At 52.1% G+C, this 136,593-nt stretch overlaps 12 protein-coding genes and 1 pseudogene across 18 annotated transcripts in view; 8 read left to right on the forward strand and 5 right to left on the reverse strand.

The window, feature by feature from the left end:
• LOC128949566 (chymotrypsin-C-like) overlaps positions 1-4,004 on the forward strand; it is a 7,730-nt pseudogene extending 3,726 nt beyond the window's left edge.
• Positions 4,005-16,276: 12,272 nt separating this feature from the next.
• On the forward strand, positions 16,277-17,866 carry LOC128949617 (chymotrypsin-C-like). The gene is made up of 8 exons (XM_054294509.1): positions 16,277-16,316; positions 16,435-16,526; positions 16,627-16,724; positions 16,814-16,939; positions 17,057-17,193; positions 17,277-17,422; positions 17,582-17,734; positions 17,829-17,866. The coding sequence occupies exons 1-8, from the start codon at positions 16,277-16,279 to the stop codon at positions 17,844-17,846; spliced, it is 810 nt and encodes a 269-aa protein (XP_054150484.1). The 3' UTR covers positions 17,847-17,866.
• A 12,279-nt stretch (positions 17,867-30,145) lies between these two features.
• Positions 30,146-31,694, forward strand: LOC128949618 (chymotrypsin-C-like). The gene is made up of 8 exons (XM_054294510.1): positions 30,146-30,185; positions 30,304-30,395; positions 30,484-30,581; positions 30,656-30,781; positions 30,899-31,035; positions 31,119-31,264; positions 31,432-31,584; positions 31,677-31,694. Exons 1-8 carry the CDS (start codon positions 30,146-30,148, stop codon positions 31,692-31,694), a joined length of 810 nt encoding a protein of 269 aa, XP_054150485.1.
• CASP9 (caspase 9) lies at positions 31,471-71,123 on the reverse strand. 4 transcript variants are annotated; one of them, XR_008484223.1, is made up of 12 exons: positions 68,289-68,512; positions 67,171-67,390; positions 66,714-66,794; positions 66,522-66,553; positions 65,793-65,969; positions 65,030-65,119; positions 64,215-64,362; positions 63,689-63,868; positions 63,401-63,510; positions 62,605-62,777; positions 62,027-62,203; positions 31,471-31,512 (listed from the first exon to the last, which is right to left on the reverse strand). XR_008484223.1 is itself a non-coding variant. In XM_054294504.1 (10 exons), the coding sequence occupies exons 2-10, from the start codon at positions 67,265-67,267 to the stop codon at positions 62,685-62,687; spliced, it is 1,008 nt and encodes a 335-aa protein (XP_054150479.1). In that variant the 5' UTR covers positions 67,268-67,390; positions 71,116-71,123; the 3' UTR covers positions 62,210-62,684. The 4 variants fall into 4 exon arrangements, 2 of the variants coding, with proteins under 2 accessions (XP_054150479.1, XP_054150477.1); XR_008484222.1 differs by lacking the exon at positions 31,471-31,512 and adding an exon at positions 60,455-60,624; XM_054294504.1 differs by lacking the exons at positions 31,471-31,512; positions 62,027-62,203; positions 68,289-68,512 and adding an exon at positions 71,116-71,123 and having other exon boundaries at positions 62,210-62,777.
• On the forward strand, positions 58,841-61,126 carry LOC128949613 (chymotrypsin-C-like). The gene is made up of 7 exons (XM_054294505.1): positions 58,841-58,880; positions 58,997-59,088; positions 59,165-59,262; positions 59,349-59,474; positions 59,556-59,692; positions 59,774-59,919; positions 60,544-61,126. Exons 1-7 carry the CDS (start codon positions 58,841-58,843, stop codon positions 60,766-60,768), a joined length of 864 nt encoding a protein of 287 aa, XP_054150480.1. The 3' UTR covers positions 60,769-61,126.
• An 85-nt stretch (positions 71,124-71,208) lies between the features above and the next one.
• Positions 71,209-80,047, forward strand: DNAJC16 (DnaJ heat shock protein family (Hsp40) member C16). Of its 3 annotated transcripts, none has more exons than XM_054294453.1 (14): positions 71,209-71,415; positions 72,599-72,665; positions 73,528-73,858; positions 74,104-74,288; positions 75,194-75,298; positions 75,858-76,016; positions 76,367-76,497; positions 76,653-76,836; positions 77,006-77,188; positions 77,405-77,481; positions 77,735-77,815; positions 77,903-78,001; positions 78,436-78,606; positions 79,016-80,047. In XM_054294453.1, the coding sequence occupies exons 1-14, from the start codon at positions 71,255-71,257 to the stop codon at positions 79,410-79,412; spliced, it is 2,331 nt and encodes a 776-aa protein (XP_054150428.1). In that variant the 5' UTR covers positions 71,209-71,254; the 3' UTR covers positions 79,413-80,047. The 3 variants fall into 3 exon arrangements, with proteins under 3 accessions (XP_054150428.1, XP_054150430.1, XP_054150429.1); XM_054294455.1 differs by having other exon boundaries at positions 79,019-80,047; XM_054294454.1 differs by having other exon boundaries at positions 78,439-78,606.
• A 2,806-nt stretch (positions 80,048-82,853) lies between these two features.
• Positions 82,854-87,036, reverse strand: AGMAT (agmatinase). The gene is made up of 7 exons (XM_054294459.1): positions 85,415-87,036; positions 85,094-85,296; positions 84,304-84,352; positions 83,973-84,168; positions 83,482-83,661; positions 83,139-83,223; positions 82,854-83,032 (listed from the first exon to the last, which is right to left on the reverse strand). The coding sequence occupies exons 1-7, from the start codon at positions 86,143-86,145 to the stop codon at positions 82,959-82,961; spliced, it is 1,518 nt and encodes a 505-aa protein (XP_054150434.1). The 5' UTR covers positions 86,146-87,036; the 3' UTR covers positions 82,854-82,958.
• An 83-nt stretch (positions 87,037-87,119) lies between these two features.
• PINK1 (PTEN induced kinase 1) lies at positions 87,120-96,623 on the reverse strand. The gene is made up of 8 exons (XM_054294458.1): positions 96,303-96,623; positions 94,152-94,451; positions 93,107-93,210; positions 91,310-91,492; positions 90,776-90,939; positions 89,687-89,814; positions 88,702-88,938; positions 87,120-88,305 (listed from the first exon to the last, which is right to left on the reverse strand). Exons 1-8 carry the CDS (start codon positions 96,621-96,623, stop codon positions 88,045-88,047), a joined length of 1,698 nt encoding a protein of 565 aa, XP_054150433.1. The 3' UTR covers positions 87,120-88,044.
• A 2,282-nt stretch (positions 96,624-98,905) lies between these two features.
• CDA (cytidine deaminase) lies at positions 98,906-101,308 on the reverse strand. 2 transcript variants are annotated; one of them, XR_008484218.1, is made up of 5 exons: positions 101,021-101,308; positions 100,633-100,744; positions 100,331-100,388; positions 99,521-99,704; positions 98,906-99,422 (listed from the first exon to the last, which is right to left on the reverse strand). XR_008484218.1 is itself a non-coding variant. In XM_054294457.1 (4 exons), exons 1-4 carry the CDS (start codon positions 101,193-101,195, stop codon positions 99,591-99,593), a joined length of 459 nt encoding a protein of 152 aa, XP_054150432.1. In that variant the 5' UTR covers positions 101,196-101,308; the 3' UTR covers positions 98,906-99,590. The 2 variants fall into 2 exon arrangements, 1 of the variants encoding a protein (XP_054150432.1); XM_054294457.1 differs by having other exon boundaries at positions 98,906-99,704.
• Positions 101,309-104,285: 2,977 nt separating this feature from the next.
• Positions 104,286-105,619, forward strand: FAM43B (family with sequence similarity 43 member B). Its single transcript, XM_054294450.1, has one exon. The coding sequence runs from the start codon at positions 104,517-104,519 to the stop codon at positions 105,405-105,407; it is 891 nt and encodes a 296-aa protein (XP_054150425.1). The 5' UTR covers positions 104,286-104,516; the 3' UTR covers positions 105,408-105,619.
• A 1,156-nt stretch (positions 105,620-106,775) lies between these two features.
• On the forward strand, positions 106,776-110,440 carry MUL1 (mitochondrial E3 ubiquitin protein ligase 1). Its single transcript, XM_054294451.1, has 4 exons — positions 106,776-106,906; positions 107,005-107,092; positions 108,012-108,132; positions 109,107-110,440. Exons 1-4 carry the CDS (start codon positions 106,787-106,789, stop codon positions 109,825-109,827), a joined length of 1,050 nt encoding a protein of 349 aa, XP_054150426.1. The 5' UTR covers positions 106,776-106,786; the 3' UTR covers positions 109,828-110,440.
• Positions 110,441-112,916: 2,476 nt separating this feature from the next.
• CAMK2N1 (calcium/calmodulin dependent protein kinase II inhibitor 1) lies at positions 112,917-115,253 on the forward strand. Its single transcript, XM_054294444.1, has 2 exons — positions 112,917-113,092; positions 113,895-115,253. Exons 1-2 carry the CDS (start codon positions 112,933-112,935, stop codon positions 113,963-113,965), a joined length of 231 nt encoding a protein of 76 aa, XP_054150419.1. The 5' UTR covers positions 112,917-112,932; the 3' UTR covers positions 113,966-115,253.
• An 11,470-nt stretch (positions 115,254-126,723) lies between these two features.
• Positions 126,724-136,593, reverse strand: part of VWA5B1 (von Willebrand factor A domain containing 5B1) — a 22,502-nt gene continuing 12,632 nt past the window's right edge. Inside the window, exons 11-20 of the mRNA XM_054294443.1 lie at positions 136,550-136,593; positions 135,436-135,623; positions 132,728-132,908; positions 132,223-132,540; positions 131,097-131,234; positions 130,407-130,535; positions 129,354-129,428; positions 128,929-128,998; positions 128,587-128,710; positions 126,724-128,380 (exon numbers count right to left, since the gene is read on the reverse strand). The exon at positions 136,550-136,593 is cut by the window's right edge and continues 152 nt beyond it. Of these exons, the coding sequence (XP_054150418.1) occupies positions 127,640-128,380; positions 128,587-128,710; positions 128,929-128,998; positions 129,354-129,428; positions 130,407-130,535; positions 131,097-131,234; positions 132,223-132,540; positions 132,728-132,908; positions 135,436-135,623; positions 136,550-136,593 (2,008 nt within the window). The 3' untranslated portion in view covers positions 126,724-127,639. The remainder of the gene's footprint in view (positions 128,381-128,586; positions 128,711-128,928; positions 128,999-129,353; positions 129,429-130,406; positions 130,536-131,096; positions 131,235-132,222; positions 132,541-132,727; positions 132,909-135,435; positions 135,624-136,549) is intronic.

Genomic DNA, 136,593 nt, shown 5'->3' on the forward strand with positions numbered 1-136,593 from the left:
TAGAGCTGTTGGGCGCCTCCCCTGCACCATACTACATACACTTCTTCTTCATCCCACATTCCAACACCAAACCTTTTAACAACATTAAACAGTATTGAGAGGAATTGACTGCCAAAAGGTGGTGTAAGGTTTTAAGCCATGTTGTAGCAGACAATCCATATCATTCACATCCCAAAAGCCTCCCAAAAGGCTTGTTTTTAATTTGTGGGGACCGGGCATGGGCAGGAATCCCTTCTTGGCTTTTAGGAGGGCCATGTACCTTTGGGCGGTTGTCCCTGTTGGCACCCAACCAAACCATGATTGGCGAATGGACTCAAAAGAACAATTTGGTCAGCAAAATTCATAAAAGAAGCGTAGACAATTTGGACCCAAATTGTGATGCAGAAATCTTCCATTGGGCCAAGTCAAAAAGAATTGCTGTATCCCTGTTCCTTCCATGGGTTGCAGCAGCCAAAGCTCCAGGTGAATTGGGCCACCTGGAGTGCTGAGTAGTCAAATAGGCAAACTTGACATCCATGGCAACCAGCTCCCTCCTAGAGGACGAGGAGATAACCAGGCAGGCCACACTCCAAAATTGTGCAACCATAGATTTCCTCCTGCTACTGCATAGACATGAGTGCCAGGAATTTGAGGGGCTGTGCTGCATGAACCTAACATCAAAAGCACCCAACGTCCATGCAGCTCTCCGAGAAGTGAAAAGTCAAGCAGGAATCCGAGGACTGGTTCAGCGGACTGTTCAAGGACTGGGGACTCTCGGGGTGGTGGACCTCTATTATTAGGACAATTTTGCTGGTTTTTGTTGTTCTTTTCCTAGTCATGTTAGCATTTGTGATTCTACGCCGCATACTTTTAAAGGCTATCAACGGTTTGGTCTCCAGTACCACTGAAGTCAACTGCTCAGAGTTTGTGGAACTAAAGCAAATGGGCAGGCCTGCAAACCATGAGTGGTGGACAAATTCATAATCAGCAGCAGAAATAGTCCAGCACATTTCCTTCTAATTTCAGTTAACAGAAAAGGTGGAGGTATGGTAGGTATTAAATAGCTTACGTAGTTGGTGTTTTTACCCTGGTTTATGCCCACTTCCCCATCACATGGTTTGTCCCCATACTCGCCTTTTTTCCTTGGTGGTCTGTCCCATGGATGGCCCCTCCCTTCGCCCCTCCCCAATGGCATCCCATTGGCCATGATCCTCCTTACCCGCCCCCTCTCCCTGGGGTATAAAAGCCCCAGCAGGTAACAGCCATGCCCTCTTTGCCTCCTGGATGGTCTCGGCCACAGAAGTGTCCTGGAATAAACTGGATACTCGTGTCCACATGGCATAGAGCGCTTCTCGGTCCTTTATCCTCTGTCTATGCAATTCCGTGTGGCCTTGAATCCTGAGCAAGCCGGATTGAACTAATATAAAGCCCAGAGACCCACGGATTCTGACCCCAGGTGCTCTGTGCAGAAGTAGTCAACACAGAACAGGGCAACCCAGATTCTCACACCGCAGGGCCATGGGGAAGGGGACACATGTGCCACTGAGCTCTTGGAAAACTTTGGGCACAGGCAAGGCCATTCCAGCCACATTCGGACGCCTGCTGGACCCGCTTGGGGTGCTTGGCTGGCTCTGGCTCCCTCTGGCAGAAGTAGCCACACGTGTCCAGGTGCTCTTCTCAAGCCACATGTGGGCATTAGTCTCCACCACTGTCCTGGGGCACCCACAACCAGCCAAAGATACAAATATACAAAAGGAACACCCAAAAATAAACAGTTATCTTCAAACCATAATCACAACAGTCTAAAAAGACACATAAACCAAAGCAAAAAGCCACCCAAATCGTCACGCACTTGGCAGTCATACATGGCACAGCCACTCACCCCCAGGCTTTCCTGAGCACAGAATGTACCACCAGCACCCCTGATGATGCCACGTGAGCAGGGGCAGCAGCCAGGAACAAGCACCCAGACATTACAAGGATGGGTACACAAGGTGAACAAACACTGATAGGGACTCAGAGATACCAAATGATAAGCACTTCAGGAAAGGGAGAACCTTATCCCTGGGAGACTGAGGGACTGTGGGCAGAGAGTGTCCTGGGGAAGTCACTGCTCAGGGCTGGGGGGCAACAGGGCTTCCCAGCACCTCACTGACAGCATCATGGGTGGGGGGCTGCCCCAGGAGGGAGTGACCCTGAGCCCCAGCAGGGACCCTGCCCCTTCCCAGAGCAGAGCCAGGTGTCCCCACCATGTCCCAGCATGGTGCCAGCACCATGAGGGGCAGATGTGGCCATTCCCAGGCAGGACCATGAGTGTGATAAGAACAGGCAATGGGGCTGAGGAGCCCCTGTGCCCACAGTGTGGGACAGTCCACACATGTCAGCAGCAGGCAGGGACACTCCAAGGTCCCCAGCAGTCCAGACACTATAAGAGGGCTGAGCAGCCCCACCACTTCTTTCCTCTGCACAACCATGCTGGGAGCCGTCTGTCTCGTCGTGCTGCTGGGCTACGGTAGGTGCAGGGCATGGGGAAGGGTCAGGGCAGGGGGGGAACAGGACCGTGGCGCCTGCCCTGGCCCTGGGCACGGGCACAGGCAGCCTCTGATGTCCCTTTGCCGGGTGTCACACAGCCTACGGATGCGGTCAGCCGGCCGTGCCACCACAGCTGAGCTCCCGCGTGGTGGGCGGTGAAGATGCTGTAGCCCACAGCTGGCCATGGCAGGTGAGGGGGCACAGGGACAGGGATGGGGACAGGGATGGGGACAGGGATGGGGACTTTCCTGCTCTGACCCTGTGCCTCTGCCCTCACAGATCTCACTGCAGTACAGCCGCTCTGGATCCTGGAACCACTATTGCGGTGGGACCCTCATTGCCCCCCAGTGGGTGCTGACAGCTGCCCACTGCATCAGGTGGGTATTGGGGTGCGGGGGGTCATCTGTGCCATGCAGGTAAGATATCTGTGGGGACTGACACTCCATCTCTCCCTGGCAGCTCTTCCCTGACCTACCGGGTGGCGCTGGGCAGGCAGGACGTGTCAGAGGCTGACGAACCTGGTTCTGTGGCCGTGGCTGTGGAGAAGATCATCGTCCATGAGGATTGGGATGACTACTACATCGTGTAGGGGTTGGGGTGCACCAGGGCTGGGTCGTGGGTGGTGTGGCCATGGTGCCTTGTTCTCCTGCCCAGAGACACTGTTCCCATGGCCAGGGACCATGATTTGTGTCTCCTTGCAGCAACGACATTGCCCTGATCAAGCTGGCAGAGGAGGTGCAGGAGACTGACACCATCCGTGCCGCCTGCCTGCCGGTTGCTGGCAAGATCCTGCCCAACGACTACCCCTGCTATGTCACTGGCTGGGGAAGCATGAGGAGTAAGTGGAGTGTCCCCGAGAGGGTCATGAGAAAGGGGATGCAGGCAGAGGGTGTGAGGTACAAGCTTTGTCTCTCATTGCAGCCAACGGGCCCCTGGCCACCATCCTGCAGCAGGCTCTGCTGCCCGTGGTGGACTATGAGACCTGCTCCCAGTGGGACTGGTGGGGCAGCAATGTGGAGAAGACCATGGTGTGCGCTGGGGGTGACGGCGTCACCTCTGGATGCAACGTGAGTGTGGGCACTGCATGTGATGGGTGCCCCAATGGTGTGGTACCGTGGGCACTGGGAGGAGAGGGGATGGAGCCATGGTGACAGATGGCCAGGAGGGTTGAGGGGAGTGTTGGCAGGTGCCCAGGACTGATGGCCCTCACTGTCTCTCCGCACAGGGCGATTCTGGGGGCCCCCTGAACTGCCAGCGCGACGATGGGATCTGGGAGGTCGAGGGCATCGTCAGCTTTGGCTCTGCCCGGGGCTGCAACACGAAAAGGAAGCCGACAGTCTTCACCCGGGTATCTGCCTACATCGACTGGATCAACGAGGTGGGTGCCTCTTCCTCTGCCACCCCCACTCAGGGGCTGTTCTTGCCCCACTGAGGGTCTTACCGTGCCCCCCCTGTGTCTTTTTGGCAGAAAATGAGCACAAACTGAGGACGCAGCATTGTGAAGATACCACCTTTGAACAAGATAAAAGCAAAAAAATGTTGAGTTGGTCTTGCTGGTTTTTTCAGGGAAGAGATGTAGTGGAGCTGGGGACACACATGCAGGGCTGGGTCTGCGGATGCCAAGGCCCTTCTTGTGTGCTGGGGAAAGTGCCCCTGTTGCGTAGTGGGGCTGGGCAGGACTCTGCACAGGCTGTTGGGCACATCCTGCAAGATGCTTCCAGTCCTCAAGCTGTGGCTGAGGCAAGGGCCTTGAGGGTTGGCAATTACTTAGATGGGAGAGGGGCTGGGCTTTGTCCAGGTTATTCAGGAGAACTCCTGGGAACCCAGCTGGCCCTTGGGGATGATCTGGAACACTTGGTAGCTCCCAGGGTGTTTTAGGGGACCTCACTGTCACTGCCTAGATGAGGGCTGACTTTCAAATGGGGCTCTTGAGGGAACTGGGTTGGCCTTGGGGAGCTTGAGAGAGTCTGACTGGTTTGACAGAGGTCAGGGGTGTCTCCAGGAACTCTCTTGGAGACGGAGCCCTTGGTAGCTCCATGGCACTGCCGGCTCCAACAACAGGACCTGTGACATGGTCCAGGAGCAGAGCATCTTACCATGGATCTCCATCTGTGGAGGCTGGAAGAACAAGGTGGGTGATAGGCAGCACGCAGACACCCTAGATGTGGGGTTCTCAGGATGAGCCCGGGCTGCCCTGGAGGAGACAGGGATGTTTTCCAGGAAGAGGGCAGCGTGTTGGTGGGAGCAGGTGTGAAGGAGCTGTCCAGGAAGTGGAGGTGGGTGCCACACCATCAGCCCCCGAGCAGAGCCATCCATCACACCATCATCCCATCACGGCTGCTGGAGCCCAAACAGGATCCTCACGGGGTGAGGAGGAGGAGCAGAGCGAGCAGGGATGGACGGCAGCAGCTCAGGCTGGGTGGGGGACGTGGTGGACGGTGCCGGGTTTAGGAGCCATGGTGCCACTGGACCATAGAGCGGCACCGTCACCAGCCCACAGAACAGCACTGGCACCTCCACCGAGACCCGAGAGCACTCACACGAGCCCTGGCACCGTGGGATCCACCTGGGGACTCTCCAGAGATTCCTGGCACTTGTCAGCCTGACCAAAGCTTTAGCAGGTGAAGAGGGATGCAGGGTGGGAAATGGTTTGGATGGACAAGAAATATGCTGTGACAAAGGAATGGTAGGGATCACCCCAAAGGCAATTAAAGACCTGCCAGTCAGATGATGTGTGGAGGTGGCTACTCTGCACAGCAGGATGGGGCCAGGTGCTTGGGACACTGGCGTGGCATTGGCAGCATGATCTGCTGGCATGCATGGAGAGCTCTAGGCTGTCCATAGGAAGCTGGGCAATATGGGGTCACCCTGTCCCCTCTGTGTGTACCCACATGTGCCATGGGGACAGTTGTTTGGGCTGGGAGTGCAGGACCCTGGTGTCACAGCCTGTTGTTCATGTCCTTGTGCATTGTGTCACATCCCCAGAGGGGCTTTGGTGGATGGAGGAGCCTTGCACAAGGCCCCAGACTGCCACAAGGCTCTCTGCTGGGGTGTCAGCTCTGTCCCTCCCAGCCAGGCATGGCCACCCACCCACAGTGCGTGTCACCTCAATAACCAGTGTCGCCCTGCCCAGGAGGTGGTGAAGAGTTGTGATCCCTCTCAGTGAAGAACCTTTTTCTAACATCCAGTCTGTCCTTGGCCACAGCTCCAGCCGTCCCTCGGGTCCTGTCCCTGGTCACAGAGAGCAGAGATCAGAGCTGCCCCTTGGGAGGAGCTGCGGCCTCCAGCGAGGTCTGACCTCAGTCTCCTCCAGCTGGACAAACCGACTGACTTCCACCTCAACTACTTTTAATCTCTATGGCTGCATAGAGTTTCACGAATATTTGTTACACTTCCATGTTAATTGTCAATTATTGTTATATTCTGCTCATACAATTTATAACTGACACAGTAAATCTACAGGTTAACCTAAAGAAGTGTAAGCTTTATTTTTATTAAATGGCTAACATCTTATGTGCACCCTATTGGATGTGTCCATTATTAAGTATTTAACAATATGAGAGAATAAGGTGAAGTTTAAAAGAATACAACAAAACTTTGTGAAGTTCCTTACTTTTACTTCACTGTGGAAATATAAGTACTCATACAATCCCTTACATAAAAATTTCATGTTATTAGTGATCTTTACACACTCCTGGGGATGAGAGCTCGAGACACCCAGGGACACATGAACAAACTCCACTGACACTGAGCAGCATCCCAATGCTGATGGCCCAGAGCATAGGGAAGCACTGGCCTGACACATGGTGCCAGTCCACATCCTGGGCTCCCCTCAGGGCATCGTCTTAGGTTGGAAATGGGTGGGTGTATTATATTCCTATCTGTGGAGCAGTTCTGTTAAATGGGCAGTTTTCTTTATCTCTTCCACAACCAAACCTCCCTCTGGAGAGATAGCTTCTGTTAATGGGCCAATGAGTCTCAGCACATGTCTGGTAAAATTCCATCATCCCACTGTGAGATGCTCTGCCCAAAGGGAGAACCAAGTATTCCTACCTGGATATCATCAGAGATCTGGAACACCAGGGCAGCCTTTTCCCACTGCACTCCCGGAGGAGTGGCTGTCTTCTCCACAGGATTTCCAGTGCCAAACCAGCCATTCTAAACCATCACTGGACCTGCATCCTTCTCTAGGATCTCTGCTCCAACAGACCCACAGATGGCACTGCAGGAGGGCTGCAGCCACCATGGAATGGCACTGCTGCCACCACCCTGACACACACCATGTCGGGCTGTGTTCTGACTCTGTCTGTAGTTTATTTCTTTGTACTATTACATTTGTGGGTTTTTTTAGTTCTCCTACTAAAAAACTGTTATTCCTATTCCCATATCTTTGCCTGAGAGCCTTTTAATTTCAAAATTATAACAATTATAACTATTCAGCAGGAGGAGGTTTTATATTTCCATTTCAGGCGAGGCTCCATCCTTTCTTAAACAGATACCTGTCTTTTCAAGCTATGACAGACATTTGGCGCCCAACGTGGGGCTTGACAGCATAGAGAGAAAAAGAGTGAAAATAGGGAATAACAGTTCTTGAGTAATTTAATTTTTATGTGCTAATATAGAAACTCTCTTTAGTACCACCACGTGGTCCAGCTTACCCTAGTTTGGGTGACACGTGATCGTTGCTGTATTTCTCTCATTCAGGCCATTCAGGCCCTTATCTAAACATGGGTCCTATAGTTATGGCTACTGTGGCTGTTTTCCAGCTTGTTTTATGGGTTAATAAGGTGAGGAATTCATGGATCTTTAAGTTCCTCTGGATGGCAAGCACATGAATTCAGAGCTATCACACACTGACTGTATGTTTTTGGGGTTACTTTAATAATGGTAATTACTGCGAGGAAATGACACCAGGGGAAATTTTCTCCTAACCCTTCAACCAACTCTTTGGGTCTACTCTACCAGCTTTCAAAGGGTTCAGGTGCACTCTAAATGCTAATGATATCATACAATGGTTGGTGTTACTGATATGCCTGTTCTATATAGCATTTAGAGATAAGGGAAGATTAATCTGGATTACCACCCTGACACCTACCTCAAATACTGTAGATGTTGCTACTCTAGAGCCTGACCCTGCCTCTCAGCCCACCTCAGAAATGAACCACCCAGACTGGGTGGGGGCTCTGGTGAAGGAGATACACGAGATGAGCCAGATGTAAAGGAGTACATTTCCCCAGCTGCTAAGAAGACCTCACCCATCATCAAAGAGGGAGAATCTGATGGTGCAGCAGTGGAACCCACAGATATTACAAGCACTCAAGTTCCAGCTGAACCACAAAGGCAGTCACAGCCAATAGCAGTTGCCCCAGTAGAAACAAGGAGATCTAAGATGAAATCAGAGCACCCAGACAAGGAGAAGAATGGAGGGCCTTAAAAATCCACAGGGGAGCCAAAGGTTGCGATCATCACCAAGTCCCTGATGTACAAAAGTCTCCATAATCTGCACAAAGACATTGTATGACGGGGACGTGAGACTTATACAAAATGGCTACTTCAGGTCTGGGACCTTATGGGTACAGACGTGCAACTGGATGGTGGTGAGGCAAGGAATTTGGGACCCTTGACCCAGGACTCAGGTATGAATCAGATTTTTTAAGGGAGTCTGACACTGTTGAGTCAGGGACGGTAAGAAAGTCTCCAGTCTTCAGGTCAGAAGGCTCAAGAATAATTTCTTTATTAGCAAGAAGTTGCGAGCTTTATAGTCTCACTCGCTAAGATGAGATCTGATTGGTCTCAAAGTAGAAACATCTCACATTATTGGCGACTATGAATAGCACCCTGTGGAGAGCCATAACTATAAACCATGGTTCCAGAAAGAGAGGTAATAATTGTTTACATTTTTTTGTCTAAGATTCCCAGGCTCAGTCTGGGAGAAATTGTTTCTGTTCTCTCTTCAACTGAACGGAGAATATGCACAGGAGTCAGAGTCCCTTTCCCTCTGGGAGCAGCTTTTAATGAGTGTCAGAGAGAGGTTTATCCATAGGGAGAGAATGCAGGACCACCACCGCAGAATGTGCTGGAAGGCCCTTGAGGAAGGGATACAGCAGTTGGCAGCATTGGAGGTACTCTTTGGGAGGGATGGACAGCATGATAATGACCCTGACAAGGTCGAGTGCACGGGGCAAATGTTGTCTGGCAAATCTGGGGCCATCTCAATACACCACCTTCATTGCAATGAATGATGCCAATACTAACTGAGAGACAGTGGGCTCTGTCGCCAACAAGCTTAGAAATTATGAGAATATGATCAATGGCCTGATGCAGGCTCATGTCTCTGCTGCGATTAAGGAGTTCAAAAAGGACATGAGGGAGATGAGGGAGGAGGTGAGGAAGATCAATGCAGCACCCGTGGTAGTCACAGGCCCCAAAGTCAGAGCCCAACATCCCCCAACTAGAGAGAGAGGCTACACGCCACGGCCTGGCCTGTGGTTCTTTCTGCGTGGCCATGGGGCAGACATGGGAAGGTGGGATGGGAAACCCACTTCTGTCCTGGCAGCACGGGTGCATCAAATCAAGGAGAGAAACACTAACCAAGGGAATTCCACTAAAGTGAAAGTAGTCTCAACCATGACTGAGCTGCTGAGTATGATCTGTCAGATCCCCTTGAAGGTACATCTACCATGTATGCCCAGGAAAGAAATAATAATCAGGGTTAGAGGGGCCGTGCCTCTAGCCATGGAGTGGCGCAGGGAAACCGGATCTTCTGGACGGTGTGAATCCGATGGTCTAGGACATCAGAGACACAAAAATACAATGCCTTAGTTGATACTGGTGTGCAGTGTACCCTAATGCTATCGGGACATGTGGAGGCAGAACCTGTTTCCATTGCTGGGGTGACAGGGAGATCACAGCAATTGACCCTGTTGGACGCCAGGGTGAGCCTGACTGGCAAGGAGTGACGGAAACATCCCATTGTGACTGGCCCAGAGGCCCCGTGGATTCTGGGCATAGATTTCCTCCAGAATGGCTATTACAAAGACCCAAAGGGACTCAGATGGGCTTTTGGCATAGCTGCTGTAGAGGCAGAGAACATTCAGCAGTTGAACACCTTGCCTGGACTATCAGAAAACCCATCTGCAGTAGGACTCCTGAGGGTGTAAGAGCAAAAAGTGCCAATTGCCACCTCAACAGTGCCCCGTCAGCAGTATTGAATGAATTGAGATGCTGTGATCCCCATCCACAGAATGGTCCTTGAACTGGAGAGCCATGGGGAGCTCAGCAAAACCCACTCACCCTTCAACAGTCCCATCTGGCCTGTGCCCAAGTCTGACAGAGAATGGAGATTGACTGTGGACTATTGTGCCTTGAATGAAGTGACTCCACTGCTGAGCACTGCTATGCCGGACATGCTGGAATTCCAGTACGAGCTGGAGTCCAAGGCAGCAAAGTGATATGCCACTGCTGACATTGGTAACGCGTTTTTCTCCATTTCTCTGGCAGCAGAATGCAGGCCTCAGTTTGCTTTTCCCTGGAGGGGCGTGCAGTACACTGGAACCGACTGCCCCAGGGGTGGAAGCACATCCCCACCATCTGCCATGTGAAGAGAGTATGGAGACTTGTAGTGCAGAAAGCATACAGGCTTGGCTGATAGACAAAGAGCACGGTTATCTGCAAGGAGTGCATAACCAGGCCTGAAGCAAGCAGACAGTCCTTGAAATGCCCTTGGCCAGGCAATAAAGAGAAGTTGGTCAATTACACAATGCCTCCAGGCCCGCTAGCAGACTATCATAAACCGCAAGGCAGAACTATTGCAGAAGTAAGCAGAAGCATGAACAGCTGGCTTGCACCAATCATAGCATTAGTAAAGCCGCATGAGCAGATATTCGTAACCAATAAAATGTAAGCTAAAGCTGCATGGACAAAAATAAAAGAACATATCAAGCAGTAATAAATTGAACAAGATATATACCTCATATTGAGTTGCTTCTTAATTCCAGACCCCTTCTAGACCCCTTATGTCCACAGCCATGGACTGATCAAGGCTGCTCTGGAAAAGGGTGAAGCTCCAGAACACCTGCAGTACCTCAATGACATCATTGTGTGGGGGAACACAGCAATGGAAGTATTTGAGGAAGAAAAGACAAACATCCAGATTCTCCTAGAAGTTGACTTCACCATCAAGAAGAGTAAAATCAACAGATCTGCCCTAGAGAGCCACTGCCTGGAAGCAAAGAGGCAAGATAGACGGCATCAGATTCCCACTGAGGTCATCAACAAAATTACTGCAATGTGTCCACCAACCAGCAAGAAGGAAACACAAGCTTTCCTAGGTGCCTCAGGTTTTTGGAGAATGCACATCCTCGAGTACAGCCAGATTGTGAGCTCTCTCTAGCCAGTCACCCACAAGAAGAACAATTTCAACTGGGGCCCTGAAGAGCAACAAGCCTTTGCCCAGATCAAGCAGAAGATCGCTCATTTGGTAGCCTTTGGCCCAGTCACAATGGAACTAGAGATGAAGAATGTGCTCTACTCTGCGGCTGGGAACAATGGCTTGTCCTGGAGCCTTTGGCAGAAGGTGCCTGGGGAGACTCAAGGCCAACCACTGGGGTTCTGGAGCTGAAGTTACAGAGGATCCGAAGCCAACTACACCCCAACAGAGAAGGAAATCTTGGCTGCCTATGAAGGAGTTCAAGGGGCCTCAGAGGTGATTGGCATGAAAGCACAACTCCTCCTGGCACCCTGACTACCAGTGCTGGGGTGGATGTTTAAAGGAAAGGTTCCCACTACCCACCACGCCACTGACACCACATGGAGCAAATGGGTTGCCCTCATCACACCCATGTTGGAAACCTGAATTGCCCTGGGATTTTAGAGTTTACAAACTGTCCAGAAGGTGAAAACTTTGGTCTCACTGAGGAAGAGGAACAAGACCAAGTGGCACATGCTGAAGAAACTCCACCATACAACCAGCTGAGTAAACACACTACACTCTTTTCACTGATGATTCCTGTCGCATCATAGGGATGAACCAGAAGTGGAAAGCAGCTGTATGGAGCCCCACAGGACAGGTTGCACAAGCTACCACAGGAGAAGGTGGATCAAGACAACCTGCTGAACTCAAGTCCGTTTAACTGGCCCTGGACATTGCTGAAAGGGAGAAGTGACCAAAGCTCAACCTTTACACTGATTTGTGGATGGTAGCCAATGCTCTGTAGGGCTGGCTGGAAAGGTGAAAAAAGGCCAACTGGCAGCCTAGAGGAAAACCAATCTGGACTGCTGATGTGTGAAAAGACATCGTCACTCAGGTAGAGTAGCTACCTGTGAAAGTCCACCACATAGATGCCCATGTCCCCAAGAGTTGGGCTAATGAGGAACACTGGAACAACAAGCAGGTAGATCAGGCTGCAAAGACAGAGGTGTCGAAGATAGATTTAGACAGATTCTTATCTATGACATTGGCTGAGTATGATCATAAGGGCGAGTTCCTAGCTCGATGGGTCCATGATGCTGCGGGTCATCAGGGCAGAGATGCCACCTACAAGTGGGCATGGGACCGAGGGGTGGATCTAACCATGGACACTGTTTCTCAGGTACTCCATGACTGTGAGACATGTGCTGCCATCAAGCAGGCCAAGCGAGTGAAGCCCCTATGGTAGGGTGGGCGGTGGTCCAAGTACAAGTATGGGGAGGCCTGGCAGATTGACTACATCCCACTGCCCCAGACACGCCAAGGCAAGCACTATGTGCTGACCATGGTGGAAGCCACTGGATGGTTGGAAACCACCCTGTGCCTCACACCACTGCCAGGAACACCATCCTGGGCCTTGAAAAGCAAGTCCTGTGGAGACATGGCATCCCTGAGAGAATTGAGTCGGGCAACAGAACCCATTTCATGAATGGCCTTATAAACACCTGGGCCAGAGAATGTGGTATTGAATGGATATGTCCCTTATCATGCACCAGCTGCCAGGAAAGCTGAACAGAACAATGGACTGCTTAAGACTACCCTGAGGGCACTTGGCTATAAGGGCTAGGGGTTTTTGGTGTCTGTCTGACCCCAGCAGTCGTTGGTGTCCTGGATAGAGGAGTACCGCTGAGTACATCCTGTCCAGGTGCCTCAGTCAGGCTCCCAGCCACAGGCAATCTTAGCAAGCAGCTCAGCTCTTTGAGTGAGATCAGCTCTTTGATGAATTCAGCCCTTTAATAATTTCAGCTCTTTGCTTGCTAAGTGCCTCAGCAGATGAAGGGATGAGAGAAGAGAAGAGTTGTATGAAGTTCCACAGATTTTTATAATAAGCTTTATTGGCAGCTTCTACTAAGGGTGACAGGGACAGCTCTTCTGCCAAACTGGGCAGAAGTAGGGGTTATACGGGGTATGTGGGTTTTGAGAAACAGTCCAACAGAAAGGGTCAAGGTGAATATGACCTATGGTCTTACAGAGAGATAACAAGGGTCCAAAGGTGGAATAGGGTCCACTTGGTCCACTCATCATGACTAGGCATTTCTTATTTTAGGAAACTGACCACCAGGGAGGCCTTGCAAGCCTGTAACTGCTACACTTGGGGGAAAAACCTTTAGAAATTGGGGAAAGGACTTAGCAAAAGTGACCTGGATGGTCAATACCCAAGGGTCCATCAATCGAGCTGGTCCTGTCCAGTCTGAACCCTTGCATACAGTGGATGGAGAAAATGTCCCTGTGGTACATATGAAAGGTATTTTAGGAAAGACTGTTTGGATTAATCCCACCTCAGGCAAAGACAAACACATCCATAGGATTTTTTTGATCAAGGACCTGGTTACACTTGGTGGGTACTGCAGAAAAATGGAGAAACCCATTGTGTACCCCAGGAAAACCTAGTTTTAAGTGAGAACTGTGTGTAAGATTTCATTGAGCAGTGCTTATTTATTTGGGTATGATGCAGATAGTAATAGAATAAGGAGTGAGTAATGCCTTAGGCTGGAAATGGGTGGGTTTATTCTATTCCTATCTGTGGAACAGTTCTCTTCCGTTAAATGTGCAGCTTTATTTATCTCTTCCACAACCAATCCTCCTTCTGGGGCGATATCTTCTAGTGGGCCAGTGAGTCTCACCACATGATTGATCAAATGCCATCATCCCATTGTGAGACGCTCTGCCCAGAGGGAGGAGCCAAGCATTCCTACATGGATAGAATCTGACATTTGGAACACCAGGGCAGCCTTTGCCCACTGCATTCCCAGAGGAGTGGCTCTCTTTCCCCTGGATTTCCAGTGCAAGGCCAGGCCCATCTCCAGCAGCCCTGGACCTTCAGAGGAAAACTCCACCCTTGTGCAGGATCCCTGCTCCAGCAGAACCACCCCTGGCACTGTTGGAGGGCTGAGCCACCATGGAATGGGACTGCTGCCAACAGCCTAACCCACATGGTGTCAGGGCCTGTTCTGACTCTGTCCATAGTTTATTTGTTTGCACTATTACATTTGTATTTTCTTCGTTTTCCTAGTAAAGAACTGTTATTCCTATTCCCATATCTTTGCCTGAGAGGGTTTTAAATTCAAAATTATACCAATTCAGAGGGAGGGGGTTTACATTTTCCATTCCAGGGGAGGCTCCTGCCTTCCTTAGCAGACACCTGTCTTTTCAGTCCAAGACAGGCATCCAGCACTGAAAAACAAGGAGGAGGAAGAAGAGCAGTGGGGCCCATGGAGTAAGCCCAAAAGCGCATTTCCCCATCTCTCCCTCAGCCCCGACTCTCCTCCAGCTCCACCACACACCTCGACACTACAGCTGAGCCACTGCAATGCTCCTGCTCTGCTCTCACCTCCGCCAAGGATGTCCCAGGAAGGGACAAGACACGGCAGTCCACATCATGGAAGAAGGAAAAAGACAAGATGGAGCCATCTCTGCCCAAACTCAAGCACCAGCTCCCTGCAACCCCAGCCTATGTGACAGCCCAGTCCCAAGGCTCCGTTGGCAAGAGAACTGGGGAAATAAATAAAGGGGGAGAGTGCAGGGTCACCTTTCCTAAAGGAAAACAGGTCCAGGGGAGATGGGATCAGCACCAGCACCACCGGTACACAGAGGTGCTCTGTGCAGAAGTAGCAACACAGAACAAGGCAACACAGATTCTCACACCACCGGGCTGTGGGGAAGGAAACACATGTGCCACTGAGTTCTTGGAAAACCTTGGGCAGAGGCAAGGCCATTCCAGCCACATCCCGGCTCCTAATGGACCCCCCTGGGGCTCTTGGCTGGCCCTGGCTCCCTCTGGCAGACGTAGCCACACATGTCCATGTGCTCTTCTCCAGCCACATGTGGGCATTGGCCTCTACTACTGCCCTGGGGCACCCACCACCAATCAAAGATACAGAAATACAAAAAGACCCCCCACAAATAAACTTCTACCGCTATCTTCAAACCATAAACACAACAATCTAAAGTGATTACATAAAGGAAAGCAAAAGCCACTCAAATTCCCGCGCATGCAATTGGCAGTCACACATGGCACAGCCACTCACCCCCAGGCGTTCCTGAGCACAGAATGTTCCACCAGCACCCACGATGATGCCACAGCCAAGGCAGCAGCCAGGAACAAGCACCCAGACATGCCAAGGATGGGTACACAAGGTCAACAAGCACTGACAGGGACTCAGAAATCCCCAGTGATGAGCATTTCAGGAAAGGGAGCACCTTATGTCTGGGGGACTGAGGAGCTGCGTGTTAGGAAGGATGAAAGTTTGAAAAGGAAGTCTGACAGATATGTATATGTGGCAGAAAGATTTTTGAATGTAGAATCTATAGAAGGAATACAAATGAAAGAAATTTGGATATAGAAGAATAATAGATGTGTAAATTGACAATTACTGATCCAGTTCAGCTGGACAACAAAGAAGGCAAAGGTTATGTCGAGATGGAAAGAGGTTTTGTGACTTAGACAAAAGGATAAACCCACCTCAAAAAAGAAGATGAATTTACCAAGCTGAAACATAGCACATGCAAACAAATCTGCCAGTCTTGCCAGTAGAAAAAAGGTCTCAGAATTTTCCACTGGAAGAAAACTGAAAAACAAATTCTAGGTTAAACTGTAACATACCAACTTTTAATGATTAGAGAATAGTAACAAAAATCTCGTAATTAGAGCAGTTATGATAGGCTACGGGTAAAAGAAAAGGTATAGATTGGTTCTACTGCACTAAGACACACAGCAAAGAAAAGCATATAATTAATTGTAACTAAAACCGAATGGCCTCCAGGCCAGCCTGCAGCTGGAGCTGACAGCTGTTAGCACAGCTCTGTCACCCACGACCCTGGACTGCTGTAACCTCTTGGATGTAATAAACTGCAATTTGGAGAGCCACCTGGAGTCACACATCCCTCATTTCAGCTCTTACAGCTGGGGGCAGAGAGTGTCCTGGGGAAGACACTGCTCAGGGCTGGGAGGCAACAGGGCTGCCCAGCCCCTCACTGACAGCATCATGGGTGGGAGGATGGCCCAGGAGGGAGTCACCCTGTGCCCCAGCAGGGACTCTGCCCGTTCCCAGAGCAGAGCCAGGTGTCCCCACCATGTCCCAGCATGGTGCCAGCACCATGAGGGGCAGATGTGGCCATTCCCAGGCAGGACCGTGAGTGTGATAGGAACAGGCAATGGGACTGAGGAGCCCCTGTGCCCAGAGCATGGGACAGTCCCCATATGTCAGCAGCAGGCAGGGACACTCCAAGGTCCCCAGCAGTGCAGACACTATAAGAGGGGTGAGTGGCCCCACCACAGCACCTTTTCTCCACACAACCATGCTGGGAGCCGTCTGTCTCGTCGTGCTGCTGGGCTACGGTAGGTGCAGGGCATGGGGAAGGGTCAGGGCAGGGGGGGAACAGGACCGTGGCGCCTGCCCTGGCCCTGGGCACGGGCACAGGCAGCCTCTGATGTCCCTTTGCCGGGTGTCACACAGCCTACGGATGCGGTCAGCCGGCCGTGCCACCACAGCTGAGCTCCCGCGTGGTGGGCGGTGAAGATGCTGTAGCCCACAGCTGGCCATGGCAGGTGAGGGGCAAAGGGACAGGGATGGAGACAGGGATGGGGACAGGGATGGGGACAGGGATGGGGACGTTCCTGCTCTGACCCTGTGCCTCTGCCCTCACAGATCTCACTGCAGTACAGGAGCGCTGGATCCTGGTACCACACTTGTGGCGGGACCCTCATTGCCCCCCAGTGGGTGCTGACAGCTGCCCACTGCATCAGGTAGGTGGGTGTTGGTTGCTGGGGGCGATCTGTACAAGCAGGATGAGATATTTGTAGGGATTGACACTCTCTCTCTCTCTCCCTGGTAGCTCTTACAAGACCTATCGTGTAGTGCTGGGAATGCAGGACCTGTCAGAGGATGACGAGACTGGTTCTGTGGCTGTTGGTGTGGAGAAGACCATCGTCCATGAGGATTGGGACTCCTACCTCATCATGTAAGGGATGGGATGCATTAGGGCGGGATCGTGGGTGGTGTGGCCACAAAGCCTTTTTCCCCTGGCCATGGAGCCTTGTTCCCATGGCCAAGGACCATGGTTGATGTCCCCCTGTAGCAACGACATTGCCCTGATCAAGCTGGCAGAGGAGGTGCAGGAGACTGACACCGTCCGTGCCGCCTGCCTGCCAGCTGCTGGCAAGATCCTGCCCAACAACTTCCCCTGCTATGTCACCGGCTGGGGACGCATCAGGAGTAAGTGGGGTGTACCTGGGAGAGTCTCCAGAAAGGGGATGCCGGCAGAGGGTGTGAGATACAAGCTTTGTCTCTCGTTGCAGCCAACGGGCCCCTGGCTGATGCCCTGCAGCAGGCTCTGCTGCCCGTGGTGGATTATGAGACCTGCTCCAAGTGGGACTGGTGGGGCAGCTATGTGGATGAAAACATGGTGTGCGCCGGCGGCGATGGCATCGTCTCTTCATGCAACGTGAGTGTGGGCACTGCATGCGGTGGGAGCCCCAATGATGTGGTACCATGGGCACTGGGAGGAGAGGGGATGCAGCCATGGTGGTGGATGGCCAGGACGGATGAGGGGAGTTTTGGCAGGGTGCCCAGGACTGATGGCCCTCACTGTCTCTCCGCACAGGGCGATTCTGGGGGCCCCCTGAACTGCCAGCGCAACGATGGGATCTGGGAGGTCGAGGGCATCGTCAGCTTTGGCTCCACCCTGGGCTGCAACACGAAAAAGAAGCCGTCAGTCTTCACCCGGGTGTCCGCCTACATCGACTGGATCAACGAGGTGGGTGCCTCTTCCTCTGCTCCCCACCCCCACACAGGGGCTGTTCTTGCCCCACTGAGGGTCTTACCATGCCCCCCCTGTGTCTTTTTGGCAGAAAATGAGCACAAACTGAGGACGCAGCATTGTGGAGATACCACCTTTGACCAAGATAAAAACAAAAAAATGTTGAGCTGGTCTTGCTGGTTTTTTCGGGGAAGAGATGTAGTGGAGCTGGGGACACACATCGATGGCTGGGCCTGCTGATGCCAAGGCCCTGCTTGTGTGCTGGGGAAAGTGCCCCTGTTGCGTAGTGGGGCTGGCCAGGACTCTGCACAGGCTGTTGGGCACATCCAGCAAGATGCTTCCAGTCCTCAAGCTGTGGCTGAGGCATGGCCCTTGAGGGTTGGCAGTTACTTAGATGGGACAGGGGCTGGGCTTTGTCCAGGTTATTCAGGAGAACTCCAGGGAACCCAGCGTGCCCTTGGGGACGATCTGGAACACTTGGTAGCTCCCAGATCGCTTTTGGGGACCTCACTGTCACTGCCTAGATGAGGGCTGACTTTCAAATGGGGCTCTTGAGGGAACTGGGTTGGCCTTGGGGAGCTTGAGAGAGTCTGACTGGTTTGAGAGAGGTCAGGGGTGCCTGCAGGGGCTCTCTTGGAGACGGAGCCCTTGGTAGCTCCATGGCACTGCTGGCTCCAACAACAGGACCTGTGACATGGTCCAGGAGCAGAACATCTTACCTTGGATCTCCTTCTGTGGTGGCTGGAGGAACAAGGTGGGTGATGGGCAGCACACTGAAACCCCAGCTGTGGCATTCCCAGGAGGAGCCCGGGCTGCCCTGGAGGAGACTGGGATGTTTTCCAGGAAGAGGGCAGCGTGTTGGTGGGAGCAGGTGTGAAGGAGCTGTCCAGGAAGTGGAGGTGGATGCCACACCATCAACCCCCGAGCAGAGCCATCCATCACACCATCATCCCATCACGGCTGCTGGAGCCCAACCAGGATCCTCACGGGGTGAGGAGGAGGAGGAGAGCGAGCAGGGATGGACGGCAGCAGCTCAGGCTGGGTGGGGGACGTGGTGGACAGTGCCAGGTTTAGGAGCAGTGGTGCCACTGGACCATAGAGCGGCACCATCACCAGCCCACAGAACAGCACTGGCACCTGCACCGAGACCCAAGAGCACTGACACGAGCACTGGCACCGTGGGAGCCACCTGGGGACTCTCCAGAGATCCCTGGCACTTGTCAGCCTGACCATAGCTTTAGCAGGTGAAGAGGGATGCCGGGTGGGAAATGGTTTGGATAGACAGGAAATGTACTATGACTAAGGAACTGTACCAATCATCCCAAAGGCAATTAAAGACCTGCCAGTCAGATGATGTGTGGAGGTGGATACTCTGCACGGCAGGATGGGGCCAGGTGCTTAGGACAATGGTAAGGCATTGGCAGCATGATCTACTGGCTCGGCTGGAGAGCTCCAGGCTGTCTGTGGGAAGCTGCGCAATGTGGGGCCCCCTGTCCCCTCTGTGTGTACCCACATGTACCATGGGGACAGTTGTTTGGGCTGTGAGTACTGGACCCTGGTGTCACAGCCTGTTGTTCATGTCCTTGTGCTTTGTGTCACATCCTCAGAGGGGCTTTGGTGGATGGAGGAGCCCTGGACAAAGGCCCCAGAGTGCCACAAGGCTCTCTGCTGGGGCATCAGCCCTGCCCCAACCAGCCAGGCATGAGCATCCCCCCATAGTGCGTGTCACCTCAATAACCGGTGTCCCGTGTCACCTCAATAACCGATGTCCCCCTGTCCAGGAGGTGGTGAAGAGTTGTGGTCCCTCTGGGTGAAGAACCTTTTTCTAACATCCAGTCTGTCCTTGGCCACAGCTCCAGCCGTTCTTTCGGGTCCTGTCCCTGGTCAGAGACAGAGAGCAGAGATCAGAGCTGCCCCTCGGGAGGAGCTGCAGCCTCCAGAGAGGTCTGACCTCAGTCGCCTCCAGCTGGACAAACCGACTGACTTCCACCTCAACTACTTTTAATCTCTATGGCTGCATAGAGTTTCATGAATATTTGCTACACTTCCATGTTAATTGTCAATTATTGTTATATTCTGCTCATACAATTTATAACTGACACAGTAAATCTACAGGTTAACCTAAAGAAGTGTAAGCTTTATTTTTATTAAATGGCTAACATCTTATGTGCACCCTATTGGATGTGTCCATTATTAAGTATTTAACAATATGAGAGAATAAGGTGAAGTTTAAAAGAATACAACAAAACTTTGTGAAGTTCCTTACTTTTACTTCACTGTGGAAATATAAGTACTCATACAATCCCTTACATAAAAATTTCATGTTATTAGTGATCTTTACACACTCCTGGGGATGAGAGCTCGAGACACCCAGGGACACATGAACAAACTCCACTGACACTGAGCAGCATCCCAATGCTGATGGCCCAGAGCATAGGGAAGCACTGGCCTGACACATGGTGCCAGTCCACATCCTGGGCTCCCCTCAGGGCATCGTCTTAGGTTGGAAATGGGTGGGTGTATTATATTCCTATCTGTGGAGCAGTTCTGTTAAATGGGCAGTTTTCTTTATCTCTTCCACAACCAATCCTCCCTCTGGAGAGATAGCTTCTGTTAATGGGCCAATGAGTCTCAGCACATGTCTGGTAAAATTCCATCATCCCACTGTGAGATGCTCTGCCCAAAGGGAGAACCAAGTATTCCTACCTGGATATCATCAGAGATCTGGAACACCAGGGCAGCCTTTTCCCACTGCACTCCCGGAGGAGTGGCTGTCTTCTCCACAGGATTTCCAGTGCCAAACCAGCCATTCTAAACCATCACTGGACCTGCATCCTTCTCTAGGATCTCTGCTCCAACAGACCCACAGATGGCACTGCAGGAGGGCTGCAGCCACCATGGAATGGCACTGCTGCCACCACCCTGACACACACCATGTCGGGCTGTGTTCTGACTCTGTCTGTAGTTTATTTCTTTGTACTATTACATTTGTGGGGTTTTTTAGTTCTCCTACTAAAAAACTGTTATTCCTATTCCCATATCTTTGCCTGAGAGCCTTTTAATTTCAAAATTATAACAATTATAACTATTCAGCAGGAGGAGGTTTTATATTTCCATTTCAGGCGAGGCTCCATCCTTTCTTAAACAGATACCTGTCTTTTCAAGCTATGACAGACATTTGGCGCCCAACGTGGGGCTTGACAGCATAGAGAGAAAAAGAGTGAAAATAGGGAATAACAGTTCTTGAGTAATTTAATTTTTATGTGCTAATATAGAAACTCTCTTTAGTACCACCACGTGGTCCAGCTTACCCTAGTTTGGGTGACACGTGATCGTTGCTGTATTTCTCTCATTCAGGCCATTCAGGCCCTTATCTAAACATGGGTCCTATAGTTATGGCTACTGTGGCTGTTTTCCAGCTTGTTTTATGGGTTAATAAGGTGAGGAATTCATGGATCTTTAAGTTCCTCTGGATGGCAAGCACATGAATTCAGAGCTATCACACACTGACTGTATGTTTTTGGGGTTACTTTAATAATGGTAATTACTGCGAGGAAATGACACCAGGGGAAATTTTCTCCTAACCCTTCAACCAACTCTTTGGGTCTACTCTACCAGCTTTCAAAGGGTTCAGGTGCACTCTAAATGCTAATGATATCATACAATGGTTGGTGTTACTGATATGCCTGTTCTATATAGCATTTAGAGATAAGGGAAGATTAATCTGGATTACCACCCTGACACCTACCTCAAATACTATAGATGTTGCTACTCTAGAGCCTGACCCTGCCTCTCAGCCCACCTCAGAAATGAACCACCCAGACTGGGTGGGGGCTCTGGTGAAGGAGATACACGAGATGAGCCAGATGTAAAGGAGTACATTTCCCCAGCGGCTGAGAAGACCTCACCCATCATCAAAGAGGGAGAATCTGATGGTGCAGCAGTGGAACCCACAGATATTACAAGCACCCAAGTTCCAGCTGAACCACAAAGGCGGTCACAGCCAGCAGCAGTTGCCCCAGTAGAAACAAGGAGATCTAAGATGAAATCAGAGCACCCAGACAAGGAGAAGAATGGAGGGCCTTAAAAATCCACAGGGGAGCCAAAGGTTGCGATCATCACCAAGTCCCTGATGTAAAAAAGTCTCCATAATCTGCACAAAGACATTGTACGACGGGGACGTGAGACTTATACAAAATGGCTACTTCAGGTCTGGGACCTTATGGGTACAGACGTGCAACTGGATGGTGGTGAGGCAAGGAATTTGGGACCCTTGACCCAGGACTCAGGTATGAATCAGATTTTTTAAGGGAGTCTGACACTGTTGAGTCAGGGACGGTAAGAAAGTCTCCAGTCTTCAGGTCAGAAGGCTCAAGAATAATTTCTTTATTAGCAAGAAGTTGCGAGCTTTATAGTCTCACTCGCTAAGATGAGATCTGATTGGTCTCAAAGTAGAAACATCTCACATTACTGGTGACTATGAATAGCACCCTGTGGAGAGCCATAACTATAAACCATGGTTCCAGAAAGAGAGGTAATAATTGTTTACATTTTTTTGTCTAAGATTCCCAGGCTCAGTCTGGGAGAAATTGTTTCTGTTCTCTCTTCAACTGAACGGAGAATATGCACAGGAGTCAGAGTCCCTTTCCCTCTGGGAGCAGCTTTTAATGAGTGTCAGAGAGAGGTTTATCCATAGGGAGAGAATGCAGGACCACCACCGCAGAATGTGCTGGAAGGCCCTTGAGGAAGGGATACAGCAGTTGGCAGCATTGGAGGTACTCTTTGGGAGGGATGGACAGCATGATAATGACCCTGACAAGGTCGAGTGCACGGGGCAAATGTTGTCTGGCAAATCTGGGGCCATCTCAATACATCACCTTCATTGCAATGAATGATGCCAATACTAACTGAGAGACAGTGGGCTCTGTCGCCAACAAGCTTAGAAATTATGAGAATATGATCAATGGCCTGATGCAGGCTCATGTCTCTGCTGCGATTAAGGAGTTCAAAAAGGACATGAGGGAGATGAGGGAGGAGGTGAGGAAGATCAATGCAGCACCCGTGGTAGTCACAGGCCCCAAAGTCAGAGCCCAACATCCCCCAACTAGAGAGAGAGGCTACACGCCACGGCCTGGCCTGTGGTTCTTTCTGCGTGGCCATGGGGCAGACATGGGAAGGTGGGATGGGAAACCCACTTCTGTCCTGGCAGCACGGGTGCGTCAAATCAAGGAGAGAAACACTAACCAAGGGAATTCCACTAAAGTGAAAGTAGTCTCAACCATGACTGAGCTGCTGAGTATGATCTGTCAGATCCCCTTGAAGGTACATCTACCATGTATACCCAGGAAAGAAATAATAATCAGGGTTAGAGGGGCCATGCCTCTAGCCATGGAGAGGCGCAGGGAAACCGGATCTTCTGGACGGTGTGAATCCGATGGTCTAGGACATCAGAGACACAAAAATACAATGCCTTAGTTGATACTGGTGTGCAGTGTACCCTAATGCTATCGGGACATGTGGAGGCAGAACCTGTTTCCATTGCTGGGGTGACAGGGAGATCACAGCAATTGACCCTGTTGGACGCCAGGGTGAGCCTGACTGGCAAGGAGTGACGGAAACATCCCATTGTGACTGGCCCAGAGGCCCCGTGGATTCTGGGCATAGATTTCTTCCAGAATGGCTATTGCAAAGACCCAAAGGGACTCAGATGGGCTTTTGGCATAGCTGCTGTAGAGGCAGAGAACATTCAGCAGTTGAACACCTTGCCTGGACTATCAGAAAACCCATCTGCAGTAGGACTCCTGAGGGTGTAAGAGCAAAAAGTGCCAATTGCCACCTCAACAGTGCCCCGTCAGCAGTATTGAATGAATTGAGATGCTGTGATCGCCATCCACAGACTGGTCCTTGAACTGGAGAGCCAAGGGGAGCTCAGCAAAACCCACTCACCCTTCAACAGTCCCATCTGGCCTGTGCCCAAGTCTGACAGAGAATGGAGATTGACTGTGGACTATTGTGCCTTGAATGAAGTGACTCCACTGCTGAGCACTGCTATGCCGGACATGCTGGAATTCCAGTACGAGCTGGAGTCCAAGGCAGCAAAGTGATATGCCACTGCTGACATTGGTAACGCGTTTTTCCCCATTTCGCTGGCAGCAGAATGCAGGCCTCAGTTTGCTTTTCCCTGGAGGGGCGTTCAGTACACTGGAACCGACTGCCCCAGGGGTGGAAGCACATCCCCACCATCTGCCATGTGAAGAGAGTATGGAGACTTGTAGTGCAGAAAGCATACAGGCTTGGCTGATAGACAAAGAGCACGGTTATCTGCAAGGAGTGCATAACCAGGCCTGAAGCAAGCAGACAGTCCTTGAAATGCCCTTGGCCAGGCAATAAAGAGAAGTTGGTCAATTACACAATGCCTCCAGGCCCGCTAGCAGACTATCATAAACCGCAAGGCAGAACTATTGCAGAAGTAAGCAGAAGCATGAACAGCTGGCTTGCACCAATCATAGCATTAGTAAAGCCGCATGAGCAGATATTCGTAACCAATAAAATGTAAGCTAAAGCTGCATGGACAAAAATAAAAGAACATATCAAGCAGTAATAAATTGAACAAGATATATACCTCATATTGAGTTGCTTCTTAATTCCAGACCCCTTCTAGACCCCTTATGTCCACAGCCATGGACTGATCAAGGCTGCTCTGGAAAAGGGTGAAGCTCCAGAACACCTGCAGTACCTCAATGACATCATTGTGTGGGGGAACACAGCAATGGAAGTATTTGAGGAAGAAAAGACAAACATCCAGATTCTCCTAGAAGTTGACTTCACCATCAAGAAGAGTAAAATCAACAGATCTGCCCTAGAGAGCCACTGCCTGGAAGCAAAGAGGCAAGATAGACGGCATCAGATTCCCACTGAGGTCATCAACAAAATTACCGCGATGTGTCCACCAACCAGCAAGAAGGAAACACAAGCTTTCCTAGGTGCCTCAGGTTTTTGGAGAATGCACATCCTCGAGTACAGCCAGATTGTGAGCTCTCTCTAGCCAGTCACCCACAAGAAGAACAATTTCAACTGGGGCCCTGAAGAGCAACAAGCCTTTGCCCAGATCAAGCAGAAGACCGCTCATTCGGTAGCCTTTGGCCCAGTCACAATGGAACTAGAGATGAAGAATGTGCTCTACTCTGCGGCTGGGAACAATGGCTTGTCCTGGAGCCTTTGGCAGAAGGTGCCTGGGGAGACTCAAGGCCAACCACAGGGGTTCTGGAGCTGAAGTTACAGAGGCTCCGAAGCCAACTACACCCCAACAGAGAAGGAAATCTTGGCTGCCTATGAAGGAGTTCAAGGGGCCTCAGAGGTGATTGGCATGATAGCACAACACCTCCTGGCACCCTGACTACCAGTGCTGGGGTGGATGTTTAAAGGAAAGGTTCCCACTACCCACCATGCCACTGACGCCACATGGATTGCCCTCATCACACCCATGTTGGAAACCTGAATCGCCCTGGGATTTTAGAGATAATTACAAACTGTCCGGAAGGTGAAAACTTTGGTCTCACTGAGGAAGAGGAACAAGACCAAGTGGCACATGCTGAAGAAACTCCACCATACAACCAACCACCAGCTGAGTAAACACACTACACTCTTTTCACTGATGATTCCTGTCGCATCATAGGGATGAACCAGAAGTGGAAAGCAGCTGTATGGAGCCCCACAGGACAGGTTGCACAAGCTACCACAGGAGAAGGTGGATCAAGACTACTTGCTGAACTCAAGTCCGTTTAACTGGCCGTGGACATTGCTGAAAGGGAGAAGTGACCAAAGCTCAACCTTTACACTGATTTGTGGATGGTAGCCAATGCTCTGTGGGGCTGGCTGGAAAGGTGAAAAAAAGGCACACTGGCAGCCTAGAGGAAACCAATCTGGACTGCTGATGAGTGAAAAGACATCGTCACTCAGGTAGAGTAGCTACCTGTGAAAGTCCACCACATAGATGCCCATGTCCCCAAGAGTTGGGCTAATGAGGAACACTGGAACAACAAGAAGGTAGACCAGACTGCAAAGATAGAGGTGTCGAAGACAGATTTAGACAGATTCTTATCTATGACATTGGCTGAGTATGATCATAAGGGCGAATTCCTAGCTCGATGGGTCCATGATGCTGCGGGTCATCAGGGCAGAGATGCCACCTACAAGTGGGCATGGGACCGAGGGGTGGATCTAACCATGGACACTGTTTCTCAGGTACTCCATGACTGTGAGACATGTGCTGCCATCAAGCAGGCCAAGCGAGTGAAGCCCCTATGGTAGGGTGGGCGGTGGTCCAAGTACAAGTATGGGGAGGCCTGGCAGATTGACTACATCCCACTGCCCCAGACACACCAAGGCAAGCACTATGTGCTGACCATGGTGGAAGCCACCACTGGATGGTTGGAAACCACCCTGTGCCTCACACCACTGCCAGGAACACCATCCTGGGCCTTGAAAAGCAAGTCCTGTGGAGACATGGCATCCCTGAGAGAATTGAGTCTGGCAATAGAACCCATTTCATGAATGGCCTTATAAACACCTGGGCCAGAGAATGTGGTATTGAATGGATATGTCCCTTATCATGCACCAGCTGCCAGGAAAGCTGAACAGAACAATGGACTGCTTAAGACTACCCTGAGGGCACTTGGCTATAAGGGCTAGGGGTTTTTGGTGTCTGTCTGACCCCAGCAGTCGTTGGTGTCCTGGATAGAGGAGTACCGCTGAGTACATCCTGTCCAGGTGCCTCAGGCAGGCTCCCAGCCACAGGCAATCTCAGCAAGCAGCTCAGCTCTTTGAGTGAGATCAGCTCTTTGATGAATTCAGCCCTTTAATAATTTCAGCTCTTTGCTTGCTAAGTGCCTCAGCAGATGCAGGGATGAGAGAAAAGTTGTATGAAGTTCCACAGATTTTTATAATAAGCTTTATTGGCAGCTTCTACTAAGGGTGACAGGGACAGCTCTTCTGCCAAACTGGGCAGAAGTAGGGGTTATACGGGGTATGCGGGTTTTGAGAAACAGTCCAACAGAAAGGGTCCCTATGGTCTTACAGAGAGATAACAAGGGTCCGAAGATGGAATAGGGGTTTCTTGGTCCACTCATCATGACTAGGCATTTCTTATTTTAGGCAACTGACCACCAGGGAGGCCTTGCAAGCCTGTAACTGCTACACTTGGGGGAAAAACCTTTAGAAATTGGGGAAAGGACTTAGCAAAAGTGACCTGGATTGTCAATACCCAAGGGTCCATCAATCGAGCTGGTCCTGTCCAGTCTGAACCCTTGCATACAGTGGATGGAGAAAATGTCCCTGTGGTACATATGAAAGGTATTTTAGGAAAGACTGTTTGGATTAATCCCACCTCAGGCAAAGACAAACACATCCATAGGATTTTTTTGATCAAGGACCGGGTTACATTTGGTGGGTACTGCAGAAAAATGGAGAAACCCATTGTGTACCACAGGGAAACCTAGTTTTAAGTGAGAACTGTGTGTAAGATTTCATTGAGCAGTGCTTATTTATTTGGGTATGATGCAGATAGTAATAGAATAAGGAGTGAGTAATGCCTTAGGCTGGAAATGGGTGGGTGTATTCTATTCCTATCTGTGGAACAGTTCACTTCTGTTAAATGGGAAGTTTTATTTATCTCTTCTACACCACAACCAATCCTCCCTCTGGAGAGATAGCTTCTGTTAGTGGGCCATTGAGTCTCACCACATGACTGATAAAATTCCATCATCCCATTGTGAGACGCTCTGCCCAGAGGGAGGAGCCAAGCATTCCTACATGGATAGAATTGGACATTTGGAACACCAGGGTAGCTTTTTCCCACTGCATTCCCAGAGGAGCAGCTGTCTGTCCAATGCATTCCCTGAGGGAGCCCAGGCCCATCTCCAGCAGCCCTGGACCTTCAGAGGAAAACTCCACCCTTCTACAGGATCCCTGCTCCAGCAGAACCACCCCTGGCACTGTAGGAGGGCTGAGCCACCATGGAATGGGACTGCTGCCAACAGTCTGACCCACAGCGTTTCAGGGCCTGTTCTGACTCTGTCCATAATTTATTTGTTTGTGCTATTACATTTGCATTTTCTTAGTTTTCCTAGTAAAGAACTGTTATTCCTATTCCCATATCTTCGTCTAAGAGCCTTTTAAATATCAGAATTAACACCTCAGAGGGAGGGGGTTTACATTTTCCATTCCAGGGGAGGCTCCTGCCTTCCTTAGCAGACACCTGTCTTTTCAGTCCAAGACAGGTATCCAGCACTGAAAAACAAGGAGGAGGAAGAGGAGCAGTGGGGCCCATGGAGTAAGCCCAAAAGAGCATTTCCCCATCTCTCCCTCAGCCCCGACTCTCCTCCAGCTCCACCACACACCTCGACACTACAGCTGAGCCACTGCAATGCTCCTGCTCTGCTCTCACCTCCACCAAGGATGTCCCAGGAAGGGACAAGCCACGGCAGTCCACATCATGGAAGAAGGAAAAAGACAAGATGGAGCCACCTCTGCCCAAACTCAAGCACCAGCTCCCTGCAACCCCAGTCTATGTGACAGCCCAGTCCCAAGGCTCCGTTGGCAAGAGAACTGGGGAAATAAATAAAGGGGGAGAGTGCAGGGTCACCTTTCCTAAAGGAAAACAGGTCCAGGGGAGATGGGATCAGCACCAGCACCACCGGTACACAGAGGTGCTCTGTGCAGAAGTAGCAACACAGAACAAGGCAACCCAGATTCTCACACCACCGGGCTGTGGGGAAGGAGACACATGTGCCACTGAGTTCTTGGAAAACCTTGGGCAGAGGCAAGGCCATTCCAGCCACATTCTGCCTCCTTCTGGACCCCCTTGGGGCTCTTGGCTGGCCCTGGCTCCTCTGGCAGAAGTAGCCACACCTGTCCAGGTGCTCTTCTCCAGCCACATGTGGGCATTGGCCTCTACTACTGCCCTGGGGCACCCACCACCAATCAAAGATACAGAAATACAAAAAGACCCCCCACAAATAAACTTCTACAGTTATCTTCAGACCATAATCACAACAATCTAAAATGGCAACATAAAGAAAAGCAAAAGCCACCCAAATCCCCATGCATGCAATTGGCAGTCATACATGGCACAGCCACTCACCCCCAGGCTTTCCTGAGCACAGAATGTTCCACCAGCACCCACGATGATGCCACAGCCAAGGCAGCAGCCAGGAACAAGCACCCAGACATGCCAAGGATGGGTACACAAGGTCAACAAGCACTGACAGGGACTCAGAAATCCCCAGTGATGAGCATTTCAGGAAAGGGAGCACCTTATGTCTGGGGGACTGAGGAGCTGCGTGTTAGGAAGGATGAAAGTTTGAAAAGGAAGTCTGACAGATATGTATGTGTGGCAGAAAGATTTTTGAATGTAGAATCTATAGAAGGAATACAAATGAAAGAAATTTGGATATAGAAGAATAATAGATGTGTAAATTGACAATTACTGATCCAGTTCAGCTGGACAACAAAGAAGGCAAAAGTTATGTCGAGATGGAAAGAGGTTTTGTGACTTAGACAATGGATAAACCCACCTCAAAAAAGAAGATGAATTTACCAAGCTGAAACATAGCACATGCAAACAAATCTGCCAGTCTTGCCAGTAGAAAAAAGGTCTCAGAATTTTCCACTGGAAGAAAACTGAAAACAAATTCTAGCTTAAACTGTAACGTACTAGCTTTTAATGATTGGAGAATAGTAACATGAATCTGGTAATAACAGCAGTTATGATAGGCTACAGGTAAAAGAAAAGGTATAGATTGGTTCTACTGCACTAAGACACACAGCAAAGAAAAGTATATAATTGATTGTAACTAGAACCAAAGGGTCACCATGCCTGCATGCAGCTGGAGCTGACAGCTGTAAGCACAGCTCTGTCACCCACGACCCTGGACTGCTGTAACTTCTTGGATGTAATAAACTGCAATTTGGAGAGCCACCTGGAGTCACACATCCCTCATTTCAGCTCTTACAGCTGGGGGCAGAGACTGTCCTGGGGAAGTCACTGCTCAGGGCTGGGAGGCAACAGGGCTGCCCAGCACCTCACTGACAGCATCATGGGTGGGAGGATGGCCCAGGAGGGAGTGACCCTGTGCCACAGCAGGGACTCTGCCCGTTCCCAGAGCAGAGCCAGGTGTCCCCACCATGTCCCAGCATGGTGCCAGCACCATGAGGGGCAGATGTGGCCATTCCCAGGCAGGACCATGAGTGTGATAAGAACAGGCAATGCGGCTGAGGAGCCCCTGTGCCTAGAGCGTGGGACAGTCCCCATATGTCAGCAGCAGGCAGGGACACTCCAAGGTCCCCAGCAGTGCAGACACTATAAGAGGGGTGAGTGGCCCCACCACAGCACCTTTTCTCCACACAACCATGCTGGGAGCCGTCTGTCTCGTCGTGCTGCTGGGCTACGGTAGGTGCAGGGCATGGGGAAGGGTCAGGGCAGGGGGGGAACAGGACCGTGGCGCCTGCCCTGGCCCTGGGCACGGGCACAGGCAGCCTCTGATGTCCCTTTGCCGGGTGTCACACAGCCTACGGATGTGGTCAGCCGGCCGTGCCACCACAGCTGAGCTCCCGCGTGGTGGGCGGTGAAGACGCTGTAGCCCACAGCTGGCCATGGCAGGTGAGGGGCACAGGGACAGGGATGGGGACAGGGATGGGGACAGGGATGGGGACGTTCCTGCTCTGACCCTGTGCCTCTGCCCTCGCAGATCTCACTGCAGTACAGGAGCGCTGGATCATGGAGCCACACTTGTGGCGGGACCCTCATTGCCCCCCAGTGGGTGCTGACAGCTGCCCACTGCATCAGGTGGGTGTTGGGGGCCATCTGTACAAGCAGGATGAGATATTTGTAGGGATTGACACTCTCTCTCTCCCTGGCAGCTCTTACATGACCTATCGTGTAGTGCTGGGCAAGCAGGACCTGTCAGAGGATGACGAGCCTGGTTCTGTGGCTGTTGGTGTGGAGAAGACAATTGTCCATGAGGATTGGGATTCCTACCTCATCATGTAAGGGATGGGATGCATCAGGGCTGGGTCTTGGGTGGTGTGGCCATGGTGCCTTTTTCCCCTGGCCATGGAGCCTTGTTCCCATGGACAGGGACCATGGCTGATGTCCCCCTGTAGCAACGACATTGCCCTGATCAAGCTGGCAGAGGAGGTGCAGGAGACTGACACCGTCCGTGCCGCCTGCTTGCCGGCTGCTGGCAAGATCCTGCCCAACAACTTCCCCTGCTATGTCACCGGCTGGGGACGCATCAGGAGTAAGTGGGATGTACCTGGGAGAGTCTCCAGAAAGGGGATGCAGGCAGAGGGTGTGAGGTACAAGCTTTGTCTCTCATTGCAGCCAATGGGCCCCTGGCTGATGCCCTGCAGCAGGCTCTGCTGCCCGTGGTGGACTATGAGACCTGCTCCAAGTGGGACTGGTGGGGCAGCTATGTGGATGAAAACATGGTATGTGCCGGCGGCGATGGCATCGTCTCTGGATGCAACGTGAGTGTGGGCACTGCATGCGGTGGGAGCCCCAATGATGTGGTACCATGGGCACTGGGAGGAGAGGGGATGCAGCCATGCTGGTGGATGGCTGGCAGGGATGAGGGGAGTGTTGGCAGGGTGTCCAGGAGCAATGGCACGGAGTGTCTCCCTGTCTCTCGGCACAGGGTGATTCTGGGGGCCCCCTGAACTGCCAGCGCGACGATGGGATCTGGGAGGTCGAGGGCATCGTCAGCTTCGGCTCCGGCCTGGGCTGCAACACGAAAAAGAAGCCGACAGTCTTCACCCGGGTGTCCGCCTACATCGACTGGATCAGCGAGGTGGGTGCCTCTTCCTCTGCCTCTCCCACACACAGGGGCTGTTCTTGCCCCACTGAGGGTCTTACCATGCCCCCCCTGTGTCTTTTTGGCAGAAAATGAGCACAAACTGAGGACACGGCATTGTGGAGATACCACTGTTGACCAAGATAAAAGCAAAAAATGCTGAGCTGGTCTCGCTGGTTTTTTCGGGGAAGAGATGTAGTGGAGCTGGGGACACACAACCAGGGCTGTGTCTGCTGATGCCAAGGCCCTTGCTTGTGTGCTGGGGAAGGTGTCCTTGTTGTGCATTGGGGCTGGGCAGGACTCTGCACAGGCTTTCGGGCACATCCTGCAGGATGCTTCCAGTCCTCAAGCTGTGGCTGAGGCATGGCCCTTGAGTGTTGGCAGTTACTTAGATGGGAGAGGGGCTGGGCTTTGTCCAGGTTATTCAGGAGAACTCCTGGGAACCCAGCTGGCCCTTGGGGACAATGTGGGACACTTGGTAGCTCCCAGGGTGCTTTATGGGACCTCACTGGCACTGCCTAGATGAGGGCTGACTTTCAAATGGGGCTCTTGAGGGAACTGGGTTGGCCTTGGGGAGCTTGAGAGAGTCTGACTAGTTTGGGAGGGGCCCGGGGTGTCTCCAGGAGCTCTCTTGGAGACGGAGCCCTCGGCAGCTGCATGGCACTGCCGGCTCCAACAACAGGACCTGTGACATGGTCCAGGAGCAGAGCATCTTACCATGGATCTCCTGTGGTGGCTGGAGGAACAAGGTGGGTGATGGGCAGCACGCAGAAACCCCAGCTGTGGAGTTCCCAGGAGGAGCCCGGGCTGCCCTGGAGGAGACTGGGATGTTTTCCAGGAAGAGGGCAGCATGTTGGTGGGAACAGATGTGAAGGAGCTGTCCAGGAAGTGGGTGTGGGTGCCACACCATCAGCCCCCGAGCAGAGCCATCCATTACACCATCATCCCATCGCGCTGCTGGAGCCCAGTCGGGATCCTCACGGTGTGAGGAGGAGGAGCAGAGCGAGCAGGGATGGACAGCAGCAGTTCAGGCTGAGTGGGGGATGTGGTGAACGGTGCCAGGTTTAGGAGCCGTGGTGCCACTGGACCCTTTAGCAGCACCATCACCAGCCCACAGAGCAGCACTGGCACCTGCACCAGGGCCCAAGAGCACTGGCACGAGCACTGGCACCGTGGGAGCCACCTGGGGACTCTCCAGAGATCCCTGGCACTTGTCAGCCTGACCAAAGCTTTAGCAGGTGAAGAGGAATGCAGGGTGGGATATGGTTTGGATGGACAGGAAATGTACTATGACTAAGGAACTGTAGGGATCACCCCAAAGGCAATTAAAGACCTGCCAGTCAGATGATGTGTGGAGGTGGCTACTCTGCACAGCAGGATGGGGCCAGGTGCTTGGGACAATGGTGTGGCATTGGCAGCATGATCTTCTGGTGTCGGAGGAAGGAGACCCAGACACCAGTTGGTTCATCCAAGTCCGATTTATTGACCGAATATGGCGGGTTAAATATAGTTCTTAATAAGCTTCATACATATTGCAAAAGTTGAGCTCAGGATTGGTTAGTTACATATCAGCAACTACACCTACTTCTACATTCTTGTGCTTATTCTTCTGTTACATTCTGCAGATATTCAGGACTAATCTCACCTCCCTTTCCTCATGTTGCAGCAAGGCCATCCGGCATTCTCGCCTGTCAGCAGTCACTGAATCAGAGACTGCTGACCTCCCTCTTTCAGCTTAACCAGTGGCATTATGTCAGTATGGCCTTTCTCAGCTAACCAACTCTTAATAAAATCCTCCACATTCTGGCTCGGCTGGAGAGCTCCAGGCTGTCTGCGGAAAGCTGAGTAATGTGGGGTCCCCCTGTCTCCTCTGTGTGTACCCACATGTGCCATGGGGACAGTTGTTTGGGCTGGGAATACAGGACCCTGGTGTCACAGCCTGTTGTGCCTGTCCTTGTGCATTGTGTCCCATCCTCAGAGGGGCTTTGGTGGACGAAGGAGTATTGTAGATCAAAGTTAACTCCGATTGAAATAAACAGGGCCAGGAGACTTCTTCTCCTTTTTCAATGCCTTTATTAAAAGTGATCAGCTCAGGATTGGGTGACTCGACGGGTCTGCAGTCTCCGTCGTCTTCCCGGACGACTCAGAGGAGGAGGATATGCGCAGCTCTGTCCACAAGGGGCAGAGCTGGGGATCACGTCCTCGTGGGAGCCTTTAGGGCCTGCTGATCCCGTCAGATGGTACCTTTGCCGCCTCAGTCAGCCTCGTCTCACCGCCGGGGTCGTCTCTCTTGGTCAGGGCGAGAGGCTCTGAAGGTGTTTTGCATCTCTGCAGGTTCAGCATTCGGCTCTTCACGTCTAGACATCACTCCAGTCTCTCAACTCTTAGGTGGCTCGTTGTTTTGGGGTTTTCTCCGTACACCGGGGGACCCATGCTGCATTGTGGTCTTGGAGTCACTTTGCATAGCCCCCCCCACCTTCTCAGGTCTCTTCTACTGTTCGGGAAAGTTCCCACCCTTCTGGGAAAGGTACAACTTAGCCTCGGGCGAGGCTCTGCTGATACAAAAGGAGCGATTAGCCACAACGACTCGTGATTACAATAACAAAACACGAAGAACTTCAGCAGCTACCCGTGGTCTGGCTGCTTTTTGTAACTTTTTCTCACAAAAAAAATATTACCCGAATTTTGTTCATAACAGTCCCCCCTCTTTTTCTTTGATCGAGCTTAAATTCTAAGCTCGCATCAACTCACAAATTTTTTTTTTGTTTTGAATCTACTATAAATCTCTTGTGCACTTTGGTAATCCTGGTTACTTAACCTTGTTACTTTCTTTGGTTTCTTCAGGTTGGTCTGCACGGCAAGTACTATTCTACTAAGACAGATAACTAAGCATAGTAAAAAAAGCAATCTTCCAAGTACACACACAGTGAGAAAAACTACCTTTTCCCATACATCCTTTTTGAAAATCTCCAGGTTCTCCTACCCACTGGAATCAAGTGTAGGAGTTTGTTCTTCATTATTTACACATGCCAATTTTTTTATTTCGTTTGAAATGTTCCTAATAATTGAATTCTTTATTTTTAATACTGCCTGGAGCCAGATTAATTTGTTTAACATAGATATTGGGATCTCAATTTGGCTTTTACAATTTTGGATTTTCTCAATTTCTATTTCACTTTCCCGGTTCTGTTTATTTTCTCCCAAATCATTATATATAGGAACTCCCAAACTTGATCCAGTTTCTTTGGGTAATAAGAGAATTGGTTTTATCGCTCTAGCAATGCAGTTGCCAGATGAGATCAAACTTAGGGATTTTGGGCTCCCCTGAAATGTGTTCCAAAAGGGGTTGATCTCCTTTCCAGTACACTTATATAAATACTTGTAACAAACAATTTTTCTTACCATTTTCACCATTTCTTTACTTTTTACTAGATCTGCTGAGCTCGTTTCAGCAGCATCACATTCAAAGCACAACCAGGCTTCCCCTATAGTACACTCTCCTAGGAGTGGCTGCCCGAAAGTGGCAATATTGTATGCTCTCCAATACACTCTCTTATTTTTCTGATAAAGGACCAATTGGGAGGGGTTAACACGATCAGGGTCAGAACTGATGTGGACTCTCGACAAGGAGCTCACTTCCTCCGCACAGAGAAGTTGGTAGCATTCACTGCACCGCTCAGCTGGGCTTCCCAGAGCACCACCAGCAATCAGAGCCATCAGTACTACCCTTCCCAAGAGTCCGGTATGGGTCATCTTGCAGAGCTTGCCCACCCGGCCTTGCCTCTTGGGGAATTTTACTGAGGAAAAGCTTCCAAGCTCTTTAGAGTCCCTTCTACCCGCTTCTCTGGTTAAACCCCTCTTGGTCTGTTCCCTACCAATTTTGGTTTCCCCTCCCAGGGGAGTGCTCTGTAGAGGATTAACCTGGAGTCTTTAGAAATAAATTGGGGAACTCAACCAGAATTACTTATTTACAGTCTTAAACTTTTTACCCACATAGTTTACACAAAACAGTTTTGAAACATTTTAAGCAATATTAGAACTCTGATACCAATTTTTCCCACACAGTTCAGTCTTTTTGACTCTTCCTTCTGAGAGTCAACTTTAAATCCTTTGGTCCTTTTACCACAGTATACTCAGGTGATTTAACTTGTGAAGCAGATGAATCCTTATCCAGTGCCCGGGGGTGAGTGGTGTGGACTCTGGCCCAATGCCAGAGGAAAAAAAAAACCCTGATGTTGAATCCTGGTCCAATGCCAGGATGCCAGAGGGAGAAAAAACCTTATGTTGAATCCTGGTCCAATGCCAGGGGGTGAGAGTGATGTGAGTCCAACCTTTTTCCTTTTGGTCTGCACAGTCGAATTAGTAATGAAGAGTACCTGAAACGGGCTTTCAAACACAGGCATTAATGGTCTGCTATTTAATGATTTTATCAAAACTCAGTTTCTCTGTCTAATGTTATTGGTTAATTTCTTTTTCCATAGCTTGCATGTTTCTCTCATCAACTTCTGCATACTCTGTATTTTGCAAGGAGTTGTATTTCTCAGCTAACTTTACTCCCAAAGTATTTTTATTCTCTTATATCTCTGTGTATTTAATTCACTGGTTTTCTGTTCTATTTTCAAGATCTTATTTATCTCTTGCTTCTGTTTCTTACTTTCACTTAGAGCTTAAATATTTCTTTCAACCTCTTACACTTAAATTTTTGGGTTTTTTTCTTACACCATTCTTCTACACAATACACTTCCCTCTAAGGTAATGTGGTAAAACTTATAATGCACAATCTACATTACCTCTATTCTAATTTGTCTATATTCACTCTCACACATTCCTTCACACCTTCAAGACACAAACTGGATCATTATTCCTAGATAATCACGGGTCCCTGAAGCCCCCTCTCACCCTGGGGTTGGCCCACAGGTCTCAGTATCCCTGGGCCTCTTGGAAGGGCCCTGACTCTGGTTGCCTCTGGTGCACATTCACCTGTGAGGCTGTCTGTGTGTCACTCACGCTCTTACAGCTATGGCTCCCTCACACACCTGGGGAGCACTAGTCTGGTTTGCAGGTCACACACGCTCTTTGGCCACAGCCCCCACCCGCCCGGGGGACACAAGCCTGGTTTGCAGGTCACACATACACACACTTACACTGCCCCCTTCCCACCTGCCCGGGAAGTTGAGGCTGACTTCGTGACTCACTCTCACACACACAAGACAACAATAAGGTACCTTTTACTTTCACATAATTTATTACACGTTAAGTATTACTGGCCAGTTTTGGTGGTATTGGATATCCTTTCTACCTAGCTGTTTTTTTGTCTAACTTCAGATGTTTTTCACTATTCTATACTATACTTCTTAGTAGTTTGTTGAGACAGGACTTATCTGCTCCTGTATCTACTCAAAAATTCAAATTCTTCATTTAGGGATCCCACTTCAAAGTTTACCAAGGGGCTCTTCTAGATGTTGCATCGGGTCCCCTATAGTGTAAAGCCCCTGACCCTCTAATCGTCACCTCTAAGGATCTTCCCTAAATTATCTTGTTCCCTGGCTACTGCCGCATCGAGACTAAGCTTTCTACAAAACCTCCTGACGTGTCCTGGCTCTCCACAGTAATAGCAATGTCGCTCTCTCAAAGGGCCTTGAGGTGTCTCCATCCCTCTTGCACCTGACAGTACTGGCCTATCCTTGCCTCCTCCTGGTGGTGGACCCGCCCACCCTGCACTTTCTCTAGCTACAGCAACCATGATCTTAGCCTTGGCCTTTGCTCTTTCTTCCTCCCTCCTTAAATACACCTTCAATGCCTCTTTTAACAATTCATTTATGTCCTTCTCTTGCCAATCTTCCATCTTCTCCAGTTTTCTCCTTATATCAGGCCAAGATTTGGTAACAAATTGGACTTTTAGCAGCATTTGACCTTCTGGGGTGTCTGGGTCTATTCTAGAGTACAACTGGAAGTTCCGCCTTAGGCGATTAAGCCAGGCAGCAGGAGCTTCATCCTTCTCCTGTGTACCCTCAAACGCCAATTGGGTGTTAGTTCCTTTGGGAACTGACTCTTTGATCCCCCGTATCATCAAAGATCTATATTCCCTCATGGCCTTCCTCCCCTCCTCCTGGTTAGGGTTCCAGCTGGGCTCCGTTAGTGGCAATTTCTGTTCACCTGATGGCACCTGGGGTCCTGGACTGTTATCTTTCTCCCATATTCTTATGCCAGCCGCCCTTATCATCTGGACCTCTTCTGGGGAAAATAATATACTCAGGATGCAATTCATCTCCCCCCAAGTGTAGATATTTGGACCTAGAAATTGATCCACTTGGTTGGCTATGCCCACTGGGTCCTCCACTAAATGCCCCAACTCTTTCTTGAATCCTCTCACCTCAGAAGCAGTTAGGGGAGCATTCACAAAGCCAACACCTCCCGCTACTCCTCCCATAGGAACCTCTCTGAGGGGAAAGAGTCTCTCTGCCTTGGAGGTCTTGGATCTGGTGCTACAGTACGGCCCATCTTCAAATGCCAAACTACTTTGAGGAATATCTGGGTTACCGTGAACTTCCTGCCCATCAGCAGGTGTATTTGATGATAGCTGTTTATCAGGCGAGGAGGCATTTGTGTCCCAACTAGGAGGAGGTAAAGGGACAGCAATAGGAGGGGGAGAAGAGCCTGAGTGAATATTCAGCGGAGCTGGAGAAGGGGTGGAGAATGCAGCAGGTGGAGTAGGCGCTTGTGGTGATGCAGAAGGATCTGGAGGAGCTGAAGGGGGCGGTGAGGGAGTGGTTGGAGGAGATACTGGGTTTACCATAGCGGAAGCTGAAGAGGTAGAAGGAGGAATTTGAGCAGGTGGTAATGAGAGGGCAGCCAGGGGAGGAACCGGACCTGCCATTTGAGGTGCTTGTAGAAGAGGATTATAAGGTGGAGGGGCAGAAGGAGGCAAATAATCCAGGGGGTCCCATCTTTTACTAGTTCTATCATCCCCTCCTTCGTTCCCCTCTTTCTTCCTCTGTACCTTACAAATTCGCACCCCTTCATCCCCAATAGTGCTCTTTACCCAGCAAGATATATACAGTAATTGCTCAGGATCAGTATCTCCTCGAGCTGTCAGATAATTATTTAATTGTTGGCACATCCACTTATCCTTTGTCCCACACCAAGGCCATCCTCCTTGCACCTCTAATTCTGGCCACACTTCCATACAATAATGGATCATTTTCACTTTATCTAATCCCTCCGTGGCCTCTATAGAATCCCATTTTTCTAACAGTTCTCCTAAGGGACTATTGGGATGTATGTCTCTCAGTCTCTTGCCGGTCTTTTTACTACTACAACATCCCATTTTTCAGGTCTCAATAACAAAGTCTCAAAGGTGCCTCAACTGACCGGTAATTTCAAAAAAACCTTGTTTGAGGAGCTTCAGCCTCCTCCACTGAACTTCAAATTTCTGCCTGATGCTCAGGACTTTATACTGAAACAACTGCCCAATCTCTTGATTGCCCAACTTTCGTCAGGTCTTATATCTATCGGGACTTGAACACACGATGCCTTGGCCAAGAATCCGGGTCGTGCCTGACTCCCTCAGTCAGGAGAAACAACTGCCTGATTTTTAGTTTGCCTAACTCGCCAATTTTTAGGCTTCACCATATCAGGACTTAAAAGCAAACCACAGCCTCCTTTGCTGGGGTTTGTGCCTGACTCCCTTTGTCAGGACTTACTTTGCCTGCAGGGCTTGCGAAAACACCCGAATCCTTCTCGGGACTGACAAATCTTACGCGAATCCTTCTCGAGACTTACAAAAGTGCCTGACCTCCCTCTGTCAGGACTTTGGGGTGCGTGCCACTCATACACAGTAATTCACTCCGCACGCCCGGAGTGGGGGGGCCCTTTATTTCCCCTTGGGAGACGGCTTCACTCACACTGAGTCCACTCGCTTCCCCCTGTTCCTGGCCGGGTTTCTCGCGAAAAACCGAAAACGCAGTACTGAGGGGTCCCACTCGCTTCGAAGGTCCGGCTGCCGGCCCTCGTCTCACTCATACACACATGCGCACGTCTCCCACTCCCGCCACCGAGTTTCTCACCAGTCCGGTGCTCCGGTGCTCCTCTGCGTCGCTGTCCTGAGCCGATCCCTGGTCCTAGTAGCCAGCTGTCCTCTGAAGATCCAAGATGGCCAGTCCTGAGTCTTCTTGCGGCGTGGCTATCCCGGACGAGCCCCCAGCTGAAATAAACAGGGCCAGGAGACTTCTTCTCCTTTTTCAATGCCTTTATTAAAAGTGATCAGCTCAGGATTGGGTGACTCGACGGGTCTGCAGTCTCCGTCGTCTTCCCGGGCGACTCAGAGGAGGAGGATATGCGCAGCTCTGTCCACAAGGGGCAGAGCTGGGGATCACGTCCTCGTGGGAGCCTTTAGGGCCTGCTGATCCCGTCAGATGGTACCTTTGCCGCCTCAGTCAGCCTCGTCTCACCGCCGGGGTCGTCTCTCTTGGTCAGGGCGAGAGGCTCTGAAGGTGTTTTGCATCTCTGCAGGTTCAGCATTCGGCTCTTCACGTCTAGACATCACTCCAGTCTCTCAACTCTTAGGTGGCTCGTTGTTTTGGGGTTTTCTCCGTACACCGGGGGACCCATGCTGCATTGTGGTCTTGGAGTCACTTTGCATAGCCCCCCCCACCTTCTCAGGTCTCTTCTACTGTTCGGGAAAGTTCCCACCCTTCTGGGAAAGGTACAACTTAGCCTCGGGCGAGGCTCTGCTGATACAAAAGGAGCAATTAGCCACAACGACTCGTGATTACAATAACAAAACACGAAGAACTTCAGCAGCTACCCATGGTCTGGCTGCTTTTTGTAACTTTTTCTCACAAAAAAAATATTACCCGAATTTTGTTCATAACACCGATGATGGGGAGAGATTCATGAGGAGGACTCCTAGGATATCAGAAGGCTAATTAATTACTTTATTATACTATTCCATATACATTTCATCTAAACTGAATCTGCCGAGCACTCACTCTGCACACAATGCTCACACTGCCCTGAATCTCCTGACTGTCAGCCAACACTCTTTTTGTGTGTCAGGACTGTTTGTGTTGGCTGACAGTCAGGAGATTCTTTGGCAACATTCACTCACTCACTTCACACTCACTTCACACCTTCAACACAGACAGTTCCGACACACACACACACTTGGCCCTGATAGGCCAAGGAAACAAAACATCCTCACTTTGGATAAGCAATCTCCATATTGCATTCTACTTTGGCACAACACAGGCACTGCCAGTTATAAGAATTGTGTTTTCCCTTTCTCTGAGGTTCAGAGAATATGAATCTCAGAAATTCTTGGGAAGAATTGTGCCTTGCTTGTCTCTGTGAAGAGAAATGTGGCAACACCTCACCCCTCTTCTTATAATAAAAAGAAAAAGGAGCTGCGTTTGTAATTCTTCTGCTGGGCCCTTGGAGAAGAGAGAACAGTCATATCTGGAGAGGCTTATCCATGGCCAATTGAAACCTCAATCAAGTGCTGACATAGAATTATCAAGGAGATTCTTTACCTGTAGAATATTTACTTCTATTATATCACTAACACAAGGTTTACCATATCAGGAACCCAAACCACTATGCAAAGAAAGTTCATTGTTTCAAGTCCAAACAGCTCCGTTTCAGGAGATGGTCCATTCATTCACTGGAGATGTTGCTCTTTGACATTCCTGAAGGTCCTGGTTCTGAAACAGACCTGCCAAATCCTGAAATAGAGAATTGCTAAAGAAAATCAATATTAACTTTTAGAAATCCAAAAGTACTAAAAAATCTCTGGAAAACCATGGCCCCAGCCTATAATTCAACCACTTGGGCCAAGTCTGACTCATGGCTTTCCAGCACTCTGGACTGGAAATGAGAGGTCAGCCTTTTCCACCTTTCTTTTTTTTTTCTTTTTTTCTCAGAAACACCAAAAGCAGCAGAGGGGTTTTGGACCCTGCGTGGCAGAGTGGGGCTGAGCCCCTGGCCCTGGTTCAGGTGGGTGGACAAGGACCCCAGACCCAGCTCATGGGACAGCGGCCCGGGCCCGGTTAGGTGACCCAAAGCCACCAAACCCAGCAGTGGGCTGGGCAGGGGCTCCGGGCCAGGGGGATGGGCCAAACAGCCCAGACCTGGCCCGTGAGGCGGGGTCTTTGTTCTCACAGCCCCCACCATGCTGTGAGTGTCTCAGCAACAGGAGTGGCCAAATGCCTTCTCCCTCTCCCCCCAGAACCGCTGGTGCTGGCGGCTGGGAAGGAGAAGCTTTCCCGGGGATGGGGCACCCAGATCTCGGGGTCCCATCTGCCCAGAGCAAACAAGTTCCCTCCACCCCTTGCTGCGCCATTCTCCCCCACAATACAAACAAGTGTTGCCCAGCCCTCTGATCAGTGGCACCATCCCCATCCCCTGGGAGCTTGGGACCAGAAGCAGTACCTCCAGGAACCACACCCTCCACGCCGCTGGCGCACACGGGGGGAACCAGGCCCCCCAAATCCCAGTAACAATCCCCTGACCAACCCAGAGTCAGCCTGTGAAAAATACTGTAGTATATGGTACAGATAATTCATGCTATTAATGTATAAAATATTGTAAGATCCAAACTATGTCTTTTGACCACCCTGGCTGGGAGCAGTGTCTTATTCATATACATCTAGTTCCTGGACTACGTTGAGATAACATCAGGGTCTATAACGTAAGAATAGAAGCTTCCAGGGCGATAATCACCAGCTTCCCTGGGTCCCGGGACCACTCAAGAGTGATTATCGCCTCAATGATTACATCTACCACAGCGCCACCCTAATACATGTGAAGGCTGACTTCCCCGAAGTTCTCTGACAACATCCAGACACCTGGACTGGATTTTTGTCTACCTTTGCACATGTAAAGGCACAGCTATGCATGTGAAGAGACACAAAGAATGTTTGGTCATCTCTGCCTCGGGCAGAATAAGCTGTATAAGAACTCGCTGTGCGAAGCAGCATTCGTGAACAGGGGGAAACTCTGACATTCGGAGGTCAGATCCATGTGTTCTCCCAGCGCCGAACCCGGACTCGACACTGCCCCTTGGCTGTGGTGGTTTTTGACAACCGAAATTCGGTCTCACAGACAAATTAATAAGTCTTTGCTAAATTTTCTTATAAATTTGGCTCTTGATTTGATCATTTATAACAATGCCCTGTCCCAGGCAAACACTGAGTTTCAAAGTGTTCAGCCGAGAGGCGCCGGCTGTGAGCAAATGAGCCGTGCCTCCCCTGGGGGACAGGCTGGCGTCCCTTTCCTCAGTCCCAGCTCTCACCACAGGGGCAGCCTTGGGAGAGCCTGAAAAACTCGGGAGGGAAGCTGGGCAGGTTGCAGGTGCCGCAGCAGCTGCACCTGGGGGTGGCGGGGGCAGCAGGATCGGCTGCAGGAGCGGCAAAAGCGTGCAAGGAAGCCCTGCCGCAGTCTCTCTTGGTTCCAGGTGGGGCAGTTCCGGCGCGGGCTCTGCTACTGAGGGAGGGGTTGGCGGTCTGGGTGCAGGCACTGAGGCAGCCGCCACTGGAGGTGGGGCTGCAGGAGGCATGTGGGGAAGTTCTGTGGGCTGGTCACTGTCCTCAGTGTCTTCCTGAACAGGAGCCAGGCCAGTGGGAGATGGTGGGGGTTGTTGGGGATTGTCCCTAGCTTCAACATTTCCCGCCAGCATGGCAGGCAAGGGCAGGGCCACTGCGGTTGGAGCCATGATGGACCGTGCTGAAGGTGGGACGGTGGGTGGGGCCGGCAGGGGCAGCAATGCCACCACTGGAGCAGCAGGCAGCCCTCTCAGCCCTGGGAGGGGCAGAGGAGGTGGCCCCTGCACATGCTCCAGATGACAAACTCTCCACCGACACCTTGGGCAGAACCTCCTCTCCCTGCTCTGCGCGCGGGGACAAGCCAGCGGTGGCAACTGTCCTTGAAGAGTCTCTTCTCCCACCAGCCATGGTAGGGCGGGGCAGGTGGATCCCCACGCAGGGGGAGACATCCCCCCACATCCCTGCTGGAGGCCCTCACAAAGTCAGAAACGCTCTTGAAATAAAGGTGGTCCCCTCTCACAAATGCGAAAAGCAGCTCCCAGGTCGGCAGCTACCGAGTTCATTGGAAATGCCTCAGAAAATAAGCACCCAGGGCATTCCACACTGGGGGGTCCCAGGAGGAATTCATGCCCATGGGGAGCCCATGGCGTTTGGCCCAGCCAAAAAAACTCATAAAGTTCTTGCTGGGGCACAAGAACTCCATGGTCACGAAGCGTGACCTCCCAGAATTCCAAAGTGAATCTCTCTCCCCGTGAAAATTGAGTGCTCATGTCCACAGACATGTCTTCCCAAAGTCAAAGCCCACCCAATCAGGCAGTGTCTGCCAGAAGAGTTTCCCCCCACCCCTGCCTCCAAGGCTCGGGGGATAAACACGGTCGGAAAAGACCGGGTCTCTGCCAAGGGAGACTTAGGAAAGGGGTAGTACCTTTCTCTCAGGGGAAAGCAGGCGGCAGCATCCAGCATTGGGGTCCTGCAGGGTCCTAGAGGCTTTTCCCACCTGTCCCACGAAGATCTCTGGACATGCTTCCTGGGAAGAATTGGGCCTTGCTTTCCTCTGTGAAGAGAAGTGTGGCAACAAAGGAGCCCTGGAAAAGGCCCCAGAGTGCCACAAGGCTCTCTGCTGGGGTGTCAGCCCTGCCCCAACCAGCCAGGCATGGGCATCCTCCCACAGTGTGTGTTACCCCAATAACCAGTGTCGCCCTGCCCAGGAAGTGGTGAAGACTTGTGATCCCTCTGGGAGAAGAACCTTTTTCTAACATCCAGTCTGTCCTTGGCCACAGCTCCAGCCGTTCCTTTGGGCCCTGTCCCTGGTCACAGAGATCAGAGCTGCCCCTCGGGAGGAGCTGCAGCCTCCAGAGAGGTCTGACCTCAGTCTCCTCCAGCTGAACAAACCAACAGACTTCAGCCTCAATTACTTTTAGTCTCTATGGCTGCATAGAGTTTCATGAATATTTGTTATATGTTGTCAATTATTGTTATATTCTGTTCATATAATTTATAACTGACACAGTAAATCTACAGGTTAACCTAAAAAAGTGTAAGCTTTATTTTTATTAAATGGCTAACATCCTATGTAGACTCTATAGGATGTGTCCATTATTAAGTATTTAACAATATGAGAGAATAAGGGGAAGTTTAAAAGAATACAACTAAACTTTGTGAAGTTCATTACTTTTACTTCACTGTGGAAATATAAGTACTCAAACAATCCCTTACATAAAAATTTCAAGTTATTAGTGATCTTTACCCACTCCTGGGGATGAGAGCTCGGGACACCCAGGGACACCTGAACAAGCTCCCCTGACACTGAGCAGCATCCCAATGCTGATGGCACAGAGCATAGGGAAGCACTGCCCTGACACATGGTGCCAGTCCACATCCTGGGCTCCCCTCAGGGGCATCCAGCAAGGAGGAGGGAGAAAAGCAGTTGGGCCCATGTAGTAAGCCCAAAAGAGCATTTCCCCATCTCTCCCTCAGCCCCCACTCTCCTCCAGTTCCACCACACACTCCAACACCACAGCTAAGCCACTGCAGAACTCCTGCTCTTCTCTCCCCTCCACCCAGGATGTCCCAAGAAGGGACAAGCCACTGCAGTCCACATCATGGAAGAAGGAAAAGGACAAGACAGAGACATGTGGAGCCCCTGGGGGAGCATTCCCTGGTCTAGGGAGACACAAGAAACTTCCCTCAAAAAGCTGTTAGACCCCATTGGCTCTTTCCCCTGTTCCTATGTCTGTCCCTATGTCCCTGAGCCACTCCTTCCCTATTCCCTGATTGACCCTCATCTTTGTACTGCCTCGAGACCAGGGTCAGCCCCCAGGCTCCTGCAGAAAGAAAGCCGGACCCTCTATGTGCATGTGTCTGGGACCTGATCATCTCACCACACGCCTGAATAAAACACCTGTGGATATTATGCAAAGGTCCTTTTTGCTTCCTTATCCTGGAGTATGCTAGCAGCAATTCAGCCTACTACAAATGGCGCCCGAACAGGGACCTCTTCTCCTAGAAAATATCTGCACTACACCAGCCCAACAATTTTGTTGTCTTACCCCAGTGTGTTGAGTTTGAAATTTTAGTTCCTTCCTCCTTTTACTCTTGGGTGTTGGGAAGAGACTGGGTTAAGATGGAAACAACACTCACTCACCAGAACAAGAAGCTCACCTCCACCTTAAAAAGTCTTTTCTTCAAGAAGATTTTGGTTTTGCAGAGGGGGAGTTAAAGTTGTTTTGTACACTGGTTATTTAAACATTTTACTTATATTTCGTGGAACATAATCCTAACCAATGACTTTCTAGAAGTAGTTTGGGAAAAATTAAGACCTGAAGAAGTCCATAAAGAATTCTATCCTTTTTTTAATATGATGATGATATGCATTCAGAATCTTGAGGTACAGTTAAAAAATGGAGAACCCCAGCTGAAAACCCCTTCTCCAAGCTCTTCCATCTTTACTCCTGATGCCCAGGTTTGCTGTCACTGCATGGCCACAACCGCGTGGTTGCATTCACATGGTCAAGATGGCAGAGACCGCACAGCAATGGCCATGGGGTCTCCCCTTCCACCCTCTAGTCCACACATCTCCTCCAACAGCTTCCACAGTCTCAGGAGTGAGGGAGGGGAGGTCAAAGGAGTGGCGTCTGATTAGCAATGTAAAGCTGCACCAGTTTCTTACAACGAAGGGGAAAGAAACCCCACGGGCACTTGCATTTTTGGAAAGGACAGAAAACAAAGAATGGATGTGTTTAACTCAGTTGCTATAGCACCACAAGATGTGGCATGGGTGGCGAGAGCCATCCCCGCTCACACTGAACAGCTGCCTCCGCGGAAAACCTGCAGCCGAGCCCAGGTCACAGCAGCCCACAGCACTGGGGCAGAGGGTGGGTGGGTGAGACCGGCAGGCAGGCAGCCCTGCCAGGGGTAGGGCTCAGAACTGCAGACCTGGCAGCGAAACCGCCACCCCCTGCCTGCCTGCAGAGCCAGCACCACTGCTGAAGCCCTCTGCCAGCAGCGCCCGTGGCCATCAGCTGAGTGAGACCCCTGAGACAAAGCCAGGTCTCAGTGTGGCAACCAGCCCCGGGAGCATGATGAACCCCACACAGCAAAGCACCAACCTCAACATCAACAGCACATCCAGCACCAGCAACACCAACACAAACCCACTGGCAGAGGTAAAAAGTCCTTGCCATGAATGTTTTGGGGACAGTAAAATGGTTCAATGTAAAAAACACAGTTTCATCACCTGGTATGATATCAAAGAAAATGAGTTTTTTCATCAGACTGCTATAAAAAAGAACAACCACAAGAAATACCTCCAAGTCTAGGAGATAGAGAAATTGTGGAATTTCATATAATACAAGGAAGAAAAGGCCCCCAAGCAGCTGATGTGACAGGACCTGGTGGAATTCCAGTGCAAGGTAATAAACATGCACCAAACTGTAAACCTGCGAAATATTACCCACGTCATGGAAGTCCTCCACACTCCTACCAAGGAAATAAAATCCAAAACCAACAACCAAGCCCCAGCAACAGTCTAAAAGCTGAAAGAGCACAGAACACTGATGAGCCATCCTCCTTCCAAGAGTCCACCTCCACAATGAAAGAACCTTCCAGTTCAGTAAGTCCCACTTCTTCTAATACCCTTCCCCAATTACTGTGGCCTCCCTGTCCTCCTCCCACTTTCCCCTTTGCATTTCCATTGTCCTATTACCCCTTTTTTATGTTCCCACAAATTCCTATCACCTTTTCCCCCTTCCATGGTCTCCCTCCACTAAACCCTTTCCGCAGAGTTCCTTCATAATACCAGAGGGAGGGTGAGTGGGAGAGAAAGAAATGAAAGTTTCCCTAAAGTAACCATCTTTTTCTTAAAGTTAATGATTTCTATTTGGGGTTTCCAGCAGACACTCCACCACCTACACTACCTTGTACAGAGCCAATTACTGCCAACAACACTGCCCCACGTGGCAGAGAACCAGTCCCTGCTGAAGGAACCTTCTCCTGACTTGGTTTCCTGATAAACCATACTAAGAAAATCCCGCATCCCTCCTGCCAGCTCTAAGAAAATCTGCTTGGACACTGGGGACTCAGAATTGCTTGCATTTTGAAAATTGTCTTATGAGCACTTTTAATTGTTTTTGTCATTTTGTGTTGATTCAATTGATCCTTCAGAGAAGCTTTCTTAATAATATAAAAAATGGGAAATTGTGGAGACCATGGGGAGGGGGGCATTCCCTGGTCTAGGGAGACACAAGAAGCTTCCCTCAAAAAGCTGTTAGACCCCATTGGCTCTTTCCCCTGTCCCTATGTCCCTGAGCCACTCCTTCCCTATTCCCTGATTGGCCCCTATCTTAGTACTGCCCCAAGACCAGGGTCGGCCCCCAGGCTCCTGCAGAAAGAAAGCCAGACCCTCTATGTGCATGTGTCTGGGACCTGATCATCTCACCGTGCAGCTGAATAAAACACCTGTGGATATTATGCAAAGGTCCTTTTTCCTTCCTTACCCTGGATTATGCTGGCAGCAATTCAGCTTGCTACAGAGCCATTTGTGCCCAAAGTCAATCACCAGCTCCCTGTATCCCCAGCCCATGGGACACCCCAGTCTCAAGACTCCCTTGGTGAGAGAACTGGGGAAATAAAGAAGGGCAAGTGTGAGCAATGAAGAGAGATGGGGAAGACTGATTCGGTGATCAGAATCTGATTTTAATAGATACAATTAGTAGCATGTGAAAAATAGAAGGGCAATTTAAAACAATGTGTTATCAATTTCTTAAACATTGTACTATTACTTAGAGTCTGTACTATTTGGCAAGCTTTAGATTTTTAAAGTGAGAGCTTTAAAAATCATTCCCAGGTATGATTTCAAGTTCACTTGAAACAGAGATTTAGCTATTATAGGTCCAAATTCAGCAAGTCAAAATTACTTGAGTATAGTTTCGGTGTAGAAAAATTTCTCTTCCAGTTAAAATGAGGACTTGACCAAGTGTCCAGGCTTATAGGTGGAAAAATCTCTTTATTTTAGAAACGTCTTAGTAATAGTAGTTAGAAAAATAATATATGTCTTATATATAGCTATACAGAGATATATGAAGATTTGTAAAGTAGCTGGTTTTGTCATTTAGCATTAGTTAAACAGGTAAACATAGACACATAGCAAATTATTAAAGTAATGCTTGTTATAAAAGTCAATGAATTGATATCATAAGATTAACAGCATAATCAGAGTTACTAATACATCAGTAGGAACTCATATAAGAAATTCAGGTTATAATTGAAGTCTTTAAGAAATTGAGGTTATATTTTCCTAGACATATATGACATTAAGGCAAAAAGATAAAAAATAAAGCATTAAATAACCCACAACTAATAGCAATCATAATATGGCGACTCATTTTCCAGTACTACTTATAAAAAAATAAAATAGCAAAAATTATTCTAATTGCTATAGTAAAAAAGTTGTATCTTGTAATTTAAATGAGCAAATTTTGACAAAAATTCATTCAGGCATTATGTGATTCACTTCTATAGCAAATGTAATAGCAAAAGTAATTCAGACAGGTAAGCTTCAACAAAACTTAAAATCAACTTCACTAAAACTTAACCTTAATAAATATATCTAAAAGAACTTAAAGTTAGCACCACTGAGACTAAACAAAAATTAATCTTAACTAGAATTAACTTATTTAAAATCTATTATTACAAAAAGGTTACTGAAAATTTGTCAAACAGTTAAACATCGTGAAAAATGCATATTACATGATTGGCTCTTTTCAAATATTAAAATGAATACTATATGTGTGATGTTGGAAAGTTATGCTGTATTAATCTCTTTTAAGTAGTGTGGTAAATATAGTTTTTAGGCTATAGCATAATATTAGATAGAAACTCTGTGATGTAAGATACTTTTTGTAACTAGCTCAAAGAATGGAAAAGATAGAGATAGAAGCAAACAGAGAACAAGATCCTAAGAAAATAATTATTGCCTCCTTATCAGGAAGGCCCAGACTTTGAGGAACCAAAGAAGATTGATTTACAAGATGGGGGAGGGAAGCTGAAATTAAGCAGAAACACCCTAGTTTGAAAGGAATTTTGAATCATGTATGAGATATATGAATATGCAATAGGCTATTGCTTTTAAGGGGTAATCCTTTGTTAGCAAGGTGTGCCTTTTGGCAGAATGCCAGGCACCCAGACATCTGTAGTTCTTTGCTTTTTATTGTCTCTTATTGTCCTAATTTTTATTACTATTTTCATTACTATTTTATTACTATTAAACTTCTAAAATTTTAACACAAGTGAATGGCATTTTTCACAACATCAAAGTAAACAACATGCAAGTAAACAACTGTACTGAAATATTTACAATAAAATTATGTTGTTAGAGCTATGAAGTAAAAAGCAAGCACTTAATAAAGCTGACAGTGGGGTTAAGTCTCAAGTAATTACTGCAGATTTACTTCAAAGTTTGTCTTGAATGTCAGTTAAAGATTCTTGAATTTACAATTTATCTAATTACTCTCAGTGAACTATGCAGGTTTGCTATGTTACTAATACGTAAGAAGAAACCACCTCTATAAAAGCACCTTTGAGTTTTTCTAGTAACAATCCTGTGAAAAATCACAAATTATTAAAATTAGAAGATAAATCTCAACACTGGCTGGTGCCAGGAAGGGGTGGCTGCACCCCCTGCAGCAGCTCTAAATATTACTTGTAGGATAGATTTAAGTTTGGCTTATGTGAGAGTCTGTCTGAATTTTCCCTCATCTGCCTCACGATTGTCATTGGGGGACCACTGAAGAGAAGACCTCCCCACCGTCTAGAATCTCTGGCTCTGAAGGAGAAAGTCACTCGCCAAAGGCCCTGAGACCTGAAAGCAGTGTTATTTGTTTTCAGAGGTGTTGTTTGCTCTATGCTAAGAAGGGGGAGCACAGTGCCCCATTTGCAACAATAGCCTTGGAAGCTGTGCCACCTCTCGGCCTGGCTGGACTTCTCCTGAGTTCCGGGTGTGTCCCACAGAAGACCCTCACCTGTTTTACAACCACCGTGACAGACAGACTGGGATGTAAGAAGCTTCTCCATCAAGGACTGAGACATGAAACCCCCATGTGAAAAGACCCCTCTCCTCCTTCCAAGGACTGGGACTGAAACCTCCAGCCCGGGGGAGGTGTATGGGGGACCAAAGCTGACCAAAGCGAGATGTTTGCCTGCAGGCTGTGACCACTGGACCAGGAAAACCATGGCTCTCATTTACTGTTGAGAACATGGACTAGCTGTTACATCTATTCCATAGTGTATCTGTTTTCCGCCCGCCCCCCCACAATTTTCAATAGAATTATCATAATAAAAACCTCTGAGTTAGCTAGATATTTCGAGATCTCCCCAGCTCCCCAGCGTAACAGGTGGATCCTCGACTGGACTGGACCAAAGGACTTCGTCTCTGCGTTGGTAGCTATGTCCCCCTGTCTCTCTCTTCTCTCTCTTTATCTTTTGCTCTCCCTTAATCCCTCTATCACATTTTGCTGTGGTCATTCAATAAAGGTGCATTTGTTTTGATTATTACTGCAAACCCCCTTGTACCGTGTCGGTTCTTTTGCACCTTGAGATCACTCCTACAAACCACCATGTCATCTGTTCACTAGGACAGATCGTGACAGCTTAGTAAGAGTAACAGGATATAAACATTGAAGGCTAAAATAAAAAAATATTTAGTTATATAGTACTAAATGGCTGTACCGAAAAATTCACAACAAAATACATTGTTAAAAAACCACAAGCAACTGGTAATATACCAGTTTGACCAGGGCTAGGTATCCCTCGGGGCTTTAGATCTCTATGAACTGTGGCTTTTGACACCTGGGTTGCTCCTTCCTGTTGTATTCATATTGTTGTTATCCTATTTCTAGAGTCGCATACGTTCTCATACACAGCTCTTCACAGCAGTGTTGTTGTTGTTTTTCAGTCAGGGCTCCTCTCCAGCTCTCCCTGGCTGCCCCACCCCCTTTTATCCCAGCTACCTCCACAGGCTACAGCTGCCATCCAATTAAGGACATCACAGCTGCAGCCCATTTACAATAACTAGAATTGGGGCAGGGTCACTTATACAATACAGAGATCTTTTACTGCAATACATATATTTACTCAGGCCCCTATATTTCCCCCTGTTCTTTTAACAATTTTTCAATTACACAGTTACAATATACATATCTGTCCCAGCTCTCAGGCTGCCACAGCTCTCAGCTGTCTTGAATACATACATTTCCCTAGATCTTCTCAGGCTCCTTTCCTCAAAGGCCATGCTTCTCACAGCTCTCTACTGTCACAGCTCCTTGATTCAAAGCTCTTGCTTCTTTCTTCTACATATCTGTCCCTGCTCTCAGGCTGCCACAGCTCTCGGCTGTCTTCTCTGTCCCAGCCCCCAGGCTGCCACAGCTCTCAGCTGTCCTATCTTCGATCACATCTCTTCAGGCTGCGTGTCTCTATCACATCGGGGTCACCAATTGTTGTATTCATATCGTTGTTATCCTATTTCTAGAGTCGCATACCTTCTCACAGCAGCTCTTCACAGCAGTGTTATTGCTTTTCAGTCAGGGCTCCTCTCCAGCTCTCCCTGGCTGCCCCACCCCCTTTTATCCCAGCTACCTCCACAGGCTACAGCTGCTGCCCAATTAAGGGCATCGCAGCTGCAGCCCATTTACAATAACTAGAATCAGGGCAGGATCACTTATACAATACAGAGATCTTTTACTGCAATACATATATTTACTCAGGCCCCTATACCTTCCAATGCTTCAAAGTGCCTGGGGCTCTTCAGCCAGGGACCATTATGGGGTTGTGAGTGTCCCCAACGACTCCTATACAAAATCTGAATGCATGAAGATTCCCCACTGTGTTAACACATCCCTCCCCCATAAAACCAGGGGGACAGGCAGCACAAAATGTTTAACTGTGGCTGTCCACCCATCAGGCCCTGTTATTTGCACCGAGTGTTAGCTTTGCAGGCTTTCACTATTCCCACCCACACAAGAGAGTTAATGGCCACTCACTGGGCCATTGGCTTTTTGAGATAACAGTCATATTAGCTCTTGTATCAATGAATCCTGTTAGGAGTGTCTCTGCCTTTCAGAGTCACTTTGCGTTGGCATGTGGGACGCTGAGAACTGTGGAAGCAAAAAATCTGTGGGAGCCCTGTAGAACCAAAACCCCTCTCCCTCTTTTCAGTTATCAGGGATGCAGATAGCAGTGCTGTCAGGGAAAAGATGAGGTGGGCAATCATAAATATTTTTTCCCGACATCCAGGAGGAATGGTGAGGAGGACTCCATGTTGTCAGAAGGCTAATTTATTGCTTTAGTATACTATATTATATTAAAGAATACTATACTGTACTATACTATACTATACTATACTATACTATAGAATACAGAGAAGATATTTACTGAATGTTAAAAAGATATTGTGACTCTTTCTAGAGTCCCGACACAGCCTGGCCGTAATTGACCATTGAGTCAAAACAACTCACACCAGAGTCCAATCAAGAAATCACCTTGGGTAACCAATCTCCAAACACATTCCACATGAGAACAACACAGGAAAAGCAAATGAGATAAGGATTGTTTTTCTTTTCTCTGAGGCCTCTCGCTGCCTTTCATCTTCCCAGGAGAAAAACCCTGGGCGAAGGAATACTATTCAGAGAATGTGAATGCCACATTCGCCTATATTGCTCCTAGCCAGGACTACACAGGGCGGCTGGAGAGTCCATGCTAGGAGCAGAGTCAATAGCTCCAAGGAGAACAAACAAAGTGTGCATACGCTGTCCAGGTGGTCTGAAAACTCCTGTGGGAAGCAAATGAAAAGATGAATCAAGCAACATTACTGTGTCGGAGGTTGCCAGGTCCATTCTTGGACTGCCTGGGGTGGCTGATCAGTGACGGTCCAGCCAGGGCTCCTGTGGTCTGGTGAAGGCTGCCTGGGGCAGTGGCTGGGCGGAGGTGTGGTCCACTCTGAGGCATGGGCTGGGCCATCTCCCTGCTCACATGGTGCCACACTACAGCTTCGGTTTCCCGGTATTGGACACCCTTCAAAAGCATACTTAGACCGAAGTTGATTGCAGCACCAAGGGTAAATACCAGGAGTTTTGGATCTGACCTTGTGAAAAGTACATATTACATAATTGGCTCTTCGCAGACATTATAAATGATCAATCGTGAGCCAAATTATCAAAAATTTTGGAAAGATTTATTAATCTATTTGTGCGACCAAATTTCAGTTTCCAAAACCACCACAACCAAAGAGACAGCGTTGAGCCCTGGATCAGCCCCTAGAGTGTCAGAGTCTCCCCTGTTCATGAATGCCGCTTCTTGCAGCGAGGTTTTATACAGTTTATTGTGCCCGAGGCAAAGATGACCAAATTTCTTTTGTAACTCTTCACATTCATCACTGTTTATTTCAATGTGCAGAGCTGGACAAAGACTGGTTCCAGGTGTGTTGTCAGTGTTGATGGGCTCCAAGGAAGCCATGTATTCAGATGTATTAGTTTGGTGCTGCTGACTATCTTGATTGATGCAATCAGCAAGGTGATAATTGCTCTTAGGTGGTTCCCAACGACTCGAGATACCGGCGATCATCGCCCTGGAAGCTTCTATTTTTACGTTAAAGCATCGATCATTATCTTAGCTTGTGTCTGGGAATTCGTTGTAATCTGAATAGACAGCTGCTCTCGGCCGAGGTGTTCTGAGACATAGTTTTGGATTTTTACAATCTTTTATGCCATACATTAATAGCATGAATTATCCCTACCATACATTACAGCAGATATTAAAAAGGAATATTATGTGTGTTATGTTGTATTAATTAGTAGTGTAATATATGTTATAAAATAATTTGTGCTATAGGAAATTAAAAACCACAGCATTTTGTGTATTAAAGCCAGTGTCAGGCAACAAGCAGTAATAGTGTAGTAGCGTAGTGTAGCAGTTGTAGTAGTGTAGCAGTAATAGTAATAAGTGATAAGGATGGAGATTCAAACACCAGGAGGATGACTGTCTCGAGAAGTATTCACCAGTTCTGAGAAACACAGCAGCAAAAAAGAAAACACTACAAAATGGCCCTTCCAGAGCCCAAAAAACTGTATAAAACAAACCCCTTAGAAATGACATTTGGAGACACACGGGGACTTTGGTGTGATAGAGGCCAAATCCTGGCTATCCCCGACTCTGATGGCCTGGCTAAGAGTCAAAGTGCTTTTGGCTTTTTCCGAATTCATTCTTTGATTATTTAATAAATTTCCTTAATTATTAAATCGGAGTATTCATTTATAACAGTAATAGTGTATTTTTTAAAGTAGTGGGGTAAATATAGTTTTAGGCTATAATATAATGTTAAAATAGAAACTGTGCGATGTAAGATACTTTTTTAACTAGCTCAAGAAAAGGATGAGACAATCAAGAAATTCTTTGCACAGAGATAACAGCAACAAAACACCTAAATCCCCAAGAGAAGAATTACTGCCTCCTTATCAGAAAAGACCAACTTTTTTCCATCTCCTTCCTGCCTGTGAGGAGCCAAAAGGATTAAGAGGGAGAAGTTGACAATAACCACAGAAGACCCTCTGTTTGAAAAGAATTTATGCATCATGTATGAACTGTATGAATATGCAACAGGCTATTGCTTTTAAGGGTTAGTCCTTTGTTAGCAGGGGTGCTTTCGGGGCTTAATTGCCCTAGGAGAGTATCTGAACATCCATATTTCTTTGCTTTTTATAGTCTTCTATTGTCCTAACTCTGATTGTCCAAATTCTTATTGCTCTAATTTTTATTACTATTTTTATAACCATTTTATTACTATTAAACTTCTAAAATTTTAAAACAAGTGACTGGAGTTTTTCACAGGCCTCCCTCTTTTCGAAACAGTCCTTTTTGCGAATGCCTAGATTTCCTGCACACAAAGAAAGTTTGGGGGTCCAAGTCTTTTTCTTTTAGATAAATGGATGCATTTATCACAAGGGTCAGGAGGGAATGGATCTCATAATCTGAGTCTATCTGCCCTGGATCAAAGGGCTCCCCCTCCTCACTGCTAGAGCCGCAGTCAGCAATATAAACTGCTAATGACTGTGAGAAAGGATGCCTCCCCCTCCTTTGTCTGGGCAGGGTTGATGGCTGCAGCTGGTCTTCAGACCGAGAGGTGCAAGTTTCAGGTGGGCAGGGAGAGTCAGAGTGAGGAGAGACAGAGCAGGGTAGGGGGCCTGCAGCATCCGGCCGCTCTTGCTTTTTCAACATCTTAAAATGCATTCTCCAGGATGGGAGTAAAAGTGACTGAAGGTCCTGCTTTGCCATGGGGGAATCATGCCTGCCCAGAGGGGCAAGCATGGTTTCATAGATGTCTCTCTCTTTGGACATTTCCTTTCCCATTTTTAGTTCTTTTTTTTACTTCCCCTGGCTCAGTCGCAACACATAGGTGATTGTGGGCCCAGACACAGTTCTCTCACCACCACGATCTCTTGGATTTCTGTGGTTGAAATGGTTCCCAAGGTATTAGAAAGTCTCCTTTTTCCCAGCCCATGACCGAAGAAGTCGAGATTCGTCAGTTCTGCTTTTCAAGATTATTTTCTCGTATCTGTTACATTCCTCTGACCTGCTGAGATCTGTCGAGCAGATCAGTTCGTGCCACACTGACCGCCCTTGGGGTGATGTTAGCTTTTTATACTAAGAACTACATGTACTTTATTTACAATAATTTTCCAATACCTATCACCTATGTTAGACAGTCTGTCTCTGTTCTAAACAAATCAAACAGTGTCACCATCACAGCAGAAGATGGAGGACAAGAAGAAGAAGAAGAAGAAGAAGAAGGACAAGACATGCCAAGATCCCTCCATCTTGCCTCCTGAACCCCCATTCTGAATCACCAAAATTCTACTTTTTCACACTGTGACAAATTAACTATCATTCTGCTCGAACTCTTGTGGCTTGTAAATCTTCATACAAAGTTGGTAATTGTTTCCATGGGATAAAATTGAAGGCACAGGTGTTTTTGACTCCGTGCCAATATCTCTAAGCCCCCTGTCAGGGTCTCAAGCCATCCAGGGAAGCCAGAGGAACATCCTGGGTTCTGACAAAGATCAGTTCAAGGGGCTCACCGACTGCTGCCATTGAGGCCAGTTCATTTCCTCACATGGAGGCACCAATTGTCAGCGATGGAGAGAGACAGGGAGACTGACTCGGTGATCAGAATCCGATTTCATTGTGGCACACAAACACTTATATACTATTTTAGGGAGACTAATAATGTATACTACAATAATTAGGTTAAAATCACATACACTAACTTATGTGTGAAAAATGCATATTTTGTGATTGCCTTTTTGCAAATATTGAAATGAATATTATATGTGTTATGTTAGAAAGTTATGCTGTATTAATTTCTTTAAGTAGTGTGTTAAATATAGTTTTAGGTTATAACATAATGTTAAAATAGAAACTATTATATGTAAGATACTTTTTTTAAGAGAGGACTCACACCAAGATAGCAGCCACAGGACACCTAAATCTTTCAGAGAAAAATAATTCATTGCTCTCTTATCAGAAGAAACAAACTCCTTTTTGCCTCACTCAGTCCTGAAGACACCATTAGGATTAAGAGGAAGAAGTTGAAACTGACCAGACAGAATCCTTTGTTTGAATGGAATTTATGCATCATGTATGAGGTGTATGAATATGCAGTAGGTTATTTCTTTTAAGGGTTAATCCTTTGTTAACAGGTGTCCTTTTTCAGGCTTCTTTTGCCCAGAAAGAGGTACCTGGACTATCTGCAACACTTTGTTTTTATTATCTTGTATTGTCCTAATCCCAATTGTTCAAATTTTTATTACTCTAATTATATTACTATTTTTTTCACCATTTTATTACTATTAAACTTTTAAACTTCTAAAAACAAGTGATTGGTGTTTTTCACATATGAATATAACAGCATCTCTTGCTTGCAGAGTTGAATGGGATTTCCTTTTTCCAGTAAAGCCATCTGATGGAATCCTACTGCAATCTAGGTCTAATTTTCAAAGTTCCTTTTGCTTTTGCCAAGGCATCCTGTAATCAAATCTCTTATGTTAGCTAGGTCTGAAAGCCATCTTCTGTCTTGTGTCTCCTAACATCCCAATAGGGAAGAGTGCAGGGTCACCTTTCCTAAAAGAAAACAGGTCCAAGGGAGATGGGATCAGCACCACCTGTACACCCAGGAGCTCTGTGCAGAAGTAGCAACACAGAAAAGGGCCATGGGGAAGGGGACACATGTGCCACTGAGTTCTTGGAAAACCTTGGGCAGAGGCCAGGCCATTCCATCCACATCCTGGCTCCTGCTGGACCCCCTTGGGGTGCTTGGCTGGCTCTGGCTCCCTCTGGCAGAAGTAGCCACACATGTCCAGGTGCTCTTCTCCAGCCACATGTGGGCATTGGCCCCCACCACTGTCCTGGGGCACCCACCACCAACCAAAGCTACAAAAATACAAAAAGAACCCCCAAAAATAAACTTCTACAGTTATCTTCAAGCCATAATCACAACAATCTAAAGTGAAAACATAAAGGAAAGCAAAAGCCACCCAAATCGTCACAAACTTGGCAGTCATACATGGCACAGCCACTCACCCCCAGGCTTTCCTGAGCACAGAATGTTCCACCAGCACCCACAATGATGCCACAGCCAAGGCGGCAGCCAGGAACAAGCACCCAGACATTACAAGGATGGGTACACAAGGTGAACAAACAATGATGGGAACTCAGAGATTCCCAATGATAAGCACTTCAGGAAAGGGAATACCTTATCCCTGGGAGACTGAGGGGCTGGGGACAGAGACTGTCCTGGGGAAGTCACTGCTCAGGGCTGGGGGGCAACAGGGCTTCCCAGCACCTCACTGACAGCATCATGGGTGGGGGGCTGCCCCAGGAGGGAGGGACCCTGTGCCCCAGCAGGGACCCTGCCCCTTCCCAGAGCAGAGCCAGGTGTCCCCACCATGTCCCAGCATGGTGCCAGCACCATGAGGGGCAGATGTGGCCATTCCCAGGCAGGACCATGAGTGTGATAAGAGCAGGCAATGAGACTGAGAAGCCCCTGTGTCCACAGTGTGGGACAGTCCCCACGTGTCAGCAGCAGGCAGGGACACTCCAAGGTCCCCAGCAGTTCAAACACTATAAGAGGGGTGAGCAGCCCCACCACAGCACCTTTGCTCCACACAACCATGCTGGGAGCCGTCTGTCTCGTCGTGCTGCTGGGCTACGGTAGGTGCAGGGCATGGGGAAGGGTCAGGGCAGGGGGGACAGGACCGTGGCGCCTGCCCTGGCCCTGGGCACGGGCACAGGCAGCCTCTGATGTCCCTTTGCCGGGTGTCACACAGCCTACGGATGCGGTCAGCCGGCCGTGCCACCACAGCTGAGCTCCCGCGTGGTGGGCGGTGAAGACGCTGTAGCCCACAGCTGGCCATGGCAGGTGAGGGGCACAGGGACAGGGATGGGGACAGGGATGGGGATGTGCCTGCTCTGACCCTGTGCCTCTGCCCTCAAAGATCTCGCTGCAGTACAGCCGCTCTGGATCCTGGAGCCACACTTGTGGTGGGACCCTCATTGCCCCCCAGTGGGTGCTGACAGCTGCCCACTGCATCAGGTGGGTGGGTGTTGGGGTGCTGGGGGCGATCTGTGCCATGCAGGTAAGAAATCTGTGGGGACTGACACTCCCTCTCTCCCTGGCAGCTCTTCAAAGACCTATCGTGTGGTGCTGGGCAAGCAGGACCTGTCAGAGGATGACGAGCCTGGTTCTGTGGCCGTGGCTGTGGAGAAGACAATTGTCCACGAGAAATGGAACTCTATCCTTATCATGTAGGGATGGAATATATCCAGGAGTCAGTGGGGGGCAACAAAGCTGGGGACCACTGTCTCATGGTTTGTGTCCCCCTGTAGCAACGACATTGCCCTGGTCAAGCTGGCAGAGGAGGTGCAGGAGACTGACACCGTCCGTGCCGCCTGCCTGCCGGCTGCTGGCAAGATCCTGTCCAATGACTACCCCTGCTATGTCACCGGCTGGGGACGCATCAGGAGTAAGTGGGATGTCCCCGGACGGTCCCCAGGGGTCCCTGGGCAGGGGGTGTGCAGAGTGTGAAGTGTGACTGTCCTTGCAGCCAACGGGCCCCTGGCTGATGCCCTGCAGCAGGCTCTGCTGCCTGTGGTGGACTATGAGACCTGCTCCAAGTGGGACTGGTGGGGCAGCCTTGTGCGCGACACCATGGTGTGCGCCGGCGGCGACGGCATCGTCTCTGGATGCAACGTGAGTGTGGGCACTGCTGGGTGGCACCTGCCCCCAGCCCAGTGTAGGATTGAGAGTGGTGCTGGAGCTGTGCAGGGCAACAGGTTCCATGAGAAGCACAGGAGGGGCAGGGATGGAGCTGCAGTGGAGTGTTGGAATAAATCAGCCAAGACTCCATTTTCTTCATGCAGAAAGTGAATTCTTTATCCACAAAACTCATATTTATAGGAAATATCAGAAGGCACTGTGTTAAACCTAGTTGGTCAGCAATACAGTGAAATTCAGGTCACTGGTTGGCAAGCACTATTGAATAAGTCTACCAAATTTTCTCTCTCTAGATATGTTTCCATTTTCCCTTTGTGGGTTCTCATGGGACAAATCTTATTGTTTACAGAGATGCATTTGTTTTTCACTCTCAGAATAGATTGTTGTGTTAAACGAACTTCTCATTCACAAAATAGCTTAGCTGCACTCAGAAGAAATGACAGGCCAGCTTTGGCAATTTTAGCACAGCAAGGTCTGACTTCATAAGGCCTTTCTTTTATAATTCTTCTACCTGTCTATGACAGTGGTGGGTCCTGGGTGGATGTGGGCTGTGCCAACTGGGTGCCCAGGACTGATGGCCCACACTGTCTGTCTGCACAGGGTGATTCTGGGGGCCCCCTGAACTGCCAGCGTGACGATGGGATCTGGGAGGTCGAGGGCATCGTCAGCTTCGGCTCTGGCCTGAAATGCAACATGAAAAACAAGCCAACAGTCTTCACCCGGGTGTCTGCCTACATCGACTGGATCAACGAGGTGGGTGCCCCTTCCTCCTGCCCTCTGCAGGTTGGCCACACTGCCCCTGCCCTGCCAGAGGTCTCACCATGAGCCTCCTCGTGTCTTTCTTTGGCAGAAAATGAGCGCGAACTGAGAACACAGCATGGAGCACAAGTACTGACTGTGATAAAAGCAATACTGCTACGCTGGTCTTGTGTGGTTCTTTCAAGGGGATGTGATGGAGCAGAACCAGGGGGCTGCACCTTGTGGTCCTCGGCTTCTGCCTGTGTGCTGGGGAGAGCCCCCACGTTGTGCAGTGAGGCTGGGCAGGCTCCTGGGGAGCCTAAAGTGGGCAGAGATCCCCCACAAGTTACTCCCAGCCATGTAGATCCATGGCCATCACCAAGCCAGAGGGTTCAAAGCTTGACTGGTGGTTTGATGGGAGAGTGGCTGGAAGCTGGCCTGGTGGTCCTGGGGGATCTCTAGCGAACTTGGGGGGGGCTATAGGGCCCCGAGTTGGCCCAAGGTGTCTTGGCTCGTGCTGGGGTGTTTCAGTGGATCTTGCTGGTAACTGGGCTACTTGATGGCAGCAGATTTATAATGGGGGTGCTGAGGTAACTGGGCTGGTCCTGGAGGTCATTCCCCAGCCCCACCACACTGACTCCACAACCTGTGCTGCCAGAGTGCTCTACTCTGTTCTCATCTCTGCCAGGGATGCCCTGGGGAAGGAGCAGCCACTGCAGTCCATGTCATGGAAAGGAGAGGGATGAGGCTGAGCCATCTCTACCCAAAGTCACCCCCACCCCAGTCCCAATGCTTTCTTAGTGAGGGAAGCAGGGAAATAAACAAGGGAAGAGTGGAGGGTCACCTTTCCTGAAGGAGAACAGGTCCAGGGGAGATGGGATCAGCCCTGGGATCACCTGCACACCCAGATGCTCTGTACAAAACTGGATAACATGGGACAGGACAGCCCAGAGCCCCACTCCCCTGGGGGATGGAGAAGGGGAACAGAGAAGGAGACAACCATGAGTTCTCACAAACACCTGAGCACAGGCAAGGCCACCACAGCCACACCCCAGCTCTAGCTGGACCCTCCTTGGGGTGCTCAGGGCAGCCCTGGCTTCCTCCTGCAGCACCCTCAGGGCACCTGAAATGCTCCCACAGGAGTGTGGAAATACTCAGTGACTGCAAAAGCAGATTGGATATTCCCAGGTTCCAAATCCCCAAGCACCCCTCAGCACAGACCTACCCTAAGGCCTCTACACCTCCCAAGGGTGGCTCCAAGGATTCTTTTCCCCCTCAAAATCTAACACAGATGCAGGATTTCTGACCCAAGGCCATCATGGTAGCAGCTCCTTAAGAACTTTACCTCAGCACTGGTATTTCAATGAATCCTCATCAGTTTCCTGTAGTAACTCCCAACTGACTCCTCAAAAGGATCAGGATCATAGGCTGGCACAGCCACATTGGTAATGACCAGACAGAGCAGCACAGACATGAGTGAAGGTTCCTACTCTTCCCACTTCAGAGGAGCCTTCAGGAGGTGCTGAAATGGCAATGAGGAGATGGAACAGACAAGGGAATACAGCTAAAGATTTGCTCTTTAATTGCATTTATTAGAAACACTGACTGCAAAACTCATCCCATTTCACTTGAACATCAGACCCTGGTCCCCTCAATCAGTTACCTGGACAGCACAGGACACAAATACCATGATCAGCAAAGAAAAACCCTCTGAGGCCGAGTGTGGCCGTGTCAGGGTGAGCCAGAAGTGCTCTCCTCTGGCTCCGTTCTCCAGCAAAGGGACTTCCTGCTCCATCCACATTTCCCACTGGCACAGCACAATCTCCCTCTCATCTCCACTGCATGGCAAAGCCAACGCTCGTGGATCACATTTCTCCAGACAAACATCTGGACACACAGACAAAATCCACAGGGAGCACTGACACCAAGTCGTGGTGAGCACAGATTTCATTCAGCCACAGGAAGAATCTCCAGTGCTTGGCAGGGGGCTCGGAGCCCATGTGTCAGCGGCACATGAAGAAGAATTTTTTACGGAGGAAATTGAAACATCCCGGGATCTGCTTGTACCTCCCCTTGGCAGAGACAGCGTGTGCCACCTGGGAACAGAAGAGAGGCTGAGGAATGGGATGTTCTCCCCATCCCTGGGAATCAATGGCTGCCATGCCAAGGTGGCCAAAGAAGCACCGCAACAACCAGAAAACAACAACAAGGTGATTCTGTACATCCTCTCTCCCTCCACACTGGACTTTTCTCCTACCCATGGAGAACAGAAAAAGTATCTGGGGCACCTACACTTGTACACAACTTTGGCAATATTGAGTCAACAAGGCAAACAAAGAAAGATGTTTATCAGCCAGACTTATTCCATAGCCCTGTGCATTGTGCTCCTCCAACCCCAGGACAAGCTTACAGGAGCACCCAAATCCCATCAGCTTGGATAGGACAAGCCATGACATTTTTAGCAATTTCTTCAGAAGGATTAAAGCCTGTATTGCCAAGATTACTTCTCACTGGAGAAGCCTCCAATGATTTTTGGTAGATTGAGGCTAGACACTTTCCTTGTAACTAAACCTCTCTGCAGTACCTCCAATGAGCCCATCCCTAAACTCAACACTCAATATCCTCACTGCTTTTTTGAGTGTAGGCCTCCATGCCTCAACTGATCACACCCCTGACTATTTCCTTCATCAGCAAAAAGCAGAACAAAAAAGACATTTACCCTCACTAACATGCTCAGCAGGTCTTCTGAATGGGCATACTGCTCCAGCACACTGTCCAGTGTTTCCACATACCACGAGCCACTTGACTTCTCCCTCCAGGAGACAAAACCTTCAGAGAAAGAAGGAGAATGTTATGCCAAAACCCATCTGCTGGTCTCACCCCAACAAGCTCATAGTGCTCCAACAGAGCTCAATTATCCTGAACTGCCCCTATCTTTGGCCATGAAGCTCCAACTGTTTTGCGAATTCCCCCATGCTCAGAAAAGGATTTGCACAGGCTGTTTCACCTGGAAAAGTTGAGTAGGAAACCAAGATGTCACTAGGTGTGGGCAAACTGGCAATGGCATCAGGCTCATCCATGTTATCTGATGAAACCAGAAACGGGGTCGCGTCCGATTCCAAGGAACCTCCAGGAGCTTCCTCTTCAGGGGAATCACAATCCACTACAAAGCCTTGATCCCTTTGTTCTGAAAAAAGCAGCAACAAGACAGCTCCTGACGTCCATTCCACCCAAGAGATTCACAGCTGTACATTAAGAAAAGATGGGGAAAGAAAAGGAAAAAGGCCCTAGAACAAAGTAAGGCTTTTTGGCCATTCAGCAGCACTGGTTGAGTCAAAGTCATTGGTAGTTTATACGAAATTCCTCACTGTGTGTGAAGAGCTGGAGTGGCCTCTCAACAAATAAAAGAAGAGGCAGCTGGTGTGAGAAGACAGTTGGAGAGAGGGGCAATCAATGAACAGAAAGGGAGCCAAAGCCACAGCCTGACCACATCTCCGCAGCCCAACGCTACCGGAGCCAACACAAAGATTCACCTCCACCACAGGCCTGGATGAAGAACAGTTTGGGTTTTCCTCTCAAACTCAGGCAATTGGACCCATTGAAATAGTTCACAATCTTTTCTATGGGAATGGGTTTTCCATCCGTTCCATAAACGCCTCCAGGAAACTGAATATGGCTCGTCTGCAAGAGGAAAATGCAGGAGCTAGTGACAGGGAAGGCAAGGCCCGTTCCAAGGGGGCCCATTTCCCATCAGGTGCTTCATGGCATAAAGGTACCAGAACAAATCCTGGTGTTTGTGGGAATCCCTGTGGCCAAATCAGGGTGAGGGAACATACAGGGACATTTGAAATGCACTAAAACCCAGTAATCCAACTTCTGTTATCCAACTCATATCCCACATCCTCCAGCAAAGGAGTTCTTCATCCTTTGGTACAATGGGCACATACCATACACCATTTTCCCAAGAATGCTTCTCCTCATCCTTTAGGAACTGACTTGGAATAAAGAGGCTTTATTGCTAATAGCATCTCCCAGTCAGAGCTGGAGAATGGGAAGGACTGAATCACCACAACATGAGGCTGACTGGGACCTCCCTGCAGCTCCAAATTATTAGCCTCAACTTCCAAAATGGAAAACACTTGTCTACTGGCACCATTGGATCAGACCACATCAGAGAAGCTCCTGTTTTCTTTAACACAGAATAATGGTGTAACTCTTTGAAATGCACTGCAATGGCAGAACAAAGTTTTGACAGACCACTTCCCTCTCACCCTGTGTGAGACCACAGGACAGGGAATTAACCCTTTCCCACAGCAAAGGAACAAAGGGAGAGATGGGACAAACCCACCTGACAGCCATGGGAGAGGATCACCACAATGCAGCAGGCCAAAGCACTGTGGTCCTGCCGAGACAGCTTCAGCAGCTCCAACACCATTTCCTGTGTAGAAAACATCACAAAGAGAGTCCTTTGAATCATACGTCAGCCACAGGTTACTGCCAGGCCCTGTTCTAACTGCACTGCCATGGATCCTGTCAATCTCTGCCACAGGATAACAGGAGCCCAGAGTACAGCCATTGGCAGAGAGTGAGAGTTTCTGCATCTCTGCCCTTATTTAACACTGGCTGCTTTAATCACACAGATTTCTCACCTCTCTATACTCTTTACAACACAGCACCACAAACCAAAGCACATTTCCACATGATTTATCTGATGAAATCCACTGTTTCTGACCAGGAGCTGGTGGGTGAGCAAAGAACCATATTTATTTTCAGGTGATCAAGTTCCCTCCAACACTCCCAGTAACAGCCAAGGATGGCACAGACAGACATGACACAGCTGTTCAAGCTATCCCAAAAACTCAGCCTCACCAAATCCCTACAAATCCCAATGAGGATTCAACATTCATGCCGAAGGACAAAAATGTGCAAGGTCCTCTCCCCATCTGCAATTGCAGAGCAACAATAAAGTAAGAGGATGCAAGTAGTTCATTGTTTCTTTGTGGGAGGTTTTTGGTGTGCTGCCAACACAAGACACATCCCCTAAAGCATTCCTATTGCTTCCAGGGGCTGACCTCTCATCCCTCGTGTCAGCAGGACACACCCAGGCTCACCTGAGCTTTCAGATCCCGCCGGGTCAGGACAGTGAAGCGCAAGGCCCTGAAGCGCCTCTCCAGCTTCTCACAGTCAATGTCAGAGCCCTCTCGGGTGGACAGACCCGAGTCTCTGGAGAAATTGACGTTATTGAGGATCAGGCAGTGTCCACAGGGATCTGCTTTCATCTCATAATCCTGGCAGGGACGAGTTACAATTAAACTCCTTCTTATTCCAAGTGCTTGCTGGCTAATCCAGCAGGATACAATGCCTGTGAGGAATGGGAGTCCTTAAAGTGGCTCATTTCACAGCCACTACTCATCTACCCATCTCTAATCCTAGGGATGGGTAGAAGCACCCTTTCTCCACACACATCTTCTCATCAGCAGCAGGGAACAAGAAACAACCCACAAAACTGGGGAAAGCCTTTGTGGAAAACCAGCTGCTGCTTTCTCTGTAGCATGTCCAACAGCAAGTTGAAATTTCTGGGAAAATTTTCTAGGCATCATCATCAAACCTCACCAAAAGGAGCCAAGAATTTGTGTTATCACTGTGGTAATCTTAAGGAGGATCTGGCTAATGACTGATCCACTCTGAGATCATCAGCCCTGTTACTGCCTTGGAGCAATTGCTCAGGCATGACAAAGTGAGAACCAGCTCCTCCAGACATACTTTCTGGTCTGGAGTCACCCATGAGGCACAGAGCTTTTGCCTAGTAGGGAACACTTTCAGCTTTCTCAAATACTAACCTGGTCACGCCTCCTCTTGTCAACAGCAGAACCTACAACACAAAACAGGCACAGGATTCAGCCCAGCACACTCCACAAGAAGATCACACTCCTAAAGTTTGCATCTTTCCCAACACATATGAATTTCCCCTTCCCACACACTGGAAATGAGTCTTTAGCATGCTGTGGCTCTAGGAGTGGAATGTGGCTTACCCCGGGCTGGCACAGGAGGCATTCGAGGTCTTTCTCTCTCAGCTTGCACTGGGATAGACAGACATTCATGAGGGGTCACATCTGTAATGGCATGGGACAAAAATACAGATGATGAGTCCAAGCTCAAAAGGTTCCGTGGCTGAAAAGCAGGACATACAGGCTGCCCCAAGAAGCTGTGGAGGCCCCACCCTGGCAGTGTTCAAGACCAAGTTGGACAGGGCTTGGAGCAACCTGGAATAGTGGAAGATGTCCCTGCCCACGACAGGAGATGGAATGAGATGAGCTTTAGGGTACCTTCCAACCCAAACCATTCTAGGAGTCCATGATTCTTCCAACAGTCACCTCTACCAGGATAATAAAAATCATGACTTCCTAGGCTCTTGCCCACAGTGAGAGGGATCCCAGCTGCCACCCTCCATGCTGTTTGCCAAAAACACATCACACCCTCAGCACTGACTTTTACGCTGTTTTTCCTCCCGCAGCTCCAGCTCCACGGGCCGCAGGTCTGGCAGCTGCGGTGGCACCGGCCGGGATTCGCACTCCTGGATCAGCATCTCAGCGAGGTCGCCCTGCCTGGTGTCCCGCAGGATGGAGAGGAAGGCAGGGAAAGCCTGCTTCCCTCGAGTCTCCAGGTCAATGATCAGCTGCCGGGCTTGCTCCGCTCGGCTGCCAGCGCTCTGCAGAGGAGAAAAACCCAGAGCGGGGGTTTGTGCAGTGCCTGGGCAGCCCTTCCAACCACTCTGAGCAGGGAAATGTGGGATCCACACCCAGGACAGGGACACAGGGTAAACAACAGCAAAACGAGTGGAAATAGCCAGAGACCCCCACCAGACCCCCAGCCCTGACCTCCCTCCAACAACAATGGTCACTACTGGGACACCCAGCCTGATGAGGGGTCTAGAGGGAATGGGGGAGAGGGAGCACCGCAAATCTGGCCCCTGGGAATAAAAAGGCACCCTTGGGCTGTCACCAGTGTGTAAGATGGGGTAAAAACACTCCCAGACCTGCCACCTGTAACCACGGGGGGAAACAAGAACACCTTAAGGGTGTCATCAGACTGGGAAGGGGACACAAAGAGAAACCCCTACACGTGGCACTGGCCAGAGCTGGGGACAAGAAGGGACAAGTGGGGGGGGGGTGATTCTCAAACATCTGCATAAGGACCAACGCCAGGCCTTGTCATCAGAGTGAGGGGACACAGGGCCATCCCTTTGGGCCTGTCACCAGGACTAAAGGGACATGGAGCTCCCCTATGAGCTTGTCACCAGAGTGAGGGGACCTGGACAGGACAGTCCCTCCCACGTCTTTCACTAGAGTGAGGGGACTTGGGGGCCATCCCCCTGACCTGTCACGGGGCTCCGGGGACATGGGTTCCTCCTTTGGGCCCAAGAGGACACAGAGCCACCCCTCTCAGGCCTGTCACCAGGGTTAGGCGACATGGGGGCCACCCTTCAGTCTTGTCACCAGGGCTCAGGGGATGCAGAAGCTACCCCGCCGTGCCCGTCCCCGGCTCTCAGGAAACACGGACCCTCCCCGGGCCAGCCCCGGTGCTCAGTGTCCCGCCCCCCGGCCCACCTGCAGCTCCTCCAGCATTGGCCGGGTGAAGAGCCCGCGCTGCTCCAGCGGGTCCCAGAGCGGCTCCACCCGCAGCGCCGCCACCAGCCGGGCCCGCCCGCGCCGCAGCGCCCGCCGCTGCTGCTCCTCCATGGCCCCGGAGCCTGGGCTGCCGCAGCCGTGCTCTGCCCGGGACCGCCGCTCAATGCCCGGACACACCGCCGCGCAATGCCCGGACACACCGCCGCGCAATGCCCGGGACAGCTGCTCAATGCCCGGGGCCGCCGCTCAATGCCCGGGACAGCTGCTCAATGCCCGGGACCGCCGCTCAATGCCCGGGACCGCCGCTCAATGCCCGGACACACCGCCGCTCAATGCCCGGACACACCGCCGCGCAATGCCCGGGACAGCTGCTCAATGCCCGGGACCGCCGCTCAATGCCCGGACACACCGCCGCTCAATGCCCGGGACAGCTGCTCAATGCCCGGGACCGCCGCTCAATGCCCGGGACACGCCGCTCAATGCCCGGGACAGCTGCTCAATGCCCGGGACCGCCGCTCAATGCCCGGGACAGCTGCTCAATGCCCGGGACCGCCGCTCAATGCCCGGACACACCGCCGTTCAGTGTCCGGACCCGCCGCCGGTCCCTTCTCGGACTTGCTGCTCTGCCCCGCACCTGTCCCTCTGCCTCAGACCCACCGCCGGTCCCTTCCCGGAGCCGCCGCTCTGCCCCGGAACCGCAGATCTGCCCCGGAACCGCAGCTCACTGCCCGGAAGCGCCACCGCCTCCGAGTTCCGGAATCACACACGGACTCAGGCTGGAAGAGCCCTGCCGTGGTCCAGAAGGGTCATCCCAGAGCGAACGGAACATGATTCCGTCCTTTTGTGTTTTGGTGTTTTGTTAGGTTTTTTTAAAATATCTCCAGGGATGAACACTCCACGCCCTCTCTAGGCAGTGTGTCACCCGCACAGCAAAGTTCTTCCTCATGTTCAGATGGAACTTCCTGTGCATCAGTTCCTGCCAGTTGTTCTTGTGCCATTGCTGGGCCCCCCGGAGAAGAGGCTGAGCCCTCCCTGCAGACAGGGACAGACAGGACGGGGATGAGGGCCCCTCTCAAGGCAGAATAGCCCCTGCTCCCTCAGCCTTTCCTCAGCAAGGGAGATGCTCCGGGCGAGGAGCCCAGGGCTGGACACAGCACTCAGCAGAGGGACACAGGGGCAGGGTCACTCCCTGACCTGCTGCCAGTGCTCCTCCCAGTGCACCCCAGGGCCCCCAGGACACTCTGCTGGCTCCAGGACCATGGGACCCCCAGGTCCTCCCTGCAGAGATGCTCCAGCAGGCACCACTGCCTGTGCTGGTACTTGGGGCTGTTCCTCCCCAGGGGCAGGACCTGCATTGCCCTGTTGAGCACCATTAAGTTTCTCTTTGTCTAATTCTCCAGCCTCTCAAAGTACTGCTGAATGGGAGCACAGCCTTCAGGTGGATCAGCCACTTCCCCAGTTCCATATCATCACTAAACCTGCTGAAGGGTACATTCCATCAGTCTGTCCAGATCGTTGATAAACAAGTTGATTAAGACTGGACTACTGGACCCAGTATAGATCTTTGGGGAAGCCACTTGAAGTCTTTGACTGCAGACTTCCAAGTGGATGATGCCCTCTGAGCTCTGCCACCCAGACAGCCCTTGATCCACCTCACCACCCATTCATCCAACACACATTCCCTAAGCCAGCTGTGGTGGGTTAAGCTGAGCAGGAAATTAGGCACTACGCAGCTCCTTGCTCAACTCCCCCCTTCTCTTCTCCTCCCACCCTGTGGAATGGGAAGGAGAATCAAAGTAAAACTTGCATGTTGAGAAAATAACAGTTTAATAATTGAAAATAAAGTAAAATACAGTAGTAATGGTAGATTATAACAACAACAACAATAACAATAATAATAATAACAACGATAATAAAGGGGAAAACAAGTGATGCACAATGCAGTTGCTCCCCATCCACTGACTGATGTCAGATCCCCTTCCTGAACCCAGACCAGCTCCTTGCCAGTCACTCCCCCCAGCTGATACACTGGGCATTCTGTGGTGTGGAATATCCCTTTGGCCAGTTCAGGTCACCTGTCCCATCTGTGCTCCCTCCCCGTTTCCTTAGTGAACCTCCTCACTGCCAGAGCATGAGACAAGAAAGAAGTCTTTGACTTTGGACAAACACAACTTAGCAAAAACCCAAAACAGACTCACAGAACATGCTGACTTGGAGGGGACTCAGATGGATCATCGAGTCCCAGTCCTGCAGAGGACACCCCATGAGTCACATCATGTCCTCTGGAGCTCCTTGAACTCAGACAGGCTCTGTGCTGTGCCCATTCGCTGGGGAGCCTGTTCAGTGCTCGACCACCCTCTGAGGGAAGAACCTTTTCCTAACATCCAGCCTAACCCTGCTCTGACAGAGCTCCAGCCATTCCCAGCCATTCCAGCTGTCACTGTCACCAGAGCAGAGATCAGTGTCTGTCTCTCTCCACGTCCCCTCAGAGAAAGCTGTAACTGGGATGAGTCTCCCCTCAGTCTCCTCCAGCTGAACAGACCAAGTGCCTTCAGCCGCTCCTCCTCCCGTCAAGGCCCTTCACCAGCTTCTCTGCCCTCCTCTGGACGCTTTCTAACACCTTAATATCCTTCTTATATTGCGGTGCCCACACCTGCCCTCAATATCCCAGGTGAGGCCGCCCCAGCGCAGAGCAGAGCGGGACAATCCTCTCCCCCCAGCCCAATGCCCCCCAGGACACGGCTGCCACCATCCCCATTCCGAACCCACGGCACGGCACTGCCGCGGCCCCTCCGCAGGCCCTCACCTCCGAGCGCGCCGCCGGCAGCCCCGGTCTCCCGGAAGAGCTCGGTCTCCATGGGGACGGCGGGCGGGCGCGCCGGAAGCGGCGGCGCTCGGTGCGGGAGGGCGGCACGTCCGCTCCTCCGCCCGCGGCCCGCCGGACCATGGAGCCGGGACGGGCCGGCTGCCTCCTGCTCCTCCTGCTGCTGCCGGCGCTGGCAGCGGCCGCGCCGGGCGAGTTCGACCCCTACCGCGTGCTGGGGGTCGGCCGGAGCTCCAGCCAGGCCGACATCAAGAAGGCCTACAAGCGGCTCGCCCGGGAATGGTACGTGCTGCCCTTGCACCCCCTCCGCCCGGCCCCGAGCGGATCCCGGCCCCGGCTCGGTGACAGCGGCAGGCCCCGCGGCCCGCGGTGCCGTGAGCCGCCTCGCCTGGCGGCGCGCCCCGGCGTCCTCGCAGGCCGGCCGTCAGCCTGACACACACGTAGATGCTGCATGCCGGCGATACTGCTGTAAAACCCTCTGGAGTCCGGCTGCGGGGGGAGAAGTTCGCTCCGAGTCTGCTTACGAGGGGAAAAAGTTCTCCCAGAATCACGATGCAGGGGGGGAAAGTTCTCCCAGAGTCTGGCTGGGGTGGGAAAATTCGCACGGAGTTTGGCTACGGGTGGGGGAAAGTTCTCCTGGAATCTGGCTACAGAGGGATAAGTTCTCCTGGAGTGTGGCCGTGGGGGGAAAATTGTTGCAGAGTCTGGCTGCAGGAAAAAAGTTCCTCCAGAGTCTGGTTACAAAGGGAAAAAGTTTTCCCAGAATCAGGCTACAGGGAGAAAAGTTCTCCTGGAGTCTGGCTGTAGGGGGAAAAGTTCTCCTGGAGTCTGGCTGCAAGGGGAAGTTCTCCCAGAGTCAGGTGATGAGGGCAAAAGTTCTCTTGGAGTCTCGCTGTGGGGAGCAAAATTTCTCCCTGGGAGCTTCTAAAACACGAGGGTTGAAGTCTCAGCTTGATACCTGGATGTCCAAGGGCCATTCAGTCACTTTGCTGTGGAAGGGAAATGGGTTGGATGCGCAAATGTCACACCCCTCATGCAGGTGGTGTGTGGTGAGGGGCAGGCTTACAGCATAGAAATAAAATTAATAAAGTAGGCTTACCTGCAGCTTTTAGAGCCTGTGTTGTTCTGTGTGAGACATCCCCGAGGCCATGGCAGGAGGTGATTCAAGGAAGAACCCAGTAGTTATGTAGGGCAGCAGCCAAGGGAGGCATTGCTAGGAAGGGACACACTCCATGTCCTGGGCTCAGGCTGCTGGAGATGGAGCAGAGAGAGGGACAGGCCCACAGGCACACAGCCCACATCCCAGTGCTGCATTTTGGGATGGGGTTTGGGCAGGAACAGCATGTGCTGGGTATAAATCTGATCTCAGCCTCGGGGATCTCAGTGCACGCCCTCACTGCCCATGTCCTCCTCACCTCCAAACAGCTCCCCCACTGACCCCTTTTCCTCTGGTTCTGCCCCACAGGCACCCTGACAAAAACAAGGACCCAGGAGCAGAGGACAAATTCATCCAGATTAGCAAGGCCTATGAGGTAACACATGCTTCCTGTGAACTCCTGCTATCGTTAACATTAAGTGACCTTAGTTTTCCATACATTGCTTTGTGTTTTTCCAGTGTATGTCTGTGTGGGAAAGGTGCTTGACGCTGTGGAGGTGGACATTACCCACCTAAATATTTGCTCAGCTTTATTGACAGAGCCACTGGGGTCACCAGCATGGTTTCTGCTGTAAATACTTTGCTACAGGTCTGCCTTGCTCTGCCTAAAAAGCCTCAAAGAAGGAAGGAGTGGGTATTCCCCAAGCCCTGCCCAGCTGACCAGCATGTTGACTGTGTCACATATACATAAAAGCATTTTGGGGTCATGTAAGCAATGTTCATCATCACAGGGATTTAGTCACCTCAAATTAGTCTTAGCAGTAGTTATTTGCACGTTCTGGAAATTGGTTGCTCCAGTTTGTGGCAGCCAAGTCCATGAAAATCAAAATAAATCTTTATTTCCCTGCTAAAAAAGTGCAGTTTCTCTGCAGGGCTTTTGGCTGCTCAGTGAAACTTCTGGCACTTTCTGAACCTTGTAGATTCAAAGAGACACCAGGAAAATCCACTCCAGAAAAGTGTTTGTGCTCAGAACACAGAATGTTCAGACCCGAGGAGCTGTTGGTTACAGAAGTGGGTACAGCAGTCTGGATTTAGGGGCTCCTTTTCTTTGGACTTTCAGGGTTTTTTACCCTTATTTACCAAAGAGAAGGATGTGATGCTTCCTTTTTCCAAAATATTTATCTGTCTGATGTGCAGCAAAGACTGCACATTGCTTATGTTATTTACTGAGGGATTACAGTCAGGGCAGTTCCCCCTCATGGTTTCAGGCAATCATTTTTCCATCATTTGCTTTCCAGATTCTCTCCAATGAGGAAAAGAGGGCAAACTTTGATCGCTACGGAGATGCTGGGGAAAGCCAGGGCTTCTCTCAGCATCAGCACCGCCAGTTCCACCGCTTCCACGATGGCTTCTATTTTGATGAGTCCTTCTTCCATTTCCCTTTCAATTCCGAGAGGCGTGACACCTCCGACGACAAGTATTTGCTCCACTTTTCCCACTACATCAATGAAATCGTGCCAGATAGCTTCAAGAAACCTTACCTCATTAAAATCACCTCAGACTGGTGCTTCAGCTGCATCCACATCGAGCCCGTGTGGAAGGAAGTTGCTCAGGAATTGGAGGCTCTGGGTAAGGATGCGGTTGTTGGGGTTGGGTGTGTGTCCCTCGCCTCGTAAGGCTGCAGTGGTTTGCCTTCAGGTTTGTGTGACCCAGTTTAGACCCGGTGGATGTCCTCAGGGTTTTATCCTAATGCTCTCCCAAACATTCCTAACTCCAAAGCAGGGTGCTGGGCAAAGGAGCAGGTAATCAGTTTTGCACTGGGCATTTGGGTTGTGGGGGATCTTAGAGGTGAACCCGGTGCTCTCCTTTTCCAGGAGCAGGAATCGGCGTCGTTCACGCGGGGTACGAACGGCGCCTCGCCCACCATCTGGGTGCCCACAGCACTCCAACCCTGCTGGGGCTCATTAATGGGAAAATAACCTTCTTCCACAATGCTGTTGTTCGGGAAAACCTGCGGCAGTTCATGGAGAACCTTCTGCCAGGGAATCTTGTTGAAAAGGTAGGTTCTAGCAGGGGTGTGAGATGCTGCTGTTCCTCTCTGCCTGGAGATCCCTCTCTCCTTGACTGTTTCGGTGGATAATCTATTTAATTCAGGCTCCAAGCTGATCTGTGGCACAAAGCTCCAAGCCCTGGAGCTGTCAGAAGTGTTCCCACCCCACAGCTCTGTAACACTAGTCCTTGAAAAGAGGATCCTGTTACTGCATGGTCACACCAGTGATTCTAGTGGCAGCTGACCCCAGCTGTGACACCCCACAGCTGCCAGGGCTCTACCCAAGCTATCCCTAGAACAGGAACCTGCTGGATTTCACTTCTCTCCTGCTTTCTTGGCATTTCATCCAGGAAATTAGGGACCACTTGCTACCTCATAGGTCATGTCTGCTAAAACTCACTGACACAGAGTCCCGTTTGTTTTGCCCAGTCTTCTTCAGACCTTTGAAACGAACTTGCAGTGTGAGCCCTTTCAAAGTCATAAGTAAAATCTCCTAACTGATAAAATATTACTGTGTTTCAGCCTTCTGGTGATTTTTGACAGAGTCCTAAGACGCCCACCACCCCTGTGATGTGGCTGGGTCAGCCCCCACAGCACTCTCACCTGCCTGGCCTCTGCTCATGGCCTTGTTCACCTCACCTCATTTTCCCTTGGGTCACCTTCCCCAATGGACTCTTCACTTGTCTTCTGGTTATTGGAGTTATTGGACTTCTCACCCCAAAAATAGGGATAATTTCCCCTTCTACAGTAACTGCAGCCATTTATGTGCTTTCTGAGAGGTAGCACACCTGAAACAGAGCAGGTTTACTGGAGCGCTCAGGCTTCTTTTAACCCTTGGGTTTCCATTTTTATGTATATATAAATTGATATCTGACAGCTCAGAGGTTAAACTGATATTCTGCTTCTGTCTAAAGATTACAGATAAAAACTACATCCGCTTTCTGTCCCACTGGAGGAAAGACAACAAGCCCCACGTGCTGCTCTTCGATCACATGCCAGTTGTGCCATTGTTATACAAGGTAATGTCATTTCTCTCACTGCATTGTTGCCTTGCTTACAAATCCAGATGTTCCAAATTACAGCACGCCACTGCCATGAGCAGAGGTGGACTGATGCTTCCAGACACCACTGACTGGCTTGAGGAGAGCAAGGTGATTTGTGCAGGTTGTAAATGATATGTCCAGGTGACCAGCTTTGTAAGGAGTCTGTTTCTTCGTCCTGACACAGTTACCCTTCATGGGTGTGAAGGTGCAGGTGTGTTTCAGAGGTAGCAGCAACACAGGTGCACAACCTTTGTTGAGAATGAGAGATGTTTGTGGCCTATCTAATTTGGGTTGCTGAAAATCCCATTTCCTAACAAGCCCCTGCCACCCTACAACATGTCAGGCTGTAAATAAAGCTGTGGATCCGTGGAGACTCCTGGCACAATGACTAAGAGGATGCAAAATTTGGTTCAGTGAGGGAGATGATGGGATTGAAACAGCGGGATGTGTTCTTGGAGCAACGTCACCACGGGCACTTGGGGGAGCAAATGCTTACACTGTAACATAACTATGCTGGGGATTTCCTCCTGCCCAGCTGACGGCCTTTGCCTACCGAGATTACCTCTCCTTTGGCTACGTGTACGTCGGACTGCGAGGCACCGAGGAGTTGTCCAGCCAGTACAACATCAACGTCTACACTCCCACCATGATGATCTTCAAGGAGCACATCGACCGACCCGCTGACGTTGTGCAGGTATCACTCAGAGCCCTCTCCAAGAGCTTAGGGAAACGGGCACAGAGCTTTTCTGACCGAGCTGGTGATGAGGGCATGGTCAGTGGTGCAGTTTGGAGGAAGAGTGTTTGTTCTCAGCTTAAACTCAGACTTTGGAGGAGGAGAGAGAGTGTTAGGACAAGAGAAGCTTGGGGCACTCCAGCCTGTTGGGGAGCGGGGACACCTGTAACTTTCCAGTCTTGGGACCTCAAAACATCTTGAGTGATTGCAGGGATGACCACAAGGGCTGGCAGCCTTCTCCAGGAACATCCGACAGCTTTCCCCTCCTCTTCCTGCTCATTTCCGACTTCTGCTTTCTTGGTCCTTGCCAGGCACGAGAAATGAAGAAGCAGCTCATTGATGACTTCCTTTCCCAGAATAAGTTCCTCATGGTGGCCAGGCTCACCAGCCAGAGGCTGTTCCAGGAGCTGTGTCCTGTGAAAAAGTCTCACCGTCAGCGGAAGTAAGTGAGGGGTTCCCATTTTGTTTCCCAAGGCTCTGGCGCTGCTCCTAGAGTCGCTTCTGGTTTGTCACTTTGTTCTGCCAAGAGGAAAGGGGTTGGTCATTCCCTCTCACCTCCAGACTGGCTCTTAATCTGCATCTCATTGTGTCACCCAGGCACTGCGTGGTCTTGCTTACTGAGGAAGGAGAGAAGTTTGCTGAGGCTTATGAGGCATTTTTGACTTTTGCTGTGGCCAACACAAAAGACACGCTGAGGTTTGTGCACATCTACAGTGATCGGCAGCCAGAATTCGCAGACTCCTTGCTCATGGATGAGGAGAAGTATCGTGGAAGATCAGCTGTGAGGGTTTTATTTTTTTAATCCCTTCTTCTCTTAGCCTGTCATTTAATTGATGCTGTACCTTGATGTGACACCTGATTCTGGGCAGTGGTTTGAAATGAATCATCTGTCTAGAAGAAAACAAAAGCCCCTTCCTCTCTGATGTGTGCCATGCTCTTGGCTCGTCCAGGTGGTCATTCTGGAGAGACGCAATAATGCAGGGAAGATCGCCTATAAAGTCTTAGAGGAGGCCTGGCAAGGCAGCAAAGAGGACAACTTCATCCTCCTGGATCTCCTGGACCAGCTGAGGACAGACCCTGGCCTTCTGTCATCAGAGACTGTTGTGGCAGACCTGAATGATGAGCTCGCTCCTGTAAGTGCACAGCCTTTCCAGATGCCTGACATTCATGTCACCTTTGTGGACAGTCCCATTATGGTTGTTCAGAGGATTATTTTTATTTTAAAAAACAAGGCAAAACTCTTGGAAGATTTCTTGCTTACAGAAGGAATCTCATGGCATGCTGTGAACCCGTTGGGGCTCTTTATAGTTTTGTCATTTCATTTTTTGCTTTTCATTCTTTTCAAACAGATGTTCCTTATCCGATGGTTCTACTCCACAGTGGACTACATCTCAGACTGGTGGGACAGTTTGTTTCACAGTAACTGGTATGGATTGGGCATCCATTGTTGGTATTCATAGCTTCCTTGTCACCTTATCTTAAAACAGATCCAATTTTAGCATCCTTTTGGGTGGGAGCAGGACAGCACTCAAAAATATGATGGCCTTTAAGACCCAAGAAACAAGCTGAGTTTCTGGGGAAGGCACACTGCCTATGTTATCTGACATAGGCAGGAACTGAAATCAAGGCAGAAAATGTGAACTCACAGATCTGACTGCTGTTTGCACATCTTCCCTCAGGCGAGAAATGATGCCACTCCTGTCCTTGCTCTTCTCTGCGCTCTTCATTCTCTTTGGCACTGTTATTGTTCAGGCTTTCAGGTGAGTGTGCACCAAAATGCCCTCAGGGATAGCTCTTCAGTCCAACCCCAAAGCCTTAAACACGCACAAAATGCTTTTCCTCTGCAGTGATTCGAGTGACACAAGGGACGCTCCACCCTCGGGGAAAGAAGAAACGGCTGCAAAGACGGAGAAGAACGACGTGAGCTTCAGCAAAGAGACTAACAGGTTCCCCCTCTAACTTTTCCAGAATGTTTTCTGCAGAAGCATTGCTCAGGGAGCACCTGTGCAAGGAGGGTTAGTAAAGAGCAGAGAAGTGCTGAAGTTGCACATAGTGCAGTTGTGCAGGGCAGTGCAGGCACAGCAAGGAAGGAGGACCAGTATGCAGCCAGAACCCAGCCAGCAAGGACAAGGGGACACTAATCTGCTTATTAAACAATTCCCACCAAGTTTGCCCAAGAGAGCATCCTCAGGGGAGAGGTAAAGGTCTGACCCACTCATTGAGAGAGGTGCAAACCAAGCTATTGCACCAGTTACATTGGCTTTTGCTACAGGGCACAGGGATGGCTCAGCATAACGGGCTGGCAAATGCACTCACAGTTTCTCCATCCTCAGTTGCTCCCAGTCTTTTGCCCCCCTTTCACTCAGTGTTTTTGTTGCAGCAGGATTCCCAAAAAGAGCTTTGTGGAGGTGACTGAGCTAACGGACATCAACTACACCAGTAACTTGGTGCGCCTGAGGCCAGGGCACATGAACGTCGTCTTGATCCTGTCCAACTCCACCAAAACCCCACTGCTCCAGAAGTTCGCCCTGGAAGTCTACATGTTCACAGGGTAGGCTGGGCCCTCTCCCAGGCTTCTGTTGCTGAATTAACCACTTGTGTGATGCTGCTGTGGTGACACGTCAGGAGTGGGAGTGGCTCCATTGCCAGGAGTGAATGCTTCTGTTGATCAAAGCGGCCTCTGCCCTCATCAGTGGCAATGAGCCACCAAAAACCAAGAGGCTGTTCCCAGCCAGACTTGGTGGTGGTGGCCAGAGGGGTTGGGTGCTGGTGCCACTTTGACTGGAGCCATGATTTGACAAATAGAAAGCACGACAGTGCTGCATACACTGAGCTGAAAAAGGAGCTGCAGCAACACAGCACTGTGCTGTCCTTGTTGACAATTCCTTACCTGTTCAGTAGGAATCCAGCCAGACCCAGGACACGTGCTAATCCCAGTATCTTCTCTGCTCTTCCCCCAGAAGCAGCTCTCTTCACTTCTCCTTCCTCAGCCTGGACAAGCACCGAGAGTGGCTGGAGTATCTGCTGGAGTTTGCACAGGATGCGGCCCCCATCCCAAACCAGTACGACAAGCATTTCCTGGAGCGTGACTACACGGGCTATGTCCTGGCTCTGAACGGCCACAAGAAATACTTCTGCCTCTTTAAGCCTCACAGATCAGGGGACGAGGGGGGAACCCTGGGATCGTGCGAGGATTACGATGCTTTACAACATGCAGAAGCCAGAGGGAAATCCTCCTGCAGCCCGGGATCTAGATCCATTAAAAACAAATTACACAAATTGTCCTTTTGGATGGAACGCCTTCTAGAGGGTTCCTTACAGAGGTTCTATATCCCCTCGTGGCCTGCACTAGACTGAGGAATTTTACAGAGATTCTAAGGGGACAAACTTTTTATGAAGATGACAAGGGACAGCTCTTTCCAGGAATACTCAAGCAAGCTTGATGAATGGACTTTAGGTTTTAGATGAACTTTCCTGGGGCCGGCAATTAGAACACACCTCCCGTCTCTGGAGCCCGGGAGCGCAGCCAAGCGCGCCCGTGTGCCCTCCGCCGCCCCACCGTGCGTTTGGACGCTGTACAACCCCAGAGCCAAGAAGTCCATTGTGCCCCTCTCGTCCTGCCACGTCTGCTTCCCGAGTCGCCCCCATCCCACCTCTTGTTTTACCTCAGTTGAAGAAATCCGTGACCTCCCTGGGTCTGGACCAGCTGTGGCCAGTGGTGCAGGCCGGGTCATGGTACTCCCTCCCCGTCCCCGTGTGCTTAGCCCATGGTGCATGGTGTAACTCTGGCAAGACCCTGCAGACTCTCCAGGCCCTGCCCTTCCGAAAGGCCTCCTCCCACCAGGCAGTGGTACTCTCTCGGCTTTCCCCATGGTAAGTGATGCAGAATCCGGTTAGGAGCATCTCCCTTGTAGCAGACCTTAGCTGGGAGCCCCCCATAGTGCAGGCTCGTGGGCGATCTGCATGTTTCATGCTCCTCGTGTCATGGTTCCACTGGCTGAACCATAACAGGGAGGGAAAGGGCACGGCCGTAAAATACTGTCAAAGTGTTGAGTCATTTAAATGTCATGTTGATTTTCCAGATGCCTTTTCTGCTTCTGTCGATTTTAGACGATGTATCCTAGAGCCATAATTTTACCTGCGTCCTCAGATTGTAGGCGTGAGCTGCTATGAGCCAGTAGATGTGTAAAAAAGTCTACGTAGCTGCCAGGGAGTCACCTGGGCTCCTTGCAAACACCTTTCCAGCTGTAGTACAAACCAACCTTCCTTTGTATCAAGGAACCTCAACCTTCAATGATTGTATTCTTGAAATGTTGCCCCAGAAGTGCTGTATCATCAGACTGTTGCGTGCGTGTGAAGCTCCTTTGGTTTAGTTGGAGGTTGAGATGTTGGGTTTCAGCCTCTCACCCATTTCCTTCTTACCCCAAACCTCCATTTCTGCACACTCAGGCTGCTCTCGTGGCTTTGTGTTTGTTTGCTTGGGTATTTCTTTCATCTTTTGGAAGCATTGGGGGTGTGTGAGGTTAGAGCAGCTGCACAGCCCTGGGTTTGGACATTGCTTTGCTGTAGCTGCTTCCAGCACCACAGGGAAAGGGTGCCCCTGGGTAAGGCAGAAGGATGATAAACAGCAGCCTGGTGGCTGCTTAACACTCCTTGAGTGACATAGTGAGGCAGCAGGGCTTCTCTTTGTGGCAAGGACTGAAATCCTGTGAGGTTTGTTCTTCCTTCTCACTGCACCGGGGCTGACACTGGCGCCCAGGCCTCCTCCTTCCATGGATCTGGAACCCTGGGGCACCATCAGGCTCCAGCATTGCCAAAGCACAGGGATGGGGGCCAGTGGCCTTTGTCACAGGGCTTGGAGCACAGAGCACTCAGTGAACACATGGTGTTAATTCCAGACTCAGCCCTTGCCACTTTAGTTACCATCTTAGCAGAGCAGCCAGTCAGTAGGAATAACTGCCAACCCCTGAGCTAGCTGCTGATCCCGCAGAGAAGTTGGGAATGCTCCAGTCATTGCACTCCCTGTGTGCCCTAATTGCTCCCAAAGCCTTGCCTCATTGCATTTCCCCATCCTGGGAGCAGACTGGCATGCTCCAGCCCCCACAGGTACCTCAGATCCCCTGTACAACGTGCTTCAAATAAAGGCTGCAATACTACAAACGACCCTATGTGAGGTTAATTAATGTAAGTTAATTCCAGCCCAGTGCACTCTGGGCCACAGAATGAGGCACTAAAGTAGAGGGAAGGAAGGAAGGTGAAGTCTTCTCCCTGCCCTGGAGCTCCTGTGAAGCTCCTGTGAACACACACAGGCAGTGCTGATAGAGAGCAGAGAAGGAGTGAAACACCAGCCTGATGCTTCTAGACTTCATTTCCACCTGGCTGGAGCAATCACTGCAGCACTCCTTCACTTTTCCCACAGCTTGCCATGCAGGATGTGGTTGGAATAGTTTTTAGCCCAGCAGAAGGCTCCACATAACATCTTAAACATTTGCAATAGCAGAAGAATGCTCTCTGGCTCTCTGCTGTTTCTTCAGCTGATCAGAAACAAGGAGAAAACCCTCAACTCATGAAAAAAAGTGCCTAGTTATGCTACAAGTGAGGGAATTCAGCCCAACCCTGAGGAAGGGGAGAAGGCTTTATGGCCTTCACATCCATTGTGTGTTGCATGCTGCCAGAATCATTGGATTTATTTTCTTTTTAGCACAGGTAACCTCCCCTTTCAGCCAGGGAGTGTTTGCATCAGTCCACTGGTGCTGGCTGGGGCTGGACAGGAGCACAGCTCCTGGATTTTTATGGAAATTTTGCCTAAGTTGAAGCAAAAGCCAAGCTGCTCTGCCCCCTGGTTAGTGCCAGCATGGCACTCCAGGTGTTTGCTGTCTTGAGACCACGGTCAGAGCTGCTTATCCCAGGATCTGCCCTCTCCCAGCAGCCATGAACCATCACCCCATCATTTTCTGAACACTTGTGATTCTGTTCCACACGCGGTGATTTGTAATCCAAAGATTGAGGAGATTGGGTCCTAGTGCACTTTCCTAGTGAGATTTGAGCGATGGCACAGTGCTCAGAGCTGAGGCAAAGGGATACAGGCCCCAGAGTGGAGATTGTTCCCAAACTCCTCCCTGTCCCTGTCTCTGCCCTTCACCCACAGCAACCAGGAGCCAGGACACGAGCGCAGCCTGACAAGTAGGACTGAGAACTAGGTACCTATTTTGCACTTTTGATACTGGGAGGGGGGAAATTAACTTATTTGGCAAACTTGTCTTTTTTATTTTTGGGGGGTTTTGTTTTGTTTTTGTATTTGTGATCAGGCACTGATGTCATTTTGTTTTAAGACAATTACAGTTTCGCAACCAAAATAAACTATTTTAATGTGTGATGAGGTGGCTCTGTGTCTCCATGTCCAAACTAACCTCACCTCCATGTCCTCTCAGACATTTCAGGAGCGTTAAACTGCTCCTGCCATAGGAAACTCCTGGTTATTCCACCAGCAGACAATCTAGACAAATATCTCCCTACTCTCAGCAGGAGGCACAGGCCCCCTCCATGTCCTCCCTTCTTCCAAATTCATTGTCCTGCTGCAACATCCTAATGGCTCAAACCTTTCACCAGTGAGAGTTTTTCCAGGAGCCCTGTGAGCTGGGTGAATCATTCCAGAGGCAAAATGGCATTAGCCTCATCTATGCCTTTCCCAGGCCAGCTCCAAAGCTCCAGACCCCAGTTAAATGGGGTGTCTAGCCTGTTCCCTACAGTTTCCCAGCTAAAAAATACCTTTTCTAGTAGTAAATGGCATTTATTTCATGCTGCAAAGCCCATGCTGGCTGCAGCTGTCTGAAGGGGAGGGGACATGGAAAGCCTGGCTGAGAACACAGAGAAGCGTTTCCCCAGGGCAGGTGGGAAGTGCTCTCACAGTGTCTTCACTCCTGGGAGGACACACAGCATCTCAAACAGTAGGTTTGCCCCCAGGAGGGCTGTATTGCCTAAAAAAACAAGCAAAAAAAAGGAAATCTGTGTATATCCAACAGCTTTCACCCCCAGGCACCTGTGCCAGGCACTTGTCTTGCCCTCAGGCATCTTCAGACTCACCAGAGGCATCATACATTGGTGCAACTTCCACAAGGTCACACCCCACTATGTTCAGGCCTTTGCAGCCACGAATAATCTCCAAAGCCTAGGGAAAAACATGGATTTGGGATCAAGAAACACATCTGACCTAACAGACCGGTCCAGGCTCTGCTTTCCCCATATTCCAGTAAGGAAACCCAGCCTCTAGAGAACAAATCACATCAGTTCCACATTTTCCTTCCTCACCACCATGAGGAAACACTTCCTGGCCTCCCTAACTTCCACTTTGCAGTGCTGGTGAAACGACCTCCTTTAAGGGAGCAAAAGAGCCCTTTCCCCCTGGGCAGGGCAGCGTGTCCCTCACCTGTGCAGGTGTGAGCCCGGCTATCTCGGGGGTGCCGGTGCCCGGGGCGTAGGCGGGGTCCAGCCCGTCGATATCGAAGCTGATGTACATCGGCCTCTCCCCCATCTGCGCCCTCACCTCCCTCATCAGCGGCTCCAGGGACTTCATCCAGCACTCCTCAGCTGGGACCACGCGGAAACCCTGCGGGAGCACAGGAAAGGGGGGAGATGAGGAGCATCCCCTGCCCTGCTGGGGAATATCTACCGGGAACAATCCTCATTCCAGGGCCAAGCTGCAGAAGTGCACCTGGAAATACTTCCACTCCCCACACACACAAACTCCCCACCCAGCTGACATTCTGCGAGCCGGGAGTGCCTGTCCTGCAGACAAGCCGCTGGCATGGAACAAGAGGCAAAAAAATGCATTTATTTCCCGTCTGAAGCCAAGTAAACGTTACTGACGCGGTATTTATGGCAGGGGGAGCACAGAGCTCTGTGTGCGGATCAGTTTACCTGTTCCCGGCAGTACTTCTGAGGATCGGGGTCATAGGAGGAGCCTCGGATGCCGATCTGCACCACGCGGCCGCAGTCCAGCAGCCCTTCCTCCGCACAGCGCCGGAACGAGCTCCCGTGGTAGATCCGCTGCCCCAGGGCCGTGTCCCCGGTGTCCGTGTGAGCATCCACGTGCACCAGCCCCACGGGACCGTGCCTGCTCGAGACACGGTGGCCACGCTAGTCCTGTCCCGTGTGTGGTGGCCCTGCCAACAGCAGGGACAGCAAACCTGGAGCCTTGCTGAGGCTCCTTCCCAGGTCCTTTCTCTCCATCTCCAGATTAGAAACTTACTTTGCAGCCAGAGCCTGCAGGATTGGGTATGTTATGGTGTGATCTCCACCTGCAAGAAGACACAGGGAAGAGGGGGAATACACTACAGAAGCTGCTCAGTGCTCATTACTTTTGCTCCTAAGTAATTTTTTCCCCTCTTTGCATTTATCCTGCACTTATTTATGCAGGGCTTCATTGCCAAAGGAAAACTAACACTCCCATGTGCAGGTTGCTTCCTCTCCTGGGTCTTCTCTTCTCCTGGTCTTCCTTTTAGGGAGGACCAGATATGCAGAACTGCCAGCAGGGACAGCCTTGGAGCAGGATCCTTGATTGGGCTTATAAACAGATATTTGATCAGCTTCTAGGACGCTGTAACTGGTGACTTGCCCCTCGTTACTCCACACACTCACTGCCTTCAGCAGCACTAATGCCAAGCACTAACAGCTGCGAACTTGAACACGCACCCAAATCAGGCTTCGTGCAAAGCCTGGTGCTCGCTCAGCTGGAGGGACACAAGGGACAACACCTGCTCTTGCTTTGGGTCCTGCTCAACAGCACACCAAAAACACGTCAATGGTATTATTTGCAGACAGACCCATCCTCCTCGTTTTTGACCCAAAGGAAGAGGCATCACAGAACATTCTGTTCAGTGGAGAGCCTGTGAATTTACCCATGATACAGCACAACAGCCCAGGCAGGGAACGGATTCATCGCTCGCCTTCTGCCAAGGCTGGATTGAATGACAGGAGAAGCAGAGGGAGTTTGGCAGAGCCAGGATGCAGTGGCAGGACAGGGAGACCGGGGCTCCTACCCAAGGTGAGGGGCACACAGCCCGAGGCCACGATCTCCTGGTAGGAGTCCCGGATGAGGCGGCAGCTGTCGGGCAGGTTGTAGAGGTTCACGTTCACGTCCCCGATGTCGGCCACCCGCAGGGAGTCGAAGGGCGCGGCCCCGGTGCTGCCGTTGAACCTCCTCAGCATGGCCGACTCGGCGCGGATCTGACGCGGGCCGAACCTGGGCCGTGACATGGCTGGGAAATGCCACCGGGCATTGTCCCCAGCACCCCTCTCACCACAGGAGAGCCGTGCCCGATGGCCAGAGGGAAGCATGAGCTTCCCTGGCTGGCCCTTACCTGGCTCCTGGCCGGTTGGACGTGCCTGTGTCCAGCGGGACACCCACAAACGCCACGTCCAGTCCCTCCGCAGACGCCTGCACGGGAAGCTTCATCATGGAGCAGACCCCCACAGGCCGGGCCACGAGCAGGGCACTGGGGGGCACATTGAACTGCGAGCTCCAGCAGCTGGGGGCTCTGCTCCCTGGGACCAGGGGCTGGAGGAGCCCTGCAGACACACTGGCTGGGGAGCTGGAGGCAGCCAGAAGGGCTGGAGGCCGCAGGCTGTGGTGTGATGCTGTCACCATGGTGGTCACAGCTGGCTTGGGAGCACAGAGCCCAGCTGCCCTGGGCAGCAGCTGGCTGCAGGCAGCCCAGAGCAGAGGCCTCATCCTGACCCACACACTCCCACCCTCTCTCTCACTGGGAACGCAGCAAGGCGTGCTGTGGAGCCCGTTCCCAGCTTGGGCAGAGTGCCAGCTGCCTCTGCCAAGCCTCCCTCCAGGGATCAAAGTGCACTGGACACTGCACTGCCCAGGGAAGGGCAGAAATCCAGCCCAGCCTCCACAATCACCCTCCAGCCAACCCCTTTCCCAATGGCATAGTCCTGGCAAACACTGGGAACAAACACAGCAGTGAGGGGCAAGAACCTGTGCAGGGATTAGTGGGACAGGGTGGGAGGGACATGCTGGGAGATGTCCCAGTTTGCTCCCCTTGGGCATTTGCAGACAGCACAGTAGCATTTGTTGCATTAACAGCCTGTACTTTTAACCTGCATGCCACAAAAGCACCCAGAATGCTAAAAAATCATAAAAATGTCTCGTTAGCGGAAGGCAGAAGGGAAAGAAAACAAAAGGGAAGTCTGACCTCAGCAGAACCACAGCAGGGACAAAATGCAAGCAACAGGGGAAGCATTAACAGGGATTTAAGGACCTGAGGGACAAGCTGCAGGACAAGCATTTTAGGCCATTTTTGAGGACAGAACTGAAACGGTTTCCAGGGAAAGCAAGTTTCCAATGAGTGGAGTTAATCACTGCAGATAAAACCCTGGTTGGGCAAATACAAACACACTTGATACTGGATGGCCCCAGCCCATAATTCCACTCCCTATTTTTATAGAGACAGGAACTGGGAGAGAGGAAAAGGCACGGGAATTACGTTCATGGCAGGAAGAGGGCTTAGAGATCCACCACACAGCAACAGCATTTACTCCTCAAAAGCCTCCACGGGGCCCAGGGCATGGGACTCACTGCAGACCCAGGCACACAGAAACCAAAGTCAGCAGAAACACACTGCAAGAGCTCAGCAATGTAAGAAACAGCAGCAGACACTTTGGTTGGGTCAGAACAGTGTTACAAAGGCCTTTTTTTGCAGCTTTCTCCCCCAAGAGCTCATTTCCCCCAATTCCCCAGGCTCTGTGCTCTTTGCTGCACTGAAACAATGTGCAGAACCCTGAGTGCAGGTTACCCTGTGATGATTAGGGGTATCAGCCACTGTCATCCACCTGCAGAAGCAGGAAACTGCAGGAGCAGACAGTGATTTACCACACAGCAGAGTACTAAACACATCCCTAGGGCAAGGTCTGTTCCTCTTTGGGAAATTCCCCTTGGAGTAGAACACCGTGTTCCACAGTTAGCACTGGAAAGAGCTGAATTTGCGTTTAACACACCCCGGAACCAATGCTCCACAGCCCAAATTGGATTGAGAGAACCCACGCAGCCACAGCCACATTAAATCTTTAATTTATTGTGCAACAAGCATAAATAACTTTCTCCCCAAGTTCCTCTAAACACAATTATAGCCATGAAATTGAATGCTGTTTCATAAACATGGCTGTTATTTAAAGATCGATGTCTCTGTCCCCCACACCAAAGGATATTATTTCATTGAAGGAAACACAGACAGGTAAAAGAGCAGAGCATCACACTGAGCTCTTTAAGCAGGGGCTGCTGCCCAGCCTCACTCTGTTTGGAGCATTATCCCTAAGTGGAGAGTCTGACTCAGCCTTGGACCCTGGGGCAGCCACCACCACAGAGCTACAACAGTTAAGAACAAGGATAAGCAGGATTTGAGGATGATGTGCTTCCGCTATCCTGCGTACAACTGCGAGGTTTTTACTGCTGCTGACGCTCACATTACCAGGCAGCACCTCATCAGGAAGATTTCAGGCTGTCATTTCACAGCTCAGAAGAAAATGAGTTTCAAACCACCATGGTTACCCCAAGAACAGAGACTGCAGTTCCCTTTGTCAGCTTGGATTTCTGTGTGTTAAATTGTTTCTCTGTAAAACGCAGCCAGACAGTGCCTCCTTCCAGTCACCCCTCTGAAAGGAATCTGCTTCACTCAACACACAATTTACAAGTCAATTAATTCCCAAATGGGAGCAAAACCAACCACAAACCTCTGGACACCTGCAAGGTCCACACTCCCGTCCCCCCAGAGAGTAAGGAAGCAAGAAGGGCATCTCCTCTAGCAGGGACACAAAAGCAGCATGGTTAACACTTGCTAGAGAGAAACTCAAGCTCCTAAACACAGGCCTGCAGCTTGTTCTCTGAAGCACTACAGGACTGCAGACAGACAGAAAGGACAGGTTCCTAAGTGCCTTTAGAAAGTGCCATTTATGTGGGATGCTTGTGTTCCAGGTGGTTCCTTCACCCAGAGTGGCTTCTCCATGCCAGCAACAGGAATATTGCTGCCCAGAGGTCTTCAAACTCGAGGTTTGCCAAGAAACACATCTTCATTTTGGTTTCTACCTGGCTCTTGTCTGCCAGCCTGTTGGTGAGCAGGGTGCCTGCAGACTGACAGAGCAGCCAGGCGATCATCTGGTCAGGTTTCAGGGTCCTGGATGCCACAACACTGTCACCCCAGAGGCTCAGGTGCAGCACGTTCGCAGCCACCCTCGCAGACAACCTCTGCAAGAGGAAGGGCAGGGAAGGGGAGGGAGGTTAGCTGATCCTGCTACACTCTGCCGCATCACCAGCACGGAGCATTGGCACCTCCAAAACTCCCTGAAGCCCCCCCAAAGGCAACACCCTGTGAATCAGAAAGCACTTTCAGACTACTACTGTACATATATAATGTTGTGTGGAACCCTCCAGTGAGAGGTCTGCTCCTGACACAAACATCTGAAATAATTCAGCACCACTCAGCGAAGACTTTTTTGGTTTTGATCCTTATATGTCATCTTTTGATCTTGCAGTGAGATCTGGCCTAACCTGGCCTAACCCCTGCACCCACAGCCCTCCAAGGCAAAATGAACTGCTAGGGGTACTCCCAAAGAAGATATCTTGAAGGCAACAGCTTCTTACCTTGTTGGGATCTCTCTGAAGCAGCATCTTTATCACCTGCCTCACCTCGAAGGGCACGTGGTTGGGCAGGCTTGGCAGCTGGTCCTCCTGGTAACTTCTGCTTTCCAGACTGGAGTCCCCGTGGCCATAGAAAGGATTGGCCAGGCCCAGGATCTCGTAGGCAATGGCTCCAACAGCCCAAGCATCAGCTTTGCTGTAGTTGATCACCGTGCCTGGACCAGGTGATGCTGTGATCACCTGCCACAGAGAGGGGGCTACTCAAATAAACAGCTCGAGTTCAGCCTCTGTGCTGAAATTTTATTTTTAATGCTCAAAACTGCATTTTCCCTGTAATAAACTTAGACACTGAACCCAAAGGTGGGTTGCATCTGAATCTGTGCTGTAAATATTCCCTATTGGCATGCTCTAAGCCTCTGGCACTGCTCAGCCCACTGGGATGCTGGGAGGAATCTGAACATTGCACTGAGGCTTTAGCTGTTGTCCCTGACCAGCACTCCCAGAGTTCCAAGGGCTATCTCCTGCTGGAATTATGGAGACAGGAGACCTGCAGATGAACAACCAACACCACAGCAAGGTGCTCCAGGTCCTGCAGACAGTTAAGGGTGTCTTGGCTTTTATTATTTCTTATCATCAAAGAAATAAAAAGGAACTGTAAATAATTTCACAACAGTCTTGAACTTTAGCCAACAGCTACTGTTGCAACTGCTGCATAAAATTCTTAATAGGTACATGGAAAGGAGCCTGAATAAATATTACAAAGTAAATTTGGGGGAGGGAAGGAAAAGCTGATTCTGCCTCTTAACACCAATTGATTACATTTCACCTGTTAGAGCTCAAGGTATCTATTTGACATAGTTCAGCAGAGATGTTTACCAAGCCTAACTCAAGGTAGGACACAAACTTTCTATGCCACCAAAACTTTTAGCCCCAACAACAGGACAAGCAGAAAACCAGCACCACAAAGCACTGCTACAGAGGGATTTACCTCAGGTGCCATAAGGCAGCCGTTGCCACCCCGATCCACGTAGGAGCTGGTGAAGGGCAGCCTCAGGCCGAGGTTTTCATCCGCCAAACAGCAGCCAAAGTCAGTGATGACCAGCCAGGGACAGCCAGCTGTGAACAACACAGAGCTGCCAGAGTTAGGGGTCAGTTTGGGAGGACCTGGCAGCACCAAATACCACATCACATCAACACCCAGCTTGGTGTCCTCTGCAAACTGACTGAGGGGGAATTCGATCCCCTCATTAGATTGTGGGTAAAGACATTCAGCAGAGTGACCTGGTCTAGTGGGAGGTGTTCCTGTGCATGGCAGGGGGCTGGAATGAGAAGAGCTTTAAGGTCCCTTCCAGCCTAGGCCATTCCATCATTTTAGGATTCTAAATCCTGAGCCTTGGGGAACAGAGAATCCTCTGTCAGTTCTTGGGCTGGTCTCCAGGAAGGCAGGGTGGATTCCAGTGGTCACTCTGACTCTCTCCCTGATACTCTTCAACCAAATTCTTCCAGTCCTAATCACACAGACCTGCCTGCCTCCTATTGCTCCTGCCAATTTGAATCTCAATCACACCCAAAAAGAGCTCAGCTAATTAAAACTGCTGTTAGAGGCTGACAGGAGAACACGTAGAAGAAAATGCTGCATCCCTTCCCTCCCAACCCATGTTTCATCATCCCAGGGTGCAGCACCATTAACCTGGCTGTGAGATTTTAAGAGGCTCTCTGTGCTCTCTGGCTTGGGAAAGATGAAAGAACCAAGAGCCTGAAGCAAAGGCTCCTGCAGCATCCCAAATGTGGTGTTCCCGGATGCTCCAGTCAATGCTGGCTGTGCTCATGCAATCCATCATCTCAGCAATACACTATGTCCATGCTAATGATCCAAAACCTCAGGCAGAGACAGGATCAATGACTTGCTGCACTCACAGCAAATACTAAGCTAAAAACTAAAACTAAACCTGAGATTATTCAAAAGGTTTGATGCTTCTTCCCCCAAACACGCAGCTGGGTGAGACTTCCCCGAATACCAATGTGATCAAATCACTTCTGTGAATTAACTGGCATTTATCCTCAGGGATCTACATACCAGAATCAAATTCAACCAGGATGTTGTCAGACTTGAGGTCTCTGTGTGCTATTCCATGTCGAACAAGGTGGTCCACGCCTTCCAGGAGCTGCAGAATCATCACTGTGGAGAGGCGAACATCCGGCGTGTTCTCCTGCAAATACTGGCGCAGCGTGAAGGGGTAACTAGGCAGAACAGGGAAAAAATGGGAATTAGCATCCTGGAGGCTTATCACTGCCAGCTCAACCTCACTGTTGGCTCATCTCATTACTGATTCTACTCCATCTCTAGCAGTGTGCTCAGACTAGGGGTGAAGTTCAGGCTTAGAAGGGCAGACAAATGGGAACAAACTCCACATTTCTCACTTTAATTTGGGGTAATTATTAAAAAGAACGGTTTGTCTTCATTGTGGAAGCACAGTCAGAACCTCAAGAACTTGGAACAGGTCCTGGGAGGCGTTTCCAAGAGCATACTCTGCTCTTTGGCAGCAGCCCAGACCCAAGCTTTGCAGGGACAGAGTGCCCAAGTCACGTTAACCAGCTTCTCTCCACTTACTTCTTCATCACCAAGAAGAGCGTGCGGCTGTGACCGATCCCTCTGGGGTTCAGGCTCAATGGAAGGACATCAGGATAATCAGCAAAGGCTCCAGGCAGCAAAGGGACAGAGGATGTGAACGCTCGGATCACCTGGATTATATTCGGATGAGGCTGCAGCTTCTTCCTCCCAAGGACAGGATTTCTGTGCAGAGGAAAGACACCACAGATTGCACCAATGCCTCAGTCGGTTCTGATGGATCCCAGGCACATTGCTGCTATTGCTGGAACTACTTTTCATTATTATGGCCTGTCCTCCACACCAAAGGGTTCCCCAGCAGAGAGCAAACACGTTTTCTCAGCACTGGAAGCCTCATCAGAGAGAGATTAAAGCTGCACAGGGTGGATTACAGGACTGCACATTAAGCAAACAGTCAGACACTCACATCCTGGAATCTATTCACTGAGCAAGGGCATGGGCAGCAGTTTCATGACCCATTTCCCAACCAGCACCTCAGCTCAGCACTTCCCAGGTGGATGCAGAGCACCCACAGCCTGTATGGACCCACTGCAGCCATGGGCATCTCCCAGCACCTTCTCCAGAGCTCAGAATCAACCCCAGTGCCTCCCAGAGCAAACTGAGCCAACCAAGGTGTCACAGAGGCTCTTCAGTAACTGGATTTCCCTATTCACAATGGCCAAATAGGAAATAAGGTGCTTTACCTGCACTACAAACAGAGCTTTGATAAAAACCCTCAAACACAACATGCAGCCTTCATTTCACTCAAGCCCCACAAGCCCTTCTATGCTGCTAACAAAGGCAGAGCCAGGCACAGCCTGCTTCTCCATTCAAAAACAGCTACAGCAGCTCTAGAGAGTAACACCCAACGCAATTACTTTGTTAGACATAATAAAGGTCAACTTCACACTGGGAGTACAATTTAGAACCTCTATTTTATGGCAGAGGCAGGAAGCTCTCCCTACCCTGAAAAGCAGGTTACCTATTTGTCTGCAACACAGATCTCTCATCCCCTGAATGTCAAATATCCCTTTGGCTGCTCTGCTGCATTCCCAGCCAGCCATGGGCACAGCATTCATTATTCATTTGTATTGGCAGCCGGGATGGATTTGAAATTTAAATCAGACAATCTGGGCTGTGGACTCCATTGTTTCAAATGGAAAAAAAAAAAAAAAAGATGCATTTCTGAACAAAATGATAGCTAACTTGAGGTAATTTAGAAGTTTCCATGAGATTTTCCACCTTCATGCTGTTTGCTCACTTCCCACTCAGGTCAAAGAGTACAAACTAATCATTTCCATTTCCCTTCTCACCAGTTTTCCTGCACTAAAACAGTTTCAACCTCCCTGTCCAGCACCCATCTTATCCCACACCAGTTCTCAAACCTCACAGTCAAATTGTATTACAGGAAATAATTTGATGTTTAATACACTCAAACTGTCACCGATTGCAGCGGTGCAATTAAAAAGCATCACAATACAAATTTAAATGGTGTTCAACCAGCGGCTCCTCCAGCCTTTACCTCAGCAAATGCCCACAAATTTCAACACAGGGAAGCTAAGACACAGCCACTAGACCTGGTGGGACCCCAAATGCTCCCAAATTCTTGGTGTACCCTTTCAACCACCTCTAGACCACATACTTTAGCAATGCAATTCCCTGCATGCCAACAAAACTTAACAATCCCCAGGTTTACCTGCTTTCAGCAGCTATTCTAGAAAGCCCTGTCCACCTTCTTAACAGTACAAATTGCTGTCAAATTAATCAAGGGAAAAGACCAGCACCTTGCCACCTGCATACCTGCGGCCAGAGACAGCTCCGTATTCCCCGGACAAGGCCAGGCCTGTGGCTGGGACGAGCTCGCGGCCCATGGCGTCCAGGATGGCTTCACTCGAGGAACCAGCCTGCAACAACAACCACACCCATGTGGGTGCCAGCTCTGAAATCACCCAGCCCCAATGCAAGAGAGAGCAGATCATCCTGATGCTGGCACCATGTCTGGAGATGGGTCGACTGAGATCAGATTCCAGGACTTCCCTCCCTTGAAAATCAAAGAAGGCAATTAACCACTTAAAGATCTCACTAGGGGAGGCCACAAGGCCTTTATTTGCAGAAAGAAATCTATTTGTCATTTCAAATGCACCCTTGACCATCAGCAATCCAGACTACACCTTAGCACTCACTTTCAACTTCCAAACCCAAGTGGAAGAGCCCACAGCTAAATGCCAGGGTACATCTGGAGACCAAGGGATTCCAGATGTTGGCATTTTGGAAGATTCTCTTGAAATATTCACTTGTCACATCAACGGGGAAAGCCACGTGGATTTTTTTAAACATGGAAGAGCCACATTGAGGAACTGGATCTCCAGTCACCCAGGCTGGGAAACACTGGAGCAGATCTTGGACAGTCACTGCATGGCAAGGGGACACAGCAGGCAGGTTACTGTGCACCCTGAGACCACTGACTTTTCAGGAAGAAAACCCATCTCTGCCCTGACACTGACAGGACACCAATTCCTAAATCACTGGCAGTAGTGACTTTCCCCTTCTTAGACTTTTCCAATGGAGCCAGCCTCAGAAAACCTTTTCTTCCCAAAACATCACCCCCATACCCAAGAGCTCCAGCAGCAGCTCTCAGTGCCGATCCCAGAGGATGACGAATGCCAATTACCTCGCTCTGGGGCTCTGCACTAACACTCGACATCTCCAGTGTCACCTACCAACAGCTTTGCTGTGACACACTCATCCTGCACTCCATAATTAGTGCTTTCAACACTTCAGTATTAAACATTCCAGCCAGAACTCCCCAGCTACAGACACGGGGGATTCAGCGCCGACTCCTTACCGAAATGTTCCACATCATTTTGATAGCTAAGGGAAAAGCCCCTTGCGGTTGGTGCTTCACCACAGGCTCCTCTTCAGCGCCCTGGGAAGCTGAGGCAGGCTGCTGCTGCAGGGCTGGGAGAGGGCTGCTCTGGGCAGGAGCCCGAGGAGCGGGGCAGAAGGGAATGGCTGCCTCGTACACGGCGGCGCTGCAGCCCTTCCCGATGGGCTGCCCGATGAGATACTCCTCCAGCTTGAAGCCCTGCCAGCGCAAGGAGCTCAGGGGATCTTTCTGCGGCTTGTTCTTCCCAACAAACACGGTCTGAAAGGAACACGAACAGGAAAACCCGCTCAGTTAGCCCAGACTTCCCAGCGAAGGAGAACTTGGTGTGTCAGTGGTATTACACGTCCTGGTGGGATGGTCCAACCTGAAAGTCTGAATCACTGGGCTCAAATCACTGTAACCACATGAAAGATCATCTGCAGGCCATATATTTTGTATTATAAAATTTACCCCTAAACCAGTCTTTCTAAAGGTGCCCTTTTTAAGGGAAGAAGAGGAACCAGGAGGGGGAGTCATTTGCCAATCTAGAATATAAATATATTTTCCCAGGGAAGCTGTGGCTGCTCCATCCCTGTAATTGTCCAAGTCCAGGCTGGACAGGGCTTGGAGCAAGCTGGGAGAGTGGAAGGTGTCCTTGCCCTGGCAGGGGTGGGAAGAGATGGGCCTTAAAGTCCCTTCCAGGCCAGACCATTCCATGATTCCATGGTTGTGTAAAGAGAAGTTTAACTGAACACTTCTGAAATCAGATGCATTATTACACTTTTCTCCCTCTCCATAAACAAACCAGTCAAACAGCATTTTAAAGAAAATTGAATTAAAAGCAGCAACAGGAAAAACAGTGGCCTTTTTGTGGCAGTCAGTTGTGAGGGCTGGTTAGTGTGAGGAAGAGTGAATCTATGATGGGAGGTAGCTGGGGGAGAAAATCAAGAGATGTGGAAAAACAGCACAAAGGAGGCTGTTCTGGAGTTTCATCACAGTTCAGGATCCTACAGGTCTGGTGCTGTCCCAGCTGTCACCATACCAATACAAACAAGTGGCCTTCTCCATGAGCCCCAAAGCAGCAGTGACACCCTAGGGATGTGTCACTGGACACAGACCAGGGACAGCAAATGGAACAACCCAGCAAGGACAGGAGAGAAAGCATCCTCTTCAGAAGAAACTTCAGGAATGTGTCTGCTGGTCAGTGGAGCAGGTGACAGCTGGCTCTGAGCACCAGAGGTCTATTTTTACCCAGGAAATCAGTTCAGTACCATCCGTGCCCCGTGCCCTGCCAGCACGGCCTGGCCCAGCACCACAGGATCCCCATAGGGACCAACATCAGGGTCCTGGGACATGAAACCTCCACCACCAGGCCCCTGACCCCCTCCCTCTGTGGAGGGACAAGGAGTGAAGGTCCCTTGCTTTTGCAAGTACCTCCTTTAGGGTGATGAGGGGCTGCTCAGTGAGAGGCTTTCCCATGACCCTATTTTGGGGAGAAGGAGGTGCCTGTGGGGCTGCTCCCAGCACCCCTCCTTTGGGGAGGTGCCTGAGATCTGCTCATTGCAGCACCTCCAACCTTCCTTGGGGAGAGATGGGGAGGTGTCTGGGGGGCTCCCCAGTGTGCCCTTCACAGGGGCTCTCGGGGGGCTCCCCACAGCAGTGACCCCCCTTCCCTTCATGAGGGGTGTCTGAGGGGCTGCATCAAACACAGCTCTGCCCTTCAGCAAGGGAGTCTGGAGAGCTCCCCACAGCAGTGACCACTCTCCCCCCTTCAGAGGGGACATCTGAGGAGTTCCTCACAAGAATCCCCCTCCCCTTTATGGATGATGTCTGACGGCTTCTCCAGAGCAAAGAGCACTACCCTTAGTGGGACTCCCCAAAGCAAGGACCCCCCTACCCTTCATGGGAGGGCGTGTCTATGTGGCTCCCCCCAGCACTGACAGTCTGTGCCGTTCATGGGGGAGTTCAAGGGGCTCCACACATCGAGGACCACCCTCTCTCTCATGAAGGATGTCTGGAGGCCTGCGACTACCCGTGCCCTTCTGGGGAGGTGACTGAACGCCTCCCCCCCGGCAAGGCCCTCCCTCCCCCTCACGGAGTGCCCAGCGGGACCCCCGGGCCGCTTCCCACCTGGATGTGGCGACACGCCGCCTCAGCCCGGCGCTGCTCCTCCAGGCGCGGCTCCACCAGGCCCAGCGCCATGGCCAGCGCCAGGCAGACGCCGCCGCGGCCCCGCCGCGCAACGGCCGCCAGCCCGCCCGCCGGGCCGCGCAGCAAGAGGCGGCGGGCGGCCGGCAGCCAGGCCAGCCAGGGCCGCCATGGGGCGGGCGGCGCGGCGGGCGCAGGCGTGGGCCCGGGGCGGGGGTCGGGGCGGGGGGCGCGGGGCGCGCAGGGCGGGCGGCACCGCGGGAGGAGCCGCAGGGCCCGGGCCAGCAGCAGCCGCACCGCCATGGCCAGCGCGTCACCGTGGGGGGCGGGGCCAGAGCGGGCCAATAGCCACAGGCCTCGCCCGGAAACCACGCCCATCGATACGCGAAACCACGCCCCCAGGACGGGAATGGGACGGAGAGGGAACGGACGAGGAATGGGGCACGGAATGGGCAGGGAATGGGGCAGGAAGTGGGCAGGGAATGTGGCACGGAGTGGGACAGGGAATGGGTACGGAATGGGGCAGGGAATGGGCACGGAATGGGACAGGGAATGGGGCAGGGAATGGGGCAGGAAGTGGGCAGGGAATGGGGCACGGAGTGGGACAGGGAATGGGTACGGAATGGGGCAGGGAATGGGCACGGAATGGGACAGGGAATGGGGCATGGAGTGGGACAGGGAATAGGGCAGGGAATGGGACAGGGAATGGGGCAGAGAATGGGGCAGGAAGTGGGCAGGGAATGGGGCACGGAGTGGGACAGGGAATGGGTACGGAATGGGGCAGGGAATGGGCACGGAATGGGACAGGGAATGGGGCAGGGAATGGGGCAGGAAGTGGGCAGGGAATGGGGCACGGAGTGGGACAGGGAATGGGTACGGAATGGGGCAGGGAATGGGCACGGAATGGGACAGGGAATGGGGCATGGAGTGGGACAGGGAATAGGGCAGGGAATGGGACAGGGAATGGGGCAGGGAATGGGGCAGGAAGTGGGCAGGGAATGGGGCACGGAGTGGGACAGGGAATGGGTACGGAATGGGGCAGGGAATGGGCACGGAATGGGACAGGGAATGGGGCAGGGAATGGGGCAGGAAGTGGGCAGGGAATGGGGCACGGAGTGGGACAGGGAATGGGCACGGAGTGGGACAGGGAATGGGCACGGAATGGGGCAGGGAGTGGAACAGGGAATGGGGCAGGGAATGGGACAGGGAGTAGGTACGGAATGGGACAGGGAATGGGACAGGGAATGGGCACGGAATGGGGCAGGGAGTGGGCAGGGAATGGAGCAGGGAATGGGGCATGGAGTGGGACAGGGAATAGGGCAGGGAATGGGACAGGGAATGGGGCAGGGAATGGGGCAGGGAGTGGGCAGAGAATGGGGCATGCAGTGGGGCAGAGAATGGGCATGGAATGGGGCAGGGAGTGGGACAGGGAATGGGCATGGAATGGGGCAGGGAGTGGGCAGGGAATGGGACAGGGAATGGGGGACAGAGTGGGACAGAGAATGGGCACGGAATGGGGCAGGGAGTGGGACAGGGAATGGGGCAGGGAATGGGCACGGAATGGAGCAGGGAATGGGGCATGGAGTGGGACAGGGAATAGGGCAGGGAATGGGACAGGGAATGGGCACGGAATGGGGCAGGGAGTGGGCAGAGAATGGGCACGGAATGGGGCAGGGAGTGGGACAGGGAATGGGCATGGAATGGGGCAGGGAGTGGGCAGGGAATGGGTACGCAATGGGACAGGGAATGGGGCAGGGAGTGGGCAGGGAATGGGACAGGGAATGGGGCACGTAGATAGGAGGGAGCAGGGCATGGGAGTGGGACATGGAATGGGGCATAGAGCAAGACACGTAGCGTGGAGTGTGGTACTGAACAGGGCACGGAAGGGGACATGTAGCAAGGCATGACGCAGGATATGGAAGGGGAGATGGAGTGGGGCATCAAGCAGGGCATAGAATGGGTCATGGAACAGGGCACAGAGCAGGGTGCAACCAAGGTAAAGCCTTGTGCAATGCAGGTCATGGATGCCACAGCTGGGAGTGCCTTGGCATGGATGACAGCACTGCCCTGGAAACAGCCAGGGCACAGCCCAGTGTGTGGCATCGCCAAATCACAGAATCACAGACTGATTTGGGCTGGAGGGGACCTCAAAGCCCATCCAGTCCCACCCTTGCCATGGCAGGGACACCTTCCACCGTCCCAGCTTGCTCCAAGCCCCATCCAACCTGGCCTTGGACACTTGCAGGGATCCAGGGGCAGCCAGAGCTGCTCTGAGCAGCCTGTGCCAGAATCCCTCCCTGCTGCCCGTGCTGTGGGATCAGCCCCACAGCTGAGGCACGTCCAGCCTCTCATCCACCAGCCTCTCCAAGTCCTTCCCAGCAGCAGTGTTCTCCACCCCCCAGCCAGTATGGACACTGAGGGGCTCCCCTGAGCCAGGGGCAACGCCCTGCACTCGGCTCTGCTGAACCTCATGAGGCTCCCAGGGCACATCCAGCACCCCCAGCCCTGCCAGGACAGCCCCAGGACCCCACTCCGTGTTTCATCACTTACTACAACTGCAGGAGATAAACCAGAACTGCTTTTATTTCACTTGGGCAAGGCAGAAATGCTCAACCCAGCGCTGGTTGGGAAATGTAATGAATTCATTTATCATTGTATTACAAATCAATATTCAATCAAGAAATGGCATTATCCAGGAGGCACAAAACCCTCCAGAACACCCCAAAAACTTGTCCTCTTCTTCACCCCAAACAGAATAAAAGCAAGGAAAACAAGCTGGAAAGAAAGGAGCAAAGGACATGGTCAGTGCAATAACCATCCTGCAATCCACGTAATCTGGACTGGGTCACTAATTACTGCTGGGGTTGATGGACCTTTTCCCTCTTGCTTTCACTTCTTTTTATAGCTGAAGGATCCAGCACTTTCCCAAGCAATGATTTTGCATTATTCAGGAGTGGTTTCTGTACCAAAGCCTGTTTGTGTTCTGCACCAAAGCCATGTCCTCCCTTGCCTACAGGGATGTCTGGACGCATTTTTTACTAATAACAGGGAATTTCTATGATTTGATTTTGCCATTTCCTCGGGGCAAGGTGGAGCTGGAGCCTGCAAATCAACACTGAATTAGAAGATGAGACAGAGGAACAGGCAACTTAACAGTATAAACAAATTTCCCACTGTGTTGTCCCCAAAAAGTTGCTTACAGGCTGAGAAAATCAGGGAAAACCATTGTCCCCTGTGCCTAAGGGCAAAGACTGGTGGTGGCCACACTGCTCAGACCTTCTTCAGGTCCTCAGGGCCAAAGGAGGTAGGCAGCAGCTCCTCCAGCTTCTTGACAATGTAGGTGCCATCTCCTTTGGTCAGGTAGACATCCCAGTCTGTGCCAAACTGGAGGAGGAGAAAGAAGAGCCAGATGAGGGAGAAGGGAAGAACCTGCATTTCTTCCCCAAATTACTCATATACCCCATTTTCTCAGGTCCACAGGGAGCATCCCCCTCTATTACATGTATTTTGGTTGGCTTATCAGCACTACCTCCCCCAGAGGATATTTTGGGCTTACATCCTGTGTTTTTACCCCACCAGTGTGAGCCCCAGTGCCTCTGAAGCTGCTGAATCTGACCCTCGAGCAGAGCCCCGCGACCCCTTAAATATTAACAACCCCAAAACAAGGTGTGGGTGCTGGGATTCCCGTGCAGAAGGGAGACAAGAGTTGGACAGGATCTGTGGGAAGCTCAGCTTTTGCAGGAAAACCCCCATTTTCAGGCTTGCCAGAGCAAGGACTCAAGGGCAAATCCCTGCAGCTGGAAGGTGAGATAAGGAATTCCCACTGAACGCCCACCCAGGGCTGGAATACCCCTTTGCCAGGAGATAATGAAATTTGAGGAGCCTGGGGCTGAGGATGGGGGCTTGCACCCTCCTTGGAACCTCCAGGTGTTTTAGGGGGAGATGCCTGGGGTCAGGGGATGGTGTCTGGGGTCAGGGAACGAGCCATGGAGCCCCACACGAGCTGTCACCTCTCTCATCACTTGTCTGCAGGCGCCACAGGGTGCGATGAAGTCGTCCCCCATGTCACTGCCAAAGGAGAAGGGCACAGAGTCCTGAGGTCAGAGGAGGGGAGAACACCTGCAGAAGACCTTCATGCCCCGATAAACACAGAGCTGCAACAGATTTGCCCCCCAATTCCTCCAAAACACCATGCAAAAACTTCATTTCCCTCCCCAAACGATGGGGCTGCTGCAAAAGAAGCTGTCCCAGGGGTTGTCCTGCTGGTTGCCCACCCCATCCCTCAGCACTGCAGCTCTCAGAGCACCCTCACCTGGCAATGGCCATGGCCTTGAAGCTGGTGTGCCCCTCAGATATGGCTTTTTGGATGGCACCGCGCTCGGCACACATACCCAGGCTGTAGCAGGCGTTCTCCACGTTGCACCCTGCAGGGACAACCCCGGCATCAGCCACTCCAAACCCCACCAGCTCCTTTCTCCCCAGGGAATTGACAAAGAAAAGCCATCTTCCCTGCTTCCCCTATTTATTTTCCCATCGGCTGTGATCTTTGGCTCGGTCCGGGATGGCGGCTGCCAGCAGGCAGCGGGGGAGGACACACAACACCAGCACCCCGGCATGACCCCGCTACACCCTCACAAGTGACCCAAGGCTTGCTGGGGGCTCCCCAAAATCCCGGGAGGGGGTGTCAGATCCCGTCTTACCCGAGAAGATCTCCCCTCCGGCGGTGAGCAGCGCAGCTCCCACCGGGAAGCGGCTGTAGGGGCAATAGGCGCAGCTTTTGGCCTCGCGGCTGCGGCGCAGCAGGAGCTGGAGATGGTCACCCTGGGGCTGGCCCGGGGGGACAGCAGGGAGCGGGTGCTGCCCGCTTCTCTCCATGGCTGCAGCTGCCTGCCCTGCCCGCTGACGCCGCGGTTAAATATTTCCTCGCCTGGAAAATAGGCTGGCCGGGACGCCGGGATAACGCCCCGGCACGCAGCTGTCCCCACTGCTCCTCAGGCACAGCTGCTTTTGCAGCAGCCCCATCGTTAGGGGAGGGAAATGAAGTTTTTGCATGGTGTTTTTGGAGGAATTGGGGGGCAAATCTGTTGCAGCTCTGTGTTTATCGGGGCATGAAGGTCTTCTGCAGGTGTTCTCCCCTCCTCTGACCTCAGGACTCTGTGCCCTTCTCCTTTGGCAGTGACATGGGGGACGACTTCATCGCACCCTGTGGCGCCTGCAGACAAGTGATGAGAGAGGTGACAGCTCGTGTGGGGCTCCATGGCTCGTTCCCTGACCCCAGACACCATCCCCTGACCCCAGGCATCTCCCCCTAAAACACCTGGAGGTTCCAAGGAGGGTGCAAGCCCCCATCCTCAGCCCCAGGCTCCTCAAATTTCATTATCTCCTGGCAAAGGGGTATTCCAGCCCTGGGTGGGCGTTCAGTGGGAATTCCTTATCTCACCTTCCAGCTGCAGGGATTTGCCCTTGAGTCCTTGCTCTGGCAAGCCTGAAAATGGGGGTTTTCCTGCAAAAGCTGAGCTGAACTCTGGGAAGCATCCTCAGGGGCAGTCCTGGCCCCCACAGCACCGTGTGCAGGGATTCCCACATCCTCTCCCTGCCTGCTGCCTCATTTTTTCCATTTTCTCCTGGTTTTTATTTACTTCCTCCTTTCTCTGTCCCGACAGAACATTTTTCCGCCGCCATCCTGGAGGTTTTTTTCCTCCTCAGTTCAAAACTGGTTCTGTGGCTCCAAAGGAAAATGTCCTTAAATCATTCCTGATGGGAAGGAACAACAGCTCCTGATCAGTGAGATCAAAGGAAATAAATTAATAAGATTAAAAGCATTAAAAAATTATCATAAAAATTATATTTTCCCAGGTCTTCTAACTACAAGCAGCAGGGGAATCTGGCTGAAGACATAGGTGGTCAAAAGCCCGGTTTCAGATGCCCTCATGCTGGAGTCCAAATTCAGTTTGGCTGGTGCTTCCATGGGAATTAGCCCACACAAGGTAAAGGGCTCCCAGGTGATCATCAAATTGCTTTTTAATTAAAGATTTCTCTATTTTTCCCCTTGCCCAAGGAGCTTCCTGCCCCATTTTCTAGCTGCAAGGATGGTTGTCACAGGTCCCAGGGATTTATCACTGGGATTTTTGTCCAGTTTGTTGGATTTTGGGAGGATTTTGACCTCACCTGCTGGTTTTGCCATCAAATCTTGCTGCTGGGTCACTGAGGAGCCACAACAGGCTGGGAAGCAGCATCCAAACTGGGAGTAGCTTCTGATGGGGCTGAAACTCTGGGAGCTGAAACTGAGTATGGGACAGTGAGAGCGCCACAGGCACCCCAAATCTGATGCAGAGATCTGTATTGTCCAAGGGATAACCAGGAAATCCATCTCCCACACACTGCCAGGGTGCATGTTCCCTCTGGAGCCAGCAATGACAGTTCACTATTTGCCAGGGCAGTGAGTGCGAGGAGGGGCTGGCAGCCCTGAACCAGCCCACAACTCTTTTTCTCAGCTTTCAAGTGCAAATCCAGGTTGTTTTCCCCTATATACAATGCGGTGCAGAGCCTCTCTTGCCCCCCAAAATCTGGGAGAAAATAGGAAAACCTATTTTCTAGAAAATAGGAAAACCAGTCCTAGGGCAACTTGTGGGTGGCACTGTGGGATCAAACCAGGGTAGAGGGACACTACTGCCCCTCCAACCTCAATAATGTGGGATCTCTAAATAAAGAAGCTTCCAGGGTGGGTGCACATCTGCCCTCTCAATATGAACACTGAGCAAGTAAACACAGTCCTCACCTCAGTCAACAAGAATAGAAATTATGAAAGACAGAGGCTAGCATGGATAGAAATCTCCCTCATTAACACTAATTCCCTAATTGCCATCTCCCCAAAACCATCCTTGCACTGGGAGCAAACCATACAGCCCATGTTTGCATCAGAAAAGCTGAAAAACAGACAAATGCATGCATTTTTTATTATTTTGGCTGCAAAATCCTACAAGGCTGTCAAGGCCGCGGCAGTGAGAGAGTGGGGCTGGTGCTGTCTGCCTGTGAAGCTGCTATTTTAAGGTTGTATTTGCTTCACTCAAACTGCAGAAAATCTGGGAAGCTGCTGGGAAATGGCTTCCCGTTCCCTGCAACACCCCACTCTGATTTTCTTCCCCAAGCAGACTAAAAGTGGGGGAACATGGTGTTATTCTACCCCTTTCTCCTCTCCATTTTTTAATCCCAAAGCAAACAGAGCATCTCCAACCCCAGGGGTCTCCCTGCTTTATGTCCAGATGGCAAAAAAAAAAAAAAAAAAAAAAAAAAAAGGTGGAAATCAGGGTTTGAGCCAAAGACACTGAATCCTGAGCAGCCTCAGACTCCACTGCAGGGCTGAAACCTTGCAGTGTTCCCCAAAAAATTTCCCCCGAGCTGTGCCATGGGGAAATAAAATAACATTCCATTTCTCCTGGAGAGAAGCTGTCCTAGGGCCTTGGCCAGAGATAAAAGCAACAGGTTAAAAGCCAGCTCAGTCCAAAAGGAGAGGAGAAGCAAGGAGATCTGACTGGCTTGGAAATAACAGGAGCAAATGGGAGGTTTGGAGGAAAAAACGCCAGCAAACCTGCATGATCTGCAAATCCTGGCACACACCCTTGTGACACGTACTGATTTGGGGGGGGAAGCCCCCACCTTTTTGTCGTTCCCGTGTTAGAAGCCATCATCTGACCCTCCCCAAATCATCCCCCCCACCCCACCCGGGTGGGAAATGAGGGAATTTCCCCTGACGCCGGTGGGTTCGGCGCTGGGGGTCTGGCTGCTGCACGGGGATGGGGGGCTGGGTTCCCCCCGGCTTCCTCTCCCTCCGGGGCACGGAGCGGGCGCGCACGGGGCCGCTCACCGGCGGGGGCCGCTCACCGGCGGGGGCCGCTCACCGGCGGCTCCCCGCGTGCTCGGGGAGGTGGAGCAGCCCACGGAGGAGCCGCGTCCCCGCAGCCGCCGCCGCTCCCGCAGCATCAGGCGCAGGCGGCACCCGGAACGCGGCGGCTCCTCGGCTCCGCATCCTCCTCCGTGGGCAGCCGGATCGGACACGGGGCCGCGTCCCGCTGCCGGGGTAGGGCACGACACCCCCTGCGCGGGGGGCGCGGGGACACCCCCCAGACCGGCTCCGGGGCTTGGGGGGGTGGTCCCGCTGCTTGCGAGCGAGGCCGGCGGTAGCGGAGCGGAGCCGAGATGCTGCCCTGGCGCCGGAGCAAGTTCGTGCTGGTGGAAAATGAACGTAAGTGCAAAGGCAAGAGCCTGGGGCCGGGGCTGAGCTACGCGGCGCTGCTGGCCGGCTTCCTCCGCTCCTGCCCGGACCTGCTGCCCGAGTGCCCGCTGGAGCGCCTGGGCAGCGTCTTCCGCGGGAAGCGCCAGAAAGTGGAGCTGAACAAGGAGGACCCGACGTACACGGTGAGGTACCTGGGCAACGCCGTCACCCTGCACGCCAAGGGCGAGGGCTGCACCGAGGAGGCGGTGGGCAAGATCTGGGCCAAGAGCGAGGCGGGCGCCGGCGGGGCCAAGATGACGCTGACGCTGGGCCCTCATGGCATCCGCATGACGCCCTGCGAGAAGGGGGCCCGCCGGCCGGGCCACGCGTACCTGCTGCACCGCATCACCTACTGCGCCGCCGACCGCCGGCACCCCAAGGTGTTCGCCTGGGTGTACCGGCACCAGGTGAAGAACAAGGCGGTGGTGCTGCGCTGCCACGCCGTGCTGGTCTCCAAGGCCGACAAGGCGCGCGCCATGGCCCTGCTCCTCTACCAGACCTCGGCCTCCGCCTTCAACGAGTTCAAGCGCCTCAAGAGACAGAGCGATTTCCGCCACGTCCAGCAGCAGCTCCTGGGCGACGCCATCGTGCCCTTGGTGCCGCTCCGCAGGCTGCTCAACGCCAAGTGTCCCTACCGCCCGCCGGCCGAGCGGGCCCGCTGCGCCCCGAGGCTCAGCTCCATCCTGGAGGAGGAGGAGGATGAGGCCTTCGGCGCCGGGCCGCCCCTGGGGGACCCCGAGCGAGCGGCCGTGCTGCGGCTGGCCAGCGACATGAGGGGCTGCAGCCTGCGCGGGCCCCGCGCCGCCGTGTGCTGAGCGCCGGCGGGACACGAGGTGCCCTCGGTGCGCCCCGAGCCGGTGCCGGACCCTCCTCGGGGAGCAATCTGGACAAGACCGCGGCTCCGTCTGCAGGAAGACCCATGGTGGGGGTGGGTTTGCACCCCAGGGACACCCCCCCGCCCCGCACATGAACCTGCTCTCGTGCCTCCTCCACAGCGGCCATAATAATAAAATGAATGTGTGTTTTCTGCGGTGTGACGGCGCCTGTGTCTCGCCCGGACCCCGGCGGACGACAGAGTTAAGCTCGGCTCTGAGGCAGTCTGGGGGGTTTATATTGCTTTTACCCCTCGAAAGGCAAGCCAAGGAGGGGGGGCTGCGGGGTCCACGGTGCTTTCCTGCGGCACCGAGGGCGGGGGAGAGCTGATCTGTGTAGTCATGGCAACTTGAATTTTTAAATATAGAGCTGGGGGGGAGGCGGTGCCGCCCACGTCGGGGGAGCAGTGATGGGGGTTTGGCCCCTTGGACCCCACTGGAGAGCTCAACTTGCCTGCATCCCTGCCCAGCCACTCCAAATTAGCACCTAGGGCCTGAAGATCAATAATTTACAAAAAATTGCTATTTTTTTCCTTCCCCTTTTGCTGCTTTCCCAGAATAAGCAATGGTAAGGAGATGGGGGGTGGGGGTGTGGGTAGGTTTGTGTCCTCCCCGGCAGGGACCTGCCATGGCCCTTTGTGGGGTGGGAAAAGGGACTCTGCAAAGTGGGGCTGGGGGCTGCGTCCTGAGGCTGAGCCCCCGCAATGGGGCCACATGGTGCTGCTGCCCCACAGCCCAGTGAGGAGTTGTAAGCCCTTCCCCAAGGTGTTATAGGGCTGGGATTTGGAGAGATGAACCCTCTCGGCCACGGGGGACAGGCGCTGGTCTGACCACTGACCCCCAAACTTAGCAGAAGGTGAGATTTGGAGGTGGCAGAGGGGTACGGGGGATGCTTCCCCAAATACCCAGGAGCATTAGGATTTGGGGCCAGCTGCCAAGATCCTGATTTGGGCTAATCCCCCTCAGATACAGTGAGGCTGGAGTTTGATGTCCTCTCCAAGACCGCAGGGTGGAGGTGGCGGTAAAGGCGTGGGGAGGCTGCCACCTGTCCCGCTCCCCAAACTCCAAGGATGGCGTTTATCCCCCTAAAGCTCCGTGGGGCCGGGCTCTGAGCCGCCTCCCCTGACTCACAGCCTGTGTGGGGGACACTGTGTGTGACCCCGCACCCCAGCAGGGCTCTGCGGAGCCCCCACGCCCCGCCCGGCCTTGGCGGACCCCTCGTCTCGATGGCGGCGCTGCGGCGGCCAGAGCGCCGCTCGTGACATCATCGCCGGGCGCCGGCGCGGCGCGCGGTTGCCGTGGTAACGGCGGGCCTGGCCGCCATGGAGGGCGGCGGGCGGCCCTCGGCCGCACAGGCCGTGCTCTTGGCCGCCAGCACCGCCATCACCGCCCTGCTCTACTCCATCTACCGGCAGAAGGCTCGCGTGGCCCGCGGGCTCGAGGTGGGTGTGAGGGGTGCGACGGGGCAATGCATGTGCCCGGCCCCCGAGCCGCGGCCTGGTCGCGCCGGCTGAGCCGCGGCCTCTGTTTGCTCCCGCAGGGCGCCAGGAAGGTCCGGCTGGACGGGGACCTGCGGGCCGTGCTGCTGGAGGCACCCGGACGCTGCGTGCCCTATGCGGTCATAGAAGGTAAGGTCGTGTATAAACACCAGAGATTTATGTCCAAAGAGGAAACAGAGAAGTCCTATAACTTTATTCGAACTAAGGGAGGGGTCATAGGCATTTCCCATGGGGTCTCTCAAATTGCTAGAGGATGCAGCCTCCTTTTTATTCTCGCTTCCCGGCCGCATTTCCCTCTGTCTTTCTCTATTGGCTGAGGCACTTGAGACGTGCAGACTGCCTGAAATGCCTGATACCTATGGCTCCCTTCTAATGTTCCTTTCCTTTCCTTTCCTTTCCTTTCCTTTCCTTTCCTTTCCTTTCCTTTCCACCTTCCCCTTTTACTTTTACTTTCACTTTCCCTCCCTTGTGTCAGTCAGTGGAAATCCTGTGGAATTTGTGGTTCTTCCTACTGTTTCTTTTGTTTCTCAGTATCTAGTTTTATCTACCACAGTTTGTTTGTAAAGAGAAATCCCTCATTCCTTTCAAACACGACCTGAAGTGGTTCCCCAACCAGGGGTAGGGGGCACCTGCTGCCCCACAGCTGCTCCTCACTGGGGGATTTCATCCCCAGCTCCTCCTCCCGTGCCCATCAGGTCATTTCCCCCACACCAAGCAGCCACAGACTCCTGACAGCACAAAACACAGGCTCTTGGCCCTTTTGCCTCCATCTTAGAATTCTAGAGTGGTCTTGGTAGAAAGAGACCTTAAAGCTCATCCAGTTCCCCTCCTGCCACGGCAGGGACACCTTCCACTGTCCCAGGGTGCTCCAAGCCCCATCTAACCTGGCCTTGGACACTGCCAGGGATGAGGCAGCCACAGCTTCTCTGGATACCCTCAGCAGCCTCACAGGAAGGAAGGGATTTCTTCCTAGCAGCCAGAGAAGCCATTCCTCGTGGTGCAGGGGTTGTTCCACGAGCCCTCACGTGGCCCCTGGTTCCTGTTTCAGGTGTGGTGCGCTCGGTGAAGGACACCCTGAGCAGTCAGTTCGTGGAGAACTGCAAGGGGGTGGTTCAGAGGCTGACACTGCAGGAGCACAAGATGGTGTGGAACAGAACCACCCACCTCTGGTATGTGCCTGGCACCCTCAAACTCCTGTGGTACCCTTGGGGGGGTCTGACAGCCTGAAATGGCCTCAGGCATGGCCAGAGTGACCAAGTGCCTCAAAGCTGGGTCCCAAAGTAGCCTCCACAGTGACAGCTGCCATAATGGAGGGTTTGGCTGATTTTAGGGCTTTCACAGAGGGGCTGGAGGAGAAGAGAGCATCGAGTAACCCAACATGGGCTGAAGATTGATCAGCCCCACCTTGTTACCCCACCAGAGGATGGCATTTCAGAAAAAACCCACTTGCAGAAAAGAAATTAATTGCATTTGGGTGATCCCCACACCCAGGGGTCCCAGAACTGCTGAAACAGAGCCCAGTGATGCTGTTTGATAAGCATTTGGTAACACCAAACTGGGATGTGTGACACGTGGTGCTTCCCCTCACGGGATGGTTTGTGGCAGCTGGGAATGCCACAGGCAGTGGGGAGGTGGGGATGGGGGGAGCCCCCACTTCTTGTGGAGCACTGAGTGAGGGTGGAGTGGCATCGTGCACCCCTGGACAGTGCCATGAGGGGAAAGGTGTTCTCCAGTGCAGCAGCGAGTGGCTACAGTGACGATCGTATCCAGGGAGGCCACAGCCAACAGCAAACAGACAGACAAGTCTCTTCCTTGTTTAGCACGAGAGTCCATTTTATTTCCCCCCCTCCACCCCGTGCCCTGGTGGGGAGCCCGAACAAAGCCCAGAGAGCCGAGAACAGAGCGGAGGACCAGACTCAGGGACGCAGACCCGGGGCGGGGTTTTATCAGATGTCCCGTGGGAGGAGTCTTAGGATCAGATTACAGCCTCCTCAGAACGGAAAGGCTCCACACTCCAGAGACCCCCATCAACGAAACTCCACTCAGGGCCTGTCCCATCTGGCAGTCCCCAAAACCAGCAGCCATCCCAGGCTGTGTTTCCCATCAGGGGCAGTCAGTTCTCTTCCCCCCTCTCCCTCCCCAGGAATGACTACGAGAAGATCATCCACCAGAGAACCAGCACCACCCCCTTCGACCTGGTCCCTGCCGAGGACGGCGCCGGCGTCACCGTGCGGGTGATGAAGCCTCTGGACGCTGCCGAGCTCGGCCTGGAGACGGTGTATGAGAAATTCCACCCCTCTGTCCAGTCCTTCACGGACGTCATCGGCCACTACATCAGCGGGGAGCGTCCCAAGGGCATCCAGGAGACGGAGCAGATGCTGAAGGTGGGCACGGCCCTGACTGGGGTGGGAGAGCTGGTCCTGGACAACGCCACCATCAAGCTGCAGCCCCCCAAGCAGGGCATGCCCTACTACCTGAGCTCCCTGGATTTCGAGTCCTTGCTGCAGAAACAGGAGTCCAGCGTGCGGTTTTGGAAACTGCTGACGGTGGTTTTTGGCTTTGCCACGTGCGCCGTGCTGTTCTTCCTGCTGCGCAAGCAGTACCGGCACCACCGCGAGCGGCAGCACCTGCGGCAGATGCAGGAGGAGTTCCGGCAGGCCCAGGAGCGCCTCACTGGCACCGAGGGCGGCGAGGCTCTCAAAAACGCCTGCGTGGTCTGCTTGAGCAGCACCAAATCCTGCGTCTTCCTGGAGTGTGGCCACGTCTGCTCCTGCCACGAGTGCTACCAGGCTCTTCCCACGCCCAAAAAGTGCCCAATCTGCAGGCAGGGCATCACCAGGGTGGTTCCTTTGTACAACAGTTAATTTTTTGTGGTTCTCGGGGGGGAGACTTTGGATGTAAAGCTGCCACTGGCAAAGGGGTTTTGTCGCCTCGCTGCTTGGGTGGTGGGTTTTGGGGAAGGGGAGGGAGCTTGAGGGAGCAGGTGCTTCACCACGGGGGCAGAGCAGAGTCTGGAAAGGTGACTCTGCAGCTGATCAGGGCTCACGCTGTGCTATGGAGGTGTTTCTGAGAGAGATGATTCTTTGCAAAGGGGGAGGTGCTTGGGGGAGGATGCAGCTTGAAGCTCTTCTGTTAAGGTTTGGACTCGCAGGGTTTGTGTCATGGTTACAGAGCCTGCAGCCCCTTACCCAGCTGATAAAAACACGGGAAAAACTGTAATAAAATGTATTAAGGGTTCTGGGAGGCTCCAGAATTCCTGTGAGGGTGCCAGAGGGCTGCAAGGCCTAAGGGAGCAGGAGGGGCTGTCAGAGAGCTCGTACCAGCAGGTGTGAACACAGGTGATTCTGTGATCCCCCCAAAATGGCTTTGTCACACCAGGGTGTGAGGATGGGGATGTGAGAGTGCTGTGGCTGATGGCTGTGCTTGGCTTGGCTTGGCTTGGGATAGCAATTGAGGTGTGAAGTAATAAAATAGGATGAAAAGTGTGTCTGTGTTGGATTATTCCAGGGGTGTGGTGAGGTTTGTCCTCCCTGAGGTGGACATGGTGAGCCTGGATCATCCCAAGCCATGATGGAGGTTGGCTGAGGGGGAAACCTGTCCCTCCTGCACTGGACATGACAGTCACTGCTGTCCCCTCATGACACAGGTGGTGCCAAACCCCCAAACTGACACAAAAAAGGAAAATTCCCTTCCCTGACACTCCTATTTTGCCATAAATCCCATAAGCACCCAAGAGGGTTAATGGACCCAAAGCACTGCTGCAGTGAACATTTGCTGGGGAGGACAATTAGAGAAACATTCCAGGGGAATGAGGGAGCCTCAAGTACGAGCAGTTGAAAACCCCAGGACTGAGGCAGCCCCTGGGCAGCCCTGCTCCAGGCAGAGCCATCCAGATCCCCCAGGCACATTTAAAAATAAACATTCTCATGGACTGGCATTTTAAACCCCCTGAATTTACAGTGAAAATGATGAGTTGTTTCTCATTAAACATTAACCAGAGCAACTGGGGAGTGTCCGAAGGCCATTCTGGCTGTGGGGCACAAATCCACGGGTGGATTTTGAGGAGGAGCAGCTCCCTGGTTATGCCAGTGCTGGATTTTGAGGAGGAGCAGGTCCCTGGTTATGCCAGTGCTGGATTTTGAGGAGGAGCAGCTCCCTGGTTATTCCATTGCTGGATTTTGAGGAGGAGCCGGTCCCTGGTTATTCCAGGGCTGGGTTTTGAGGAGGAGCAGCTCCCTGGTTATTCCAGGGCTGGGAAAGGGCTGTGTCCCACCAGCTGTAGATGGCGGTGACTGCCTGCAGGGCGAGGCAGCCACCGCAGAACAGAATCCCAGAGGGAGCAGCAGAACACAGCTCAAAAAGCCACACTGCAGCCCCAAAACCCAGCAGACAGATTGAAAGGGCAGAATCCCATCTGCTGGGAGAGGTGTCCCTCCTCTTCAGGGGAACGAGCACCCCAAAAAGCCTCATCCCCTCACTGGGGACAGGGGGGAGGTCAATCCCTCTCAGACCAGTGCAGGGCACGCCCTCAAGCCTCGGTGTTTTGCCCAGGAATGGAGCATCAGGCAAAGCCTAAAAATACTCCTTGGAGGGGCTGTGCTTCCCCATTATCCCTCGCCTCCTGTTTCCAAGCTTTCCCTGTGATTTCTCGGGCGTAGCCGCAACCTTATGTAAGGAGCTGACAGCTCGGGGGCGGGCAGGAGTGCAGGGGAGAGGGGCTTGTGCAGCTCTGGGGGCTGAGGATTTCAGCAGACAGGGGCTTTGGAGATGGGAGCAGCCCCAGGACAGCTCACCCCAGCCCTGGCACCACCAGGCACCCTGTCCTTCCATTCTGCTCAGCCCCAAATGAGCCAGGCTCCCGATTCCAGAGAAACCCTGTAACAGCCTTGCACAAACAGGTTCTTTGCTGCTGTTGCTACTGTCCTCACTTTTGTGGGAGCTACACCACAGATGCCTGAACACCCCAACACAGCTGTGGCCTGTCCCAAGATGTTATCCCCAACCTTCCCATCACTCGCTTTGCCAGGCAATAACCCCAGTGACCCACGCTGCTGTGGTGACTCTGCATAGAAAACCCCACGGAAAACTCACAGTGACTCAGGAGTGCTCCTGCAGTGCCCCAGGAAAGGCTCGTGCAGGGAGGGGTTCTGGGGGCCCCCAGCCACGCACACCCAGTCCCCCCCACCCTGCAGCCCCCCACACAGTGCCAGAGGCCCCCAGATGGCTCTGCAGGGCACGTGAGGCTGTGCCCAGGGCTCCTGGGAAGGGGCACTGGGTTCCCCAGGGCTGTGGAGGGTCCAGACTTTCCAGGAGTGGCTGGGGAGGCTCACTCTGAGCTCCCTAAACGTGCCTGTGGGGTGGTCTGGGCTCCCCTGGTGTGGCAGTGGGGCAGCTCTGGGCTCCCCAAAAGTGCTGTGGGGCCACCTAAGCTCTCCGAGGGTCCTTGCAGGGCAGCTCTGGACTCCCCAGGGATGCTGAGGGGCAGGCTGGGGAATCCAGAGCCCGAAGGCGCAGAGTGTGTCTGCCAGGCAGCTCTGGGATCTCCGGGGATGCTGTGGGACACCCCGAGGATGCTCCGGGACAGCTCCGTGCTCCGCGGGGAGCCGGCGGGGCAGGCCCGGGCTCCTTGAGGATGCTCCGCGCTCCCCGGGGACGCTGCGGGGCAGGCGGCGGGGCAGTCCCGGGGATCCCCGGGGTGCGGGATCAGCCCGCGGGGCGGCGCCGCCGCCGGTGCCGGGGGCCGAGCCGGTCCCGCCCCGCCCCGCCCGGTCCCGCCTCCCGCTCCTCTATCGCCGCCGCCGCCGGAGCCGCCGCCGCAGCCGCGGAGCCGCGAGCAGCGCCGGCCGGGCCGGGATGTGACGGGGCGGCCGCCCCGCGCCCGCTGCGCCGCTGCCCCGGGCCCGCGGGCCCCGCGCCCCGGGAGGCTGTCGGGGGGCGGCGGCGGCGGCGGGTCCCCCCCCGCCGCCCCCATGTCGGAGGGGCCGCCCTACGGCGAGGGGCAGCTGGCGGGGGACGCGGCCGTGGGGCAGCTGCCCTTCCCCGTTCGCCTCCGCGGCGGCGACGGGCTCCTGGCCGGCGGGCAGGGCAAGCGGCCGCCCAAGCTGGGGCAGATCGGCCGCAGCAAGAGAGGTGGGTGCCGGAGGGACCGGGGCGCGCCGGGAGCCGCCCGGGATGCGGGACACGGGATGCAGCGGGTATCCCGCGGGGTGCTGGGCATGGTGCACCGGGAACCTTCCCCGGGCGTGCGGGACACCGGGGACCGTCCTCAGGAACGGGGCACGATGACCGCGCTCCCTGGGGATGTCGGGCATCGCGTGCCGAGGACCTTCTCCAGGGATGCAGGGCACTGGGGACCGTCCCCAGGGACAGGGTATGGTGCACCGGGCTCCCTGAGCGATGTTGGGCATCGTGCTCCGTGGATCTTCCCCAGGAATGGGGCACCGAGCGCCTTTCGGGGATGCAGGGCACCGGGAAGCGTCCTCGGGGACGGGGCACGATGCACCAGGCTCCCCGCAGGATGCCAGGCAGCACGTCCCAAGGACTGTCACCGCGGTGTTGGGTAGCCGGGACCTTCCCTGGGGACAGAACATTGTGCCCTGGGCACTTCACCGCGTGTAGAGCAGCAGGGACCTTCCTCAGGGACAGGGGACATTCCCTGGGGACCATCCGCAGGGCACAGGGGTGAGGGGACCCTCCTTGGGGACGTGTCCTTTGCCAAGTGTCCCCAGGGACAGAGCACCAGCGCCGGGGCGGGCGGTACTGGGGACGCTCCCCGGGGACGGGACACGGTGCCCGGTGCCCCGCGGCGTGTCGGGGCCGTGTCGCTTTGCCAGCAGCCACACCAGGGATGTGGGACCCCTCCAACCCCCCCAGGGTGACCTTGTGCGGGGGGAGAAAATTCACCGCTCTTCTGTTTCTTTCTGCTTTCTAGTGGTTATTGAAGATGACAGAATTGATGATGTGCTGCAAAACCTCTCCGAAAAGGCCCCTCCCGGTGTTTAAAGCCTCCGTGGGGACGCTGGGCCGAGGCCCGGGCTGGGGTCGGTTTACAATGGCCCAGGTGACCGGCAGAGAATGACCCCAGCCCCGCAGCCAGCGCCGGGAGCGCCGCCCGCAGCCCCGCGGCCCGTCCTGCCCTCCGGAGACGCGCGGAGGGGAGGGCGGCGAGCGAGCCGGAGCCCAGCCGTGAATTCAAGCACGATAATAAATTCAAATATAGCTGTGTAATCGGGAAAATAGTCACCTGCTTCAAACCCCCCGCCCCGAGGGACGGACGGAGGAGGCGCGCCGCGGCTCTGAATCACTCGGGATGGCTTTTCTCGGGCTGATGAACCTTGCGCCGCGCTAGATCGGGGGGTAAGAGGGAAGGGGCAGCGGGAGATGGGGGGAGCGGGGGGAACAGCCCCTGGAGTCTCCCTCCGGGCAGGCTTGTTCCCAGCGGGCACCTTGTTTACATGATTTAATCTTGCAAAAATGAATCCGTGCACTTGGATGTACCACGCTATCCCCTTCTGTATGAGTTTCTTTTTTTTTTTTTTATGTTGATGTCTTTGGATGTTGGGAAATTATATAAAATAGATATATATATATATATTTAATTTTAGTCACGTTTTAAGGTTCTCGAGGGGGAAAACCAAAACTTTTATAAAGGAAAGGCCTGAAGGAAGAATTGCTGGTTTATTTTTTAAAGCTTGTACTTCTTGGTTGCTGTGAGCAAAGGGACAGATTTTATATGTATGGGGGGGCGGGGGGGTCGCTCAGCTTTTCTAACTACCATGCAGTCTGTAGTGTGGGTGATCTTGGTTTTCTTTTTTTTTTTTCCTTATATTGTGGCAGTTTCCTCTCTTTAATAGACTGTATTAAAACATATATATAAAAGAAATTATTTAATGTAATCACAAGAGTGCCAAACACTTGGAGATGCTGGAGGGCAGCGATTCCCTCCCCGAGACGAGCAGCACTCGGAGCTTTCTGCTCTTTCCAGGGCTCGGTCGATCTCTCGTGGGGTTTTCTCTGACTTCTCTTTTCTAATCTTTCTTTTTAACTATTTTGCATGACGTGCATAAAAACAAAAGGGGAAAAAAAAAGTGGGGGGGGACAAAAAGCACCTCTGGTGCCCGGGCTTGGTTCTTGTTTCTGTTTGCGATTGACTGACAGACCTCAAGGCAGGTTTTTCTTTCCTCCTTTTCTTAAATATTGTGTATGTTGCACTTTTATCCACTACACAGGGCTATTTCTGCAATGTCCGAATAAAAAGGAAAATTAAACAAAACGAAAAAAAAATTATAAATGCGGATCTGCCGTGTTTTCCCGTGGGCTGCCAGGGCCAAGCAGCATGAGCATCCATCCCTGTCCCCTCCAAATAATCTCAAAATAACTGAGGAAAACCTCCCCACTCTCTAGCAAAGACCCCTGTTAATCTGAATAACTAATTGTGATTAATATTTATTTGTGGGATTTTTTTGTTTGATGGGAAAACACTTCAGGGGCACAAATTTAATGGAAAAATTCAGCGTTGGGTCCTGAGAGTGGCTGTTGGGAACGGGGAATAAAAGGTGGCTTCCCCTTCACTGGTGGGAAAGGTGTGGAAAATGGGCATTTCCCTTGCAGTATTGCCTCCCTTCCCCCCAAACCCCAAATCCTGGTGTTAAAAAAGGCCATTATCCCTTCTGCCCACGCCACCGAGGGCACAAGCTAACCTTTGTGCCCGGGGAACAAGAATATAATCACAGATGGGAAACAGGTCCAGGGGTGGGATTTTATTGCAAAGAAAATCATATATTGCAATAAAAGCAGGATATTGCTGAGCTGGGATTTGTACAGGATGACCTGGGGGGAGATGGATTAATTTGGGGTGGCACAGGGAGCTGGGGTGTGAAGGCTGCACAATGCTCCTGTCCCCACCACCTTTGCTATTTATTGCTCCATTTTAAGCCCACACAGGCTCTCCCACATCCAGGATATGATGAGGAGCTTTGTTAAATTGCTCCCTTGAAAAATCCCCAATTAGTTTCAATTTTTCCCCAGCGAGTTCAGCTCCGAGGTCGTGGCTGTGTGGGTTGGATGCAGCACACACAGTGTTGGCCCCCGGATTTTCTGTTCTGGGGGACCTGCTGTGCCTCCAAACCACGAGATGGCCCCTAGAAGGGAGTGTTTTTCTCCCAAACTAATGGGGTTTGCCCCAGTCAGCATCTGGGGGAGAGCCCAGGGCACTGGGAGAGCAGACAGAGCCAGAGAAGAGCAAAGCATCCCACGTGTGCCAAGGACACAGCGCTTGTGAGCTCTTAGACACAAAACCATGGGCTGGATGCAGCACTGGGGTAAAGTTCACCCAAAAAACCCTCTTTTTAATAAAAACCTGATCTATGGGTCTGCCAAACCCAATTTCCCATTTTATCCCATACATCAAAAGACCTCTGAGCGCTTAAACCGCCCTGAACCCAGACCCGTCTATGGGTGCTCTGAGGATGGGGCGCAGGCACAGCCCCAGATCCCCCCAAAAACACCTGGAGGCCTGGGAGGGGCTGGAAACGCTCCAGAGAAAGCCTGGAGCCAGAGGGGGAAGGGAGGCTGAAAGAAGAGGAGATTCTGCTAAATTATGAACCGCTCTTTTATATGCATCTTTCATGCACGGCGCATAAATAATGGAGCAGGAGAGCCCGGCGCGATCGCGTACGGGAGGAGGCGGGATGGAGGGGCGAGGAGAGAGCGATTCACGGGGGATGGTGGGGAAAGATGCGCCCAAGAGACCGAGCCGGGCATCCCGCACGGCCAGGAGATGGTGTTCTGAAGGAGGATTTAAGGATTAAGCGGGCCCCGGGGCAGGAGTTTATTGCATACATTATTTAACAGATGGCCCAACGCAGGCGGCGGCTGCCTACGGTCTCCCCGGTGACCTTGGCTGGGAGATGCCGGAGCCGGGAAGGGAGCCCGGTGCCATCACCACGCTCCGGTTACAGGGATCAGAGGAAAAAAAGAAAAAAAAAACCAGAACCAAACCCCAGAAGCCAGCACCCAGCAGCTCCAGAGCCAAATCCCCATGGAAACTGCAAAAATCGCCACCCAACCCTGCCCATATGGGCTGCTTGTTTTGGCAGGGGTGGGAAAAAAAAGGAGGAAAAAATAAAATGTATAGAAAAGAGCCATTTGCAGGTTTATTTACCGGAGGAAACTTGGCACCTTTGGAAGAGCAGGGTAGGGGAGAGAACAAGTGAGGTGCAAAGGTCCCAGCTACACCCAGAGCACTTGTGAAATCCCACTGCCATGCCCAAACACACACTTGAATCCCATTTTCCCAGGGATTTTGGTGCTGGAGGAAGGTGCTAACACAGTTGCTCCTGCAGCAAAGCCAACCCTGACTGCTTACACCCAGAGCCAGGTGCATCTTCATCCACCTCTAAAGCTGCTCGTGCTCCACAGGCTTTGAGGCATCAAAAACCCCCTGGCATGACACCAGTCCTGGGGGGCTCAGAGCAATGGACAGTGATACTGGGGCTGGATCAGTGTCCCCACCACTCATTTCCCACATCACCTAGGCAGCAGCTCAGAAAAAGAAACCGAAATTGAGGGCAGTGTGTTGCAGCCAGGGCAAAGAGGAGCAGGGGGAGTGGGTGAGTCCCCCAAAGCTCTTCCCAAAAGGACGCCCATGAAGCAACTGCCCAAAATAAATATTCTCTCTCTTTTTTTTTTTTCCTTTCCCCTCCTCCATCAAAACTAGGGCATGTTAAACTAGGCCAGCACTCCTAAAGTAATTTATTTATCATGGCGGGGAGAGAGGAGGGACAGCAGCATGGGCTGCAGAAGGGGATGCTCCATCCTGCCCCCAAATGTTGTGGGTTTGGGGAAGAAGATGGGTCACTTCTTCCCTCTTCCCTCGTTGAAAAGTCACAATTACTCAGAAGGAAGCAGCTTTAGTGACCTTTGGTGGAGAGGACACAAAAACGGTCATTTCAACGGAATCAAACCCTTTTTGATCCGTTGGCTCAACTGTTTTCACCGCTGGGGTTCATGTTTTGTACTGTGGCATCAGACAGAAAATACACTTCAGAAAAATGAAAAATGGGAAAAGGCGTGATAGAAATTTTACCTTCCTTAAAATCTTGGGGTTTTTTCTTGCTTTTTAACACAAAAATGAGAAAAACCCAGTGGTTGCCTGAAACCTCTCCATCCATCCCTGCCAGGGAATGGGGCCAAGAGGAATTTGGGGTGCAGCCCCGTCCTGCTGGGTGCTCCCCCATCACTCATGGCCTTGGAGCTTTTTTTGGGCTTTACCTTTGCCTTTGGTCTCCCCATGGGCAGAATGACTTCTGGTGGGATGGACCCCCAGCGCTGCTTGTTTGGGGGGCTTGGGGGGCTGCGGGTCCCCCTTTCCTGGGATCTTTGTCCCACAGCCACTAGAGGCCACTGAGGCTCTGTGCTCCCGGCTGATTCACCCAGGCAGGACATTTGGACACACACACAGGCACCCAATAGTCCAAAACAGGCAAATCCCCAGAGGCAGCAGAGCTGGGGAAAGGCAGGGCAGGAGGAGCTGTCCCTGAGCTCCGCTGGTGTCTCCAGGGCCATCCCCACACCAGGACCCCACGGGGAACAGGGACACTTTCCCCAGATCTGGCCAAGCCACTCAGCTGCCCAGACCTGTGCTGAGCACTGGGGGAATTTGGTGTGTCCTACCCAAGGTAAACATCTCCAGAGGACAGAGAAATGCTGCCCCACGTGCAGCATCCCTCCTGGGCTCACCAGGAATTTAGTGAGGGGTCAAGAGGACACTCCCACGATGTGGCATTCCTTACCTTGGGAATATTCTGCAAGAAAATCCCTGGATCCCTGCTGCTGCTGCCTCGGGGAGCCTGGGAGTGGAGCTGCCTGCCTCCCCAGGCTCCTCATTTTCATTTTGCCTGGAGTTAAAATTTTCTAGGGTATTCTAAACAGCCGTTCCCACTTAGGAGGGAAACATCAGACATCTTCATTTACACACCGCTCCAGGTGTCAAACTGTTGCATGACAATAACAAGTGGGAGACACCTCACCCAGAAAACAGAGAATTTCCAGCTGCAGCAGAATGCAGCAGCAGGTGCTCAGATAAAACCCAAACCTGAGAACAGCACCAGGCTCTGCAACCTGGCCAAAGCCTTCCCAGATAAACAGTCAGTGTTTGGGAGGGGGATTGTATTTTTTGGGAGGTTGGGATGTCTGTGCTGCCTCACATTTGGGCATTTTCAGACCGTCGGTGAGCAGGTGAGAACGGCCACTGCCTTCTCAGGGCTGCCTCAGCTCCCAGCCTCACTGGCTTTGGAGGCAGATTCCCTGCCACAGATTTTTCCAAGACAATTCCTCCCCTGAGTTTCGGCAGGATGTGCCTGTGATAACAATTGCCCTGTTAAATTCGTGTTGGTAATGCAACACCGGGAACGTGGAGGAATACAAAGAAAACCAGAGGAATTTGGGCTCCTCTCCATGCTACAACACCTCAATTATTAGTATATATAGTATTACATTATATAATAGTATATAATATTATGTAATATAGATGGTATTATATAATACATACAATGGGGTGTGTATATATGTATATATATATATATATATATATATAATTTTTGCAGAGATAAATGTGACACCCGCACGAGCCCTTTCCTTTGCAAGTGTCCCACCCTGCACAGCCTTTCCCAGGGGCAAAGGGCAGCAAAGTGGGAACATCTCAGAGTCCCTGGAGCTCTGTGTGTGCACACAACTCAAAGCATCAGCCCCTTCTCAGGGTGGGGGGGGAATAAAGGAAAATAAAGGAAAATAACCAAAGCACAGAAATAAATCCCCAAACAGGCCATGTGACACAAGGCTCCGAAATACCCGCGGTGAGTCACGGGTGTGGAGATGGGGCTGATCCAGCTCTGACTCAGCCCGGGCAGCCGGTGCAGCCTGTTTGTGTCCCCCCCACAACTCCTGTTTCCCATTTTTGCTCCAAACCTGCTCAAATATAAATAAATACTCTGTGACTAAGAGACACGTGGTGGGGCTCAGCCCGCAGCAGCCCCTTCAAGCCCCACAAAATTCCTGGTGGTTCCACAAGGGCTGGACACACCAGTGTCCCACAGAAGCCAGGTCTGGGGGACCATTGAAGCATTTAAAGTGTTTTTAAAATATGTGTTTTTGGAGGGGGAAACACACGCACACACACACACAGGAGGTTCTTGCTGATGCCACGTCAAGGAAGCACTTGGGATTTTCCAGCTAGCTCTAATTAATTAGTTTTTTCTCAGCTTAGCATCATTTTAAACGTGAAGCACCAATTCCCATGGGTCACAGACAAGGGAAGCCAACACAGAGCAGAGCCTGCCCAGGTGGGGTGAAGCCTCTGGGACACCCCATTGGAGGAGCTGGGATGAGACTCAGTTCCCACCTGGGTGCAATCCAGCCCCAGCCACAGCATCCCACAGCATCCCCAGAGGGGGGAAAACCTCAATTGATGCCTGGGTTTGGGGGAGGTGCCTTGGGAAAGCTGCTCTTGGGTTATTCCCACTGGATCTGGACAAATGCACGGGGGTGGAACTCCCCATATTATTTACAGCTGGGTTTAACCCCCCAGTGTTTGACCTCCTGGGATTCTCCAGGTTGGTCCCAGCCTCATCCCAGGTTACAGCACCGTCCCTGAGCCTCAGAGTAAGGAAAGGTGAAAGGCAGGCTCAGGATGAGACCCTGGCAGCATCCTCAGCATCCATAACCAGTTTCCATAGCAACAGGTTCAGCCCCAGATCGGCAGCAGGTGCTGGGAAGCAGGAATGAGGAGGGAGCTCGGGGGGACCCCATGAGCAGCAAAAAATAGGGTTTGGTACAGAAAATCACTTTGCAACTCAGCACCTCGGGAGCGAGGGGAGGCTGAGCTGAGCTGTGGCCCGACACAAACCCAGGACAGTCCTTTCAGGGGCACTGGGGGCTGCCCCATCCCACCACCCCTGCCTGGCACGGATCCTCATTCCAGGGATATCAGCATTCCCAGCTGGGCACCAGGAGCTCTGGTGCACCCTTCCCTGGCTCTAGCCAGGAGCAAACAGCCACGAGACCCCAGAGCATCCATCCCGCAGTCCTGAACACCGGGGAACCGCACACTGGGGAGTGATCGGGAGGGAGAGCCCAGACAGGGATGATCCAGGCGTGAGGAGCATGGACAGAGAGGGATGATCCAGGTGTGAGGAGCATGGACAGGGCTGCTGCTCCAGGTGTGCAGGGCCCAGACAGGGATGATCCAGGTATGGGGAGCCCGGACAGACAGGGATGCTGCTCCAGGCATGGGGAGCATGGACAGGGATGCTGCTCCAGGCGATGCCAGTAGGGCCCGGACAGGGATGCTGCTCCAGGTATGTGGAGCACTGACAGGGATGCTGCTCCAGGTGTGCAGGGCACAGACAGGGATGCTGCTGCAGGTGTGAGGAGCCCGGACAGACAGGGATGCTGCTCCAGGCATGGGGAGCTCGGGCAGGGATGCTGCTCCAGGCGATGCCGGCGGGGCCTCGCCCCCACCCCGCGGCACGGTTCCACAGGGTTCCACACGGTCACACACGGTCACACACGGTCACACACGGCTCTGGCTCCCGGCTCCCGGCGCTTGCATAAGCGGCAGCAGCGAGTGCAGCCTCAGGGAGAGAGGAGAAGCGAGCAGGAGCCACGCCCGGGATGGGATCCCTGGGCAGAGCCTGGATCCCACAGGCGAGTGCCGCGGGTCTGGAGCAGGTCATCCCGCAGCCACACAGCCCCCTGCAGCAGGACTGCCCCCATCCCCTCGCCATCCTTGTGGATAGGCTGAAAACAGCAGGAATTCAACCCTGAACAGCCAGAAAAAGGCTGCCAGAACCCCCAAAGCCAGCAAGCAGCCTGCACACCAGCCCTGTGGCATCCACTACTCACCTGCTGCCCCTTCCAGGCCTGGAAATGGGGTTAGTCCCAGGGGAAAAGCATTTTAAAAAGGCTTTTAACCAAACAGGTGCTGGGGAAGCATCTTGTGGGGCTGGGGCTCCCAGGGAGCCTCTGTGGAGCAGGACACCCATGGGTCAGCATCAGCCCTTGGCTCCCAGTGCTGCTCTGGGGGGAATGAGCACTGCCTCCAAACCAGCACCCATCAGCACCCAGGTGCCTTTGGCCAGCCCCTGGTGCTTTGACACAGGGCAGCTCACCCCAAACCACGTTGTTCATGCCCCAAAACATGTTGGCCATGCCCCAAAACACGTTGGTCATGCCCCAAAACACGTTGTTCAAGCCCCAGAACACGTTGTTCAAGCCCTAAAACACATTGTTCATGCCCTAAAACATGTTGCTCAAGCCATAAAACACATTGTTCATGCCCTAAGCCACGTTATTCAAGCCCTAAACCACGTTGTTCAAGCCCTAAAACACATTGTTCATGCCCTAAAACATGTTGTTCAAGCCCTAAAACACGTTGTTCATGCCTCAAAACACGTTGTTCATGACCTAAAACACATTGTTCAAGCCCTAAAACACATTGTTCTAGCCCTAAAACATGTTGTTCAAGCCCTAAAACACGTTGTTCATGCCTCAAAACACGTTCTTTATGCCCCAAAACACATTGTTCATGCCCCAAAACACATTGTTCATGCCCCAAAACATGTTGTTCAAGCCCTAAAACACCTTGTTCATGCCCCAAAACACGTTGTTCAAGCCCTAAAACACATTGTTCATGCCTTAAGCAACGTTGTTTCTGCCCACTGTGGTGCTTTGGATCTGGCCCAGCTCCATGGCTGTCAATGAGCTCATGGCCAGAGAGGGTTTTAAGAGCCTGCAATGCCAACCCAGTCACCTTTCCCAAGGGATTTATACCCTTTCCAGGATTCCTTTCCAGGATTCCTAGGTTCTGTGCCCACTGCACTGGAGCTGATGCTTTGACTCCAACTTCTTCCCACCCCACAACTCACATCCCTTGTTTTCCTGCCCAGTGCAAAGAAAGGATTAAAAACCACAACAAAACGCGAAGAAATCCTCTAATTTAATGAGCAGAGAAGCCCACAAACCTTTAGCTTGGCTTTTTAAGTATGAGCAATATCATATCTGTGTCTTGAGGAGATTTAATTATTTTAACAATTAAATGAACCTCCCCAGGAGGCTGCACGTGGAGGGCACAAGCACCTGCAGGACCCATGTGCATCCCAGCCCAAACTTCCCATGGCAAAGGTAACTTTACAGGGGGCACAGAAAGAGAAAACCAGAAAAGGTCATTGCACAAGAGGGGCTGTTTCTCCTGATTTAAATACAACCCCACAAACCCACACTGCAAAGCCACAGGCACACCCAGAGCTGCAGCAAACACTCACCAGTGACCCTTGGGCAGTGTTGCTGCTTCCTTGCAGGCAAGGGGAAAAATTTCCATCCTCCTTCTTTGTGTAGGGAATGACTCTATGGGGACAGCAGCCACCCCAAAGGCACAACACTGGGACAACCAGCTCACTGGCAGGGTCAGATAGCCCAGCTCTGCACCCATCCCTCCCCTGAGACACCCCCAAACCTCATCCTCGGCCTTTTATTGCCTTCAGGATAACAAATCCCAAAACCTCAGCGCAGCTGCCCTGGGAGGGGAAACAACATAAAAGGACACATGCCCCAGGTGCTTAGAGAGCTCCAAGCCCCAAGGTGAGCATCCAAACACCTGATTGCCTCTGGAAAGCGTTGTTGAGGTGATTCTCGGCAGAGGACACATGTGGCAGCCCCGGAGTCTGTGCTGTGCTGGGGTGAGGCAGAGCTGCGGGAGGAGCGAGGGCGATGTGTGAAATCGAGGGGCGGCCACAGCTATTTCTGCTCCGTGTCAGCACCCACTGACAGCAGCACCCTGCGAACACACAGAAGCTGCAGGCAGCTTTTTTTCTGAGCGAAATTCACCTGTACGTGACTGCACCTCCCCGTGAACCCCCAGCATTGGGAGGTGTGGAGCTCGCTGGTTCTGGGGGCAAAGCTGGGGGGTTTGGGGTCGCTGCTGGCACCATCTCCACTTAGGCTCCTGAGATTCCCCCTTATCTGATGGGCAGAAGCTTCTACAAATCCCTTCTCCTTCCTTCTGCTCAGGGTCACTCTTTTTTTTCCCCGTAATTTCTTGGGACTTGGAGCAAGACGGAGGCAAATGCGACTGATTGTGTAACGTTTTGCTCAGAAAGCTTCTTAAACAGTCACATATTTCTATTGGATTTCCCTTGCCCTTCACTGCTGATTACTGGAGTATTTATATATAAATAGAAGCTGTCTTCCCCATAATCTGCTTGTTTCTCCTAATTAACTCAGGGCTGCTCTCCTTGGGTTGCTCAGCCCTCGGGTTTTGGGGGTGCCAGCACCCAGGAGCACTCAGTGAACCCAAATGCACCAAATTTCTGCTGAAATTGCTTTTTTAGCTGGTTTTAAAGATGCAAAACCCTCCCTTCCAAACTTTATGTGCTCAGTATGTGCCCCATCCTCCCAACTCCCAGCTCAGGGAAATGCTCAAATGTGATTTCTTCATCTTCCTCCCTCCTCACAAAACTTTCCCTTATTCAAGGAACGTCTCGATTTGATAATTATTTTAATCATTATTACTCATCTTTCCCCTTTCTTCCCCCCCTCAAAACTTCGTCCTGGGCCTGTCAATCACTTTAATAGCTGTTTACAACCTATCATCAAGTCTTGCATAACATCCACATGACTTCACTCAGATGCCTCCGACACCCAAAAGCTGCCCCTGGGCTCTATTTCAGGAGTGATGGAGCCCACGGCACCAACTGGCTGCATCCCCCGCCGGCATGCCCGGGGTCCTGGGATGGGGAAAATCAAAGCCAAAGACGTGCCCGAAGCGAAACTATTTTGTAGTTAACACAAGACAGCCCCACGCTGCTCCCCGGCTTGGGTTTTGGGGGTGAGGGTTGGTTCGGGTTTTGGGGGTGAGGGTTGTTCGGGTTTTGGGGGTGAGGGTTGCTCCCCAGCATCGCAGGTGGATGTTGCACCAATTTGGAGAGCTCGGGAGCTGAAGGCACTGGAGCAGCCCCTGGATGGCAGCGTGGCCTCTGCCCCCCGCTCCCCTCTCAGCACTGGGACACAGGCACAGCAGACATGGCAAATTCTGATTAAAATGTCATTTTCTAGCCGAGTTCTGCACCCCGCGGCATCGCCCGTCGGCGGGGGACGGGGCAGAGGCGCAATCTGTGCCGGAGCGGCTGCCAGCCCTTTTCCTTCGGCAGGCGGCGGCTGGCTCGTGGGGCGGGGGGGGACACCACGGCTCTTTTTTAAGCTCTCCCTCTGTCCTCCCCCTCTCCCTGAGATTTCATAACCCTTCAAAGCACGAAAAGGCTCCTCCGGTTCCCGGCTAATGAGCCCTGCGGAGGAGGAGCGCGGCAGCCAAACCTCCCCAGCGCGGTGGGACGGGGCAGGGGGACACGGAGGGGTCTCTGCGGGGTCTCACCATAACCCCGACTTGGCCAATTCTCTCCCCAAAACCGCCCTTGGCACGAGGCTGCCCGGGATGGCACGTCTCTCCGTCCCCGTGCGGGCACTGCATGCAAATGTTTATTTACACAGCATTAGGGGGTTATTTATTAAGCCATGGCTGACAACTGCATTCGAATTAATTTCTCTTAATAAGGCATTTGCGGTCACCCCGGCAACAGCACCGGAGTGCCCTTCCTTAAGGAAAATACTTACTGGGGTGAAATCCCCTTGGATGCCAAGAGGGTGCTCTGAGGGGGCCTCTGGAGATGCTGGGGCTGGAGACACCAAATCCCTCCTTGGGAATCTGCTCCATCCCCGGAGATGCAGTCCAGAGGGAGGAAATTGGGCTAGAAGTGTCTATTTTATGTGATATATGTATAGATAGAGAGGTCACCAAAAGCAGGAGGGCATCTGAGGGGGTCCTTGCTTGCCAAGGGGAAAATAAAGGATGGCAGAGCTCCCATGTCCTGCTTTGGATTGGAAAACACAATGGCTGCTTTACCAATTCCTGTGATTACAACACTAATTAAGAATGGTGTGGGATGAAGGCAGGATTCCTGTTTCCTTGCACTGACCAAGGTGAGAGGTTAAACTATGCAGAGAAAGACAGCAGATTTCTCAGCTCCATCTCTGCCTCAGAGAATAACCAAACCAAATTTCCCCTGGGTTTTAAAATCCTGGATGCATCAGTTCACCAAATGCTGTGCAATCCAGGGTTTGCAAAACACAACTCCCCAAAAGTGGAAGGAAGCTCCTTATCCCCTCTAAAACCTAGACCTAAACTCACACATTAAAATCATCACGGGGTTTTTTGGGGGGTATTTCACTCAACAGTCACACAGTGCTCCAAGCAGCTGGGGTGGCCCCAGGGAAACCCACCAAGAACCCATCCCAAAACAAAGGATTCACACTGGCAATTAGAGCAGGCTGTGATTTACTGGGACAACAACACTTCTGCAACAACAGAGAACACGACTGTGCCGAGGCGCCCGGCCGGCAAACCTGCAGCAGCACCGAGCACTGCCACACTGGGGACCTCAGAGAGGGGACATCAGAGACACTGGAGGGGGGCTCGAGGCTCTGGGGAACCCAGGGAGCTGACACGGAGAGCAGAGACCAGAGGGGTGCTCATGGAGACCCGAGAGAGGTGAAACCAGAGCAGAGAGCAGAAGGATAATCCTGGAGACCCTGGAGAGGCCACACTGAGAGCAGACACCAGAGGGGTGCTCATGGTCCTGGGGACCTTGGAGAGGTGACACCAGAGTAGAGACCAGAGGGTGCTCATAGTCCTGGGGACCTTGGAGAGCAGACACCACAGGGGTGCTCATGGTGTCCAGCTCAGGTTTCCCTCCTGTGTCACCCCCAGACACACAGACACCAGACAGAAGCCTGCTGGGACAGGCAAGGCTGCTACACGCCAAGGGAGGGAGCAGAAGGCAGTGGGTTCCAGGCGGGCTCCACGGCAGACAGTGGCACACAACTCCCCCTGGAGGCACTTGATCCTTCAATCCCGGGCACCCTGGCTCTGCCTGTGAAGCTCCAAAGGCACACGTTGGCTGCAAGGGACCTCACAAACTCCTGCTGGGATTGCAGAGAGCCTGAAGGAGCCCAGCACTGTGTGGATGGGATGGGGTTTGGTCCCAGCCTCCAACTGGCCTGGCTGGGCTCGATCCTCCTGGCTGTGACAGCGGGGCTGCTCTTCACATGCTCATCCCCAGCCCAGATTCCCTTTTATCCATGAGATGAGCATGTTGTCAGACCTTTGCCTTCTCTGAAAGCCACATGAGATGGCAGGAGCCAGGCAGGAGCCTCAGGAAAGTAGGGATTTGGGGCTGAAGGGCTGCAGTGGGGGCTTGGCAGTGATTCAGAGCTGGGAAGAGGCATCTAAGCAAGGACAGGGAAAGTGGAGCAGGCCACAAGATCTGCCCTGGAAACTGGGCTTGGACCAGAAGAAACCAGAATCAGAGGGAACTGCTATAGCTGGAAGTGCTGATCTAGTTGAAAATAAAAAGCATCTACTGCAGGCAGTGGTGGGTTCCCTTCCAGGGCAAAATCCTGACTGCTGAGTGCAGGGTTTAGCCCAGGCTGCTGTGTGTGCAGGGATTGCTCTAATAAACACACACATCCCTGCAGCAGAGGAGCTGAGCTCCTTGGAGGCATTTCCTTAAGGATAGATCCCTGCTCCTGTGCCCTCAGTAATCTGCCCAAGCCTCCCTCCTCCTCCTCTTACACACTGCCTGGGTTGTAGCACAGCAGGTTGAACTCCAGGTTCTCATCCCAGTGCCGGAGCAGCACAAAGAGCTGCTGGGCTGCAGCTTTCACCGCGGCCAGGCTGGATCCCCCGGGGAAGTCCTGCCTGCTCAGCCACAGGCTGGCTTTGGCAGCCACCAGCTCCCACTCGATGAAGTAGGAGGCTGAGCTGTGCTCCAGCCAGGCCAGGGCCACCGCCGTGGCCCAGAGCATCCCCTCGGGCTCCGTCTGCTGCTGCAGCTCCACGTCTGAGAGCACAGCCTGGAACTCGTCTGAGAGCACAGCCTGCAGCTCGGGGCCGCCCTCGGTGTCCCAGGCGCGGCTGTGGGCGGGGGAGGAGAAGCTGCGGATGGTGATGGCCGGGGGGCGCAGCTCCTGCTCCCGCTCGGCTCTCAGCGCCCTGGAGATGCTCTCGGCAGCGCTGCCCGACAGGTGCCGAGGGCGGCCCGCGCTCAGCACTGCTCCCCCAGCCGGGTCTGCGGCGGTGGGGCCCTTCCCCTGCCCGCTGGGGACCGGCAGCTGCCGGGGGCAGTTCAGGGCTTTGGGCTCCGAGGAGGAGGAGCTGCTCCTCTGGCTGCTGTAGGAGCCGGAGGGGCTGAGGGACAGGCGGTGGCAAGCGAAGGGTGATGTCCACTTCAGCTTCTCCATGGGGATGTTGACGGCGTCGCAGAAGGCTGAATTCAGAAGGAAGGCACCACAGGCCAGCTGCAGGGACACCTGCAAGGGATGGTGGGCACAAAGGGAAGCTCTGGCACCAGGGTAGCTCAGGAAAAAGGCATGTATGGGTGAAACAGCTCTCCATCTCTGAGCAGGTCACTGGACGTAGTTTACAGAAGCAGCAGGAGGAAGATTTGGGGGGATCCTCCTCTGCTCCCCTGCAGTGACCACACGACCCCAACAAGACCCAGGGAGGAGCTGCTCACCAGGGGAAGGTAGTCCATGCTCTCACTGTCACCCCCAGAGCTGGCTTTGCTCCCTCTGCTTGGAGATTTACCCATGAAGCCCTTGGCAGCTCGAACCAGAAGCATGGTTTTGTTGAGGGTCAGCCTGTGAAAGGATGAAAAGGTGTCTGTGACCTCTGTGCTCACCCTGACACCCACCCTCCCCTCCAAACCATCCCTGCTCCCCAGACAGCGGCACCATGCTTAGCCCCAGCTCCAGCTGCTGTCCTTGGGTCCCTCCTCTTCCCCTGGCTTGTGCTCACATCAGACCCACACAGGTGAAAGGCACCTGCTGGGGTCAGAGAAGGTCGAGCTGGATCATACCTGGCAGCAAAGAGCCTCTCAATGGATTTTTGGGCTTGTGCAGAGGAAGCAGACAGGCTGTGGAGAGGCCCTGGGGAGAAACACAGTGCTGGGGTTACAAGCTGCAACAGGGGAGCAAAAGGGAGCAGAGCCAAGATCCTGGCTTGTTTGGCTGCTGAATCTTTGGCAAAACTCCTCCTCTCCCCTTGCCTCATTTTTCCTATACGGATAATAAAAATTCCTACACCTTTTAAAAATGAACCTGGAGGAGATTTATACCAAAACCCACATCAAGTTCCATCCTTTGCACCTCAGAATGAGTCAGGCCCTGTGCTCACAAGCCTAGTTTTAGGTCATAATTTTTTATAAAATTCCCCAAAACTCAGCAGAAGCCCAAACCACGGATTTGATGGAGCTGCAAGAAGTGCCAGCAGCTCTTCCCCTACCTTCAGGGCCACGGCAGCGCTCCCAGGCAGACAAAGATGGGGTGCTGGAGGGTGAGGGGCTCCTCTCCTCAGCATCTGCAATCAAGGAAACACATCAGCACCCAGCCAAAGCCAGCACCTCCCCTCCCACAGCACGATGGGGTTAATGAGCCTCTCTGGGGCTCTGTAATTCAGCTCCAGCTCTGACAGTGCCAGACAAGGTCCGATCCAACTCGTCTTCATTAGTGGAGGATTTGGTGACAAGTGAGTGTCTCACATCCCCCCTGCCTCTAATTACACTCGTTTCATCCTGCGTGTTGCCCACGCTACAGCTGCCAATTAACTCCTGAGCGCTGCCAGCAGCACCCCTGCCCTGTCAGGGCTCGGGGGAAATTGAAGCTTCCTCGCCCTTCAAGGAGATGAGCCCCAGCCTGACACGTGTCTGGTGAGCACCGTATGCAAAGGGGAAGGCAGGATTTAAAAAGGACCAGAGAAGGTGTCCCCAAACCACTGAGTGTCCCGGGTTCCTGCTGAGAGCAGCTTTGCCCCCGAGCAGGCTGCACGGGCTGGGTGGCTCAGTCCTTTATGGGGACACTGCCTGAAACCCGAGCAGCTCTCAGCCCCTGGCTACCTCTAGCAAGCATAAGGGATATCAGCTCTTTAGTGCTTATCAGCTCTCTTGAGTTCAGCTCTTTTGCTTGCTAAGGCATCGCTGGCCGGCCGGCAGACACAGAGAGAGACAGAAGGCAGCTCTGGAGTTCCACAGTGGTGTCTGTACTGGGGGTCTGTGAAGGGTTCCAGTGACGGCTCTTCTGACCAGAATGGGCTAAACCAGCCCATTATATAGGGTATAGGGGTATCCAGAATTGTCCAGTAGCAGGGGTTAAGGGAAAGTGACCTATGGGGTTACAGAGAGATAAGCTGGGGTCTGAAAGGGGGAAGAGAGGGGCTTGCCATGACTTGGCATTTCCTCTCCTTAGGCCTCTGCTCTCCACGGGGCCCTAGCAAGCCCATGGCCTGCTACAACTGAGATCTCTAACAGCAGGAAGGAGATAAAACCCCAGGCAATCTTACTCATGCTGTTCGATCCATAGTCTCCATTCTGGCCACATGCTGACTGAGGATGTCCCGGGGAACAGCCACGATGCCTTCTGTGTCCTGAACTCTTCTGTTTCCTCTGGTTGCCTTGCTTGGATGCTGCCCCTTGGCATGAGAGAAGAGAATGACCAGTTTTAGAGACAGACTGGCACTGCATGATGGCAATGAAGCCACAGAATGAGCTCGGTCAGGAACTGGAGTGACAGGACAAGGAGGAATGGTTTCAAACTGGAAGAGAGTAGGCTTAGATAGGCTATTGGAAACAAATTCTTTGATATGAGGGTGGTGAGGCCCTGGCACAGGTTGCCCAGAGAAGCTGTGGCTGCTCCCTCCATGGAAATGTCCAAGACCAGGATGGACAGATCTTGGAGCAGCCTGGGATAATGGAGATGGTGGCAAGGGGTGGAATAGGATGAGCTTTAAGGTCTCTTCCAACCCAAAACATTATGTGATTCTCTGGTCATCCCTGGGTATCCAAACCTCAGAGGAGACCTTTTCTCTGGCCATGGGAAGAGGTCTGCACCACCAAGAACTTGACCATGGCCTTGGGTATGGGTCTGGTGCCAAATTGTGCTGCGGCTTCACAGGGTTTGCCCTGAGGGAAGTTTCCCAGTGACACCTTCCCCGCCAGGACAAGGTCCCAGCCCTGTGCCAGCCCCACGTTACCTGTGTGGGTGTACTGGACCAGGGTGGGCAGGTAGGAGCTGGTGCTCAGGTCCACAGGCACGAAGGCTGTGTACTTGCTGATGATGTTACAGGCCTTGCTGGTGTGGACAGCGCTGAGCTGGAACCGGCGCCCAGACCCTGCCAGGAGAGGGACAGCAGGGTCAGAATCCACAGGCCCCAAGGGTCCCCACCCCTCACACCCAGCTCCTGCTACAGGAGGGACAGCAGGGTCAGAGTCCATGGTCCCCAAGGGGTCACCCACCCCTTACACCCAGCTCCCAGATCCTGCCAGAGGAGAGACAGCAGGGTCAGAATCCCCAGGCCCCAAAGGTCCCCTGCCCCTCACATCCCTCACACCCAGCTCCCAGACCCTGCCACAGGAGGGACAGCAGGGTCAGAGTCCATGGTCCCCAAGGGTCCCCACCCCTCACACCCAGCTCCCAGACCCTGCCACAGAGGGACAGCAGGATCAGAGTCTATGGGCCCCAAGGGCTGCTCAACCCCTCACACCCAGCTCCCAGACCCTACTAGAGGAGGGACAGCAGGGTCAGAGTCCATGGTCCCCAAGGGTCCCTCACACCCACCACCCACACCCACCCCCATGCTGGGATCCATGCCCAGCTGGGGCTGCATCCCTTTATCTCTCTAAACTCTGCCTACTGCTGCTCCTGCTGTTATTTTACAAGGCCAGAGCACCTCATGGAGGACAGGGTTGACATGTGTGGCCCATGGCAGTGATATGTGGCTGCTGCTGGAGTTGGATGTCACTTCCCAGCTCCAAGTGACCAACTCCTTAAAAATAACCATGTTACCTCATGCATGAAGCAGAGGGATCACAGAATCATGGAACATACTGAGTCAGAAGGGACTCTCAAGGACCATCAAGTCCAACCCCTGCTTCTGAGGAGTGGGAAGGAACATGAGTTCAGGAATGATCATGTGCAGGAAGGCTGCAGAAGCAGAAGAGCACAAGGCAGCTGAAGGGAGATGTTATTTGGGAGTTGTGTGAGAGATTCCCTAATATTTCACCACCAGCAGCTTTTGTTTTCACTCCAGAGGCTGCTGAGACTGCTGGAAAGCCCTCCCGAGGCCGGGCAGGGTCTGCCTGCAGCCAGCTGTGCATTACCATGCTCGATTTCACACTCCCTCTCAGCGAGCTGCTCCAGGTCCTGGATGAGTGCCTTGGCTGCCAGGTGGTGGAAGGTCTCACTCCACAGGTCTGTGTCAGCATCCTCGTGGCTCTCCCGCTCCCGGAACAGAGGGTGGATGTCAAACGTGACTTCCCACTGCACAGGCTCGTTGTTCCTCAGCCCCTTCACCAGTGCCCTGCAGAGGGCCCTGGGGGAGCGCGGGGAGCCGCAGGCAGCGCCCATATCCAGGTCCTGCGGCTCCCAGTCGGAGGAGGTCTCTGTCTCACAGGTGAGGGATGGATGCTGGGCAGCCTCTGCAGAGAGGGGAGAGCAGGAGCATTAATCACCTCCCCGGGAGCTGAATTCCCCACTGGCACCACAAAACCATAATTAATGCTCCCCAATTGTCACACGGTGGCACGGGGTGCGATGCAATGGCACCAGCCCCCGGCACGGACAGGGTGAGGTGAGGCTGGCCATGCCTCCCCCTGTCCCACTCACCCACATCCCCGGGGCTCCGGCTGTCCGATGAGGAGTGCAGGCTCCTGATGGCTTCCTGCAGCCCGTCCGGGGCAGTGGCGCCGTGGCAGAAGGACACGCAGCTGTGCTGGAGCAGGGCGGGGCGCCGGGCGCCCGAGCCGCGGATCCTGCCGGCAGAGCCGGGCGGGACGGCCGGGAGGGGCTGGGAGCAGAGCGGGGGTTAGAGCTGGGTCGGGCTGCAGGCAGTGGCACAGACCTGCTCTGTGTCCTGTGATCCGTGTATGGACCTGCTCTGTCCCTCTGATTCCATCTGCTCCATGCACAGACCTGCTCTGATCCCATCTGCTCCATGCATGGACCTGCTCTGTGCCTCTGCTCCATGCATGGACCTGCTCTGTCCCCTCTATCCCATCTCCTCCATGCATGGACCCCTTCTGTCCCTTTGATCCCATCTGCTCCATGAATGGACCTGCTCTGTGCCCTCTGATCCCATCTGCTCCATGCACAGACCTGCTCTGTGCCCTCTGCTCCATGCATGGACCTGTTCTGTGCCTCTGATCCATGCATGGACCTGCTCTGTCCCCTGTGATCCCATCTGCTCCATGCATGGACCTGCTCTGTGCCCTCTGATCCCATCTGCTCCATGCATGGACCTGCTCTGTGCCTCTGCTCCATGCATGGACCTGCTCTGTCCCTCTGATCCCATCTGCTCCATGCATGGACCTGCTCTGTGCCCTCTGCTCCATGCATGGACCTGTTCTGTGCCTCTGATCCATGCATGGACCTGCTCTGTGCCTCTGCTCCATGCATGGACCTGCTCTGTCCCCTCTGATCCCATCTGCCCCCCGTCCAACCCCTGTGAGGGACGCCATCACCCAGGTCCTTCCCTCTGCCCACCCCTGGCTGGGATCTGTGCCCAGACAAAGCTCCCCACCAGACCCTGGGGTGTCCCCAAGGGACCCTGGCCCCAGGGGCTCCTTCCCCAGACATACAGAAGGTGAAATATGAGTTTCATCCCTCCAGACATTTTAATGACTTCGCTTGGGAACCAAAGAAAAGAAGAGAGACAGAAAGATCAAGGACCAGTTGCTTAGTAACGAAAGGAGAGAGGTGCAGGGGATGGGAGAAAGGAATTTTTATCTTTTTATCTTTTTTTTTTTTTTTTTTTTTTTTTTTTATGAGACTGTTTCTCCACTTTCAGGAGACATGAATCCCCCACTCCAGCACCTCTGGTGCCACATTCCACAGAGATGCTCCCCTGTGCAAGGTCTGGGTTTCATCCCTGTCCCCAGGGCTGTGGGAAGATCCATGTAAATAGACAGACTCTATATTCCTAGGACATCACCAGCAAAGAACAGAGGTGGCAGAAAGTGGTGGATGGAAGAATGGAGAGTGGTCTCTGAGTGACAGACATATATGACTTCCACCACCACCTAAATTCTGTTGTTCTATGACACCACCAGCAAAACTGGGAGCCAGGTGGCTCCAGGCAGGATTTACCAAGCTAATATTGACACATCCTGCCAGACCCTTTCTGTTCCAAACCTGCTCCTTCTCCTGCCTGAGCTCTCTCCCAGCCAGGGGAAGCCAGCTGGGAATGGAGCTGGGGGTTTAAGCTGCCCGTGGCTGCTGCTGACCTTTCCTTCCCAGCATGGCAAGCGTGGAGATGAGCTGAGGGCTCGGCTTCACACCCCTGAAAATGTCAAGCCCTGGCAGCAGGACTGGGAGCTGGGAGAGCTGCTGGGAGCCCTGGCAGCAGGAGGGATAGCAAAACCAGGCTGCATTTAATTAAGAGCAGGCTGTGTGCTGTTAACCATTTACTGCTCCCCAGAAGGGAGTCAGCTCCACCCCTGCCCGCACACCAAGGGCAGGTGGATGCTCTGGGGACCTTCCCAATACAGGGAATGCTGCCAGTACCCCTAAAAGCTGCTTGTTCTTGGTCACTGCTGCTGTTCACCACCCTCACTGCTGCAGCCTGAGGGCAGAGGTCTCATCCCTCCCTCTGGAGCCCTGGCCCTGCTTTCCCCTTTGCCCCCTCATCTCCCCTCCCAGCCCTCACCCAGTGATCTCTAACCCAGAGAAGAGGGGAAATGAAAGTCCCTGCTCTGAGTTTCCATGGGAACACATGTGCTGCTGGTCCTCCCAGCCCTGCAGATGCTGATTGCAGAGCAGAGCATCCCAGCAATGCCAAGGATGAGAGAAAACTATCCCTATCCTTCCCAAAGATCAGCTGAAAAATGTCCCCAGACTTCACCTGCTGCAGGTAGGGGACAAAACCCTGTTCAGCAGATGTATCATCACACAGGTACACATCTCATCCCAATGCTGTGTAAGGCAATGGATCCAGCTGGGAATCTGCTTTGGCACTGAATTCCTTTTCCCTGCCAGGCACAGAAGTGCCACAGCCATGGGCAGGTTTGAATCCTAAATTGTGGGGAGGTAAGAAGGACCAGAGGAGCAGCACAGGCTGCTGAGGGGAAGGGGAGCAGGGAAAAGCAGGTTCCCATGGGGAGGGAATGCTATGGGTTATCAGGGATATCAGGATGGCACTCTGCTCCCTGCTCAGCTCATTTCCCCAGTGTTTGGGATGTGCTGCAGAGCTGTATCTATTATCTATATCAATATTTTAGGGCTAGTGTGAGTCAGGCCCTTTCCTTCAGGCTCTCATCCACCTGATAATTTCCTCCTTCTCCTTGCTGGCTTCCACCTGCAGGCAAAGCCTCACCTACCTGGAAATCCACCTGCCAGGGCTCGGGGCTGAGCTGCTGCAGGTCCTGCAGGTGGGTTTTCCTGAGGGGGTTCCTCACCAGGGCAGTGCCAGGGTCGCTGGCCGTGGGCACCTTCCTGCGGGGCTCGTGCTCGGAGACGTGGGTGGTGCTGTACGCCCGTCTCCTGGACAGAGCCTTCACATCCATTCCTGAACGGTGGGACACAGGATCAGCTCCACTCCACACTGGGAGCAGCCAGCAGTGGGAGGCAGGGAGCCCTCACCAAGGTCCTGCCAAAGCTCAGGGGGCCACACTCAGCCCTGCAAAATTTTAAGCAAAGCAACGAAACCACAGAAGGAAATAGAAACGCAAAATTCATGGGGAATGTCAAGAGAGCAGGTTGGGAAGGTTTTGTCTGAGGAGTTTTCAGCCAAAAAAAGCCTGACTGCATTTCCCCAAACCTCCCTGGAGAAGACAAAGGGTTTACTAATGAAATTTAATTAGTGCAGACACGCTCCTGTCAGAGCAAGACTGAAATTTGCCTTGGAAAGACACGATTTCTCATTGCTTTTGACAAGTTTGAGGGGATGCATAGTACAGATCCTCTTGGAACAAAAGGGAAGAACATCCCATGAGTAACAGAGGTTTCCCCAGCTCCGGGGTGCAACCAGCTGCTTTATGCCACATGCTGCTGAAACAAACACCCAGCCAGGCCGTGGTGGGGAGGAGTGACACCCTGGGGAGAGGGCTTTGGATCTATTCTCCCCTTCTCCTCACTGGGAAGCTGCTTTGCAGGTACAGGGATGGTCTAGCAGAGCTACCCATTTACCCCCTCCACTCCTCCTCACACTGCTTGGGAAGCTTGTAAATAATTATATGGCCAAAGCTAAAGCTGCTTTGAAAATCTCCAGGGAACCCAGCTCACCAGGGCTTCCCTTGATTTCCTGACAGGTTTGGATAAAACATCCAAACCAAACAGACTTGCTCAAGCCTCAGGAGATCTGTCATCTCTCCTGCAAACTCCTCCAGCTCTTTGCAGCTGAAGACATGTGTAAATCAGGCAAAAAAAATTGGGGGAGCAGTGACAGGAGCTTGATTAGAGAGACAGGGCATCATGTAGAGAGGGAAATCTGACCTGTGTCCGTGTCCGACTCTCCCCCGGGGTCTCTGCCCACGCCC

The sequence above is a fragment of the Melozone crissalis genome, unplaced genomic scaffold (assembly GCF_028551555.1).
Source record: "Melozone crissalis strain CALT ecotype California unplaced genomic scaffold, PUWL_Pcris_2 ptg000251l_1, whole genome shotgun sequence".
NCBI classification, from domain to species: domain Eukaryota; kingdom Metazoa; phylum Chordata; class Aves; order Passeriformes; family Passerellidae; genus Melozone; species Melozone crissalis.

Coding starts and splice junctions, on each gene's coding strand:
- LOC128949617 (XM_054294509.1), top strand. CDS start 16,277: ATGCTGGGAGCCGTCTGTCTCGTCGTGCTGCTGGGCTACG. Junction 16,317..16,434: donor CGTCGTGCTGCTGGGCTACG/GTAGGTGCAGGG, acceptor GGTGTCACACAG/CCTACGGATGCGGTCAGCCG. Junction 16,527..16,626: donor CCCACAGCTGGCCATGGCAG/GTGAGGGGCAAA, acceptor CTGCCCTCACAG/ATCTCACTGCAGTACAGGAG.
- LOC128949618 (XM_054294510.1), top strand. CDS start 30,146: ATGCTGGGAGCCGTCTGTCTCGTCGTGCTGCTGGGCTACG. Junction 30,186..30,303: donor CGTCGTGCTGCTGGGCTACG/GTAGGTGCAGGG, acceptor GGTGTCACACAG/CCTACGGATGTGGTCAGCCG. Junction 30,396..30,483: donor CCCACAGCTGGCCATGGCAG/GTGAGGGGCACA, acceptor CTGCCCTCGCAG/ATCTCACTGCAGTACAGGAG.
- LOC128949613 (XM_054294505.1), top strand. CDS start 58,841: ATGCTGGGAGCCGTCTGTCTCGTCGTGCTGCTGGGCTACG. Junction 59,089..59,164: donor CCCACAGCTGGCCATGGCAG/GTGAGGGGCACA, acceptor CTGCCCTCAAAG/ATCTCGCTGCAGTACAGCCG. Junction 59,920..60,543: donor GCATCGTCTCTGGATGCAAC/GTGAGTGTGGGC, acceptor CTGTCTGCACAG/GGTGATTCTGGGGGCCCCCT.
- CASP9 (XM_054294502.1), bottom strand. CDS start 68,420: ATGGAGGAGCAGCAGCGGCGGGCGCTGCGGCGCGGGCGGGCCCGGCTG. Junction 65,120..65,792: donor GGCGGGATCTGAAAGCTCAG/GTGAGCCTGGGT, acceptor TTTTCTACACAG/GAAATGGTGTTGGAGCTGCT. Junction 63,869..64,214: donor CATCCAGGCCTGTGGTGGAG/GTGAATCTTTGT, acceptor TGCTTTTTTCAG/AACAAAGGGATCAAGGCTTT.
- DNAJC16 (XM_054294453.1), top strand. CDS start 71,255: ATGGAGCCGGGACGGGCCGGCTGCCTCCTGCTCCTCCTGCTGCTGCCG. Junction 71,416..72,598: donor AAGCGGCTCGCCCGGGAATG/GTACGTGCTGCC, acceptor TCTGCCCCACAG/GCACCCTGACAAAAACAAGG. Junction 72,666..73,527: donor AGATTAGCAAGGCCTATGAG/GTAACACATGCT, acceptor TTTGCTTTCCAG/ATTCTCTCCAATGAGGAAAA.
- AGMAT (XM_054294459.1), bottom strand. CDS start 86,145: ATGCAACAAATGCTACTGTGCTGTCTGCAAATGCCCAAGGGGAGCAAA. Junction 83,224..83,481: donor CCGGGCTCACACCTGCACAG/GTGAGGGACACG, acceptor GTTTTTCCCTAG/GCTTTGGAGATTATTCGTGG. Junction 83,033..83,138: donor ACCAATGTATGATGCCTCTG/GTGAGTCTGAAG, acceptor TTGTTTTTTTAG/GCAATACAGCCCTCCTGGGG.
- PINK1 (XM_054294458.1), bottom strand. CDS start 96,623: ATGGCGGTGCGGCTGCTGCTGGCCCGGGCCCTGCGGCTCCTCCCGCGG. Junction 93,211..94,151: donor AAATGATGTGGAACATTTCG/GTAAGGAGTCGG, acceptor TTGTTGTTGCAG/GCTGGTTCCTCGAGTGAAGC. Junction 88,939..89,686: donor GCTGCCTTATGGCACCTGAG/GTAAATCCCTCT, acceptor TCTCTGTGGCAG/GTGATCACAGCATCACCTGG.
- CDA (XM_054294457.1), bottom strand. CDS start 101,195: ATGGAGAGAAGCGGGCAGCACCCGCTCCCTGCTGTCCCCCCGGGCCAG. Junction 100,389..100,632: donor AAGGCCATGGCCATTGCCAG/GTGAGGGTGCTC, acceptor CTCCTTTGGCAG/TGACATGGGGGACGACTTCA. Junction 99,705..100,330: donor GCAGACAAGTGATGAGAGAG/GTGACAGCTCGT, acceptor CTCCTCCTCCAG/TTTGGCACAGACTGGGATGT.
- FAM43B (XM_054294450.1), top strand. CDS start 104,517: ATGCTGCCCTGGCGCCGGAGCAAGTTCGTGCTGGTGGAAAATGAACGT.
- MUL1 (XM_054294451.1), top strand. CDS start 106,787: ATGGAGGGCGGCGGGCGGCCCTCGGCCGCACAGGCCGTGCTCTTGGCC. Junction 106,907..107,004: donor GCGTGGCCCGCGGGCTCGAG/GTGGGTGTGAGG, acceptor TTGCTCCCGCAG/GGCGCCAGGAAGGTCCGGCT. Junction 108,133..109,106: donor AACAGAACCACCCACCTCTG/GTATGTGCCTGG, acceptor CTCCCTCCCCAG/GAATGACTACGAGAAGATCA.
- CAMK2N1 (XM_054294444.1), top strand. CDS start 112,933: ATGTCGGAGGGGCCGCCCTACGGCGAGGGGCAGCTGGCGGGGGACGCG. Junction 113,093..113,894: donor GATCGGCCGCAGCAAGAGAG/GTGGGTGCCGGA, acceptor TCTGCTTTCTAG/TGGTTATTGAAGATGACAGA.